The sequence below is a fragment of the Thunnus thynnus genome, chromosome 11 (genome assembly GCF_963924715.1).
Source record: "Thunnus thynnus chromosome 11, fThuThy2.1, whole genome shotgun sequence".
Lineage (NCBI taxonomy): Eukaryota > Metazoa > Chordata > Actinopteri > Scombriformes > Scombridae > Thunnus > Thunnus thynnus.
This window is the reverse complement of record NC_089527.1, coordinates 28,830,750-28,974,928: the sequence shown is the minus strand read 5'-3', so window position 1 is coordinate 28,974,928 and position 144,179 is coordinate 28,830,750. Positions and strand designations below refer to the sequence as shown.

Sequence of the window (144,179 nt, the reverse complement as noted above, 5' to 3'; positions counted from 1 at the left end):
CTCACACACACATGCTCACACACGAACTTGAGAGGTTTGAGAAGTGGCCAGGCTGTGAGTGCTTCGAGGCCACATGATGGTTGGAGGGAGATTTGAGAAGGCTTATCTGAGGATAGATAGAGCGGCAGACTGCAGCTGTGCTGAAATGATTTATATCAGCAGAAACACACACGCTCACACTTTTTGAAGCCTGTTCACAGAGACGCGTGCGTGTGTGCGTGAAACACAAGTGCATGTTATTGCAGTAGAATTGCACATGACACGAATACTTAACTGTAAAATCGATTTGCACATTTGTCTGTGACGAAAACTGAATGATGTAAGTCGATTATTACCTTTATTTAGTCACAGTATGGACAAGAGGCATTTATTGTACTCTCTTTATGTGCAGATGTTCATTGCTCAAGATTTCAAGATTCCAATATGAGTTGACTATCACATAAAAAGCCTTTGTGATGTTGTTACTAAGGATATGTGGCTATTTTTTGGGTGCTTAACATTCAATTTTTTTTTGTTCTAATTTATTTTTTGTGCTGGTAAAATGGCAGAAGCTGCAATGCTGAAAAATAAAAAAATTTCAGGTGAATAAAATACACCAGGGCCAAACATGTTCCAAACGTATGCAGACAGTCAATATACTTTTGTATACTTTCTACTTTTTCTGGTTTGGAATAGTTCCCTGGAATGGTGATGTATAGGAGACAAGTGAACTTACCTTAAATGTGTAGTGTGTAGACTTTAGTAGCATCTAAAGGAACAGACTTGGCAGAAATGAAATATAAGTATGTTTTAATTGGTGTATAATCACCTGAAAATAAGAATCGTGTTTTCATTACCTTAGAATGAGCCATTTATATCTACATAGGGAGCAGGTCCTCTTTCTGGAGCCTGCCATGTTGCACCGCCATGTTTCTACAGTAGCCCAGAATGGACAAACCAAACACTGGTTCTAGAGAGGGCCTTTCATGTTTTTTGCGAGTTTCGCGGCCACCGTAGGTTCTCCTACATGCAATCTGCAAATTCACCACTAGATGCCACTAAATCTTACACACTGGTCCTTTAACTGTAAACCAAGTCTTCACCCTAATATTACTGATTTATGCTAAGGGGACTTGCTTTTTGTCCCCATAAGGAAGGCGAGTCCCCACAACATGAGGAATACCTGGTCCACACACACACTCACACATGTTTCTATCACTTCAGAGGACTTTGCATTGACTTAAATTAATCTCTTGGAGACTTATCACCACTACTTGCCTAACCCTAACCCTTACCCTAACCTTAACCTAACTCTAACCTGCCCTTAACCTTAAACCAAGTCTTCACCCTAAAATGAATGATTTATGTTATAGGGACATCAAGAGGAACAACATGAGATATACCTGGTATACACACACTCACACACATACACACACACATACACATACACTGAGAAAACAGAGGAAGTTTTCAGTTTATTTTTGAATTAGGACACAGTTGTGACACATCTCAGGTCATCAGGCAGTTTGTTCCAGAGAACAGGACCAAAGTAACTAAAAGCACCTTCACCAGATCTGGATCTTAGTCATCACCTGATGACCTGAGAGGGCTGCCTGGATTGTACTGAGCAGGTCAGAAATATACTGGGGAGCCAAACCATTAAGTGTTTAAAGACTATAAGTATTCTTCTAAAGCTGATCCTGTATTGCACTGGGAGCCAATGAAGTAAAGGAAGCCAATGAAGAACTGGAGTGTTTGTTTTTGCATGGACATGTGAGTACTCTGGCTGCTGCTTTCTGAATGAGCTGGAGCCTTCCCTACTGTTTGTTTGGATAACCCAGCAAAAACAATGGGTATGTTACTGATGTGACTTTAAAAGTTAGGATCAGATTCCAAAATTACTTGCTCACTGTACTCCAGAGACAGTGATTCTAGGTGTGAATACATTTCCTGTCTCTGGTTTTTCAAACCTACTACAAGTATCTCAATAAGAAAAAAAATCTTGACATCCAGTACTTGATATCATTGATACAGTTTACAAGCTTGCTTATAGGACTAAGATAAATGTTATTCCAAACAAAAAAAGTAATTATATATATTTTAAAACATGACTAGAGTATCTTTAAAATATCAGTAAAGGTTAAGACTATGAAAACTCTTCAGTGGCAAGTAAAGAACATTGGAGGAAATTATAGATCACTTTACAGGAGCTCCCCATTCAGCACCACAACACAACACAAGATGAAAGACAAGCACTACATTGACAATTTTTTTTTACACAATTTTACTGCTTGCCTCAGTGGTCACAGCTTTGGCTCACAGCAACAGGCCAGTGCTTTGTCACTGACGCAGCCAATCAAATAGATTTTTCAGCCTTTAAGGAAATTTGCAGTTTGAATTGTACAATAAATACCCTCCTCAGTGTTCTGCTAATGCTGCAATACCTTTTTCTTAAAGAAACATCCAGCCACTGATACTGCTTTCCATTATTATTCTAATATTACCATAAGTAGTGGCAGAAATTTTTAACATCAAATACAAGTCAACATCTAAAACATCTAACTGATAATAACCTTGCACTTATAAAAAATAATAATAATTAAAAAAAAGACAAAACAATTGAAAGTATGGTTGGTGGCTCAACACATCAGTTAAAGGTGGAGCAGAAAGATCCCCTCCAGACATGTTTAAGATAAATCGAAAATACTCTACTTGGAATAATAATATGTTTGATATGGTTTTTCAACAAAAAAGGTGGTACCTCATCAAAATCCTTAAAATTACTCCTTCACCGTCATTGAAAAGTATATACTACATGACTTACCTACTTACCTACTTCACTGTAAAGTCCCTTCTCAGTGGATGTGTACTGGAGGCTTCAAGTTTCCACATCACACTTGTGAACGTTGTATACTGAACTACGATTAGCTTCCAAACTAGTTGTGATGTCACAAATCATGCTTGTAGGCCTGCCCCTAAAACTCAGATTTTCGATGAGCACAGCAAAACTTGTCAAACTCTGCACATACATCATTGTTCACAGTGAAGCTCAGACATCCAACTGAGGGAACAAGAAGAAAATCACAGTTTTGAGTGTAAGGGGACTTTAAGTTGCACAGAAAGGATGTGTCTTAAACTTCTATAATATAATATAAATATAAGTGTATTTATTAAGTATAACTCTGGACTGTAAATTATGGTCAAGGAGCACAGACATTCAGTGATAAGGAGGTGCTCCAGGTTTTTACTATTAAATGTAAAGCAACAGGTGGTGATGTCATTACTCTTATCACATCTTGACTATTGTTCAATGGTTTCTAATGCATTCAACACAGAGACTAAAAACTGCAAGAAATCCTTTACAAACAACTTACTTTTAGTTCAGATAACCATGAAGCCATGGTTTCATGAAATTCTGCCTGTACATGTGATTCAGGAAACAAGGAAAGATCAATTCCAATTTCTCCTGAAACAGAATCACCAGACTCGGTCTTCCCCCACATGATTTTATGTAAGAAGAAATCTGTGCAGGAGATCTCATAAAAGTGGACATACTATATGTTGAAAATATAGACATCATATGCCATTAACCTGAAGGTTATATCCTAAAAAGTATTCAATGAAATGTAGTCCTGTTTTAACAGATGGCATATTTTCTGGGCTGTGATAATCAAAACTGAATTCTCCCATGCTTCGCTGAACGGATATGACATAACTGTACCACCTACCGCAGCACAGCGCTCGCTCTTGAGGGCCACGTTATAGACTGACCAACTTGGCCTCTCTCACCCCATATTTCTTTTCCACCTAAATTCATACATGAGTCCTTTTGAACCTATACAAAATAATATAAACCATACACTTCCCCACAGGTCCGGTCAGGCGGAGTTGCAAGTTTCGTTCAGGTCAGGAGTTTTGTCCGAACTATTCTCTGGTCATTCCTTCCACATCGGAGGAAGGAGTGACTACAAGCTCCTCTTCCACCACATCCAGGGGTGGAATGTCCACAAGATTACCACAGCTAAATGCATAGCCACCTCAATGATATCTGAAGAGCCCACTCCCACTTCGCCACATGAAGCTCCTTTTGGGTGATGATGAAGGTGAAGCTCATCATGCCCCCATCCTGAGTCTCACTCCCTGTGCTCCCCATTTGGCACTTATTCAATCCTTCCTAACCCAAACAAATGTGCATATATAAATGGACTGGTCTGTGTTAGTGAAATTAAGTTACTGCAAGATAGGTTCAGGCACAAGACCATGCCTCATGCTAATTCATTTTCTTGCACTTACCTATGCAGGTGTATTTACCTATCTGATCACAAGTTGTTATTCATGATGGGTTTGAGAAGCATTCAAGCAGCAAGGTGTGGGCCGTCCTCTGTGTAAACTGGATCTACACATGATCTGGACACACAGTATGTGGATACAAGATACAAGGTCTGAACAGCAGTCAGTTTGTCAGGGCTGGTGTCTCCCTGGCAGAGGAGACTGAGTGAAGTCACATATGAATCATTGCGGATGCTGTCAGCACACGGGGATCTGTCACTTTCACAACACTTTCATGCCACATCCACACTTTCTCAGAGACTCACGTCATTCTCTGAGAGGCCTTTCACCACCAGCTCGCTCACCAACATAGCCACTACCAGCAGTCTGATTCATCATACAAATGAAGAGGGAGCAATCTCTACTCATTGCCTTTATATTACAACTCTTGAGGTCCTTGAGCGTGCTACCAGCCAGAAATATCCAAAGTAGTGATGAAAAAGAATGTTAAATCACTAAAGGTCAAAATGTATTTTTAATTTTTTTATATACATGCATATATATATTTTGGGGGACTATTTTGTTAAGAAATACTTTCATTTCAGAATTCTTTTTTGCCTATTTGTTGGACAAAAGGCTCTTGAGGCTCTTTGGATTATGATGGTCTGATGGCCAGGGCTGGGGCTTGTGTCATTTATCAGGCTTGGTGGCTAACTAGCTGCTTAGCTGTGTGATGCTCCCAAAAAAAGGGATTTTATGAGTTAAATAATTCATATACACATTGGCCTAAGTCCTTTTCTGTTTGTCATAAAAAAGAAAATAAAAACAATTTTACGGCCACCACATTAGCATTGTTCAGGTTGTTTATTTTATGTCCTGTTTGAGGGTACAGGTGCCATTCCAACTCATAAAGCAAAGTGCTGTTGAAAAGGAATGACACGCAGCATTCACTCACTACAGTTTACAACTTTTCCAGGTTAGTGGGGATGCATAGTCTCTCAAAATCAACATGAAACAACTTAGCAATGTTTCCTCATAGTATAACAATGTTTTGTTGACACATTTTGTTAAATGATATTGAAAACAAGCAGTAAATTGCCTGTTTCATGTACCCTAAGGTGCCATCTATATACTGGGTTTTTCCTTAGCAGTGGTTAGCTAGCAAATGAGCTCATTACTGTGAATATTTTTGTAAAATGTTAGTCTGAATTGGTTCAGTTTAGGCTTGTGAAGCTATGGTTTAATTATTGATATCTGCCAAGCTGAATAGACTCTGAACAGGACTAAGACAGATTTTATTCTGGTCCAAAGACTGAAATACAAATGTTTCTGTGAGAGAAAGGACACCGGGTATATCCTGAAATGTAACTGCAATAACATAGAAGACATATGATGCTTTTGAGGAGCCATTGTAAATAAAGCAAACTGTTGTTGAAAAGGAACAACACGCAGCATTCACTCACTACTGTTTACAACTTTTTCCAGCTGTGTTACAGCATAATCTGTTCATCGGGGACTACGCTCGGGACCCGTAACAGCTGGAGCACATTAAACAGCATGTAAACATACCTGCAAATGTCACTTCTGACCCCTTAGACGCTGGTTTGGTTGTTGCTTTTCAGAATCCCTGCTAGACACAATGTCTATCCATGACTTGTAGCTAGTTTGTTGACTTTGTTTTGTACAGTGCAACACCAGTAGCCTGCCAGCTAATGTCAATCAAACAAGCCTCCGACATGCATCAGTCGGCTGACACAAACTGATATTTTTCTGAAGACCCTTTTTTATTAATTAATTACACCAAAGAGCCTGTCCTCCCAAGAAAAATTACAGTATAGGTTGTAATGTCAATTGCCAAAAACAACCTATAATTACATTTGAGTGAAAGATGCCATCTAGCAGCCATACTAATCATGACCCGGAGAAGTGATGCAGTTCAGATGACGTCTGTATAAGATGTCAGATTTCCATATTCGAAGGTGGAGGGTTGGGTGGCAGATTAGATCCTAACTTGTAAAGAGTGGACTTTGGACTTGATGCCGGAGACCACTGTTCACTTCCTGTTTCCAACTGCAAGCTGGGACAGGTATCTACGATTGTCATGGTGTTTACTGTTGCCATGATGAAGAAGGTTGCCTAACTTTAAGGAAGTAGTAACTTTAACCTACACCACATTTAAAGTGATCATTTTAACCCAAGCCATGATCTTTTTCTAAGCCTAACCAAGTGGTTTTTGTGCCTAAACCCCAACCTTAACCACAGTATTGTCACATCATAAAACATCATTGTTTTTTAACAGTTTTGGAAAGCACAGACAGATACAACAAATTATGTTGTTCTGCTGATTACTGCCAATAGAGGCGCTATATTAGAAAATGCTCCTATGGGTCATTCCAGAGTGCATTGTCAAATGACCTATGTGGTCATTGGAGGACATGTTGACATTATTTTTGACTGCAAAGAGGGATGCTTAAATGTGATTTCAATTGGACAAGTGAACCACTCACTACTGACTATCAATGTTCTGGTTTTAACAGTCTAATCGCAATATTCTGATATTATATGCTACACCTAGCCTTAGCTTTTCATAAATTACGAGCATCAATTTTTAGGTTCCCCTGAACTTCTGTTGTGTTCAGTGCAACATATGTGTTGTCAAAGTGGTAAAGTAAAGTTTTCTTCATTTACTCATGTTTTCTTATGCTGCAGTGCATTGAGTTGTCTAAGCCACCGTACAAGTATCCTTAAGAATTCAAACTGAGTCAAGAGTCCTGGAATTTGTTTTGAGTCCTGGGGTCATTTTACATCTAAATGTAATGCTATTATACATTTTTACAGCATAACTGTAGATTTAAAGACATATGTAATGTTATTTTAGACACAATTACATCATTTGTTATTGTGTCTAAAATGTGTTCTGCATGTTGCTGTCCATTTTTTGTTGGCCACAGAGTCGATTTTTAAGTGTCATAATCTGAGGCATCATCTGTTGTCTGCCTCTGATCTGAACTGCCAAATGTACCTTTCCTTCCTGTCATATCTGTTGTCAGGAAAATTAAGAGCTTTTTCAGGTACTTTTTATAACAATACTTTTTATCAATGGGGAGGATATCAAGTAAATCCAAGTCAAAGTCTTAGTGAAGTCACGAGTCCTGGGCGTTAAAGTCAAAGTTGAATTCCAACTTTGATTATTTTTGATTTTATCAAGTCTAAAGTCATCAGATTCATGAATTGAGTGTGACTGTTGTCCCAGTCATAGAACTCGAACACAGACAGGGACATTTAAAGGACAGAAGTGGGCAAGTATGAAAAGCTTCAGTTTTTGCATCAAAAATTGTGTTTTAATGTAATGCCTTTTATGTTTTTTTTCTGCTTTTGTTGCTATTTTTCACTCTGTGAATGTTGGTTCTGTCACACAATGATGCTTCCATTTGGGTCAGGACTCTCTCAAAAAATCTCAAGAGATTTAAAGCCCTAATAAAAATTATACCGTATTCTGAACTTTTTAAGAGAACCATGTGAATATGGAGATACACTTTATATTGTGAGGTCAGTGTTTGCGTCTCATGTGCAGTTTTTGGCTGTTGTGGTGTCATAGAGTTACAGCTTGCTGTGTGGTGTGCTCTATTGGCAGTTGTAAAGGTGGGCATTAGATAAATTTAGCTCTCGTTCGCAAGGCCCTACAGGGCAGCGTGGCCTGCAGTTGGCTGGGGTTTGGGTTACGAGGGGCTTAAATTATAAGTTAATAGAAAGTGTACAGTGGCACAGAGATGAGCTGACGCGATGCACTTTTCTATTTTCACTTCCCAAACCCCTCCTCAGCCCTCTTAGATGGAGCAAAAGGGTTTTCACTCTGATGCCATTAGCAGATGCATGTGCATTATTGCGGAGAGGGGAATTGGACATGTTCCATATACTGCGCTATAAATATCCCTGTGACGTTTATTGTACTCAGTGGGGTTCAGGTGCTAAAGTGCTTGGATCTTACTCGGTCCTTTTGTCTTTAGTCATTGTTGTTGTCAGAGAGTTCCGTCACTTCAGAGGTGGATTGTTGTGATTATGTGAACCAGTGTGGGAATGGAGAGAAAGAAGTAACTCAAATGGATTGAGAGGATAGAGAAGAAAAAGAGGCAACAGCTTAAAGCTGGTCTGAAAAGACCTGCTTGTCAGAATCTATGTGTAGGTGGTGGGGAAATCGCCCTTCTGGGATGGATGCTTATTTTGGTGTTGTGTCTGCTATATTAGGTATGACGCACTTTAGGGTCAGTAGTAGAAATTATGTGAACATTAGCTTAAATGATATCGCTGTCTTTGATGTAATAACTTGAAACCAGTCTTTCCAGCAAAATGACTTCAGCTTTTTCCAGTTAGACATTATGAAATGTGTGCCACATTTTAGAGCAACATTAAAGAAAATTAAAGAAATAAGGGTTGATGAGTGTCATCGCTAACTGCTAAACTAAAGTAACTAGCAGATCTGAATAGCGTGTAAACAACTGTTGGATTAGCAAGAAAGTCGCTAAAATAAGGAGAGAGCTATAAGTACTTGAGCAGAACCAGTGTAAGTTTGAATGTACAGCGAGTAATTCGCTGCTGTAATGAAGAATATAGCTAAATTAACTGGGTTGAGAGCAGCAAAAGCACTATCAGTAACACAAAAATGTCGGCGACCGGAAATGAAACAGTGTGTACCGTAGCACGTCAGGTCACAGCCAGAGACTATATTGTATTAGGTTGCTGTGAGCTGTAAATTCACCACTTCTAAGCAGAAGGCAGAAGATAACATTATCTCGGAGCCTGACAAGCACAAGCAAGGCCTCTCTTCCTCCGGGCAGCTCTCCTGCTCCTGCCTCAGTTTCAGACTCACCCTGGTCAGCGGCTGTCTCCTCGGCCTACTGCTGGGTGTGCAGTGCTATCTTCTTCTTTTTTCCTGTTTTATGGCATAATAGTGTTCTGGTGCATTACCACCACCTACTATGTTGGAGTGTGAACCAGAGTTATCTACCCCCACAAACAAACACAACGCTATCTTCTCGCTAAACTTTTGGGGTTTAGAAGCCCTGGACGTAGTGCCCAGGGTGGGTCCGGGTGTAAAACCAGTGATGTCTGTCTTGTCCAACCAAATTCTCATTGGTCGGACAAGAGCATATCGAGCGAACAATCGACCGGGAGACTACGGCCTTAAAGAAAATGAGGCAAAATTAGGAAAGGTTGGTAATTAACATATCTGCAAATTGCAAAATGTCGAAACTGAACTTGTCAGTAAAATGCTAACATATTCTGTTTTTCCAACAATATCCACTCCTGATTAAACTTTTTTATGGTTATGTTTAGGCAACTCAAAGCCCTTGGTTAAGGTTAGGGAAAGAATGTGGTCAAGGACTATTGCAAAGGTCCACAGATACTTGAAGCACGAGACACAATGTGTTTACATTAACATTTACCCGAAACCATGATCTTTCCTTAACCCTAACCGTAGTGCCTTATTGCCCACTCGAGAATCAGGAGGTGAACCACAGTCTCTGTTATCAAAGTCCTGCACTTTGTATACCCACCAACCACCCAGACGACCTCCCTATGTCTTGCATGCAATATAGAAAACCTTTCCACCTAACATAATACTGGCAGCAATTATGCTTCCCTTAAAACATAAAAAAGAGTAGTATGTGAATGTAAATTCTAGGAGACAGGGTTGCAGTGTGACAGTTAGAAGACTGGAGCATCAAAAAGGCTGGATTTGTCAATCAGTAGCATTATATAAAAAAGAGTCAGACAATCACATAGAAGAATTTGAAAGTCAATATTGAACATCCAGTTGGCAGCACATGTAACACTCTTTGAACTCCATCTGGTGCTCCATATGGTTTCACACTCAATTACTAGTAAGCATTTTAATGATGAATAGATCTTGATATGGTGGCCTGCACCAGCGCTGGAAATAGAAAAAAATGAAAGCTGAGATGAAGTCTGTAATCATCAAGAGCTGCTCTCTCCATGACCTAATTAAATTAGGATTAATATAGTTTCTGATATGTATTTAAGATATAAGACCAAATTACAATATTGTTTTGTTCAGATTTTTTACTAGTTTTGGAGGAGCTCCTGCACCTCTTCCTATTCCACCATCAAATGTTTCAATATAGAAATAGTATTTTTATTTATTTTTAGTTTTTGTTTGACCCAGACAGAAGCAGATTTTCTCTCTCTCCTATGGCTCCTGAAGAGAGCATGTACTTTCTGCCCTCTGATACAGCATCCCCACAGACGTCATTACTCTGAAGTGATTCTCTGAAAGGCTGACTGATAATTTAACATGGCTAACCTTACCACTAATCCCCCCCTGAAAATGAGATTAAGGCTTCTCCTAGCATTTCACTAGGTATGCACATATTCACTATATGTTCTTTTCCAAGAATATCCACTGGCAGATCATTACCAAATTGAATGTGACTTCTAGCTGCAGTGAGGGACACTCTATATGAGGCGCACTGATAGCCTCCAAGATCAAGTGAGCGTGACTGTATGCGTCTCTGTACAGCTGTGTGTGTGTTGTGTGTGTTATACTGAAGGAGAGTATGTGCACAATTAGGAGGAGAGACAGAGAGGAAAGGTGCAGATATATAACTGATTTTTTTGAAACTTGAAGGACCTAATAAGTCAGAAATCTTGTAAAACTACATTCGTGGCACCTTTTCAAGTGCAATTTTTTTAGCTGATGATTTCTATTTATTTATTTATTTTTCTGGCTGATGAGTACATGAGGCCAGACTGGACATAGTAGAATTACTAGAGGACATAGTGATAAAAAGATTTTGTGATCTCAGCATAAGCAGGAACCAGAAATCTTGTACACTCTCAGTCACTTGTACTCTCTTTATATAATTACAATGTTTTGGTTAGTATACCTTCATTAGATAAGATTTATTGTCAAAACAGCACCAGCACACTATATGGTATATACTGCATGTAGTTCATCACCTTGTGGAGTCCACCAATCAGAGACGCCAGAAACACTGTGGCATCCATCTAAATTAACATCAAAGAGCTCTTCTTGTTGTAAGCAAATATAATATAGATGTCTGCAAATAACAGTAGATAAATACAATTGACAAATATGAGTATACTGAAAACTTTTTATTCTTATTTACATAGCATCCATGTCTCCAAAGATCAACTTTTCATCAGTTGAAAAGAGCGGGTCTGTTTTCAGCTTTGTGACAAAGCATTTTTAGATAATCCAATGGCTTTTAAAATTGATTATTTAGTGTAAGAAGTTTGAATTTAAAGTATGAATTTTCTCAACACTTAATCCTTGAGTTTATCAGAAACTTCAACATATCCAAATTTGGAGGAACACATTCTTTTTTGGTTTTGGATGGTGACAATACTCATAAAGAGACAATGAAAACATGCAAATGTTACCTAAAATGTCATCATAGGAGACATAAAGGGGTATCAAAGAAAACACTCATCAAGAGAGGATACTTCTACCCTCTAAAAGGGCAAAGAGGCCTCAACACCATGAGAACTAGATTCATTGCAAAGTCATTTTTCAACTTATTTGGATGCTATGAGCAAGACCTTACCCCAAATACCCAAGAGTTGCAGAGGCATGGCTCCCCCTAACTTTCACTTCTACCACTGAGCTAACAACATTTGATGCCTTGCATTCTGGACACATTTCAATCTCCATTCTTGAGGCCCAGAGTGGATAACAATGGAACTGAGCTCTGGCCAAAACATTTCACTCTCAGCACTGCTTGGATCCTCTCTCCCAACCTCCTTAATCAGAGTGACAGCGAATCCAGTAGTGCGCCATACACTGAGGAGGAACTTTGGAATCAGAAATTTCTTTCTCTGTACTCCCATTGCTTATCGGCACAAGAGAGGTTTAATATTCTTCAAACACCAGTTCATAGACTTACTTTATGTCCCACGAGCAACTCTGTAAAGACTATAACCTCCCAAAAACGCACTTCTTTCAGTACCTACAGGTCAGGAATTGTGTCATCTCTTACTTCCCAAATAAACTGGCTCCCAATCCCATTGACACATTCCTTTCTTTTAACCCGCTATTAAAGGTAGCTTTGTCAACTTTGAGGTCTGTTAAAAGATTAAAACAGCTTGGGACCAAGACTTGTAGCTAGCTATCTCTGATGACAAATGGGATTCTATATGTAAATCTGTTCCCCATTGGCTCGACATTGCTTAGTGCAGTTCAAGATAGTTCACAGGGCCCCCTGATGTCTCTCCTAGCGGTGACAAATGCAAAGGAGATGACACTACACTTATTCATATGTACTGTCCCGAGGACAGAAGCTTTGGAAGGACGTCTTTGATTCCCTCTCAAAAATCCTAAACTATACACTAACTCTGGCCCCCCTGGTGGCTCTATTTTGTATTACCAGGGAACATAGTCCACTTCTAAACACTATCCAATGGCAAGTGTTGTCTTTTGCCTCTCTGCTGGCCAGACAAACAGTTTCACTTAAGTGTAGGGATGCTGCCCCACCTACCCTTCACCAGTGGCTACAGGAAATAATTGCATGTCTTAAACTAGAGAAGATCCGTTACTTAATCAGTGGTTCCGGGGAAAAGTTTCATAAAACATGGGAACCCTTTTTACATTCCTTCATAACTCAAAATCAGACTGAAATCTAAAGTATATCTTTGCCCTGACATTCAACATCCTCAAAACCTCTGCTGACTTGAACAAAATTGACCTATTTGTTAAAGCTCCATCTTGCCTCAATTATTAAATGTAAACCAGACTATTGAATATATTGTGCTTACCTACTGCGCCTTACAATTGCTACTGTTATTTTTTATTTGAATCATTATCATTTTTCTCTATTTACTTTATCTATATACTTCTGTCTACAGTCTCTTTTCTTGGGTGGTTATTGTTTAATCTTTTTTACTGTGCTCTTATGACTTATGACTGCCAATATGTGCGCTGCAGAAAAGCTGTGGCATGGACGTTACAAATGAACAATAAAGCTTATGCTATTCTGTCATGATTTTTTTCCTATGCTCACTTTTTAAAAAAAGAAAATCCTAATAAAAAGATGTTTGAAAAAATTACAAAATTTCAAGAAACACCAAATACATTGGTCACAGCATCACAAACAATCCTTAATATGATCTTTTTTGGGGAGTTTTAGGAATTTGTCATTTGTATAACTCCAGATTGCTTCACGACTTTTCAGGAGGTCCAGGTTCCGTCCCCTTGGTGGAGCTGATCTTGCCATTATTTAATTGTTTTGTTTTTCTAATTATATAGAGTAGATTAAAGAAAGTGAAAAAGAACCCTTTTGGAACAGGTTTTAACATCAGTGCTTCCAGCTTTTATTGAGGTGTTTGTTCAGTTTTGTATTTTTTGTCATTTTGAAAACATATTCTTTAGGATTTTCCTTCAGTGACCAAACCATACACCAAAAGGCTAATCTGAGCAGAAAGGACACTCCTGTGTTGAGTTTCAAGGAGAAAGGGTATCTCCTCCTCAAGCTTCAATTTATGATTCTCACCGATGAAATGTTCTGTAGTGGTTCTGCATAGCGGAGATGCACCCAATATTTCTTTCATTTTGGCAGTTTCATTCTGTATAAGGCTGGTGTGTAAATATCAGTCAAGACCCAATCCACCAACCAAACCTGTTTTATAGAGCCCTGCTAAAATGGAGGCCCCTCTTCAGGCTGGTCTCCGTGCAGATGGTCTGAATTACCTCACTGTATGGCTTAGGGTTCCCTTGAGATTCAGAGCAAGCAAGAGTTGTGTGTAGGTTTTGTGTGGTCCTAACCTTTTCCCGTTATTTCTCTCTTTCTCCCCTCTCAGATAACACTCCTTTCTCCCATGTTAGAATAAGAGGAGAGTGGGGATTTGCTCATCATCATTTTCTCTGTCTCTCATTGGATATTCTTTTGCTCTTTTCCTCTAACTCGTCCCCCATGCAGCTTCCCTATTTCCTCATGTTCTTCCATGTCATTTTATTCACTTTCTTTCTCTGTACCTCCTTCACTCTTGTTCCATTTTATCTAGACAAAACAGACATGTTGGCAATATTCATCTTGACAGATTGTACTTTTAAAGAGGATGAGAGGTAGAAATTTGATAGCAGAACTTCCTTTGGCTCCAGATTTTTCCTGTAACAAAAAAGAAGGAAACTCCTTGATTTATAAAAAGTCCTTTGATAATAGAGATGTACTTATAATAAAAAAATGTGAGTATCTGAGCCTCTCTGCAACACATGTTGACCACCTGTTCTCTGTGAAAGACCCAACCTGAAATCACAGAGGCTTTCTAAAAGACCTCTCTGTCAGACTGCAGATAGAGCACAGCCCGTGTAAGACAATCACACCCTGTGCTGTCAAAAACTGTGCTGCCTTCAGCCTATAATTCATAACTTTTATAACTGGTGCTGACTGTTTGCAATAGTGTAGGAAAGTGACATAGAGGCAACATGATACAGAGATTGCTCTGTTTACAGACTTCCTGTTTCTGTCTTTGTTGCTAATGGCTGTCAAGCAAACACTATTACTGTAACACCTTCCTCCTAAGAAATTATAAAGTTGGGTTTCTGTAGGTGGCGCCCTTTTCTTTATCTGTTCAGCCATGTGGCTATCTCTGCTCATGCTAACTACCCAGTCCTTTTGTTCTTTCCAAACAAACTAGAAACAGGTTAAGTCACTGATGTGCATTCAGGTCTTCAATTAAACACAACTGTTCTCTATTTTCACAGCGCAATCATAAGACCACACAGGCCAACAAAGTGCTATGTCATGTGTATAACTTATAGGACAACAACAGTGTAACCAAATGCACAGGCTTTTTTCATTCATGTATGCATATAACATGCTCTACATGTAAGAGAGTTGGGTAAAGTAGAATATAAATAGGACAGTGTGGGGAGTAGTCAGTATCTGCTCTGTCAAATTATTCCTCTTGTGCATGTAACAAATAATTCACTAAATAGAAAGCAGAGTGCAGCTCAGCTTCTCCGACTAGGAAAATAAGTGGCACAAGTGGCAAATAAGAGGCACAAAATTGTTTTTTGACATACCTAAAGCATAATGACGTATGTATGGTTTTACTTCCAAAGGTAAGTCAAACAATAAGTGTATCTCTGTGGCATAGGAAAATCTTTACAATAAAAAATCTATACAATAAAAAATAAAAAACTGGTTTACAACAATATAAGGACTCTGAACATCCCACAGCTAAACAATCTCACTGTGACTGCGGGTTCGCACTGTTCTCTTATACTCTCTTTATTCTACCTTGAGAAAGGTAGTAGAAGATGTGCCATCTGTGTTGACCATATTCATACATTATGGGTGGAAAAAAAATCAATGAAATAACCAATCAAAGTATACAACAAAGAATAGCCCTTCCTTCCTATATAAGAAGGCTTTTTTTTACAGCATCAGATAAATAACTTAAAGTGAATTAGAGGTCATGTATCTGGCCTTTTTTTTTTTTTTTTTTTTACCTGATTCCATGTTGCGGGCTAAAAGAAAACTGTGTTAACAAGACTCGAGGTGACTTAGCCAGCCGGCCTTCCATCCCTCAGCTCTTGTCAATGGACTTTACAGACCCACAAAAACTGTGGAGGAGTGTGTTGGGGGCAGATGTAGTGGTAGGGAGCTACATGGGTACAACATATGCAATTAAAATATCCCACAACTTCACCATGTGGCATTATCAAACATCAGTCGTCAAACAGTGGGTGTACAGTTGGAGAGTATAATGTTAAGACAACGTATATCTGCAGTTTTTAAAAAGGGGCAGCACATAGTTCAAATTTTACAAGCACCATCATTGTACAAGAAGAATAATGTCTGTAATAAAAATGTAGTGATTGTCAGCCACTTAGCTGCGTTCTAGACACAAAACCTTTATAAAATAAAAAGAATGTGATATTAGGGAGAGCTGAGGTTTATGAAAGATATGATCTTAATTTTGAGAAACACAACATCACAAGTGAGTCAAAGCTGTGTATGGTTACATTTCAAGCTTTATGCTTAACAAAAGACAGCTGGAAACATCCCTTTATTCTCATATTTAAGAAATTATCACACCCCCAGAGCATAATTCAGTGTGAAGATTTTATCTGTTTAAATACCATAATTTATCAAGGCATCACATGTCATGTACAGTATAGTAAACAAGAGGAGCCCCTGGATAAAGGAGAGGACCTGCATGCTGTTCTGACATCCTTTCCCAAAGAATTTCATAAAAAATTTTATTCATCCAAGTCATCCAATGATGTGCAAAGGATTTCCTTATTGAGTCATGTGACCTGAATTGGACAAAGGCCCCTGGTTCCTGCCATATGACAACCACCCACAGTGAATTGTTGCACATTAGGAGGTTTGTATGAATATTCAATATAATATTATTCCAGGATTACAATGAACAAGTGCAAATGTATTTCTAATGGCTATGCCATAGCTTAAATTTCTTTATGCACCTCCATAACTTGCTATAATAAATGTATATACGTTTAACTGTACCAGACTGATAGAGACCGACCTCCATAAGAGAACTTTAGATACTTCAGTACATTAGACTGATAATACTTTGACCTTGGCAAAGGATCTGAATATCTCATCCACCTCCTCTGGATTTACAGTTTGTATGAGAAAATTATCAGTGATTTGTGTTTCCCTTCACTTGAACAGAGAGCAGCTATAATTTCATGAGGACCTCAGGACAGAAATATGGGACAGCCACTTCATGTGTTTCCAAGTGAATTATCCAAAATGTAACAGAGCCCGTCTTCACAGACATGTAGTGTGATTCACTTCTCTGACGTGTGCGCTCGCACAGTGGCCGAATATAAACCTGAAAGCTGAGATGCTCCTTTGTGAGTCATATTAAAATAAAGCAAACGCCTTATAAATAGATGAGATATGTGAACATTTATTCACCATCATGTTCTTAGCTGTTTGTAATGCGGCTGGTTTCACATTTCAGGTGTTTATGTGAGGACAAGGCTTCACTTCCAAATATACTACACAAACTAAGTTTGGATGGCATTTCTACATTAACTATACAGTGTGTTCTCGTTTGTTTTATCTTTTGTTGAATTAGTGACAAGCAGTGTGTGTTTTTTGGTTAATGATGGTTTGTATGCATGCTTCTTCTTAACAAGCACGAATGAGTGTTAACATGTGTGCAGTTGCTTGTGTGTGTTTGTGTGTGTGTGTGTGTGTGTGGCTGTGTTTTACGGGTGTGTGTGAGCATGTTTTCTCTCAACAGAAATGAGTGATTGTTTGCTTGTGAGAAATTGCCTGTGTGTGAGCATGTAGCATGTATGTGTGTGTACGTGCGTGTCAGTAGTAAACTATGGGGGTCACCAGGGGGTCGACCGGTTGTCTCCTATAAAATGTATTTGCATCTGAAACTCCAAGGTCAGGACTAATGTTTTTCTCTCTGGCCGTGTCCCTGAGGGGGGCAGAGAGATTAGCTTGTCGTATTTCACCTTCACCTGTCAAATACTTAAAAAGGACCAGTGAGAGCCGGTCAGCGATGCCTGGGAGCTGGTGGGTCTCCCGAGGTCACAGCTGCCCATCCACAAGCACTGTCACAGAGGCCCAAAAGAAAGGGCATGGTGGGGCTGGGCCAGGTAGAAGTACACCAACATGTTGGAATTTCAAAACATGATATTTGTCAGTCAGTGTCAGTGACTGTCAATATGATACAGGCTGACCTTTATGGTAAGCCTGCAATGACATCTGATATTCTCATAACATTGAATTTATTTATCTAACTGTGCACCCTCTGTGCTGACACCCTGACCAACCACTAGGAGTCACTTGTGCAGCATAAAGGGCATGATCCCTCACTGGCTTCCCGCTCATTAACACCTGCAAACCCAAGACTGAGCCAAAGGAACCTGGTATATGTGATGTTGAGTGACAATTTTTTCCTTGGGTCATATGTGTGCCTCAACTACAGCACTGCCATAACTTGTTATTGTTATTGTTGACAAACAAGCTAAGCTGTCATTCTTCAACCCTGTCTCCTAGAAATTATGTTTATATGTGACTAAATTGTTTTCCGAATTACGTTGTGTTGACCAACGTAATCGCTGTAACGAACATAATCGCTGCCTGTTCACAGGTAACGTTTTTTTTCGAATGTATTAACCAGTCCATATATGTATCACACTTAAGTCATAGCGAGGAGGTTGGGGTGGAAAGTGAGCGTGCAAGACACAGGACTCTGGCACCAGACACTGGATTGGTGAAAGATCATCGTTTCATTTAAATGTTGTGCTTCAATCATTGCAGACTTTTTTCTGTATTAAACCAACATCATGATTCCCTACCTTAACCAGGTGCTTCCTGTGCCTAAACATAACCATAAAATAGTTTAATAATGCTGTAGAGCTGTAGAGCTAGCAAATATTGTACTGCAAGATCAGATATTTTGGTGGGAAAAAAAGAATGAACATTTCACTTGTACGACAAGAAAACATTTTCTAATTTTCTTGAGAGAGAAAATCATTCAGCCAGCATAATTTTTCTAGAAAAACGTAGTCTATTTGCTGTTGCAATTTAGCAGTGTGTGAATGTACTTTCTAGGAGATAGGGATCCAACATTCTTGCTTTTTATTGTCAACAATTTATTGTGAATTATCATAACTGTCAACTTAGATACAATATACAATATATGTTTTAGCATAGCTAGCAAGCTAATTAGCTTTTGTCTCCAAGCATACAGTAGAAAATAATAGGAGAAAGGCTACAACTAGTGGCCAGTTATTCATAATATAACAATCTGATAACAATATAGGTATATCATCTAACCAGATTTAGACAAACCACAGCAAACCATTGCACTTTTCTTTGCCACTTTTTTCTTTGTGTTTGATTTCAAGCAGCGATGTTGAGCAAATCTGTAAGTCAAGTGTGTTTGTAAACAGCTGTTCAAAGCTCAAAGTTCATGAAGCTTCAACTCTGAAGTCTAGAGACAAAGATGGAGAATGATTTGACTTTCCCTTCAAAACCTGCATTAGCTGATTTTTTGATCAAGTGGAAGCAGCAAAAACAAGTGGTAAACAAAACATTGACATATCATCACTTTTTAAGCTAATATATTGAACTTGTTAGCAAACAGTTGCTTTTTTACACATCCAGAACTTACAGAGCAATATTATCATTCATTTGGAGTCATTTTTCTTTACAAGTGATGAATGCAAGTCCAATATTTCCTCTCATTTATCTCTATTTTTACTCTCTACCCACTCCTGAGGGAAATATCTGGCTCTTTAGCTGCTAAATGCTCCACTATGTTCACCAGCAAGTTGCTAATTGTGTCTGCTTGCCATTTGGTGCTTAGCAGGTAGTGTACAGTGAGTTTTTAGAGTTTTTACACTGAAGATATCTTCCTGCTGCGGCCAAGGACAACGCTATGAGAGCACTGAAATTGAACCAAAACAGTAAGGTTGCAACCGGACAGCTAAACAATGAGCTGAAACTCACTATAAAGCTCTGCAGAGCTGAGGGGAGCTGCAGAGCAGGGTGATAATTCTTTGTAGGTTCATCACTACAACTGACGCCTCTGACATTACACACTGTCATGTGATACAGTGTTATTATAAAAAATATTGATTAAAGATACTTTAAGAAGTCAATGTCTCTAGTTTGGTCTTTATTATTGATGGTGGTTTAAATGTAGGAGATTTTTAAAACTTTAAAGAAAACTTTTAAAGAACAACATTGTGTAAGAAACAATAACTACTTTTTATTTTTTATATTCAAATGATTGCTTAAAAATGTTAGCATAAAATGTTGCTCAAAACAAGCTCAAATTCGATATTAGTCCAACATTTGTAGGGTAGGGAACGGCTATGACTTGAGCAGAAACCAATGAAGCCAGAATATCAGCAGCTCCTTAGTATTTGATTGGATGTCATCAACTTCTTGTTCTGCCACTGGTTTTAGCAAATTTATGAAATTTCAGAAGGCAACAGATCTGATTCCAGTCCAGCAGGCTGCCTGTAAGTCAGATTCTCTCCACAAGCTTTCGTCATGTGTTCTCTATAATTCTTCCAACAGGAATTCTCTGCCAAGTCTAACATCCATAACTGGTTGACTTTAATGACACAAAGGACAACAAGACAAGGACAATTCCAGGTGCAAACAAACTACTCAACTCCAGGTCAGCCCATCCTCACAAGAAAAACGACAATATAGGTCTAAAATTCAGGCTGGCAAAAACCACATATGGTGACATTTACACCATCTAGCAGATGCAGTAATTATGACCCGGGGAAGTGCCTCAGTTTAGATGATGTCAATATAAGGTGACTTAATAAGATGGTTTTGCCTTGTTAGGAGGAGTAGATAGATAGATAGTGGACTTGACATGTTATCGACCGTGAGTTGGGGCATTTTTTTAAAAACCGTAAAGTCATAGTGTTCACTGTTGCCATGAAGACAAAGGTTGCATAACTTTAAGGAAGTATAAACCATATTTCAAGTGATAATTTAAACCTAAACCATGATCTTTCCCTCACCCTAACCAAGTGTTTTTGTGCTAAAACTAACCCGACCTTAACCACAGTTTTGTCTAACCCTAAAACATCATTATTTTTTAACAGTGATTTGTAACGGTTTTGGAAAGTCGGAGTGCACTACCAGTTGTTTATGCCGGCCTGATGTTTTTCCCAAAGGTAAATGTGGTTTGCACAGGGCCTCTAATTGCAATGTATAAAGTCCCCAGAAAACACCAGCAATGCTAGTTTTAATAAGAGTTTTATGATCAAAAATGGAGAGGGAGCACAACTGGCAACTAAGTCAAGAAGTCTTTGAGCAAAACAATGAACCTCAAACTGCTCCACTTTCCATAGTCACTTTGGAAATTAATACTGTAATGTGTGAGAAACAGGAATTTAAAGCTACCAAAGGAGGTGCAAAAGATTTACTCCTTTTTTTCATAGCCAAGTGCATGACAAGATGCCCCCCCTCCCCCGCCATGTTGAAAAGCTAAAGAGGCAGGAAGTGACAGATGAGAAAAGAGGAGAAGGAAGATGTAGGGAAACAAAGTGGTGGGAAGACAGAAAAAGAAAAAGAGAGCGGAAGCAACATTTAAAGGGGAAAAGGAACCAGGTAATAATTTTAGATGTCTACCTGGGGAATACAACGTAACGATTTCCACAGATACAACATTTGCTGCAGCTTGACCCCCCCCATCTTGTCGTATCCTATACAGCCCCCCACCCCACACCCACTCTACTACCTCCCCTCTTCCAGTCCCTCTGTGCTCCTCCATGAGGGGCGATGATGTCAGATCCAGTATTTCACAGCCAGAAGCGGGCGATGACATGGACAATTTGGCCTGTGAGTTCTCTCCAGCCTTGGACATGGTGTTACGATTACACGCTCCACTGCAGGTCCGACATGCCAGGGATGAAGGGGTGATGGTGAGTGTGTGTGGGATCCGGGGGTGTAGATCTTTTAAATAACTTTCATAGAGTACAGCTCTATCCTTCTCTCTCCTCGTAAAACAGAACAACACTCATAGATATCCAGAGGTACAGTGAAGAATATTAATGGAAACATGCTTGTTTCTCCTTCACAGCAGTGAAGTCCAACGCTCCGCCTTCACTTCCGGACTAAACGGCCTCCCACACTTGACCAAAGTGCAGAGGAAGGATTTCTGGTGCGCGTTTTAGAGCGTACAGTATATCACTCCGAACCAGCCTCTAATCTGCTCTCCAAGCAGTGAGGGAAAAGGGAGCCAAAATCATTTTTCTTTAGTTCTTAAAAAAAAGAGAAACTTTTAGAGCCAGTTTGGGTTTCATGGCCACAGCAGGTGAAAACCTGAGCAGGTTTACAATCACTTTGGAGAACCGAGAGTAGAGCTGAAACCCCAGGGTTGACCTTCACGAAGGAGGATGGGGCATGAAGGAATTCAGCCTCCTCTCAGCCTCCAAACCAAGGAAACCCCAGGAAACCCAGCAGAGATAACTAAATGGGATATCTGATATGGAATATCTGAGTGTGTGGAGGGAAGCTGTCTTTCTGGATGTAAAACATCCCCAAGCAGGCAAGATACTCACCGAAGCCTCAGGTGGTTCATGATATCTACATGTATGGAATAGAGGAGATTCATAACCTCTAAATATCAGTGCTTTTTTGGGTTGTGTCTCCTAATCTAAATTTACACTTCTACACATCCCTGGCCTGTTTGTTTGTTTAGAAACCATGATGTTAATCAACATTTTTGTGAAGTCGGTATTCAATTTTTTTTTAAATTGAGCCACATCTCAACTTAAAACATATGTTGCCACATACAGCAGAACCAAAGAGAGTGAGTCTGACCCTGTGATACAACAACAATAACAAGTCTTTAATGGGAAAAGGTGTTTGGTTTGGGTGCACAGGGGTTGCCTGAGTGTTTTTGAGATGACCTAGGCTGTCAGCAGACAGTAAATAAGGAGGACGCTGCATGTGTTGAGGAGGCTGTCATCATGTCAGGTGATCAGTTCCTCCCCCCAGACTTTCCTCTGTAAGGTTTGTTGTATTCTTTATGATTATTGATTCAAACATAGATAAGCTTTTCACTGATATTTTATGCCAGAATGTGAACTTTAACCACTTTTAGTTTTCTTTGTTCAGTTTGGTTTCCTGAGCAAGCAGTCATCTCGACAATTACCTAGTTCAGTCTTTCACATATACATACATCTAAATTTAATGTTGCTTTGGGTGTTTTTAGGACACAGGGAGGGAGGGCTATTAAGCACAGGACCACAAAAAAAGCTTTTTACTTTGGTGTACTTTACAGTTGTGTCCTAATTCCATATTACACACTAACAAGGTTGTGAGTATGTAATGTGTTCACACTGAAAGAGTGACAAAATTAAGTACACCCAAAAATATCAGTATGCATTCTGATAAACATTTGATGTTATTGATGGACACTGTTGTCCCATGATGCAACGCACAATGGGAATAGACAGCTTCACTTTGTTATCTGTAAGAAGAAAAAAAAGCATTATATTTCCACATTATTATCACTGAAAACACAATAATCTAATTTGTTGAACAACACATGGCTCGCTTACCTCAAAATAGATGCAGGTTAGATCAATTTTCTTAACTGTATTTGACTCACATCTTTTATATCAAAGGAGCTCACTTTCCCGTGTTATTAACAGTCATTTATGGAGACATTTTAAATCACTAAAACAAGTCTTTGTAGTGAGTGTACATGTCGGTTATGCACCATGAAAGTGTGAAATCATGTCTATAAATAATGTATTTTTTACATGCCTTTGTGTAAAAAAAAATCTAAATTATTATACCAAATTTGGTGTGCCTTTACTTTTTAAATATACCCCATATTTTATTCTTAGTCTTTATTATTGAGACCCATCCTCCCAAAACCACCATTCACCTCTGGAACCTCCGACACAAATTTGAAAATTTTTCACCAACAATGAATTGATATCCAGAATACTAATGAAATTGGATTTGGGTATAGATTGTATTTAATTAACAGTTTAACCTAACTCTCATGGACTTGTAAATCTTCAGCTTCTCCAGATTTCTTTTATGTCAGTTACACACCGACTCAGGTGCTGTTTTATGGTCTTCCTATTTAATTTGTTACTGATAGCTCCCCAGTGAGACAATTCATCCTCCCCGCCTCTGCTATTGTTACGGCTGGCATTAGGCATCCAAATAACTCAACACCTCATTGGCCTGTATGTCATATCTGCCAGTGATTGTCCCTCTTAAAACTGCCAGTATTAGTGGCTCCATGGGAGTCTGTGTGGTCGGGCCTTGTATGAATTTCTTAACACTATTGTGGAAGTGTCACATCCACGTTGGCTACATCAGACCTATAACAGTGAATCAGGAAGTGGCCGCCATACTTCATTCACAGGAATTCAGCAATGACAGCCCTCTCCCCATGGAGGAATAAACATGGAGTCCTCACTCACCACGTCCCTCTCCGCTCACACTTCTTCACCCTCAGCTCTGACACATCCATCTCTCTTCAACATACAGATACTGTATCTGCACAAGGTGTGTGCTGACAAGGGCAGGTTCTATTAGGATAAATATAGTACAGAAAGTTAATTTGGGGGTCCAAACTATTCATTGTCTGTCATTTTGTTCCATGCATTGCACTTGGATGTTTTGATTTGGGTTGGCTTGACATTTCTCACGGATTTAGACTTCCTTCTCTTATTCCTTTTGGAGCTGGGAAAGATTTAGAATCCCCATAAATCGATCTCCAAAAACAAATGTATGGAAATCCCTGCACAGACCCAAATCATGTCTGTTGTCTCTTGTCAGCAGTTTAATATGTTTTCAAGACACTTTCATACACCAGTGTTTATTCACCTCAACATAGGCAAGAAACCGCTGCACTGGAGAATTCAGTTTGCGTGTCTTACCCAAGCGGCAACCTCCGGGGCTGAAAAATTAAGCTGACGTGGAAGTGCCAAAAACTGCAGTTCCTTGAATGACCACTTGAGGCTGGCTCCAAAAGTGAGTCAATGCCCAACTTTACAGCAGAAATAAATATGTTTACAGCATGGTACAAAAACGGTTTTGGTCTCTATAGCTAATTTCCCCTTTCGTGACAACTGTACGGGGGGTGATTTTTTTAATAACTCACCCATTTGAATTTTATTAAACCGTAAAGTTATGCATAATGAAGGACATGGCTGCTTTGAGTGACAAGTACGCCAGCCGCTTGGTGGCTTGTTTCAGCCATTTGGTCACCTCTTTGTCCATTTTGGATTGGCCAGGAGTTAGGCAGAGTCATGCACTGCCAAGATGGCGACGGCCGGAGTGGCTCACTTTGAGCTTCAAAACCACTCTTCAGAAACCAATGGGTGACGTCACGGCGACTACATCCATATTTTTATACAGTCTATGGTTCTACCACCATTTAGGATTTGTTGGGTTAAAACCAAAAAGGACTGTTTTGCCCTGAATTGAGCCTCCCAGGCAGCACTTCACTCCATACAGTTCACTGTTCTTGTTTTAATACTATTGGTTATAGATGGGTGATATTAACGTGAGGGCAGCTGTTAGGGTTAAACCAAGCTCCTTACAGACACTGGTGCCTCAACCTACAGTCCTACAGCCTTGCTGACTGGAAAACTTTACCATGACATAAAACTAGACACATCAATAGTTAGTTAAAGTATACAAATTGTACAAGGATTGCTATTCTGTGTTTTCAGGTCATTTTTGATCCCTCCAAAGTATTACCCGCCATCACAAAGAGAGAAAGCATTTGATGCTTTACATCATTATTTACTTACATGTAGTGGGATTCTGTGGCAGTTTGTGCACAGTTTGAAAACTTGAAAAAGCATCTATAGTACAGGTAAGAGTTTGGGTCAGCCAATCTTATAGAGGGAGGCAGGAGGATATGCACCCTGAGAGTAAAGTTAAAGTTTAACCCCAAACTCAGGGCAAAACAGTCTACTGGGCAATATAATGTGGCCTCTAACAGCATATTCACAGTGACTGTGAACAGATCATTTCATCATGGATCAATCTGATGGATCTTGTTTTTAAATTGTTCATCAGTATGTTGCTGTTAATCATATCTTAACTATCTCTAACTTGCAAAACAGCTAATCTAACTAATATTGGCTGGTACTCACTGATTATAACATAATAGAGAGAAAAAAATAATAACTTAGAGAATATATTTTCCAAAAGTATCACAATATCACTGTTGGCTTGCACCAATGTTGGTTCAGACTCTCAAACTGGCCCCTATGTTGCCAGACTTGGTTAATTGAATTGTGAGACAACTATATATTCAGTATTAACTGTGACTGGCATGTTGAATATCCTGGGGCTTTCGTGACATTCACTGACATTCCACAGCAAACCCCTTCACACAACTCTGACTCCCCCACACATGCCACCCATGACATTGGTGTTGCTGTTTTTGATCTGTGTTCAGAAGAACAAAGTCATGGGGATGCTTTTTAAGTAATCCTGGATTTTGGTGACATCTGCATTGTATACGCAATCCCACAAAATTGATGCTGTGCTACCAATAGCAGTGGCACACTGCTTCAGAAGAAGACAAGAACTCTTTCTTCTCATTCAGAAAATTATTCAAACTGTCACAAAGAAAAAAACTACATTTTAATAACTGCATTATGTTTATCTATACAATACACAATAAACTATACAATTTATCTGTAAGTGTGTAATGAGCCTCCTCATATTTATTTAGACTTTCTCATACAGTCATACCAGTAGTAAATTTAATAAAATCCTTTGCTTGTTGACTGGGTCTGGGTCTAAATTTTAGGTTTACGCATGTTTTGTATTTGTGCAGCCTCAAAGTCTAGTTGGGAAAACTGAGACTGCACTGCTAATCCGTTGTGCAGTGAAGTCCATGAGTATTTCAGATAGTGATTAGTAGCATCTTGCCCCTTAGACAGTTATATTGTAACACTCTGCTGGTGTTAGGGTTGTCAATTTCCGTTTAAAAATGTAACTACTGTTCAATGGTGTGAAAAAAAAAATGTAATATTCAATCTGAAATTTTCTGTCAGAATTTGCATGTTTCAATGTACATTTCAATTTATAGATTAAACATGTTCAAGTACAAAGTCAAATTAGGCTGATTAAAGGATATATAACAAAGACTGATTTTCAGTCTCATTCAAAATCATCACTGATTTGAAATGAGAATTTTTTTTTTGTTTTTCAATTTAATTTTTACCTATTTATTCAAAATAAACACTGATATATTTCTATATTTTTTTAAATTGTGATTTGTATTTGTAATTTTTAGATTAAATGAGCCCTATTCATGGATGAGAAGGAACGTTCATGGACATGGATTAGTTAACTTTATCATGTAAATCTGTAATTTGCCAGGCTTTTGAATCATCCAGTATTTTGTTGTGTGTACAGATAAGTCTGAATATAAACACAAAAAGGTTTCAAGGCACTATTATAGCCCAACAGTGAACTCAAACACTTGTTTGATCAGCAGGTAAGGTAAGGGATGAACAACTAACAGCATATTTATTTTGCTGAGTGTCTCACAAATCTTGGAACACATTTACACAGCTGTTGAGAAGTGACAGGGTCCTTTGGCCCAGACTCTCTGTTCTGCCAGCAACACATACATACACACACACACACACACACACACACACACACACACACACACACAATGCAACTGCTGAAAACACCAGTGGGTGAAATTTCAGAGACCACAGAGTTGATTCCCTTCAACGCTCTCTGTCTGGTGCACAATCAAGGTTGGGGTCAGTAGCAGTTAATGTTGAAATGTTTTCCATTTTCTTTTAATCATTAAAATAATGAAAACCCTTTTCAGAAATACAAAACACATGATCCAAGATCTAAGCTGTTAACTGAACCGTAAATCTCTCTCCAGTTTGGAAGGTCACGTTTGTGAAGTCCATGGTCTTAGACACTTGATAACTTGGCATCTTGACAGACACCAAGACCGACAGACAGCTTGGCTCAATCAGTGCCCTGTGGGTTGTATAGATTCTGTATTTTCTTGTGTGTATTGCTTTATATACTCCTACAGTATGTGTGTCCTACATTATGTGTGCACATATTGAATTCAGTCAGTTGGACTTACTTTATTCCAGACCAGGGGTCCACATCTTATGTCTTCTTATATCTCATCATATCTTACCATATCTTATCTGACCAAATTTCAAACATTAAAATCACATACCTACAGTATATACCACACACAACAGATACTGCATCAAAATATGCATACATACCGTATATACATACATATATACATACAATATGCTACATACGCACCACAATTAAAACACTGCTCCTCCCTCATTATCACCGAGCGGGTATGAATGGGTAGTTCCTGGTCTGAAAAGTGAAGCCAATGCAGAAATGACTTAAACCTCCATTCTTTCTAATGGCCAGCAGGGAGCGAATCCACTGGCTCCAAAAAGAAGTCCGATTGTATGGATGTCTATGAGAAAATGACCCTACTTCTCACTGGATTTGTTACCCCAATAAACACTTTTCTTATGAGGTTATGGTCTCAATCGGCCCCATTTAGAGTAACATAGACGATAAAGCAAGGTATGCTTTAGGATATAGCTACCTTGTAATTGACAAGTCGTTACCATGGTGACAACGTTGATTACATAACATAACCATGGCATAACCCCAGATTCACAGAGTATAGGCGTAGCTGCTGCTATTTCACGGTGTGTTTTCAGTTCATGAAAGTTAATTGTAACATTTTGGTTACCTAAAAAAAGTCTTGTTTAGCACTTGGTTGTACTGAAAGACCCTCTAAGGAGTCGGCTGTTCAGTTTTTCCAGTAAGTACATTTTGTTTTAATGGTTTTAAGCCTGTATTTAGCTAGTGAAAATTAGCATTAGCATTAAAATTAACACATTTAACCATAGACTGTAAAAAGCACCATGCTAACCAAGCTAGGGTCAGCTCCACCCTCTCGTCCAAATATGGTCACTTCTGGCTCCAAAAATCAAAGATGGCAATGGTCAAATACAAGATTGCAACCGTCAAATTGCCAAACTCGAGGCATCAAAACGAACCAATGAGTGACATCACAGTGACTACGTCCATATTTTTTTACCATCTATGGTATAGATAATGTCATGTAACACGTTTCTCCAAGTTGTTTAAATTGGTTATAATGTTGTGAAAATAGTATGCATCTTTATCCCCTACAAGCTACATTTAAACGACAATATGATGCACTTGTTGGCTAAATTTGAGTTTCTAGCGTCAAATTAATCTGCATTAACTATAGTCAGCAGAGGTGTTGTCATTGTGTTAACTGTCATATAGCAGTGTTTGAACCAACCTCAGTCATGGGTTTTGTTTTAAATACGTACGTATATACGTATTATATACGTATTTTAATATCCCTTTAACAGCATCGCCAAAGTAGTCATTCAGACATGTATTTGTTGCTTATTTGCAAAAATTTGAATGAATTTGGGGCCCTGCCCCTCTAACATCCTCTGCACATCCCCATGTGAGTGTGATTAGAGTGTTCCGGAAAAAGTGTTACTCTCAGTGAAACTCTTTCAAATAAATAAAGGTTATTACAGTAATAACTGAAGGGCTAGAGTTAGCACATCGCAAAAAAAAAAAAACTTACACACCCATCCTTTGTTGTTAACATGGTAAGCTTTTTACCTTTAGTTGTTCAATTGGCCTAAATTGGTCACAAACAACAACTGCAAACAGCTTACTAGTGACAATGGACGTTGTGTGTTTAGTCATGTTTTTGGCTAATACAGTAAACAGCAAATGTGTGGAATATAATGAGCATATGAATGGAACTGGACATGATGCAGGAATGGTTTGACTTTGTACTTTTGATACAAATTCTTATTTTGATTAGCGATAATACTTGTGTGATACTAATAAATGGTAAATAATGTTTGTGTTTACCATTCAAAACTGTCCCGTGTTTTTACATTCACATGCTTAAGTCAATTACACATAACAGTCAAAAGAAATGACTAATATTTGGAAATTGACTGGTCATGATGAAATGTTTTCAGAAATAACCTCAATTATGAATTCATGTCATTGTGAGAGACATAGACAGAGCTGTAAGGTTGCCCATCTCTGACTTGAACTGCAGGAGTCCATGTGCTGCTGATATGTTATATGAGGTTCTCTCTGTCTGCCCATGCCAGCCCTATAGGAGGCAGTTTCATCTCCTGCTGCAGGGAAGACCAGATTTATAGAGCTGAAACTGTATACCTGTATATGTGCTTTTCTCTCACCTATCTGCACCCAGTGAGGACGGTTGATAATCACAAAAGTAGAGACAAAGGTCAAGCAACATGGAGAAGAATATCAGCTTAATATAACACATATTAACAGACGGTACATGTACAGTAACTAATACCTTTCCTACTCTTCTTATTATTGGTGATGAGAATGAGAACTGAGGGTAAAAAATGTGAAAGGATACCGGTTAAAACTGCATCTAACAAGTTATTTGTGGGTCTTCCCACACAGAAACTTATACACACACTCTCACACATGCACACACTCCAGTTTATGGACAGCAGGTCTTCCTCCTCCTGTTTCCTCTGTCTCCCAGCCTGCTTGCTTCCCGCTGTTTAGTTGTAAACTCACGTAATACGTTTAGCATCCTCAGCTATCATCTCTACTACTGCTCAAGGCCACTTGCTGTTATAATAAGGCCAGCACAGGATACGTAACTCTGCTATACAGTATGTGTACTGAAATGTCAGCAAGCCAGGTGGTTTCTGATTTCATTACTGAGTTTTATTATAGCATTTTATTTTATATCTCATGTTGTTTATATTCCCCCAAATTTCCTGTGACTGTTGTTCACGAGGCAGGAATAATCATATTGGTTATTTATTGGTTTATTCATTTTTGACCAATGTTGGACAGGTTATTTCAATTTTTTTCTCAATTTACTCAATACTAATTGGTCACATTATTTTACTAATTACTCAACAGTAGAAGTAATTTACATTACTTGTTGTATTTAAACTAGCACACCCTTGTGTTACATCTTCTGTAACATAATCAATTGAAAAAAATATATTGTGGTTTAACAAACAACCTGCCAACACATTGAAGCTCTAATCACTGACCAGCTAGCTCCAGTGACCACATGCAGTACTCACAGTGAAGCCGCAGGGTTCATACACCCTCCAACTGTGAACAAAGGCCAGTTGACTCCTGAGTTTAAGTGGCTTGTTAGACCAAGTTAAGAGCTAACTTGTCCTGGACCAGTCAGTCCCTGAAAGTAATGTTGACATCACTGTTACTTATTAATGTAACGTGTAATGTTGCATGCATTATACATGATGGTATTCACAGTCTTGCACAGTGAGCAGGCCAGAGAGTTATAGGTGAGTTTGAAACTGAAAGGTCAACTAGGTAAACTGGCCAACCTAAATACTCCAGTATGACTGGAGACTTTTTTTTATAGCATAAGCGCTACGCTTTGTTAGATTCCTCCTCCTTTCCTTCTTGTCTTTCAATACACTTCTGGCCAGTGTACCCAGAAAATATCTGGTTCTTTGAGATTGAACTCAGCCAATGAAATTTTCTGCCTCCAAAGCAGCTCTGCCTTCGAGATCGGACCAAAGTTCCAATCTGTGCATAAATGAAATTCAATCTGCTGCATACATATATGCACATGCCAGCTGGAGTCAGGGACAGTCCGGCAGACAAATAGACTTCCCAGTAAACTGAACTCCCCCGAAGAAAGCCTTAAAGAATAAATCTCATAGAATATATAATGCTTATACACAGGAGAGCAATCAAAAAATGGGCCTCCTTCCTACTGCCTCTCTCTTCATCTCCCTCTTTCTTCCTTTCTTTCTCCTCTTTAGCTCTTATCCTTTCCTAGCCAAACCTCGCTGGATGCTGAACTGCCACAGATCAAATCCTGCATGACTCTGGGAAACGGCTCAATTCCAGATTCGTCCATTTCTACAGCAAATAATGATCTGATCAGGTTTTGGGTTTAATATGAAACCCGTGCATAACATGCTCCATGTGCTGTGTGTGTGTGTGTGTGTGTGTGTGTGTGTGTGTGTGTGTGTGTGTGTGTGTGTGTGTGTGTGTGTGTGTGTGAAACTAAGCCATATGTGTGGGTAGGTTTACAGTAAGAGCTATTCAACAATGCCAAATGTTTCTTCTGAAACTCTGCATTTTCCATCTCACTTTTATCCTGTATATCTTTTCCTGACCTACTCTGTGTAGACAGATACAGTAGTGACTAGCCCATAATTTACAACTCTGTTAAAATGTGAGTGGTGGTGTGACATAATCTTTACAGACCTACATTGCACTCTATAATAATTGCAAATATGTTTTAACCTGCTTGGAGATCCAGATGAATGGGATTTGCAACACCAGACAGCTCTTTGAGTATCAGACAGATCAGTCATGGGAATGTACTTAACCAGTGTGCATGTTTTAGCCTGTTAACTGCAAATCTTACACAGTATACTTTTTTGCTTTCTGTTTTCCAAAGCATACCTACAATTTTAGATTAACTAGTCTTCAGGGGGCTATTGGTTTCCACTCATTCCAGTACTGTATGAAGATCCTCTTGCAGAGAGATTGCTTGAGAAAGATTATCCATCACAGGGATTTTGTTTTTCTTGTCAGTATTTCATCATCGTTGTAAGGATATGAGTGGGGACTTTGTTGGTGGGCAGAGATGCTCTTGGGAGCTCCGTGGTGGCCTTAGGAGCAAGACACATAATTTTTATGACTCTTGTAACAGTTTTGAATTCATTCTTTGTTGATTGTGTAGTTGTGTTGTTTCTGTTTGCTGATTGTATTTTTGTCTTATGAATGTTTATTGTTCTCAGGTCTCTCTTGAAAAAGAGAATCTCAATGAGACTGCCTGATTAGATAAAGATTAAAAGACAACAATGTTTCAGAAAATCAAAGATAAGTAAACATTTTACATAAGAAATTAACAAATAGAAAAATGAAATGTGTGCAAATAAAGGAAAAACACAACAAAATCAACAAAAACATTTCAGAAAACACATTTTAAAATCCAAAAATGGTGGACTATCTTTCTCTTATCTTAATTCTGATTGGATATCTCACTGTCAGATGGCTACAGGAAATATTACACTTTGCTGTTGTGACTTATAGTTTATTTAATTACATTTTCTGACATGTTGTTTTATTCTGTAAAATGTCATTGTGTTTTGTTTTGAGTTTTTTATAATATTTTCATATTATATCAGTTTTTTCCCAGTGTTTCTATTTTATTAATTCGTCATGTAAAATGTATATTATTCACTTCAGTGCTGTCGTATACCTGAACAGTGACTGTAAGAGTAGCAATCTTTCCCATGCAAGGAATTATAATATTCCTTTTATCCTGTTCAATTATAATCTATTGTATTCACATGATTTGTGAATTAATTGTTTTTTGGCTGTCCTCTCAGATGTCTGAGCTACTTTGCTTGCAACTCCAAAGAAGTCTTTTTAATAAAGTTCTTGTTTATATCTACACTATTGTTTTAAGAAAAAATAAAGAAATTTTATTCCCTGCAAGCAAGTGTACTGAAATGATATTAACTGTCTTATGTGTGTGTTAGTTATTGAGTTAAAAGATTCTGAACTACTGGCATCAGTCTTTAGATTTAATATACTACTCCTCAGTTGGCTAATGCTTGTTCTTACACAGGAAACTACCTGTCTAGTTCTACAAAAAGACACGCACAAAGAATTGTTAGTGAAAACTTTTCATTTGGGGTCTGTTCCTATATTCCCCCTGAGGGGACTCAGTAACTTCTCTCCATTTATCAACCTTCACCTCTGGAGCACATTGCAGAAAGACGGGGCAGTTGTGGCCCAGTGGGGTCAGAGATATACTGCCCTGTGTATGTAGATAGTCAGGCAGCTTCCTCTTCTGACATATACACTGGCCTTATGGGGCCTGAGGCCGGCTGGGAAAACTCTGGAGACTCCCACACAGGAGGAGGACAAGGAGGGAAAACCTTTATGAGTTATTGTCATATGCAATATACATGCTACTTCTATGGGATTTTACAAACATGTATAAATACATAGCTTATTTTAGTGCATAGTTTAAATACATAGGGTCAAATCCACAAAAAGATTGTGTGTTTTTTGCAGCCACTAAACCAGTGCAAATGAGACAAAAACATAGTGTGTAATTCACAAAGCACCCGCAAAGGGTGAAATGCACCGCAAACTGTACTGCCAAGCAAATAGCGTCATGGTGCGCCTATGCCATTTGCATGTATATAAATTAAGTAATATTCATACATTTGGCGCAAAATTGGCCCCTTTTGTATGCAAATAAGCCTTGTTGCAAAAACAGTCTAATTTACGAAGACCAGCACTAATTACCACTGCTCTCTGCTCTCTGCAGTTTTCATCATGGACAAATCTGTGTGCTGAAATGTGTGCTCACTTAAACAGATGCAAAACAAGGGCAAATTGCACTCAGCTGCAAAACTTTATGGATGTGTTTGCGCTGGCATATCATTAGCACAAAATCTTTTGTGAATAGGACCTTAAAACGAGGCAGATTGCAGGCGCAAATGCTGTGCAATTCACACTGCTATTTGTGGGCGCAATCCATTCTTTGTGGATTTGGCCCGTAGTTTTTGTGTTCTTCTATGTCTGCATGGGTTCCTCACTGAAAAATGTCTGTACACATCCTTGTTATAGATAAATAAGTGGTGACATGAAATAAAGCACTTATTATGGCTGTTGTTGAGGTTCTTTGCCAGTTATTCTATAGACGTTGGTTCATAATGTAGCAGGTTTAGATAACAATCAATTTACATTGCAATATTCATGTTTTGCTGGCCATTTATTAACCCTCTTGTTGTCTAAAAGGTTTGATCAGCAGAGAAAAGCCCCTAAATAACATTTTTTTATTTTTGCAATAGTAGCATCGGTGACACCTCTGACCTATATTGACCGTCGACACATGTAATACATTAATGAAGAACACTGACACTCTTATTCTTTGATCAGTTTATTTTCTTACTAGTTTATTTTATACAACAGTAGATGAATGCAGAGAAATGATTACAAATTCATTGATAGTTAACAGACAAGGAAATTAGTTTGTTCTACAGTCCCTTTCTTAAAATGGTACATTACAGACAACACACTGTCCTTCAGTATTTTATAGGTCAATAATTAATTTGAGTGTGCTTGGTGGAGATGAACACAAGGGTGATGGGGCCTTTGTGGACTGGATTATTGGATTCGTTTGGGAAGTGAAGTTAACTGCAGTGACTCAATGAAAGACACAAAGAGACTATGAATTCAGGCAATTTACCGTAACATTTTCAGTGTGGTAGCTTTATTTATTCGAAAGCAACAAGTTCAATAAATTAGAGACATAATACTTTGAAAGGTACTTTGACTTCTCTTTCAAAACATCCCACACACCTAACATTCCACCTAATGACTGGGATTTCTGTAATGTTTTTACAGTTATTCCTTCCACTTACCATTTTTCTTCTATTTTTTTTTTCAAAGCTTAAAAAGTGCGGACATGCATTAACACTTATAGCTTTGTCCATTTGGGAAATAAAGAATTTTTAACACTATCAAATCCTCTAAAGATGCAACATTCTTCTGAACTATCTTTTCAGGACTAATACACAGTTAGGGCTACAGTAACAGACATAATGTTCTCCCAACAGATGCAGTGGTCAGTCTTCCACCAGAAAAGTAAAATGAGTGAGCAGATACAGTACACCCCAAAAAGTGTTTGGCCTATAGGCCTGAGGCAAGTGTCCTGCATTTCAGCTCATTTATGCCTCCTTAGTTCCTGAGCCTCTTGTAAAAGATGGCTGCAACACTAAGGGCAATGATACAAGCAAAGGCGAGGATGCCAACAGCCACTCCAAGCCCGACAGCAGAGTCGTCTTCTTCATCCGCCAAAAGGGGCTTCTCTTTGGACTCGATGCTGTCAGCTTTGGTGACGATCTCTGGAGAGGTGATGGTGTAGGTCTTGGTAATACCTGCAGTTGTGTCCAGGGTGCTCCTCTTCCTCCTGCTGCTGCACTGCTTGAATGTGCTGCAGGTGCTCCTCTCACAGAGTCGGGTGATGCAGTGGAGGTAGTAAGTGGACACGGTCTCATTCTGCTGCTCGATGAAGCGAAAGGCCGGGAAGCGGAAGCGGGCGCTCTGGCTGTCTCCATTCTCAATCATAGTGGTGAACCGGTCCTTGGAGCAGGGAACAAAGAGGTTGAAGAAGCTGGAGTTGGACGGCAGCGGGGAGATGGAGGCATAGCACCTGTCAAGCAGAACATGGTACTGCCCTGTCAAGTTTGTGGCCTTGACCTCGACATACACACTGGTCCTCAGTTCAATCCCCAGCTGTGGAATAACCATTGGTTTGGTGTAGTTGGCATCGCTGAACAGCTCCATGCTTAAGGTGCTGATGAAACTCCCATTGTTGTCCTTGATTGAGATGGAGGAGGCTGACACATCAATCTGGGTGTTGTTGACCAGATACTCTAAGGGGTAGGCACAGGAGTAGTAGTACTTCAGCTCAGCGTTGTAAGTGATTGTGCCTGTGGTGGGGTCAATGGACCGAACAACGCCGCTGATGTTGACAGTCTGGATGTTGGAAAAGTCAGAAAATATGCCTGTCCCAGCAGCACTGGTGGTTCGGAATATGCTTCCACAGGCATGAGTCATGTTCAGGGGGAAGTTAAACCGAGCAACAGGTGGCATCACAGAATCATCGAGGGTTGCCCTGCATACTGGGTCCAACATATGGTTCAGGATCAGTAGTGTCTCGTTGAAGCCAGTGTAGATGACTGGGCAGATTTCGATTGCCAGGTCAATGGATGAAGTGCCACACTTCACTGCAATGTCACTGATCTCTGGCCGTCTTGCCTCTGTTCCACACTCATTTAGTGTCAGCTGACTACTTCTGACTATCAAGGAGAGGAATATTAAAAGAATCTCCATTGTTGTTCTTCAGCTTTGCCTTGGATTTGTTGATTCTCTCTGCTAAAATCTTGACTCTGTTGCTAAAGGCTGGTAGATCTTTGTTTGAAGTCTTTGGGCCGTCTTCAGGGGTCTTTATAGGTAAGTGTGTCCTCTGGGATTGGTCCAAAACAAGGTCAAAGCACCTTGCTATTTGTGAACAACTGTATTGTATTAAGTAGGAGAGCTCAAGTCTGGACCATATCCTAAGGGCAACAACGGAAACCTGAAGCATTTGGGCTGTCTTGAAATACAGAGACAATGGCCTTATTCCTTTGTTGAATATGCTTTCAAATATAGATTTCCATGCCCCCTATTACTAAGCCTTCATGAAGTGTGTGAACTTAACACTATATGGGATGAATTCCTGAATAACACATACAATGCTGTGGAGGCTCTTCTATCCGGTTTGAGACCCAGCAGCTTTAGTAATGACCCAGTTGGGATCCAGTGGAGCAGGCAGCAACTCACTAGATGATTAAGTCACTTTGCACCTTATTCATTCTGACATTAACACTACTTAAAACAACACATAGTGGCAAAGAGAATAATCATTTTTGTTTTGGTAAAGACTGGAAGTTCAAGTGAATCTCACATATTTCAGATATTTCACAGAAATTTCACATATTTCAGAATCTAAAAAAGGAAAATCAGTCTTTGTTTGAATTGCTCACAATTCATGGACACATTTAACCTGTGATGATATAATGATATAATAATGCAACTCAAAATTCTGAGGCTGAAGGTGATTGTTTAGTTTCTTTTTTACACAATTAATTTGTACTTCTCAGCCATTCATTTAGTTTGTACTGATGTATTTGTTAAGTTTGGAAAAGTTAAACTAAACTTACTAAACTTATTGTTTAGTAACAGTCATATCAACTTTCAAAAGAAGGTGGGCAGATTTTGGCATCATCTTAACGTTGCATATGGGAGGTGCATCAGCCTATTATGTTGTTGAACAGCAAATATTGGTCAGCTATTGTCGCTAGCATATATTCAGAGGCTAGTGATGAAAGGATATACTGATCCTGCAGTGTATTTTAAAGGTAACAGAATCTAAGCAGTGACAGCAGAGACAAAGATAGTAATTCTTACCGAATCATGACAGAGACCAGGCAAGGCCACAATAACACTGCACTGAACTACAAAACACTCTCGAATAAATGAAACTTACATAAACAAATCCAATTCAATGCTGAACTACAAACAGAACAAAAGCCAATATTACCACCCAAGCAAAATTTTAGATTCCCTCTACATTGACATTTCATCTTCAAACTCTATTTGTTGATTTAGTGCACACACTACTGACACTGTTTTAACTTTTTGATTGAAGTTAATGACAAGATACCAACACTGTCAGGGATTGCCTCCAAGTTCAGCTGTATATAATGTACTGTATATAATAGAAAAAATTATGGTTATTTTTAATTCAGACACCACTTTTCTATCATCATTTTTGATCAAAATGGTCTTCCCATGGTCGCCATTTTGATTATTAGGCAGTCTATTGACTGACAGCCTTTCAGTATACTGGTTGCTTGCTCAGTTATGAAAGTTCAATTAAAAAAATTTAATAATTTGATGTCATACCAGTTTTATACAACATGTCCTGCCCTTACAGCAGCACTTCCCCCACTTCCTGCGTGTCTTATGTGTACAGTAATTTAGTGAACATCATCAGGTCAAGGACACTGAAAATGACATATAATGTATGTACAGTATGTCCATGACTGGTCAGATTTAAGTGATTTGATAGTGGAGAAATCTTGTTGAAAGTTAAGTAGGCCAATGAAACATTGGACTATACTGAGCACTAAGCATGTCACTCACCACTCGCTGCATTTTGCCACAAGGAAATTCCTCATCATGACCCACTATAGTATTCTATCTATAATAGGACACCTTCTGCTTTTGTGTAAGTAAAGTAAAATACACTGACAGGATATCACAAACCTACTTTAGCGGCATGGATACTGTATGTGTGAGAGGTTTGGAGGTTGGAATTTCACATTGATTTATTTTATTATTATTATTGTTATTTGATAAAAACTCATTATGCCAGATGGAACATATATGTGACTGTTTCTGACATTTTGACATTATAAATGTAGCATAAACAGGCCTGTTTTTCCTGTTATTGTAAAACACTTGCTGAGATTACCAGTTAAATGTCTTAAATGGAACATGATCATGAACTTTGTAAAGCACTTTAAGAAATATTAGCCAGCAGACAAAAGACACAGCACAAAATTAAGAAAAAAAAGCAAAATTAAATATAGAACATAGATACATAAATCATAAAACAGTGAGTGTAAATTACAGAATTAAGCAAGCTAGTAAGTAAGTAATTATGTTTAATGTGAGTAAAAAATCTTTTTATCATTCATTGATTCTCTCATCTGCTCTCCTGTACACACACTGACTCTCGCTCTCACACACACATCACCTGTCACTCCCATTAGATCCCTCTGTTGTCCTTTAATAGTGACACCTCAAGTCTGCGGTGACGACATCAGGCAGGAAGTGAGTGGAAGGACAACAAACAGACTCTGTCAAAGTCCTGCAGTGAATTTACTGGGGTACAGGACTGGTGTTTGGGGAATGATGGGGTCACAAGGGTGGTGAGGGAGGGTCACCTGGTCTCCTGCTTGCTCACCTCCGCTCCGGCTGTGCTGTTAGTGCACTCTAACCGCGTGATTAATGGTCACAGCCTCCAAATGAGCCGGGGGGTCTGTGGTGCTGAAGAGTCACAGAGGCGGAAACAGAGAAAGGGAAAAAACGAGGTGGGAATTGTGTTTGGAGGAAAAATACAACCCTCTGTCACTCTTTTACTGCACGGGTCGTGACCAAGCGGCTCTCTGTTGTGATTAAGCCTTATGGGTTATTTTGTCTTGCAGCTCGCAGTGGCAAGGTGATGATAGCTTCTGAGACAGAGGAAGTGAATTGATGTTCTGTTGATGTTCTATCAGCAAACCTGTACTGAGAACACAAGCTGAGCATTATTCTGTTGCTCTGATCAGGGCCTCTGTTGTTTTGTGGTCTGATCTATTACAGAATTCAAGTCAGGTCTCAAACAGAGGCAGCTGCCTTACAGGTCTCCCATGATACAATGTGCTTATCGCTTTCATACTGACCTTTATAGGTAACTAGTTTGTCTAACAACTGACTCATGTTGGCCTCACCTGTCTTAGAAATGTGTCAATGCATTACTTTTGCTCTATTTTTCAAATGGAGCATTGATTTTGTCTCAGAGAGCTTTACCATCTGTACAGACACCCTCTATCCTTAGACCCTTAATATAAGTTATATTAAGCGGTCTCAGTGTGTTTTGTTTTTTAATTAAGAGCAATTTGTTTGCAGTAATTTACAAGTAACTGCTTGCAGGTCTTAAAAACTACGAGTTAACTAAGTTCTTTTGGGTTCTTTATTTTATTTTCATAAAAATAGAACTCTCAGGTCAAAACAAGACCTTCGGAAACAGCACTGTCAGTCGGGTCACATGACTATGTATTCACTATAACCGCAGTACAAAATGTTTTAAAAAGAAAGTTTGCATTTAGTATGGGGATCAACTCCACAACAGTGTGTTTTAACTAATAATTAATATTTTTGCAGGATCAGGGTCAGAGATGATTAAACTCCAGAGCTTTTGATGGCCTTTGGGATAAATCCAAGTCATGTCTCTTAATGCTGACAATTGAAATAACATAGTATTTGAAAATTTTAAATATTAAAAGCCACAGTGTTTATACATAACTCAGAGACTTTTAATGCAGAGGCCTAGTAGTTAAATGTGTATGCTGTGTGGAAATGCAGAACCTGCCTGCTGGTGTCTCATTTATTTGTTATTATTCTGGGATTTTAACAGGTTAAAACAGAAACTTGAATTTAATTGACACACAAATCTCAAGTCAAACAAATTTTTAGGGAGTCAAGTCTGAGGTTAGTCAGAGTTGTTGAGTCTCGAGTCCTTTTTTCAGTGGCTTAAGTCTGACTAGAGCCCAGATCTGCAGCTCTGGTGGACACAGTGATATATTTTAACAGTAAAGCAGAATAGAAAACAACGTGGAACTTTACCTTTAATGTGGTATTGAAAGTGACATGAATCTCACTTTCCAGGACACAGGAACAACAAAATACAACTTTCAGCTCACATTTACAAAAAAGTGACATTTCTGGTTGAGGTTTGATGTACTGCACTAACACACGCACACACACACACACAAACACACACACACCACACCTATTTTCCTCATGTATAGTTCTGTGCTAATTGAAAGCTCATCTGTTTCAAACTTTTCTCGGCCATTTCCTCCTCTGCCGGCCGGCTGCTGCTCTGCCATTATAGCGGCTGACCTGGTTCACACCAGATAATATATCACCCTGTAAAGTGAGCCGCCATAGAAGTCCACCCAGCACTCAATTGTTATGCTAAGGAAATTAAATGTCACATATGAAATGTGTGCGGGAGAAAAATCACTGACTGTGATGGAAATTTACTGAGATGCTAAAGTTGTGTACTGAGATGCTTAGTCTCTGTTAGTTAAGTATGTTAACTATGTGTTTTCTGGTATATACTTCATCAGGCTCCAGCCGTAAAAATAAGCTGTGTCCTCGCAGGGAGTCATTGTGTATGGTTAGGCTGTCTCCAGGGTGGGAGAATCATTGGGTTGGTTGTTTGTATCTCTGTATAAAGTGTGAGGATGTACACTCTGCTTCCAGGGCCCTGAAAAAATGCTTTCTTGTAAGTCAACGGAGACTTGACCAGAGAGTTTCATTTCTTCTATAAATGTGTTAATGCCCAGATGTACAACATATAGCATGTTTAATAGCACAATACACTGGAAAATACAGTCAAATTACATAAAAGAAATGAGTTATCATGTGACAGCTCACATCTATTGGAGTGCAGACCTGGTTGATAAGCTCACCAAGGATTTCCCTGCAGAGGGGAAGCTGGCATGAACACAAACATGACATAATGTAGATTATGCAGCAGTAATACAGCTTAGAAACAAATTTAAGTTTTTTCCATGCTCATTTGGGTGTAGCAGTGTTAATAAAGTTGGGCGTTAAGGTCAGTAATTGAGACCACATCCTCCTGAGCAGTGAAATGGAGGTTTTATGTTCTACAGTATGTATTTATATATATAACATGAATGAGGTCAAGACAGCATTGACAATACAGTCAACTTTCCTTGGTGGAAAGTTGAGACTTCAGCTACTGAAACCAGAACTCCTTTTACTCAGATAAACCAGTGTCCTTTCACTGAGGTGTAAATGTAGCACAGTGCTACACAGCATTACTGAAAGAGAGCAAGAGTATTGTCGGATAGAGAATTTGAAATCTGTGAAGGACAAGATGATAATTGTAATATTTGTGGAATCAAACATCAAATGCTAAAGAATGTTTATTTATAAAAACCAATAGTTTTAATTCTTGTAGTCAGCCCTTGTCCTGTCCTGTGTAGCAGCCCCCTCCACTTTGTACCACTTTCTGATTTAGTAAAGCAAACTGAACAATAGATATTGTATGTCCAGAGGGAAAAAATGAAATAAGAGTAACATGTATTTCAGTAGTTATAACACTTTTTGTTAGTGAAACAAGTAGGAGTGAAAATGCTGACATGGGGCTTTCATACAACATCTCATTTATTGTATGTCTGTTAATCAAACATTACTTGAATGTGATATAAAATTGTGTTTTGCAAAGATTTGCTACACATTTTTTATTTTATTTTTTAATTTAATTTAATTTTATTTTATTTTATTTTATTTTATTTTATTTTATTTTATTTTATTTTGTTTTATTTTATTTTATTTTATTTTATTTTGTTTTGTTTTGTTTTATTGTTGAAGAAACAAAGGGAGCAAACAAAAAAACTGGCTAACATTTAAAGAGACACAGTATATATAATAGGAAGCAGTTTCTAGTTAACATAAAGGGACAAAATCCCCAAAGAGTTGCTTAACAAGTTAGGAAAAAGATTTTATTATATTTTTATAGTTTTTTTCTGCTTTTTTTCTGTGTATAAGCAGTGAAAGAAAAGTTTTTACAACAGGAACTAACTAAGAATAGCAGCATGTGAGATGGATAACAGTTGCTTATAGTACCATACATTTGGGGTAAATTTAAATTAAAAATGTATTTGATACTTAACAAAACAAATGTATATAAATATGACAAAAAAGAACCAAAATAACCCTGTTCACAATATAATTAGATTTTCCCCATACATCACACATGGGCTGATATCCATAATGTATTCAAAAACAGCAGTTTAGAGGGAAACATATATGAATCACACTGTCCCACACACTCACTCTCAACACACACACACACACACACACACACACAATTGTTCTGTTAAAGTCATGCACCAGCGTAGCACTGATTTATGAGGCACTGAATATTTCTTAGTGATGCCTGTTGCTGCCTTTCTCTTTCATGTCTTACATACACACACACATGCATGTACACACACGGTGACTGTTGGCCTTTCATGTGTGGAAAAGGGCAACTGCAGGGACCAGCTGTTAAGAGCTGAAGCAGATATGTCCCTCTCCCAGGAGCAGTTGCTTTTCTGTAGCCACTTCTCACACACACACACACACTGATGTATACATAGACACACACACACATTCCTGTACACTTATAAAATATCATTGGATTTGACGTAGCGTTGACTGCCATTTACCCTGGAGAGCTTCTGGCTGGGTGGGAAGGAGGCTCAGTGTGTCTACAGTTTCATAAAGAGCAATATCTGAAAATGAATAAGAAAATAACTCAAATGGATGGACGGATTCTCTTTGCCTCCTCCTAATTCTTCAGTTTTGGCACTTCTTTCCTCTCCTGACCCGTCCAGAGCCTCTCATTCTTCTCCATATTTCTCCCCTCTCTTCTTCTTGTCCCCGCTCTCTCTTTTTTCCTTTTCGTTTCTTTCTCTTTTCCTTCTTTCCTACACTGTCTCCCCTCTTTTCCTCTTCTTTTTTTTCCTTTTTTCTCCCCTCATTTCTTCTCCTCTCCTCTTCACTCATCTCCCTTAATTTCATTTCCCTCTTCCCAGATCTTTTTCATTCCTCTGCTTTCCTTTCCTTTCCTGTGCTTCCCACTCATTCTGTCTTTTATTTTTTCTCTGTTCTTTTTCTTTGCTTACCTTTTCCCTCCCCTCTCCCCTTTCCTCACTATTCCCCACCCTCTACCTTTCCTCTTCTTACTTCTCGCCTCTCTTCTCACTTTCTTACCTTTTGTTTACCTCCTTTCTTTTCCTCTTGTTTCCTCTGTTCATCTCCTTTTCTCTCCATTTCTGTCCTTTTCTTTTTTCTTTCCCTCTCCTCTTCCCTCCCCCCATATCCTCTCCTCTTTAGTGCAGTTTGCTGCCATCACCTGCTGAATCACCACTCCTCCTCCTCCTCCCCCTCTAGTTTTGAGTTACACCAGATGTGGACCCTTGCTGTTTGGAAGACTGATTGTTTTAGGCCTCGCACAATCCAGCTGTTGTATTTGTGAGCTGCTGGTAAATGAGATTTTCTTACTTACCTTTTGTGGTCCAGTATCAAGTCATGCAGATATTTTTGGTTTCATTTTCCCAGCTTTCGATATACTGGTCTCCACTCAACACGATTAAAGCGAGTGGAATTTTGTTTGTGGTGCTCACAGCACTGAAACATGACTAAACATAAAAATTAAACAGCAACATGTCGTTCCAGGAACAGATTTGATAATCCACAGACTTCACTGTCAACACATTTTATTGAAACTACTTTCTATCAAATAGTCAATAGTCCATATCATACCTCTAGAGGCAAGTGAGGTGAACTGATCCTTTAAACTCACCATATTGTGTAACATGCAGTGGCAGCAGCAGCAGCAGCACAGGACACTTTGTTGACTGAAACACATGGAACATTTTTCTTCATCGACTCGAGCCATTCACGGAGTTGCTTTTTTAAAAAAGGGTTCTGAGTGGAACTGGGCCATAACTATGATAGATAGCCCCCTTGTGTGTGTGTGTGTGTGTGTGTGTGTGTGTGTGTGTGTGTGTGTGAGTGTGTGTGTGCAGCTGGAGTGTCTCGTCTCGTCATGTGTGCAGCTCCTATGTACTGCATGTCAGACTTCTGTCTCTCCGTCTTTTATACTTCTGTGTGTTTGTGTGTGTGTGTGCATCTTGCAGGTGTGTGTCTGTCAGTTTATCACTGTCTGAATGTTTCAATGTGTGTTTTTGTGTCTGTGAAAACAAGCACATACAGTGTGTATTCATGTTCAGCCGGGTGCGTGTTTCAGTCGCATACATGTGCACTTTAGTCTGTGTGTTTCTGTGTATGTGTGTGTGAGTGCAAGTAGTCGAGTCCTTATAACGGCAGAGGTGCCCGTAATTATTTGTGTTTCTACATAGAAGCCATGTGTACGTGGACGTGAGCACAAACATGTGTGCCAATGTGTGTGTGTGCACATATGGGAAAGTGTTGGTGTGTTACCTTTAACTCAGCATGTGTTTTTGCGCCTGGTTTGAGCTTTAGACCTCATAGAGAGGACACCTCTAGAAAGAGAGAACATTTTGTCTAGTCTTCACTTTTTCAAAAGGCTATTTGAGAGTTGAGACTTAGCTTTAAAGTTACGATTGGTATATGTTGTAGGTTAAGGTAAGTAGTCATGTAGTTGTGATTGTTTAGGTTAAGAAAATGCGCTCAGGAATCTATTATAAGCAACAAGGGTCCTCACAAGTATAGAAACACAAAATGTGTGTGTGTGTGTGTGTGTGCACGTAATATGTACTATATGTGCAGGAATTCCTGTCAGTGTGTGTTTCCACAACTGTGTATAAGCGCATGCTCTGTGTTACACACTCACTCATACACACACTCACAGTCCCTCAGCGTGCGTGATTGTGTGAGCGACGGTCTCCCGGGTCGGGCCATAACAGTGATGGATGGGCCGTGTGTGGAGGCCGTTATTATTTGTTATGTGAGCGGGTGTGTGTGACTGGGCCGAGCGGGCCATACACCTGCTGCGCGCCCAGAGAGCCCCAGCAAGCTCGGAGAACAGCTGGACACATTGATTTAGCGGCGCGCTCCGCAGGCTGCAGGAACAAATCAAGCAACAGCTAATAAAACCAGCCTTTATGATGGCTGCTCCATTTGCCCTCCAAAACAACTGGCTACATCATGTGTTTTTCTAACGCCCGCCGCCACACAAAATTAAATCCCGGGCTAAGGTGTCGCTTCTGGACGCTGTGGAGCTCAGGGCTTAATGTCTGGCTTTAATGCAGCGGGGGTAATCAATGTTGCATGGTGTATATGTGTGTGTCTGTTTGCCACTTGCATAAATGAAAGAGTATATATTTGTGTGTGTGAGTGTGTGTCTGTGTGTGAGTTGTTTTGTCAGTTTGTTGTTTGCTCAAGCATGTGTGTGTTTTGAGGCATGTTTGTCTTCACACCTACATGTTAATGCGATCAATACTTTTCATGTTTCGGTCCAGGTGAAATAAGTGTTTGCGCAGTGCTAAATGCTGCAGCTGGCCAAAATTAGATTATGTGTGTATATGCTTACATGTGTGTTTTTGGGAGCCAGTGTGTGTTTTGCATGAGTCAGCCCTGTTAAGGCTGTTCCGCACAGAGCAGTGAGTGCAGCTGTGCTGGGTGTCTGTATGCTGGCAGATGACACAGTGGCTCTATTGTGAGTCTATTGTGAAGCTTTTATCACGCCTGCTGAGCCAGTGGATACAGAGAGACAGATTAACTAAGCCTTTGCACTTTGTTTTAGACACATTCTGCAAGCAGAGACACAGTATGTGTGTTATTTATCAAACAGATGCAGCAGTATGGAAGTGTCATGGTGCTCTGAGGATATATGTAAACATCTCTGCAGGTCTACACAGAGAAGGGTGTTCCTGGTAAATGTAGGTCGCAGAGGCAACAACATGTCGTACGGACCTGAGTATCAAGCGAGCTGAAAGGTTGATCCAACTCCTGTTGGGTGGTTTGTTTTATAAAGAAAAGAAAAAAACATGTAGACATGATACTCAACATCTTTACAGGTATAAAAGAAACAGACACACTAACGTCTCACCTGTTCAGATTTACATCCATGCAGCTCGGAGAAGCACTCTACAGCCTTCAGGCATATTTTACCAGTAATTAGTGAAGTGCTCATCTCTCATTTCTCATCTCATGTCTAAAGATATTCAAGGAAGCTTATAGTCAGTAAACTGTGACGTTTTCAACCACCAGTGGTGCTGTTGAGCAATGTTTTGATGAGTTGGTCCCCATCACTATATTTTCAGCCAGCATGAACATGAGAACACACATGTACAATTACTGATATAAAGGTTTGCTATGCAGGTTGGGTGCAAATTATGCCAGTTATAAAAGAGATCTAGCAATCAGCATTAAAAAAAAAACATGTAAAGGGGAGTATCCATAGGCTAGTTGTGATGAGTTGGTCTGAGTAAAATTGGGCTCGGGATATGATGCGAATGCAGACTTTTTCATTATGCAGCAGAACAATAGTCCAGTATGGCAACACATTGCTATTAACTGTGAATGCTAAAATGCCCTGAGCTATTATGAACAATGAATTGTGCAGCTACAACACACAAATACAAACACTGTTGCAATCATAGACTGTATATAAAGATGGATGTGTTGAGATGTGACTTCACCTGTTGGTTTGCATTGGAGTAGGTTGAAGCCCAGAGTTGCAGCAGTACCATCTTTGGAACCAGGAACTTCCAAATAAGGAGTGTGGGGTGTTGCCTTTCTGAATACATGCCTCACTACATCAGACCGAAGCGAACGCTAGCTTACTGGGAACGCCAAGCGGTGCAGACTCGGGTAACGTTAGCTACTTTAGCTAACAGGGCAGGTATCGTAAGCAAGCAGAGTTAAACTTATTGAAATATTGTGACAATAGTCTGACTCAGGTGAGCCAACTGGCAATCACAGCTGTCAATCAATGTCCACACAGCAGACATCAAAACTACTATAAGTCTTCAGGAGCAATAATTTCCAAAATTACCAATAGCATCACTTATTAGGCCAGAATTTAGTGATTGACTCATTGAAAAAAATGATTGACGTAGTATATCTAGAGAGAAGTTGACGCTTTTTGATTGGGAGTCAGTTGGAGGCAGAGATATTTTGGAGCCAGCATCCAGCAGCCATTGGCGGCATTGCACTGTCAGGTACTTCCTCATTGGCTTCAGCCTCTAGCGTGGTAGTTGCCGCTTGGTTGCAATATTAACTGACAGTGCCAAGGGCAAGTCCTCAATTAATCAGTGATCTGACAGAAACTACAGGCAGGTGGCAGCTGCTGTAGCCTGTGGGGTGTGATGCTGTCAGAGCAGGCAGGAGGAGGAGACAACATTAAGAGGACAAGGTGCTACGTGGTCATTGCTGCCACAATGTAAAACACACAAAGAGGTGACACAGTGTCACCACAGCGGCTGTATTAAGAAGCTAAACTGTGATGCTGTGGCGGATGCTGTGACATTGTTAAATGGACTGAGTGCTGGTGAGTGACACCACTTAATGCCCTGCTGTGAGGCCAATGACAGCAGGCAGGCTTTATTGTGCAGCAAGCTGAGCCCACCAGGTTGTTGTTGATGCGAAGGTCTTACATTTACCACTTTTACTATAAATACATCCCAATAATAGATTTACAGGTCAACAAGCCACTCAGGGCCATGACCAGTTACACAACGACTTTCTGGGTTACAAAGGAAATATTTACAGCTATGTCTCAGCATCTCATGACCTCGCCAACATTTCTAGCCACTAGTAATAAAATCTGATTCAATAATTGGAGTAAAACAGAGAAGCTGAAAGATTGCCTTTGACATTGTAGTCTCACCCAATTCTGTGCTCTGCGATATCTATTTCAGGAATCCTGCCGGCCAAGCCAAGACTGTAAAAACCAAAGCTGAACTTCAGATGTTTAAGCCATCAGCCGCATGTGTGTATGTGTATGTGCATGTGTACATACAGTACATGAGCAAAGGTGCCTGTTGGTATCGATGTATATGCACTTGCAGTCCATAGCTAGACTATGGAACTTCACCATTCAATCATCTTTATTCAGTGATAAAATCCCTTGTCAGAGGCATTGTGGGAGATGCTTGCTGTGGCCTGTCCTTCATAAGGATGTGATACCCTTTGTAGAACACTCACACTCTATTCTTACAGAGGTGCTGACGAAGTGGGGACCAACAACAGCAACAACAACAGAAGTTGTTTATTTCCATCTAATAAAGGGTTGATTGACATATTTTCTTAATTACCTCTAGAGGTACAAAACCATGTAGACAGTTTTATTAATTTATTTTTATGTCTAATATGCTCACAGCTTTGAAAAATTAAACAGCAACTTTTCAGAAACATCAACTCCAATACTCCACAGAGCACACTGTGAACATTTTTCATCAGGACTGTACCTCAGCTTAAATTACTGAGGAAAGTAAAACTAGGACTTTTAAGGACAAAAATTACTTCATATGCAGGATATTTTTGCAGTGCAACAAAAAAGCAATATAAAGATGCAGCCCTAAATTTGGAGACATTTATGCTTACAGAATCTTCATTGTAGTGTATTGATGGGAAAACACTGTAAATATACACTTTATACAATAAAGCATAAAATAAATATGCAATCCAATGTATACAATAAAAGTCATTTTAAAGAAGAACTCCACCGTTGCAAACTAGAGGAATCTAGATTTGGATCATTAATTTCTTTAACCCATCTCTTACAAATCACCCAAAGTGCAAATTGCACCTCTGCTTTACTTGCTATGCATATACACAGTCATATATACAAAATGAATGTACAAGAGCGTAGAAAAATAAAATACGGATGGATTTTTTTCAGTTTGTCATTTTATTATTGTGTTACAAACATTGTGCAAACATAGGTGAAAGCTCGCTAAAGGCTCTTCCATGCTCTCAGGTCAAGTTGTCTTTCACCTTTGACCCCGCGGCCTGTGAGGTCAGGCGGACCACACACTTTCTGCGGCAGGTGAGTATGAACTGTGGAATCTCATAACTTTTACAAGTCTGGTGGCAGGTGGCGCTAAAGAGACCTGCATTCATCACTCCGCTATTTCCACCAATATTTTCAGCACCTCTCCATCACAATATGAAATTATGATAATAAAAAAAGAAACAGTTACACATAAATATCAAAATCTGAAGCAAAAGTTCAGTTTCTGTGGAACTTTCCGTCCATTTGGAGGCCATGTGGAAATGAATTCTAAGGAGCTATCGTGTTAACGGTGTTTCCATGAGAACACAGCGGTTATGAAGGTGTTATTTACACACACAGCGAGACGTCGCTGATGGTTGTACATTTATGCTCTTGAGCAAGGCTTCGGTGGACAGCAGGTGATTCATACCCAGTGCCCAAAGTTCCCAAGGAACAAGCTCTAAATTATTTGAAGAGGAAAAGGGCTGCCAGACTGAAAATTAAGCAGGAAAAAACTTTTCAACGTGAATTATTCACTGGACACGACTCGGGAGCCTCAGACGTCCCTTTACAGCCCGGCTCCCAGCTTCAGAATGAGTCTCCTTCCCTGTTCTTTTTTTTTCCTCCTGCGTCGCACAACAGTCTGCAAGCACGATGCTGTTCGAACCTGTCGCCCTACTTTTATTATCACTCCTGAGATGTCAACACAGACTACTCTTTGTCACCTCCCAAAATTGCTCTGCATCTCACCATGACTGTTTCTATGGAGGCATATACAAGCCCAGATGGTGGAAATGACATTTGCTCCTTGCAGGAGGCTGGCAAGGACGGCGAGAGGCGAGAGGCGAGAGCTGCCATTTGGCAAAGCCATCAGGAGCACTTTACGCGTCTGACCTTCACATGTCTACATGCAGTAAATATAACCCCCTAGCTTTTGTGGATGAGCCATGAGTGCTCAGACTTCCAGAGGGAGAAACAAGGAGAGGAGAGCGTGAGAGAGACAGAGGTGGAAAGAGAGAGGCTGAGATGGGAAACATTTTTGTATAAACACAGTCATCTTAATATGAGTCACACAGTGGGGCAGCAGCATCAAAGAATGTCTCATCTATGTTCACAATATTTTCCTAAATTAAATTCTGGTCACGGCTACATAATATTTATTACTTTGCAAGAAGTGAAATATTTTCATACAACTTAAAAATAAGGTTTGTAAATTCACATTATTTCACGTAGTTTAAATGATTCCAATACATATGACTTGGCCCTAAGCTGCCATTAGTTTAACTGTCACATGATGGGAAACAACAAGAGTTCAGGTTTTAGACCCAGGTTTACAGATATCCTCTGGGATTTATGCCTCCACCCCAATAAAATGTAAGTGGATGCAATTTTTGTCAGTGGTGGTCACTGTCTTGTTTGCTTTGGATAATTCACTGACCTCACTGTGAACTGTTTTCACTAGAACAACTCACTGCTGAAGAAATAGTCCCTACAGAAACTGCAGATGTTGCTGCTGAACAATGTGTTCTCCTCTCCTCAAAATCAAGAACTATGTTTTTGACATTGTTTGGAATATTTAGCAATATTTTTGATAACAGTTAAACAACTGTTAAATTTTCATGCAACAATTGCATAAAAATCTACGCATTAAACTAAAATTCTCCGGTGTCAAAAAGTTACATCCTTAATCACTAATAATACATTTTTGGTTGGATTTTTGGATGAGTGCTTTTCTGATAAACTCCATTTTAATTTTTAAATTATGATTATGTAAATAATAATAATATTAAAATAAAACATCAACACCTAGCCTTAAACAATGTTTTTCCTGAAAAGTTGACATTCTGTAGACTCATGGTTCTTACAGACATAAATTTCCTGACAAAACAGTGAAAATTTGCAGTGATGCAAATAATGCAGTAATAGCAATGCAGGAAATAAACAATCAGTCAATGTGGCCAATGATAAAGTACATGAAAGAAGTACTGCAAATACAAAAATGTGTAAGATTTTTGAATGTATGAATGTGTGTGTGTGTGTGTGTGTGTGTGGGTTCCTGTCAGGGTCTGTGTCACTCCTCAGATGGAAGCTGAAACCTTCCCTCTGCAGCACAGAGGCCAGCTCACACACACTCTGCTGCTCCTCAACTCACCTTTTAAATTAAGGAACTGGTAGAATATTTAAAAGTAATATTAATATAAAGGGATTTTGAAATGTAGGCGGTTTAAGGAGTTTAGTATTTGCCTTTCACGATGCTAGTTAGAAAAGTTAGAAAATATCTGACTACCATTCCAAACACCAAACATGTTATATCTAGATTATTTGGTCTAGATTGTTATTAAGTAATGTAGAAATTGACAGACATGTTTTCCCATCAACATGTTCTCTCTCTTGCTTGACTCTTTGGGAAAATAAGGCCCGGAGCTTTAGCTTGTAATGGGTTTCAAACTCTTTGACCTTTGCCCCAGGAAACATGTCATGGTGTCGCTGGACGTTTAAACGCACAGACTGACAGAAAACAAACGTCAGTGTCAATGAAAATGTAAATCATTTAAACTTGGTGAAAGCTCTCGGTGCTCCTGGGAGCAGGAGTGGGAGACGCTACAATAACAGCAGAGAGAAAGCTGCCATTCATGATGATTTTCAACCAAAGCCCACAAATTGCAGCTTCCTGAATCAAAACTACCAATCACCAAATGTTAATGATCAGTTGTATGATTGTAGAATCATTTTCTCTTTACTGTAATATTGGCTCTATTTACTGTTCTACTGATATACAAGACCAATATTTCATTGTAAATCATGAAAGTCAGTGTTTCTTTCTTTTAGATAGGCAATTTTTGTTTTGTTTTGTTTTGATTTTTTGTTTTGCTTAATTGCTTTCTCACATCTTGTAAAATGTCTCAGCTGAACACAGTTCTCAGTGGGAACTTTTTGCCTGAATTGAATATGGAAGTACAAGTATGTGTAAGTAAGTATGCATATAATAAGTATATGCTTATTAATATATATTGGTGAGTTTTTGCATTTTTGGCATTCGTCTCACACATATTTGAGCTAGACGGTTATTCTTGACCTTCAAGACAGTTGTTGACAACAGTTTTTGACTGTGTGACACAGTCTTCATCATCCAAAAAGATGAGCCTAAATCTCCACTTTTACATCCACATGAATGAGAAATCCTAATAATTAGGACAATAATATAGTCATTGGTTTAAATCTACTGGATCACGTTTTCAGGGATTTCAAAATGCAAAATGCATAACAAGCCGAAGATAAATGTGTTGTTATTTGAAACGTAACCAGATTAATGTTTGTATTACTATTTAGAGCACTTACTATATTTTTAAAACACATGATTTTCCATTTTTATTAATTTTGAACAATATAAGGTTTGGATTACACTCACTTGAAATGTGCCCATGTGTCTGCTTCCCCTCATACACAGAAAAGTGTGCATTTGTGTTTTGTGTGTGTGTGTGTGTGTGTGTGTTTCTTGTATGTGTAGCTTTGTGAGGACCAATTTGGGAGTGAGGACATTTTTGGACAGTGAGGACACCGTCTTCATTTTGGGACAAACCTTCAAAGGGCTGTTGGAGGGTTAAGACATGGTTTTAGGGTTCAGGTTAGACTCAGGTTTAGGGTTACGCATTTAGTTGTGATGGTTAAGGTTGGGGTGTCTGGTGTGTGCGGTGTGTGAGGTGTGTGTGAGGTGTGTGTGCGTGTGTGTGTGTGTATGTGTGTGTGTGTGTGTGTGTGTGTGTGCTGTGTCGGGGGACTGGACTGTACAGATAGGGTTACAGTGAAACTGTGACTGAGTGAAAAGCTGGTGAGGCGATTGCTATAAATTGACTTGCATGCTGACATGCTGCTCTCTTTGAGGTCTCCTGCTCCGTCAGCACAGACAGTTCACTGTCGATGGAGCAGATCCTGGTTTAATCTCTCCCCAGCCACAATGCTAGTTACATTAGATCCTGTGTACAGGAAAATGCCACTCAATCTCTTTTGGTTTGGTGGCTTTCTAGCTGTGGAAAGAGTTGTAGTTCACATTGTCACTGACTGCACATTTCTCAGAGGTGGAGGTGCTCTGGAGAAATTTTTTGATTGGTTGAGTTTAACTTCAGTGGGCTGAGCAAAACACGTTTTATTATGGCTGGATTAGATTTTTACCATGTGAATGTTAGTTATTGTCTTTTTGGTGGTCCTAAGTGAAGCCCCAATGTGAATGATTTGAAATTTGGCAGGTCCTAGTGGTATTATCAAAAACGATGCTGTAGCAGCATTTCTCTCCAAGGTTTTCTCATTTTTCTAAAAACACAAACTAGTATCATAATTATTTGAAAGATGATAAAATTGTGCAAAAATGCAATACATGCAGGTTTTAAGGCCTCACAGCACTAATTTCATGGACATTTGAGAGATATTTCAGGGCAGAATCACACTGAGGTACTTAGTATGGCTGCATTTTCACAGAACTAGTCTTCATAGCTATGTGCTTCCACTGGGCTTAATAGAAGAGAAACTCTGGTTCTTTGGGACCATCTGTTTGGGTCTACCAAATCTATTATTTAGCATGCCTCTGGGAGATGTTTGTGTAAGTGAACCTCCAGTTTATCTCTTGTAATCTGTAAAAGGAGACACATTTCACATCACACATAGACAGCATTTATCTGCAAAAGCTGTTTTCTTTGTTGTTGCTGCCAGCAAGAGATCAGTCCAGAGAAATAAAGCCCAGGGCTCTAGGAGCTTACATGCAAAAAATCGTCCAATGACCCAATCACCTCCCACCCTTTGTCCCCCAACTCATCTACTCTGCAAACAGTGCCCCCCCTAAATTTAGTTTGGTTATTTGAGGCAAGCACTCCTACTCATTCTTTACCCCCCACCACCTCTCTCCCTACTGGCATTTCAGCTCAATTCATCTTTGTCAGGGATCCGTCTGGGCGCAGACATCTCATGGTGAGACGTAAATGTTCTGATAAGCTGTGAACAATGTTGTTACACGTTAATGATCCTGCTTGGAAACATGATGTATAAACTCGGCAAATATGCTCCCAACAAACACACACAAATGTCACTGAACAAATGCTGCTACTGCCCTACCCCTCATTCCTGTTTGGTAAGCTATTAAAGATATGCCATTAACATATTTTTATTTTGAAACTGGACTTAGCAAATACGCTACAATTATTTAATGACTGCTAATTGATTTCATAACCCCAAGGCACAGTAACCAGTAGCTGATAAACCTGTTGGTCTACTTAAAGCCAGACATTTATACGTGTTGACATAATATATTACTGTATTGGTTTTTGGTTCTAGCACTAACACGTATCACACTAAATATACTAATCCATGCTAACACATCAGCATGCAGTTGGTAATGAGAAAGTAAAGCAGCTCTTAAGCTAAACAGTAACTCGTCATAAATGGAGTGCATTTTGGGCAGATTTGTATTGAAAATTGGTAAAAAAAAAAAAAAAAAAAAAAATACATTAATCATCATGTATATGTTCATAATCATCCATTTTGAAAATGTGGTAGGTACATATGGCCAAAGAGCCCCCAGAGTGTCACTATATTTATGTTTTCTTGTGATCATTGAAGAATTATTTTGAGATATTCACAACCCAAACTATCTTCTCCTGATCATTAAGTAAAACTGTCAAAACATTTTTAGGCAATCATTCTAAAACATGCCTGATGTAAGGTCATTATATTGATGATGATTCACTCTCCACAACTTACAGACAAAAAACTTAAGAGAAATTCAACTTTTTGGAGCTGATGGATGTGATGTGATGATGGCAGGGTTGCCATCATCCATTAATCCTACACTGGATGAGGACGATCAAAGATGATAAAAAAGCCAATTTCCTGTGGGATATGGAGGGACAAGACTGATAGACAAGGAGATCAAGAAAATGACAGAAAAACAGAAAACAGAAAGAAAAAAACTATGAAAAAGCAAAATGTTTTCAATAACAAATAGCAAATAAATTCAACTTAATCTGGATGAAAAACCCCAAATATTAAAATGATTGCTTCATAAATTGGCCTAAATATTGTAACAAATCACTGGTCATGTGAAAATCCTTTGGCTTTGATTCTTGTGTTTTTATATGGAATATCTCTGCTGCCATAATTAAACTTTTGGAAAATCAAACCCTAAAATGCACGGTGGTTGCTTTTTCACTTTCTGCTCCTAAATGTTGACATTTGGGAGATGCGAGGGTGACGAATGCCCATTTATCATTTTCTACACGTCTGGAAACTTTTTCACACAGAGTGTGTTCTACTAACATGGCTTTTGTGCTCTGACTGGTGAGCAGAGATTTTTGCGCATGAGAACATGCATGTACAGTATGTTCACACCCTTTGTACGCTTTCACAGAATGTGTGTTTATGTGAATTTTGTAAGCTTGAGTCTATGTGTGTGTATGTGTGTGTGAGTGTGTGAGTGTGTGTCTGGCCAGGCTGAGTTTGTTTGGCCAGCTGTTTGGAGGGAAAGCCTGATCCCATGTGACCTTGTGTTTCTCCAGCTGCTCTCGGATCAGAACAACCAGCTCTCTCTGCCAGGAACCTGCAGGATGGGCCCAAACCTTGTTTACCCTACTTTTTCTGGTTTTCTTTTTTTGGATTATTATGGTTGGTAACAGCAGTAGTAGAGCTGGTACAAAGAATCAACCCTTTTTTTAGAAAAACTTTGGAACAGAGAGGTTGACTTAAAAAAGGTAAAATCCTCTGTAATGGGTAATGCCCTATGATGACAAAACAGTCATATGGAAATCTGTTTCTCATGTATCCTCCTACTAACCAACTAACTAACATGATAAAACTGATATAACAGAGTCAATCAGTGGGTCAGTTATTGGGATCAGAAATCCCAAATGATTTGACAGAGCCATCGTCTATACAGTAGACTTGAGCAGTTAGCTAGTCCAGCATCTTGCACAGCCAGGAGAAGCATAAAAGGTGGCTTTAAATGAATCACTTGGTAACATGTTGGAAAAGCAGAAGGCTTGGAGGTTACAATAAAAGGTGAAGTTTATTGACTATGACACATTTTGTTAATAGGAGCAATATTACAAATTAACATTTTATTATACAAAACACAACCAGGAAGACAAATTAAGTTGGATTTTTTTAATTTTTTGCCAATTTCTTATATTCAGAATAGCTGTCAAATAGTTGTGTCTTGTGTCCATAATTACAACAGTGATGCTTGGTGCAGATGGAGATGTCTATGGAACACTATAATAGTAATGCTCATCCTGATTTATATACTACGTTTTTCCCAAGTGTCTGTAATCGCTGAAGCAGATGAGCACAAAGTTCTTTACTTTAGATGTAGAAAACATTTGTTTGGGCTTAATCTTTGCATTTGCCAATTCATTTTTTTGTCATTTTCAGAAACTTGGAAAAATGAATGTTGTGCCAGTGGTTTCTCCACCAATTTCTGTCATCACTGCAAATAATGAAAATCACCGTGTTAGTGTGATAGAAATGCAGCAGTTGTCAACATATATGACATAGAGCACTGATTCCTCACTAAAACTGGACTAAATTATGTAAGAATATTTAGAGCACTCATGCAACATTCATATGAAAAGTACAGTGTTTGTAGAAAGATAATGGCAGGGCTGATCTTCAAATTCAAGTTCATTTCATAGAACATCCTGAGAAGAGGCTGCTTCATGTCCTAACAAAGCCAACCAACACCAAAAATCAACTTAACTTCCAAAAAGAGAGGTTGAGCCGAGTGTTGCGTTTGTCTTCCAAGGTGTAGTGTAGTCTCGTTTCAGATACACAAATACTTCCAGTGTGATTAACATCCTAAATGTTGTTTACCATCATCTTCGAGTTACAGGAACTGTAGACCAGGAACTGGATTCTCCAGAGGAGAGAATCGAGCCGAGTCCATGGATCAGCGAGGTGGTGAAACCTGTCGGCTTCACACTCACACAGTCACACATACACGGAGAACTTAACACAGATGCACACACATACACAGATGAACAACTTCACACACAGATACACTCAAACTCCTGCGGTCATATACACACACACACACACACACATACACACTAGTAGGGTGTGCACACATTTCCAACCCGCATATAAACACACACATGCCTGTACACACATGCACATACAAAGCCTTTCGTAATGAGAACATTATCATACATCAGCCATGTCTCATGCTATTCACAGCAGGTATTTATAGTGTTGTTCACCACTAGTAAAGACTTTGATCTGTGTGGGTGTGTGACTGTGTGTGTGTGTGTGTGTATGTGTTTGTGTGTGTGCACCAATTAAAATGACAGGAGAGCAATGACTGTCAACAGCCAGGTGCTGGATGCTAGGTGGAATTTGGCGCATGACCGTGACAAGCCCGCACACTCGTCTTACAAGGTACAAGACAGAGAGCCAGCAGATTCTCCAAACACACCAGTCTGTACCAAAAACAAGCTGCTGGGTGTCGGTCATAGATAGATAGATAGATAGATAGACAGATAGACAGATAGATAGATAGATAGATAGATAGATAGACAGACCGACCGACCGACCGACCGACCAACAGATAGATAGATAGATCTGAGACTCTATTTATATAATTATGTGTTAAATATACTGTAATAAATTAAGTAAAATATATGCTTATAATATATTTATTTATATTATTCTATAATATATTTAAAACATATTTTATACATTATACATTATTTCATACATTGAAATCATCATTATGTATGTACAATCAAATTGAACACATCCATAGTTATGGAAATGTTGAAAATTAACATTTATATAAATAAAAAACTTTTTAAAAAATTGCCACATCATATTTACAAGTATCATATTTATTAATTCATTTGTTTGTTTGTATAAAATGTTGTGTACAGTCATTAATACTGAAACAAATAAATTAAAATAGCAAATCATCCATGTAAATCAGGCAGAATTAGCTAATACTCACATTACCTGTGTAGCTAAAACAAACTTATATTGTAATATCATTACAAATGGTCAAATACCATGTAGCTTTATTCTAAACATTTAATTAAACACAAATAAAGTTTTGGTGCATTACATTAAAGGGCATATTTATTAATTTATTATTTTTCATCAAACAAGAGAATTTTAATTTCAATGTGTTTTGTTTCTTGTGTGTATTTTACAGGAATTTATCTTAATAAATATATTAAGGAAGATTGAAACACTTGATTCTTTTACATCGTATTTATGTATTAACTATAACCGAGTAAAAAGATACATTTCTTCTATGAGGTAATAAATATTTTATATTCATATTGAACATAATAAGCAGGTCATTTGTCAGGCAGAGAGACAGATAGACAGCAAGTCCTCAACATTTCCAGTAATCCCTCGTCTGTTCCGGGCTCTTGTTTACAGATGTCTCCCTCTTTGCTGCTTTAAGTTCGCTGATGTTTAAAAGTGACGGCCTTTTCGGAGCTTTCAACTGCTGCTGAGGCTTCCAGCTCAGCTGGTCGCACATGTCTGTCAGCACCGCTATTACCATCCTCTGTGTGCATGTGTGTGTGTGTGTATGGCTGGGTGGGGGTTACCCGGGCCTGTGACCTTGAAACTAATGCTGAACATTATACTCAACACCTTCCCACATGCACATATACACATACACACACGTTAGCTAACTGGTATTCTCAGCCAGAGGCTATTGACCCTGTTACTGGTATTACATTGCTAACACATGTTCAGATCATCATATTCAGTGTGTATAAATTAAATTTTTAAATTGGTTATATATCAGCAAACTTGCAGTGAAGCCCAGCTCAGCTCAGCATGCAGGTGGTTTTCCACAACATAAACTTTGAGATATTTTAAATTATCCAGGAACCTAGCACATTGTGGGAACATTTAATCAAGGAAATCTTTCTAATTACTAATTAAAGGTATCCCATGGAGTTTTTGACCACTAGTATTGTTATGGAGCAATGTTTTTTTACTAGTGGGTCCCTTTTGCTCTTGTGCAAGCACACAAGGATGCACACATTCCCGCCAAAGGTTTCACGCTATTCCACCGATCTACAGGTGGCCGTAATGTGGCCAAAAAACACAGCAATCAATTAACAAAGACAGGAAGGAAGACTGCTGGCAAGTTAAGGTGAATGTAAACAATGCAGGTTTCAAACTTTTAAGAAAAATTGTCTTTGCATGTTTTATAAGAACAACAGCATTCAACAGGCATGTTCGATACACACAGTTAATTTTTGTGAGTATGACTGAATGTAAATAAAAGCTTTGTCTACTTACAAGAAGTCCACCACCTTTAAGGTGGGGAGAAACCCTGCTTAGCAATTCCATTATTTTACATTGTATCCTGCACTTTCAAGATATCAGCTGTCAATCAGTTTGAGTCTGTAGGAGGCGCTCTTTTTTTATTACTCAAGCTAACTCCCAAGAAAGACTGAAGTACTGTTAACTCATAACATGTGAAGATAGAGAGGTGAACGTTACATGTTCACCAACATATCATTCTAGCTTTTTTATCTGTCTTTCTTCTCAACACTGACAAATTCAGTCACATAAAACTGAATACAGGCCTCAGACTTGGGAGGCACAGAATAAACTGTATTTTATAAGCAAATGTTCCCCGATCCCCGAGGGAAAAATGCTTGAGCTGAAGTGCTACGGTGCTAAAGTGAAGAGGCTCAGTGGCCATGACAATGTGCTAATGCTACAATGGGTCTCTAACGAGTGAGAGCCAGCGCTAATTTCCCTGTTTGACAAAAGGACTGTGATCCTTGGCTGTTAGCAGTTTGCTGCACTATAGCAGGTGTGTGTGTGTGTGTGTGTGTGTGTGTGTGTGTGTGTGTGTGTGTGTGTGTGAGTGAGCGAGTGAGCAAGTGAGTGAGTGAGAGAACGAGAGAGACTAGACTTAAACACTTTTACTGAAACGTTGTTAGCTCAAAATGAGTAAAATAGGGTTCTAAAGCACAATATGTTATTGTGCATAGAATTCACATATCAGTGAACCTGTGTGCATGTGTTAATATTAGTGTGTATGAATTAACCTCTGTTCAGTATGCACTAGATGTGATTGTGTGTGTGTTCACATGCATATAAGCAATCGCTGAGGTTACAGGGTCGGTGGTGGCCTGCTGGGGGTTATTGGGCGTGGGTCACAGAGCAGACAGATCGCCGACAGATCATTTACATCTCCCAGCATGCTCAGTGTGTTCTTGGCACAGAAAAGTGCCACTGTTGCTGACTGCTCACAGTTAAAGCCCTGATGAAGACGAGCTGTCACCATTAACCTGTCACTCAGGACACCCACAGCAGCAAAACATAGCTTGGCAATATAGAGATCCAAAGTGAATTCTTGATATTCTTGAATTATAATGATAGATAATCAATACTCATTTATCTTAGAATTTAGATGGTAAACCCACTTACGATGACTGATGAAAAAAATCCTTCAATAAGAAATCAAACTGTGATATTCTCTCTATTAACTGGTTGAAATCCTTGTTTTTGTTGTTGTTGGGTTTTTTTTGAAAAATAGGGAAATAATAGAGAAGAAATAGTAAAGAAGAAGTGTTTTTTCTTGAATTGTACTGAAAGAGAAATAGAAGATAGCAGGAGAGACGGAGTATAGTGTCTCAGCTTATGTAAATCTCATTGAAGTAAAGTATAGTGAGATGCTAAACTTAGTCTTAGAGGTTAGCTTGGAATTAGGAGGATTTAAAGCCAATCTATCTTTGCATCAAACATGTTCCTGCTGGTCCATCTTCTACTGAAGACAACCATGCTTAAATTGTAGACAGCCATGATACTGCAAGGAACTTGGGATAAAAGTATCCACCAAATGCCATGTGAGAAGAAGAGACATTGCTATGCAAGGAGATGAAGAGGATATGGAGACTCTCAGATGGTGATGAACAATTGGACAAGTGAAAAAAGTGCGAAGGGGGAAAAGAAGAAGAGACCAAGAAGAAGGGCAGGAGGACGGTGACAACTCTGACAGCCTCAGGCCTCGTCGACTCCTTCAACCTCCGGGATAAATTTAAATGTGAGGACTGGTCGTGCTCCCCTAGACTTGTCACTGCTGTAGCTTACATGTTTGTGTGTCTGTGTATATATTTCCACCAACAACTATGTAGGAAAAAACCTGCCTTTAGGCATGAAGTAAATGGGTCAAAGCGAGTTATTCAACCAGCCTCCTTGATCCTGCTCACACCCAGTCTGACAAGGAAGTTGTCTACTCTACCTCCTACCTGTTGCCCTCTCTACCAAAATGTTATTTTTATTAAAGAAAACAGTTACTAATTTACACTCAAATTATCCCCTACATCCATCATCTTCAATCTGCAGTACAAAACATTTCAGTTAATACTTTTATTGATGTCCAAATGTGTCATTATTTTTTAGTATTCATAGTTTTCAAAACTGTTAACAAATTTTCTAGTTACCCTGACATGATTGTCTCAGTCTGTGAGGGAAACCCCAGAGGACACACTAACAGATCACTGCAACAGTCAGATATAGATTTTACCATCTGAAAACTGTTGGTGTCAATAGACAAATATATCAGTATTAAATAAACAATCAGTTAGAGAGTAAACAGACAAACCAAGGAACCTACATCAAAACTTTGACACTGACACTGACTTTGCAACAAGATGAAGGCTGTTGTATGCTGTACTGATGGTAAAGGCAAATTTGTGATTTGGGGAAATATAAATAAAATTGACTTCCTGTGGACTATTATGCAATTTAATCTTTGGAAATAATTTAATATTAATATTAATACTGTTTATATGAGCCTATGAGTCTATTATTTTATTTTAGTCTACTGTTGGCTAAATTAAGGTATTTCTCCCAATCAAGATGGCTCTTTGTCTTCTGTCAACTATTGTGACATTTATTCCTTAATGTTAAAGCTGCTCAGCCAAGCTGCCATAACAATGCTAATGATCGCTAAAGTCCTATTTTGGGCAACACTGCCAAATTCAGATGTACCGCCTTAGAATTGTGACTCCATGCAGCTTTTGCTGTTCGTACTGATAAAAAAAGAAAAATTAGACCTGAGACGAATATAAGGGAAAAATTTGTGACATTTTTAAATTCCATGTGAATTTGAATATAGGCAGGAAACTTTGGGAAGTGGCAGTCAGGGACCTGCACTCTGTCCTCTATGTCCCCCTCTGCTGTCCACAACTCAAGCCACACATAAATCACATGGTAGACTCACAGACACTCTGGGGTGGCTTGCTGACTGGGGTTTTTTCCCCTCTGTCTGTTCTCCATGTTTACTGGTTTGCGTTTCTCTGCCTGTGTCTTCTCTCACTATGTCTCTCTCTTACTCCTACTCTCATGTACACAAATGCTAAGTGGGTGTTTGAGTGGCTTTTACTTAGGAAGAGTGTTGATCATCTCTTGAGGACTTGTGAGCCTAATGGCTGAATTGCACACCTGCCTGCCACTCTCAAAGTTCATTCATGAGAAAAGCAATGCAGGGAGAGATTTCAACATTTGCTTAGTTGGTTCTTAACCATTTGTTGTGCGGTCTTGAGCATGTGTCTAGTACTGACGCCATCTGTTCTTGCACGTTATTTTGATCACAGTTTCCAAGTAAGCCCAGAGCATGCTGAGATGGTAACAGACGAGAGGAGAGAGGGTAAAGATTTAGCTTGGCGCAGGACAGGACAAGCTGATGAAGCGGGACACTTTGTATCCCAGGGGAAGGATCATAGCTTCGCCTGCATCAAGTTCTGCTTCCTCTTGTTTCTCAAATTAGTGCCTCCAGTTGCTTTTGGAGGCCACGCTTTAAATATCTCGTATGTCGTATGTGTAAAAGTAACACACAGTAAGTGTGAGTTAAGCACAATTTTGAAACGCAGATTTGGGGGAATGAAATGTGAAGATTACCACAGACTAGAGACAAGAGGATGAGGAAATGGATACGCCATATGTTCATGTGTTCAATACATAAAAATAGAGGTTAATTTTACTTTGGTCAGGCTATATACTGTACTGTGCACTATATAACATATATGTATATATAAATATATAAATACACACACACACACACACATATAGATATATATTTTATATATACTTTTTTGTTTGTTTGTTTTTTGTTTTTTGTGCACTGGTGGATACATTTTCAAGTTTTTATTTTATCTAATCATTGAAGACACTGCTATGAGGCCAGTAAAAGACCAGTGACAAAAGTTAAGATTTGTGTTATGTACCAGTAATATTTAATTGAGAGAACATAACACATAAACTACCGTATGTCTGCCTGAGATTGAACACGGCACCAACAGGACTGGGCCTGTCACAGTGTTTGGATGTTACTGACACTGGATTTTGTGACGAGTGGATTTAAATGGATCCCCATAAGCAGGTAGTATCAGGACTAGAGGTATGAGACAGTTCAGAGCTCTTAAACCGTAATCTTTTTTCTTATTGTCAACAGAAGTGAAACGTAACATTATGTCTTAGATCACAAAAGACTCAGCATATTTGATAAAATCATGTTTTGCTTTTATCTTTATACAATGAATTTGAAACGTTTCTGTCAAAGGCGTTACATAACACATCTAATTTTCTGGTTGATCAGTGGTTGGTGATACGTTTCCATCTGCAGCTCCTTTCGTTTGTTCAGATTACTAAGCGTGATAGATGTAATCAGGCACCAGTTGCACAAGCAAATTGATTTGTATGTATCTTAAAATGAATTGTCTAATTTTCACACTGCTATCAGATGACTGACTGTGATCTGCCAGTGCCGTGTTACGGCTGGTGTGGATTTGAGATTAGGCCACAGCTGTCCCAGAGAACCTTATCGTACCTCTATATTCGTGTTTCTCCCAGAACGGGATAACCTTTCCGTCCCGTGGGGGCCAAGACAGAAAGGCTGGGACCATCTGACACCAGATCACCCCTGTGGAATTTAGGGAATGGCGCTGTCCCTCCGCCTTGCCCGCCCTACTGGGGAGGTGTCATCTCTGAATTGTGTTTATTTGTTGGCACCCTGTCGTGAAAACCTTCCCATCAACTGCATGTTAATCTTGTCAGTAAATTAACCCATGAATTGTTGTTGTTGCTGTTGTTCTTTTTTCAAACTACCACCTCAGCCACTTAACAAATTTATGAACTTTATGAACTCCCCTCTCCTCATCATCCCATCCTTTCTTTCTAGCATTTTTTTTTTCCACTATTCACTTCTGTCTTTCTCACTGCTTTCATTAAGACCGCCAAGTCCCAAATACAAACACATAAACACGTTGCCTATCATGGGTTTGGTGACATGTTGGTGGTGGCAGTGGACAGCACTAAAAAGGCTCCAGTGATGAAAAACCTCCCAGCCGTCCTGGGAAGCCATCTTCTGTTTCACACCAGACAAAATTTATGAGCTCAGCACTCAGCATCTCTTAGATGTAGAGATATTCAGAGAAACTCTCGTGGAAAGAGAGAGGAATGGAGTGAGAGTAGGAGATGGAGATGTAGAGAAGCAGTAACTGGTGAAGAGAGCTGTAGTGAGTGATAATCTGACAGAAATTTACAAGAAAATGTAGATAAGAGAAGAGTCAGAGTTTGAGTGGTAAAAATGAAAACAAAGGCGAAGAGGGAAATGAAGAGGGGACTGTGTAGAGAGACGTGTTGCGCATGCATTCACACACTGATAAACATAATCACATCACTGGAAGTCCATTAGTTTCCTGTAGAGCTAGAGCAATCAAGGGAATACTTAAGAGGCTGATTCTCATAAACTGGTCAAAAAAGCGTAGGGTCATGTTAATTTTCAGGGTTCTGTTTTGGGTGTTTCTGTGCTTTGAGAGGTGGGCTCATTTGAGAAGGTGTGAGCTAGATTTTGGGGGGAGTTACAGTTATGAAAAGTAATTAGGGGAAAAATAAAATGGCCAGTCGGGGGGCAGGGTTGAGCTGAGTGACCAGGGAAACTCAACAGAGTTGTGGGCCAAGAAACATAATCCACAGCTGGAAAGATTTCAGCTTTTTCTTGTTTCCCAACTAACTGAATTTTGCTTATTGTGAAATAGTGAAATAGTGCTTATTGGACTATACAAAATTGACTTTGTGTCCATTATTGGACTGGCTACTAACTAACTTGATAAAGTAATGTAATGTTATGAAAGGGCATCAGAAATAAGATATAAATAGAAATATGATATTATTTGCTCATTCCCACATTTGTAGCCAAACAAAGCAACAATACACAAGCAGATGGGCTAATTTACACTGTCCTCTGAGGTCTTCAGTCTAACACCAAGAGATCTTTGTAATTCTCACTTAAAGTTGGTGAATGTACAACATGTTTAAAAGGGTTAAAAAGCTAACACTTAAAATAAATGGGCACATTGAGAATACTTGAATGTTAAAAGTAAAACTTCAAAATACACATAAAAAAAAACAGTTGAAAAAACAAATTTAAAAAATGGAGGAAACAACAGGAACTGCAGCTGTAACATTTATTGTCTGGCATATCTGCGTACATCTGTAGGTCTAAAATGCTGATGCTGTTTTGTTTTTTTCATGGAGTTTTGTTTTATTTGAATCGAGGGTCTAAGGACAGCGGATGTTGGATTGCTGTACAGACTGTAATGCTCCCCTGAGATTTGTTATATAGGGCTATATAAATAAAACTGACTTGACTTGATTTGACTTTTCCTTCCTTGTAGGCGGTGCATGTTGGCATAATGGCTGAACAGATCCTCCATGGGGAAAGTCTGCACCTTGCTAAACAAGAAATGAGTGAGTGCTGCAGTTCTGTAGAGTGCTTTGCAGAGTTATTGGAATATACTACATATTGCTAAGTAACTACTGTGTGACCTCCAGTCATTAAAAGAGGCAAATATATATATAAAAAATAATGGTTGTATTTGAATTACATTTTCCAGTTATCTTAATATACTTTATATCTGTTTTTGTTACTCATATGAATTATACAATTCATGACTGCCTGGAAGAAGTCTGAATTGAATTCCACAAATAAAGAGGTCAGTAAACTTAGTTACCCTCTACCCTGATCTCAGCCACTCAGACACATTTAATGGAAACACTGCTTGCCACATAAGCACAAATCATCCAAGCTTCATGTTTTTCCTACATATTTGAAAGGCTTAAAGTCGTGTTTTGCCTAAGTCTGTCAGACGGTCACCACATAATGCGTTCAAAGAGAGATGGATTTGCACAGTAGTAGAGAGTAAGTAGAGGGTCCAAGCAACAAGAAAAATTACCTCTACCATCCATCACCAAGTTTATTTACTTAGTGATGAGATCAATATTTTGTAGGAGAGCCTGGTGGAAATTTGGATGTCCTGACTGAGTGTCGAGCCACATTGACAGCTCATGGAAAAAGTGTCGCTCAAGCAAATAGCTGAAGCTCAGCCAGGGCGTGCGACTGACTGTATTTTGTGCCGGGGGGATGGATGAGGGAACCGAAAAAAGAGCTTTACACGCAACACATGAGCATGTTATCAGATCGAAAACAACTTAACTCCTCGGTTCATTACGTCAAAGCGAAACACACTCCTACCAATGAGGGTTCAAGTGTCAAAGGGTCACTTTTATGCTAATTAATATCCCAAATGTCAGCCAAGGGCCCGGGTCACTCCAGTTCCCACCTCGGCATCTCTACACGTCTTCTCTCGTCGTGCCACTTCAACTTCTAGCTTGACACGAATATACGTCACGGAAGATCTGAGACTATCAAGCTACAGACCACCGAGCCAGAAATGCACAGTTTGGAGATGAGGTGGGTGGAAGGCACGCGGTAACGAGGAGTTCAGAGGGCAAAAATAACAAAGACAATGATCATGGCCGTAAATTGTCCCGCAGACACATCAAGCTGTCTACGCACTCCTTAGGTCGAGTGTCAGCTGGTTTGGGAATGAAAACACTTAACCCCACCATGGCTTAAAAGGTCATAACTCACAGCTCTCTTCCCTGACATGAGTTACTGCCTCTCGTTAGGACTGGACATCCCGACTCACACCTTCCGCCTCTCCCTCTCTCTTTCGTTCCCTCCCTCCTCCCGCCTGTCCCATTTGTGCAACCAGTAGATGTATCCGTTGCCAGTATCTCTAGGGCGCTGAACAAGATACTCTTACCCAACCCACCAAAAATGTGCCACAAGTGTGCAGCGAGAGGAAGTGAAAGCAGCAGTGGTGTCACACGCACTTTATTTTTACAATTCGGACACACGACGCTCTCATGCGATATGGGTGGTTAATCTCCACGGGTGTAAATTTATATTCTATTCAAGCAGGGAATGAAGTAGCTTCAGTACGAGGTCCCCCACCGGGTGATGGCACTCTGCCCGGGAGACCCCCACCACCTCTACCACCAGCGGATAGTGGTCCTTAACCCTCTCAACACCCCATGCTGCCAGAATTCAGGAGCAGCCTCATCTCAAATCGCTTCATTTCCAGAGCTTTGATTTATCTGAGGCTAAACATAACCCTCAGCACAGCAGTTATATTGTCGGTTCTTTTTGCTTTTTCAGCTAAGGCCTGCGATGAAATACAGAGGGCTTGAATCAACATGGACTTTCACTGGACTTCTTGACACGGTAATTTGGGAGTATGAAATAAAATGTGCTGCCAAAACGGTGTAATCGAACCGTGGGAGTCGCTGTGAGCACGGGGGAAGATTTATAGCCCATACAGCAGCATGTTAGCCAGATAAAATGTTACTTGAGAAAAGTTAAAACCCCTGCTGTACTGTAGGTGTTTAAAAATGAACACAGGAATGAGAGCAGCATAGAGTGAGATAGGGTCAGAGTCAAGACCGAAAGAGATGTTGACAGATAAAGAGGGATAAAATGACCCAAGAAAGGGAAAAACGAAGGTAAAGAGAGAATGAAAAGAGAGAAGGAATCCCCTGCCTTCATATCTAATGATCTTTCGCACATGCTGCTTATCTTATCTCTGCAGCTGGTGAAAAGCTCTCTCCTTTCTTCTCCCATGGCTGATGAAACAAGTGTGGAAGGGAGAAGGTTTTTCAAAGAGATTTCATCTGTTTTCTTTCTTTTCTTTCCCTCCCTGACACCCAATCGGAACCACAGCGGCAACCCTCGGAGACCAGGCCTGGCCGTGTTTATTCAGCGCTAAAAAAGGTCATCAGTAATTTATGAAGGTGGTAAACAGAGATCTGTCATTGTGGAGGAGGATGGGGATGAAAGAGTTGGTCAGCGGGAGGAAGAGGAAGAGAGTGATGGTGCAGAAAAGGTAGCAGAGAGGTGGTGAAAAAACGTGCAGTTGAGGAGAGGAGTCAGAGGTGGAAAGTTCAGCTACCACTTTGGACTTGAAATAGTCAAATTGTATATCTGAAAAGGGTCACTGAGTGGGAGATTCTTAAAGTAAGCTGTGACTTGCAACATGAGGGTTGTGGGACTGACAGATGTAGCTGATTAGCTAATGCTATCGATAAGCAACATTTCTGTCTTAACTCAAGGTCCATTTACCAGCAACACATCTCAAGGTCATCATCAGCAGATGGTGTTTGCTCATTTGTCATAGAGATGGCTCAGTTGTCATCATTTCTATTTCAAAATTTCTTTTAACAATATCCTCCGTGTTGCTTAGCATTAACATGGATAATGTAACAATCATATGTTATAACCACCAGTTTCAATTATTTGAAGTTCGTTTATGAGTAATCCATCATTCAGTCCATCCTTTTGCCAATGTGGACAGCTAAAAGTACTACAATACCCATAGCTGTTGCTATGTAGAAGAAACCAGTCGGACACACAACCGTAGAGGATTTAAAATGCTTTGTTACTGATTGAAGTTACGGGATGATTTTTTCTGTGTATGCTTTTTTATATGTAAATGTAATCAAAATGCAGCAATATCTTTAGAGACATTAAAGATATAAAAAATACTCTGCTTTGAATAATAATTTGTGTCTGATATGGATTTTCCACATTAAAAAGCCATAATCTATGAATACTTAGATATTTTTCATTTTAGGAGTTTCACTGCTGGACACAAGGCATCTTCTACCTCCTACCATTCCCAGTGTTTGTGCACTGGAGGCTTCAAGTTTTCACATCACACTTGTGTAAATTGCATACTGGACCATGATCGGCTCCAAACTAGTTGTGATGTCACAAATCCTGCTCGTAGGACCCCTAAAGTCAGATTTTCAGTCAGCAGAGAAACTTTCCTCCTTCAGCAGATGGATGTAAAAACAGCCTTCCAGTGTCAAACATTTTTGGGTGAAGGGGGACTTCAAAAGTGACCCAGAAATTAAAAGATTGTGATAGATTGTGGTGACAGACTATATGGCAAATATAAGCTTCTGCCATCCATTGTTTTAGGTGACGAAAAACTTCTTGAGATTTGAAGACTCAGATGTGTGAACATGATCTCAAATATCTTGTAGAAATGTCCAGATAACCTAATTGTGTCATTATACAGTTGATGTCAGCTGCTGAAAAGCTGAGGATAGCTATGGCATATAAAATAACCACTAGATGTTCCACTGTATATTGTTCTGTGTATTACAAGCTGGACAGTCAGCCTAAAAGATCAGATTTGAGAAGCAAATCAGATTTTCTGGCTGCCTGCTTCCTGTTTCAACATTTAGGAAGGCAGTTGAGATAAAAGAGCCCTACCTGCTTGTCTTGGCAGTAGAGCGGCTGAACTTTTGGCCAGAGGGTAAAACCTGAACCACAGAAAGTAAAGATTTGATGCTGTCAGAGAGGAGAGGGCTGATTGGAGATGAGAGAGCAGGTATTATGAAAAGAAAACAAAAAGAGGGGGCACCAAAGACAAAGTGAGAGAAAGGTTTGTGGATAGAGGGAGGTCTGCGTAATAGTTTTATTGAGTTAATCACATGAGTGAGACATCAGCTATGGCCAGAGGCGGCTGACAGGGCCGCGGCAGTAATGCCACGATCTGCTTTTTATGGCCTGTGATCCCAGGCTGTAGGAACGCCAGCTCAAAGCCATGAAAGAATAGACGACTTCAATTGAGTTATTGGACTGTGGAGCGAGAGAGGTGGAGAGAGGTCTTTTAACTTAATTAAACACTAATATGAAGCAGTCAGTGCCTCTCTTCTTCTTCTAGGGGCTTTCATGTGTGTGTGAATTGTGTTGGTCTGGCTGGAGGTAAAGTCTTTGACAGAGATATTTGTGAGCTTGGACCCCCCTGGAGTCTCCAATACTGCCCAAGTCAGAGGTGTTATTAGATGAGGATAGAAAGATTAGTGTCAGTGTGTGTGTGTGTGTGTGTTTATGTGTGTTTGCAGCACTGTGTGGGAGCATGTGTTTTGATAGCATTACTCTGATAGGATTAGTCAGAGGCCACAGAGATGTGTTCATGTGTGTGTGTGCGTGCATGTGTGTGGAGTCCTCAACTCAAGGAAACTTGTTTTATGAGGGGAAAACTTTTTAAAAAATGTATTTTTGACAGTGGAACAATTTGATTTATTTGAACAGGGTATTTTACTTTGCTCTTCTATAACATAGCTGGACTCACAATGGACAGTTTTGAAAAATGATCAAAATTGAGATGTCATCTTTTTTATTGCACCCATTCTTCTTCTTTGTCACAAAAACCCGGCACCTACATTAGCACCACAATGCAACTCGACCGTTGGCAGTTCAGAGATTTGGGTGTTTTACGCTAGTGGCGCCTAATGTAGCCTCGAGCAGAGATGAGGAGCAGGCTACACAAGTCACTCACAGATATTTTTTGTCATTTTCAAACTTTTAGTCTTTGGTCCCAACCCAATTTATCAGACTTGGCACAGCTCCCCTCTTTCACATATGCAGCAGTATTCTCCAAGACCTGATTTGTAAAATTGGCAAACTCCGCCTATAATGCTGCAGCATATAATGATGTTTTAGGCAAAAGTGTCCAAGACTCATTTCTGCTTCTACATGACAGTGCCTACGTGCACAAAGCCAGATCCATAAAGAAATGGTATTCCCAGTGTGGTGTGGCAGACTGGCCTGAGCCCTGACCTCAACCCCGTCCAACACCTTTGGAATGAACTGGATCTCAGACTGTGAGCCAGGCCTTATCATGCAACATCAGTGGCCAACCACAGATATGCTCTTGTGGCTGAATGGGAGCAAATCCCTACAGTCAGAATCCAAAATTTTGTGGGAATCCTTCTGAGAAGTGTGGAGGCTGTTATATCAGCAGATTCATGCTCATGGTTTTGGAATCAGATGTTCATTAATCACAAACGCAGGTAATGTTCACAAATCTACATGAATTTCACCAAATAGCCTAGCACTCAGAAACAATGGGAGGTATTATACACTTAGTCATTGCCTTAATTTAAATCACAACAGGTATAAACTGAGTCATGTATTTACAGCCATTGATTTATAAATACAACCATCAAGAGTTTTGCAGGAAATCTATTACTGTGATCCTCTCTGTTTTGTAATATGTATTTTCTTTAACCTACAGTTTGCTTTACAATACTGTACCTGGACAATTTTAACCACTAGAAGTTGATTTATACAACACATCCTCATAGGTCGATTATTCAGTGCACTCCAGAACGACCCATAGGAGCATTTTCTAATATGCCGCCTCTATCGGTGCTTTCCAACACTGTTACAAATCATTGTTAAAAAAATAATGATGTTTCATGGTGTGACAGCGCTGTGGTTAAGATCTGATTAGGTTTAGGCACAAAAACCACTTGGTTAGGGTTGAGGAAAGATCAGGTTTGGGTTAAAATGATCACTTTGAAACGTGGTGTGGGTTAAAGTTACTACTTCCTTAAAGTTAGGCAACCTTCGTCATGGCAACAATAAACACCATGGCAATCATAGTTACAGCTTTTGAAAAACTGTTGGAAACATGACACTTGCGGTTGGAAACGGGAAGCGAATAGCGGTTTTGCTGGCTGAATTTTCGACGTATACTGTCGTTTTTCTTTTGAGGACGGGCTGGATTTATAAGTTCATAGGTACCTGAAAGCATGATCTGCTAACATCTCTTAAAAGAAACCATACCGCAGGTTCTGACTGTTTTAGCCCATTAACTTCAAACCATGCAGACTTCACGGCTGACCATTTTGCAGACTGATGAATGTGTTTTTCCTTCCTTCCAAGCAGCCACTGGTTTTATTTCATGTCAGTAGTACGGTATACATATCAACTTGTAATTTAAATTATATGCAATTTATAGTACAAACCACCAGTATGGTCCTTTAAATTAGTAGATGTTGAGTTGTATTTAGCGCTAGAAGGGACAAGAGATAGTGTCACTGGATATCCCATCTCACTGCTCTGACAAGCTAATCGGACTATGTCGTTTTCTGCAGACTCTCTCTGTTACTTACATTTACATATACATGAAAGCATATCTGCCTGTGTTGCTGCACAGTTGATCCACTTGTTGAAACTGCTTAGAAAGAGGCATCATGTTGAGGCTTCAGCATCCGCTTTGACAAAAGCTCCTCTCAAGTTCACATAAAGCCCGTCTCACAACTCAATCATGAGTGGTCCTCAGTGTTTTGCAATATGTAATCGTATATCACTTTGTCTGTCATTACATGAAAGGAACGCCATTTACATCAACTACTCTTAAATCTCCCTAGATTAGCCAGATGCCAGAAGGCTGTGTGGTGGTCTGGACTGAGGCTGAACTGAGGCAGCAGGTTATGTTTGGACTGATGTTAAAAGACTGGGTTGGTCAGTTGATTGGTTTGTCAGTGGTTGGTGTGTATGTGTGTGTGTGTGTTACTGGCAGGAGGTCCAGTCATTGACAGAGGGATTACGGCGAGCCCCGAGTTCAAGCCTCTGTGCTGACAGACAACTTGCCCCTGAGAGTCAACACAAACTCTGGAGACACACTCCTTCTGCACCCTCGCCTGACCCTGGTGTGGGTGTGTTTATCACAGCAATGGCTGGGCAGCCGTCCAGCACTGCCCTTATCAAGTTTATCTTGAGAATACCTCTGTAATTTAATGACATAGCCTATAAATCTGCAGCACTAACGCAACAGAGCAAAGGAGAGGCACGATTCATCATACAGACATGCACAGAGGGGTGTTTTTCAATGTCAAATAAGGCACAGAAAGACGTCTGTATGATTGAAATGAATGAAAATGAATCCTGAAAAAAAAAATCCGGATGAATTGCTATCTACAGTCACTGAAATTAAATCTTAAAACAAGAAAGGCTGTATAAAAGCCTGCGGGATTCAGGTTGTCGCTCTGAATTTGAGTAGATTGGGTTGAAAAATGTATTACATTTACTGTTCGTATTAAAAGATCTTCAGAAAAAAATGTTAAGAACCACAAAACGTGAACCCTTGCACTCACGGACAGAAAGAAACCTCACAAAATCTATGTGCACCACATCAATATACAGTATCAGTATTCCTTATATGAGTTAAAGAGAAATAAAGTAAGCAAGTAAGAAGAAATACCTCTCTAAGAAACAAAATACTGCAATGTTTATCCCCTGCATGAAATGATTGACAGCTCACTATTCTTTCTGGGTGGTCTCTGGGTACTGGTGGTGCTGTTGGTGGGTGTGGGGGGGTTGACAGGATCTATGTTACCCTTTCAGCTATTTTTCATCCCTCCTTTTTCCCCCCACAAAGAAAAAAAAAACTTTAAAGGGAATAGCCACATTACCCGTGTCAAGCGTCAGTTTCTCAGCGCCAAAGGCGACTCTGACATGTTAGACACCCATTCTGATGCACCTCCCTTTAAGAGACACTCTGCCCTCTTTAAAGATTTCAGACCCTTTCCTCACTTGGGATATTATGACAAGTTTTAACATGGTTCACTCTGGAGTCACAGACGACGAGCCGTGAATCCTGAGAAGAGATGAGAGAGGCTGTGAGTCCGCCAGTGAAGAATATTTGAAACAATTCAGCCATTGAATTCACTGGAGGCTCTGATATTGTTTAATATTACGCCCATCTGGCTTGGTGTCATGGTTTCATTCCATATTTGACTTTACTCCCCTGATTGCAGTGATGCAGTGCAGAGGACTAAGTAATGTCTTTTTTGTGTGACAGCATAATCAATACTATCAATAATAAATACATTTTCAGATATGGTTTTGTAGGAATAAACTCATTAAATAAACTCATTAGACAAAAACTGAGGAAAAAACATAAAAATTAAAAAATATGAATGAATTTTGCAAATTCATGCAAAATCCATTCATATTTTTATATTATTTACATTATATTTGGACATTCAAATAAGATGAGAAAGAAAGAAAGAAGGTAAGAAAAATAAGGAATGATCAGGGACACATCGTCTATCTGTTGGATTTTCATAGCATAAATTATTATATTAACTAGGTGAATGATTATTAAATTATTTGCCTGTCTCAGGTTTGGTGTCTAATGAGACACAATTTATTCCTACAAAACAATATATTAAAATGTATTTATTATTGATTGTATTGATTATGCAGTCACAAAAAAAAGACAGTTTTGCTCAGCCGCTAGATGCCCTGTGAGGCCCCGGTGTTCACACAGCCCTTCTAGTGGTTCTGCTTATAAAACACTTGTTTCAGCAGGTCAAGCTGTGTAAATAAATAAATCAGGTTATGACCTATTTAAGGTTTTCACCTACATTTTCAATACTGCATCAGCACAATCGGGGGACTAAAGTCAAATAGTGAATGAACCATGGTACCAAGCCAGATGGGTGTAATACTAAACAACATTAGAGCCTCCAGTGAATTCAGTGGCTGAATTGTTTTAAATATTCCGCACTGACGGACTCACAGCCTCTCTCATCTCTTCTCATTTGACACTTCCCCTGGCAGAACTCTCATTTACTGCTCACTATAGGGTCAACTATTGAGTGTGTATTATATGGGGAATAGTGAATGAGTGAGTGAGGGAGAGAATACATGTGAAGTCTTGATTTCTTAAGAGAGCTGCTGTGGAGCCAGAGCTAATCTTATCGGTGCCAAAATAATTGTTGGTTTACTGACAAACAAGAATGAAAAACAAACAGTCGAGTCAAACAGTAATAATAAAAAAAGGAGATATCAGTGACCCCGTCATTCATGATCATTACATTCATGATGTTGGAAAGTCAGCTACTAGCCTATAGCTGTTTAGATAAGCTAGTATTCCCAATAATAATTTGAACTGGGAAGGTAAACTAGGCTAACTATAGCTAACCTTGCTAAAATGTTATGGCTAGACAGTTTTTTGGCTTCCTTCTCTTCACCACTTGCTTTCAGTGAGCTTCAATTTAATGTTATCAGCAACAACGCTGTAGTTCTTTGTCTTTAATGTTACACACCAAAGTTTAACTTTTGCAGAGGATGTGACTGCTGGGGGGTTTAAGCAGTCTGAGTTTATTGATTACAGACAACCAAAGGTCATGTTCTCTCTCAGCTCTTACATTCATTTTGTGTGTCTGAACCTTTAAAATTGCACACATTCACCTCGGGTGCAGTTGCTGAGGGACGAGAGAGTTGAACTTTCCATATTTTCTCACTCCATCATGAGTTTTGAACTGGCAACCGTCCTTCCACAAGCCTGCTTCCTGCTCCAGGTTTAACAACCGTAGACTTGCTAAAGGCTTAAAACAGTCATTGACCTTTTACCTTGAGTGTCATAACTCATCCAGATGTACGGCTTTACCACCAGCCAGACTTCACAGACATTCTTCAGATTGTTTCTCATTTTGTCTGATTATTCCTCGTTTCCTCTGACTGAGTCCACAGTAGTTTTGACACCTTGATCCAATGCTAGACCAAACACAGAGCCACGGACATGGCTGCAGGGATGGACTACTGAGCATGTCTGTCTTAAAGCCCTGGAGGATGTTTGGGTCAACAGCTTGATCGGACCTCCCCGCTGAAAGAGGTAATTGGCTGAGTGTTTTGGTTTCTGCCAAACCAAGGAACTACAACATTGGCGTAGACTTTGAAACAGAGAGTGAAGCATATCTGATTTTTGTTGGCAGGTGGGTTTTAGAAAACTTGTGAACTTAAATGCCCTGAATTCCCAATGTCTTGCTATGAACGATGGGAAACTGTATGAACACTGCATTTTCTACCAAAGTTTGTTTATGACACATGAGAGTTTTCAGTATTTGTGTTTTTTTCACTTGTTTGAAGAGGGCGGGACTTGGAAAAAGGTGATGTCACAAATTTCTGACCACAAATCAGCATTTAGCAACAATTGAATAAAACTCTGAAACACATTTTTGGGGTTGTTTGCTTATGTTGCCATGACTGTCAAGCAAATTGGATTAAACAGATTTTTTAAATTTGTTTATAGTTATGTATATTTGTACGATTTGAGACCAAGTTTTTAGGGGCTTTAAAGGAACAATTGTGCAATTAATACGCATTTAAAAGTATTTTTTGATACAAAGACAAAAATGTTGATTGGTACTTTTTCCTGCTTGCCATGAATTTCCATTTCATTTTCTGTTTTTTAGCCTACTGTAATAAACATTAAATTTTTAACAAACACATGATCACCTTTTTAGCAACAACTGTGACAAAAATAACACACAACTTGATTTGTTTCAGGTAAATATGATTTCTATCATCTTATTCGGGCCTTGGGTGTGGATCCAGTGATTTGCATCCAGTGAATTGCTCAAAAATGTGCAGATAAACCAGTTATAAGATGAGCTCAAATGTGTTTGTGTCACATGGGAAAATAATGAATAGAGGAATTTTAAAAAGAAGTATTTAATTGCTGATTTGTCCTTGTGAAGACACTGTCCATATTTGTTTTCACATAAAGCACCATTGTAATCGTGTGAACTACTAATGATCCAAACTAGCATCATTTTAAAACCACACTGCTCAAAAAATAAAAAATTATGAACAAGTAATTTACTGGAGGATTTATGATAATAATTTACTGCAAGATTTATGATAATGTCAGTAGTTGGATGAAACATTTGACTCGGTTTCAGGCGCAAAAGTGCTCAAGTGTTTGGATGTGGGTGTAGAATATTTATGATGTGTGCCTCTAGATTTGTGGAATTACATGAAATAAGTAAACTTTGCAGGCCAATTGTGCTGTCGGTGTTTATGGATTTTCACAGGAAATACCATAAAAGTAAATAGTCAGAGGTTTTTAAAGGAAAATATGACTTGAAACTCTTAAGCAATGACAGTCCAACTGTCTCGTCTGGCGTTCTCTGCTAGTGGTTGGACTATTATTCATGTACAAATAGTTTCTGTCCGTGGCTTTCTTTGCTGTATGGATTAAGTTAGTGTTTTCTCACACAGGAAATTGCATGTCTGTCAGGAGGATTGTGGGTCAGTCCTGCTCATAAATCATGGCTCTAACAGTGACCACGCAGTAACTTTATGTTACATAAAAAAGCTTTGCTCCCTTCAATTTGTTGTTATACAAACTGTGATTTTCAGCAAATTGTGCCACATTTGATTTAAAAAGTCACTGAACTAATTTCCAGCAACATCCACATTACTCAAAGCTGACTTCAGTTCACTTCTACAAATTCACTCTCTCTTGCCTTTTAACGATCTCCTACAAACTGGACATTTTAGATTCTTACTGGATTTAGTTCTCAATGCACAAACGTGTATTGGCCTTACCGGCCCATTTTCCAAAAAGTATAAAAAGCTTAATTTAAAGTTGAATAACAGACTACAATTCCTCTAGGCTTTTCAGTTTAGCAGACAATCTGTGTTTTGCTTTGCTTGTCCACATTTACGCCACAGTGTATTAAGATAATAACAGAGATTAAGCCTTGAGCAAACATTCAGCTCCATGTCATTTCATCGGTCAGCCAACACCACCCTGTAAATATCCCAGGCCAGTGCCGTTGTTAAAGTGTTTTTGGAGCAAAATCGGGGCAGAACAAGTCAGCTCGATTTTGTATTTATTTTCTGTGTTTAATTGGACAAATGAATAGCATTCCAGACCAGAAGCATAGTGGCATTATTGTTCTCGGAGAATAAACACAGAAGGGTCCTGCGTGGACTATAAAACTCCAGAATAAACAGCTCTCTCAAAGCCCAGTATTGAATGTCTGTTTATGACTTGTAATATGAAGTGCAGAGCTCTAAAATCACTAATTACATCAGCTATGTGGATTTCTGGGGAGAGCTCTTAAAAGGGGTATCGGTGGCTGTAAGTGTGTGTGTGTGTGCAGGCTTGTATAAGATAATATGTCTAATGTGTTTGTGGCTTTTAGGCTGTCTCGTGCCTAAGCGAATATATTTGGTCTATTTTACGCTTTTCTAAAAATGTGGGTCTATGTGCCTGGTCTTAACTTCATGCCTGTGTGTGTGCTCTAGTGTTACGAGCCTACGTGTGTTGTACATATGTGTATGTGTGTGTGTGTGTGGCTTCGTAACAGCCCACAGAAGGCTGACCTCGGTGCAGGGCGGGAGGAAAAAAATGGTTTCCTCTCCCCTGATCTCTGCAGACTCTGGTTATTAAAACATGTTTCCCTCTTCCGCTGAGATGAGAGGAGGTGAGCTGCTGACCCCCTCAACACGTGCAGTGAGGACTTTTTCAGCCAAGAGCGCTATTAAAACCTTGACATGGAAAAGAACGGTTATACAGGAGTAGATGAGATTATTTTTATTGATTAATTTGATAGATTTATTGTGGGATTCATTGCACCTCTGGAAACTAATTTACTTTGCACTTCTGGAAACCCAGACTTTACAGTCCTAGCACTCAATGCAGAATCAAAATCCTTTGGAAAATCATGGATTTGACTTGGACTTGAGCGTTTTTGGATGATAATGATGAAAATTGTTGATTTTCCAAAAGGTTTTATTTATTTTCAGCCCAGAAAAATGATCAATTTAAGCAATTTCAACTCCACAAACAGACAAGAGAAGAGCAGTCACACCAACAAACATCAAGGAACAGAGTGTGAAAAGTCTTTGAGGACAGCCGAGGGGTGGAAAAAAGCAGAGAAAACACTAAGAAAGGAAACATTCATAGCTGTATGTGTGCAGCTATGCAGTTCAGCTCAGTTCAGTTAGTGGCCAGTCAGCTCTGTTGGCCGGCTCTACATGCACCATCACCTCATCACTCACCGGCCTGCCTGAACGCCCAGCAGCCACCGCCCACCCCTCCCACCCTGCTGCTGCTGCTGCTGCAGCAGCCACATTACAACTGCATCTCATCAGAATGACCCGCCACCTCATATCTCAGCTCAGGTATGGGCTTATTCATGAGTGCTGGACACAGATTTAACACGAGGCCCGTCGGTGGGATGACTGGTGGCCTGGCAGACTGATGGACGGCCTGCCTGTCGGTTGAAGCTGTTCTGCTGTCTAACTGGACGCCATTTTGACGGTGCTGAGGTCATCGCAGACAGGCAAACCAAAATGTGCTGCTGGGAAATATTCCTGGACACAAGAAGCTATTTTGATGAGCTGCTTGGCTAGTTCAATGAAATAAATTTTAAGGGTTAGAAGAAATATATTTGTTGCTGCCACGTAGGAAGATGTATTGCCTGAGATAAAATTAACACATGAAACCAATCACATTTGGAGTCGCAAGGTTTTCTCACAGCTACAGCGAAATGTCAAAGGTAGAGCTGTAAATTCAATTTGCATAAATTACTAGGAAATAATTATTGGAAATGTAAAACTAGGCTCGTAACGTTGGTAAAATTGGTAGAAATACTGTATATTGTATTTATATATACTGTATATTTCCCTCAAAACCATATACATTTATAGGGAACAAAGAAAAGTGGTGCTATTGTCGCTTTAGATTTTTTTCCTTTGTGGATTTAACAAGGTTTCATACGTTTAGGAGGTCAGACACAAAGTCTTTACTGAATGAGGAAGGTGAAATATTTTTTTTAGGTAATTTCACATTGACATCAAATTGCCAATGCTCATAAAACCCGCAAAAACATTTGGCATTTTATAGAATAATTTATGACTACTTTTAAATGTCTAGAATTACTGTAACTGTAAGATCAACATGAACCAGGTTTCGCGCATTGGTTTAAACCATTTAAAGGATAAGTCTGCTGATATTCTTCTGTCTTGTTGTCAACAAATCCCATGAAAAGACAAAGCGTTAGTTTGTCTCTCAGTACTGTCTGACTTCTCTACCCTGTGTGTACCTCTCAGCCCCAAGACTATTCAGTCCTGCTAAAGACTTCAATTCTGAAAAAATGGATCACAAATATATATAGGTTAAATTTTTAAAAATGCATACTAATTTCTTTAAACAGCTGGACACTGTTGTTTTTAACAAGCTCTTTCAGACGGAGGAAATGGTGCATTTATAGGGCAATATTTTCAGCTGCAGGTTAATACACATCTGGTGCTCAAGAAAGTCTACAAACTGTGCAAAGGCTATCACATCATCATATAACAATATATATATAATAAGGTCCATCAGTTTATCAGTCAAAGCAACCACCTTATCTAATGAAAAACATAAAAATTGAAAACCCAAACTACTGCCAACCAAGTGAAAAAAGAGGGTTTGTGGCTGATAGTAAGGAAAATAGAGAATATCACCATTCTTATCCTTGAAATGTTATTTGTCCCTTTGGTCAGTCTGAATTATTCAAAAAATGTAGACTCAAAGTAATTATGATTTAAGCTACAAAAAGTGACATTTGAACCAACAGCAAGCTTTTTGATTAACATTTTAAACAAGCCATTAATATTATTCACTCTTTAGATTTTTAACAGTAAACTACAAACATCACTTCCTGCTGTGCTACAATAAAATTTTACTGTTGTATATATCTATATATATATAGATATATACATATATAACAGTAATTTTTCCTTAATTTTTTAATGTAATATTAATTAATTTACACTCTGTATTCTAACATGGCATACCCTAAATGTAGTGAATTGTAAAATGAATTGTGAACTAAAAACACAAAATTAGATACCGGACATGTTTCATGTTAATTGCATAATATATATTATATAATTACAACTACATGTATAAAAATAGTATTGACACATAGCTCTGTTCTGTGTTGTTCACTTCAGTTTCAGAGTTGCATTCAGAGTGCAAACTGTTGAACAGAAGAATACTGCAGCTGTAACAGGAGGCCTGTCACTGCCAACAATATCTATCTCAAGTATGGGTCATACACATTTATAGCTCATATCACATTCACCAGCTATAGACACCACCAAATCAAGTCAGCAGCTAGGGGTTGATCATATCCTGCAGTATATAATGTCATGCAGACCATATGATGACAGACTATAGCAGTGTCGACCACATAAAGTAATACTATCACCTGTCCATCAAAGTGTAATGCAAATACTGGCTGTAAAATAACACACTATACTCGGTATAGAGGCATCGCACATTCTAGACACTAACAGTTGTTGCCTGGTAGCTCCTGCACCTAAGTAATCTGTAACACAGGAAGTGACGTGCTTTACATGTTCAGTCTGTTTGGAATATACAGAAAATGAACCAGATAGTAAATGAACCAGATAGTTAGCATGAGTTATGACAGAAATTATAGAAAATACAAGTAAAAGATGGCACTGTTTGATTGGCAGGTGATTTCTGGAAAGTGCATTATGATAACACTACTGCAATGAGAGCAGGGCAAAAAAAAAAAAAAAATCTTCATGTTTGTTCTTAATGTGTAAAGTTTGAAGGAAGATCTAGATCCTTACTTTAAAGGAATACTCTGCTTTTCAGTATCAAATACCCTCTCTAAGCAAAGGAGCTTCTAACCTCCTAGAGCCACTTACAGGTGGTGAGTATTTGATGCTCAAAAGACAGAATTTCATTGTAGGAGTGCTCCTTTAACTAACAAACATGGCGGCTGTAGAAAAGTGTGGCTCGTGGCTCAGCGCTGATGAGCACTAAAAGTGCCAGTGATGCCATGTGTGGATATTAGTGCAGAGATGACTAACTCTGCCCAGAGTATCTCTGACTTGTGGACGGCAGCCAGTGCTGGACTGTGTCCGACTCTCAACCATTATGGGCTGAGCGCTGCAGCAGGTGGCAGGAGGCCTGTAAGCTCCAAACATGGAACAGGATATGAGCCCAGATACCAGAAAAGACAACCTGGCGCCAGTTTTAGTAAAAGTCAAGACTGCCATCTAGTGACTGAAAGACAGACTATTCAGAGTTGTAAACAGTTTATTGTCTTTTCACCCTTGAAATAAGACCAAAAATGAAACAACCTTTTAACAAAACATCTGTATGACTGGGCTTATCTGAACAATAGCACACTTCCAACATCTACTGACAACGTGGCATTTAAATGTATTTAAAACTTTTAAGACTGAGTCAAAATTTAAGGGAATTAAAGCCTGCAAATGTGGAGTCAATATGGAAACTCTTCACAAAAAGGAACAGGGCAAAACATCAAACGATATCAGCACACTGCTGACAGACAACCATCTAAATTTAAGTGTCTCCACCTCACATAGAGATCTCGACTCCAGCCCAGGCAAATATTTAAATGATACAAAACCTCCACACAGAAATGGAAAGAAAACCATGTCCTTCTTGCTGCAAGGGTTTAGAAAAGGGCTGATTTTACAGCCACAAAAAACAAACCTGCCAAGTAATTATCTTTTAAAGCCCTCGTGTTTAGAATTTTTGTATTGGCAGAGTATTTTATAGCATCTTCCAAGTGATTATGACAGCACAGGGGAGCAGGTTTTTGTAGAAAAATGGAACAGTTCGTGTGAAATAAGTGCACTCCTTTCTCCTCTGACCCACTGGGGCCATATGCACTGCTGTCATTATTTTTTTGGTTTTAAAAAATTAATTTGGGTAAAAAGCCACATGAGACAAGATAAAGAGAAGCCAAGGAATCCAAGACTCCAGAGGAAGTAAAGTGTGAACAAACCATGTTTTATTTTACACGTTTGGTGATTGCATTATGAGATTATTCACGCTTTTCTGGTGACTTTTTCTTGATTAGATTTGCTGACAGCGTTGAACCTCCAAGTGGATCAACCACACTTACTTTAATAATTTAGAAATGATGTGGTGATCTCGTAATCCAACACCTGCAGCATGCATGATGATCATACAGGCCTCAATTACACGTGTAAATTGACCAGTATTGTCTTGATATAACAAAGGTTCAAAGTGATTTGTTTCTGAGTCGAGCTGCTATATACTGTAAATATACAGTTTATGGTATTTTAGGTTCACTATATGACTGAAGTAACTGTCAAACACAATTAATTCTGAGGCCTGACATGACCACTCACTGTGTACCTACTTTGTGGCAAAGTTACACCCATGAGACTGAAATGTAATTAACAGACCTGTTCTTGATCAAAGTGAAGCTATGCAGTAATTTGCTCGCAGGTACACTAACCTTCAGAGAGAAAAGCTGTAAAAAAAAAAAAAAGAAAGAAAAAAGAAAAAAAGCTCAGATGAACAATAAAGTCAGGACTGTTTGCAGGAACAGCACAGATGGGAGAAATGCTGTTAATGTTTCATTTACACTGCGTCAGGCTGTTACTGAACACAACACACCCAGAAAATACTGCTGTGGGATTTTATATCCAGATATTGCATGAGCCATTGAAAAATGCTGAACTATTATCTCCTACTGATCTACAACTCAATATGTGTTCACTGAAATGCCACATAGTTATTTTCACATTTAGCACAAATTACGGTGAAACACAGTTGTAGATTCAAGTTCTTCACTTCATCGTTGCGTTTTCCCTTTTCAAACACAGTTTATGATTAATTTAACTGCTGTTGGGTGCTAATACGGTGTCAGTGTTGTGCAAGAGTGTGAGAGTGCAGTCTGGGATTTTACTGAAGAATTTTTAATTTTGGGAGGTGTGACATTTACAGCCTTGAGACCAAATCCAGCCCTATAAAGTGCTGCTGGCCCCCTTTTTTTACAGCCCTGTAAATACAGAGTTAATTTGTTTTTTGTCCACCATGAGATTAAAACATGAACAGTGAGCGAGAGGTGTTTTAAAGGGTTCATTTCATTATTCCACAGTGCCCCACGGTCAGGAAATAAACACACTTGTGGAACATTAAGTGTCTGATGTGGGTGTGAAACTTTTTTAAAGGTCGCAGGATTAGAGGGCTAGACACTCCATAACGTATGCTGTTCGCATTTGAGTGAAAGAAAGAGCTGAAAACTGAGAAGCAACATTTTCTCCCCTGCTATGAAATATTTTTACCACATCTACGAGGCCTTAGGCCTATAAATTCAGGCTAAGTTACAAGGGCTGTAAAGTCAAGCCACATCTCCCTGATTTCAGTGGTGGCTGGTTGCAGCGAGGCCAACAGGGAACAGGAGAGCTTTTTCTTAAGACTAGCTCGAGACTTGCTGTGTGGGACAGAGCGGTCGCAACCTGGTGGTCTAGAGCTCAGGTGTTCTCTGACAGGTTTCAAAACCCCCGCCATGTCCTAACACTCTTTACCTGTTTTGGCTCCAGACCTGAAATGCTCCCTTTAGGCCCCTAGGACAGAAACTAGCTTAAATCATACCTATCCTCCATGTGTGGTGATCATTGAGGGAGTACTAGTACAGCTTGAAACATGACATGTATCTATGTAAAGCTTAACCATGCATGGATGTGTTTTATAAGAGACCTAAAGCTGCAGAGAGAACTGCTGTATATACACACACACCACATTTCTCTCTGCAGTGGAGAATTTATTTTTATCTTGAAAGCCCCTATAAAACTTGACATACAGTGAGAAAAACTCGAGACACAGTTTGTGAAACGAAGCATGTTATTGAACATGTGTTACATCCTATCAGGATCTCATAACATTCAGAAACCGACAGCGTGATCCTCCTGGAACACAGCTGGGAGGAGATGGGGGGGAGTGGATGTTTATACACAAACAGTCAAAAATGTCCATTTTGATTCAAGCGATGGTGAGGATGGCTCGCTCCCTCTTCCTCCTCTTCTTCTTCTTCTCCTGGAGTTGCCCCGTGGCGTCGCTGAAGAACATCACATCTTCTTTGCTCTCGATCTCCCGCTGGAGGAACTGCAGGGCGGCGCTGTTGAAGCCCATCAAGTCCTGAAAGAGGAAAAATGAAGGTGTGATGAAGATGTTGTTCTCTGGTCTGTTCTAAAAGATGAACAGCTTTTTCCAGATGTTACTTACTCTAATTTCGCGAACTTTTGATAGAGTATTGGTCCGTAGCTCATCTATGACAGACAGCAGCATCTGGTTACTGGAGATCTGGCCAAAATGGATCCTAGAGAGAAAGAAACAATGATGTCAGCTCAGTCTGAAACTGTATACAGCTGATGATTCCATGGCAACTTGTGCAGGTTTATATAATAATAATAATATTTGCTCTACCAACTCTGGAAAAACAGTAGACAAGATTTATTGATCAATATTTCTGTTCTCAAACACTGAATGACCAGATCACTGCGCTATGAATATAAATGTTAACAATCCTGTAGCCACTGTGAAGCAGCTGAATCTTCAGCCCTTTTCTTTTTATGGACGTCAACAAGGTCTTATTATTTAAAGAAATAGAAGCCTCTTTAATCCTGCATCTTCAAATTCCTTAAATTGGATTAAATTAAATGATTCATTAAATCATATTTTCTAATATATTATACCATGCAGAAATAACCTGAACTGTGAAATGAGATTTTATTTCCTTCTGTGTTTTAGTTTTTTTTGTCAATGAATTATGTTGTTATGTTAATAAGATAACTGTATTTCTCAGTCAAACACATGCCTCATACATTCACTGATGGCTGTTCATGTAATCTTGTAACCAGACAGGAGTCAGCTGAAACTCTGCAGTTTTTAATGCCAAAGCTTTCTTTATTGTTCTAAACGAGGAGCTGATAACCAACAAAACATACAAGCTTTTAGGTGGCATGAAAGGTGAAAAAGCTTCTTAAAATGTATCAACTTTTTCCATTTTCAACAGTTTTCTTCTGTTCATTCTATGTCTGACCACCAAAGCTGTCCATGTATTTCTCATCATTTCTTTGCACTACTGAACACAAATCACCTTTGTCTTTTACACACCCGGGTTGAACTTACTTGAGCAGGAAGAAAAGGCAGCGGCAGACCAGCTCCACCTCCAGGCCCTGCTGGATGAAGCTGTTAAACAGCGTCAGCAGCTCGGGGACGTAAGGGAACGGTAACACCAACAGAGACACCTCCAGCTCGCTGATCATCACAACACACACAAAGAAAAACCCAGTGAGTGTATTCATACATAAAATGCACTGCAAATGTTAGTTAGCAGCTGGATTAAGTCAGAGAGAAACGGTACATTTATTCCAGTCACTCTGGACTCACACCTTACCTGGATCTGACCTTCTTTATGACATCTAAAACATAGCGAGACGGCTGCAAGAAGGACAGAGACAGAGTTACCTACAACTGAAACCTCATGCAATACATTTGATCTTTCGTATATTCTTCATCACTTACTGAAACATTTCCAAAGGCCACAAGAATAGGGTTGGGATTCGGCGGAGGTAGCTGCAAAACATCAGCCGTTTGTCAAATTTATTAAATAAACCATACTTAAAATTACATAAACTGATCACACTGAAACAAAGTTTTTGATTTTGCTTCCATAAACAACAGAAAACCATCCAAAGTTTTTTAAATCATTCATATGTTTTGGGAGTACAAGTTGCAACATCACAGTAAGATAAGATTAATCTGTGATGTTTTATCAGTGCAGTTGCAGCTGCTGGATAAGTCCCCTCATTCAGCATCTGCCCGGCATTACTTAACTAAGATGTTTGCTCCACACCCCATGCCTCTAGGACGGGGAGCAGCAGTGTATTAGTGTCACACAGAGGTTGTAGAAAGTAGGATATCTGGATAATGTATCTACCTCTTTGCCCTCTCTCCTACAAGCATATTTATGCTCTTCCATCTTCCTTTCTTCGTCTTTGTAAAGCTCCAGAGCCTCCATGATCCGCTCTGCCTGTATAGAAAATCACACAAGAGCAAGGATATCAGCGAAGAACACGGAGAACTTCTCATTCATAGGTCGTCTATGAAGACTGAAGGAGTTTGTGGCACAGGACGGTGAAGAATGCCGATCACAGAAACAGCAGACAACAAAACTATTTCCTCTGACTTTAAGAGGTGAAGTGAACTCACAGCTTTGACTGTTTCAACGGTCTTCTTGCCAGCTGGTGCTGCTTCTCCTTGAGTCTCTCCAGGCACCTGCACAAACAACCAACAGATTGAAACAAGTCAATGCCTCACTTAAATCCATCTCATACAACAGAGGTACAGCTTTTGTTATGATTTTGTAATTTTCTTTCATTTAGCTCGTGTGTCCTGGTGAGAATGACGCCATGTCAAACTGTTACCTTGGCGGCATGAAAAAACTTGGACATCTGAGCATAACAAAGTAATGCTCATGTCAAATCTGGTTTTGACCCATCCCTACCACCACAATCTCAATGCTGCCTTGCTTTAAATAGGGCAGTGTGAAGCTTCATTATTCAAACACAGGTAATGTCTGGTGGAAAGTATAAAGACGCCGATGAGGTCCGGAAATTGGAAACTGAGTGCTCACCACAGGCATATCTCCTTTGGCCATGCTCTCCTCAAACTCTGCTTCTCGCTCCTGTGAGAACAAAAAACAGGGTGATTTACAAACCTGAAGGAATTGTCTTTGAGTTTATTTATCTGATTAACTGTCAAATCATTTGTCAACCCTGTCCTCCACCTCACCATTTCACGCTCCTCCTCCAGGATGATGGGCTCCCTGGTCCTCTCCCACAGGCGCAGGGACTTGTCATGGGATGACGACACAATATGGTCACCGTTGGGGCTGATGGTCAGACACCAAACCTCCCGATGGTGTCCCTTTGAGGCAGAGAAGACAGCCGAATGTCACACTGACTGTTTTTGTGAAGACATTCAGGGTCTCCTTACGATTAACCATTATGATTTAGCCAGCATGCGTTCAAATGTATCTAATCTATTATGACAAATCTGCTATACAGCTGACAAGTGAGGTGCGGCCCTTTTTGCATTACGGCGTTTAAGATGTGAAGCAACGCTCCCAGAGTACACGTGGGCTAAGCCACTGGACTCCAAACATCAAGGATAAGGAGAAAACAATCACCTCGAGCGTCTGGATCAGCTCAAACTTGTCAGCGTCCCACTGTTTGATCTTCTTGTCCTTTCCTGCTGTGAAGAACAGGTGAGTCTTGGGGACAAACTGGAGGAACATGACGCTGCAGAGAACAAAAAAAACAGTGAGAGAAGGGAGAGGAAGTTATTCCAGCTGATGGATAAAACATAGTAAAAATAACAAAACAAGCAACGCAGACAATTAGAGAAAAATAAATACAGAGAGAGGAAAAGAAAAAACACCAAGGACAGAAGGTGAGATGATCCATGAGAACACAGATGAGCTGCGAGATGAAAGAGCAGCTGGTGTGAGATCACAGGGCAGGCCGAGTTAACAGGACATGGATCAGAGTCCCTGACCACAACAGATGAAGTCAGAGCTGGAAACTCAACAGCCTGCAAAATGATTTCATCATCATACATTTGATAAAAACTGTTCCAAACACCCCGAGGCTGTTTGGTGTGAGTCTGTGTTGTTGGGTGTTACCTGTCGTCATGAGCAAACATGGAGCGGTGACAGTCGCCGAAGTCCAAACCCCAGATTTTCACGTTTCTATCAGCGGAGCCAGTGGCGATGAGTGTGTTGTCCTGGTTTAAAAGAAACACGAGGTCAGAGTCGGGGAGGCAGGACCTGAGGGTCAATGATCAGTTGTCTTGTGATTTACATGACTCTCTGTTTGTAACGGAGTTTAATTCAAAGATGATCAACCAGGTTTAGAGCCGCAGGTATGAGAGATTCCTTTGACCCTTGCTCAAGATTAAGTTAACACGTTTTTGTTAAACATTGTGAAACTTTTCCCTCAACAAATAAAACGCTTCCTGCTGCTCTCAGTGACTTTTGACTTCAACCCAACAATTCGTCTTCCTGTTCAATTGTTGACATCGGACATTATCCAAGAAAAATCTAGCTGCATTTGTAAATAACTGGAATTGTCTCACATATCTAGGATGAGAACAACGCTATGAAAGATAGACGACACAGCTGTATTGTCAGCTCACATTACACAGATTTCACCATCATATCAAACTGACATTAATATCACTGTTTTCTGAGTAATTCACAGCTGTATATAACAATAATTCCTAATAATGTAACTGCATCAATTAACGTGATCTTCAACCAAATAAATGCCAGTAAATGTATGGATGTATTGACCAATTACAAAACAATTTTTTGTTTTTGCTGAAATTGACACTTGCTTATTATAAGATGATGAGCTTCCTAAACAGTGTTTCCTGTAGCACAATAACATCGTCCAACAGTCCACAACCACACAGAAAAAAGTTATAACTAATGTTACCGTCTATTTCAGACAAGAGAAAATATTCTAAACCTTTTTTTTTTTTATACATTTTAATACCTTCTAAGGCCTTTTTGAGAGAACTGAATTCGGTGCTTTTAAAGACTTTTCAAGACCTGCAGATACACAATTGTTACCACCTTTATTAATGCCTAACAGCAGCTGATAGCTTTCAGTTTCTGCAGGTTAAGAGTACTCACATGTGAGATGTCCAGACAAAGCACAGGCAGCTTGTGTCCATACAGAGACAGGAAGAACTGAAACAGCAAGAGGTAGAAATGTTTAATACAGTATAAACAGAATCTATGACACTATTCATGAAGTAATTATGTACTGAATGGGCACATTATTATAATGAGGACAGGCAGTCCTCATGTTGTGCACTGAAGGTTTATGTTCATGTGTTCACCTTCAGTGTGTCTGTGTAGAAGACTTTGACGGTGCAGTCTAACAAAGAGACGGCCAGCAGTCTGTGATCAGGAGAAAACTTCACACACAGGACGTCTTCCTCCAGCTGCAGAGTGCGCATGTGTTTCACTGTCAGCCTCCTGTATCACACAAACACACATTATTATCTGACACGATATCACATACAGTAGTAGTTAGTTAGACTAAGTGTTCACTCACATAACTGACACACTGGGGTCAGTTATGTGAAGGCTACCCCAACTATTCATGTCAATAAAACATGTACTAAAGACTCTTTTTAGCATGAAAAACAATTTAATAAAGATTTCTCCTCTATGGCAAAATCTGGAAAGATCTCTGTTGTAACCAAGTAAGACCTTGAGATCCACTGAGTCTCTGTCCAAGATCATCCTAAATGAACCACACAGATTTCTGAACATGGAAGGAGGTGGTGACCTACTTCTGGCTGGTCCCCTGGTCTTTGATCAGCTCAAACTCCCAGAACTTCACGGTCTTGTCTGCACCTCCTGTCACGATCCCCCTCTAGAGGAATGACACACACATGCACACAACAAATGAAAAACCACAGGAAATAGCCAGTGCATACAGTTAGAAGATCTGAATAATGCAAAGGTGTAACATGGTAAGGCAAAGACAGACAGAGGGCTGTATGCACTCAGGTATACCTGGTCTGGAGCCAGGCAGAGGGACCACAGGGCTCCGTTATGGGCATCTATGGTCTCCAGGAGGCTTCCTGAGGCCAACTCAAAGATCTGCAGCTTACCACTCTGACAGGAAAACAAGAGTCAGTGAACACATTGAATGAACCCAGAAAAATTTCTCTTAAAAGGTCAAAACGTCTACAGCCATGAATACCTTAGTTCCCAGAATGATCTGTCTGTCTCCAGGCACGAAGAGGGAGCAGAGGGCGTATTCACAGGCCATGGTGCGAATCACCTGCAGAGTCGACCTGTGGACGTGGGGTGGTGTCATCGTGTTAGACAGCCAATCAATGCCAGCGACGTCTCTTTTGATGAATGTGACAAAACCGATAAAAACAGTTTGAAGCAGTTTCACCTGTTCCACACTTTGACCGTGTCTCCGGAGGCGGAGAGGACGGCCAGGTTGTCTGAGCTGAAGGCCAGCGTGCGGACGTCGGTGCGATGCCCGCCGAGGGTGAGGCGAGCCGTCTTATTGGCCGTGGGGGTTTTGTCTGTGGTCTTCAGGCTGTAGGTCTCGATGGTGTTGTTCTGCAGCAACAGCGCCACCTTCAGCTCGCCGCCCGCGCATGACAGACACTCCACCCATCTGAGAGGACAGAGAACATGTGTGTGAGGAGGTTGGGGAGTTAGTATGCAGCTAGTGACTCTACATCACTGTTTGTGAGTCTAGTTTGGAGGAATGATCGTGCTTTTGATTAATTAGTTAATTTAGTTTAATTTAAAATATTACTGACCTGATCTTGGCAGAGGCCTTGATGTTGGTCAGTCTGATGATCTCGTCCTTCAGCATCCTCTCCACAACTGGCTCCTCTGCCTCCTCACCTGTATCATCCTGAGTTCTACAGCAGGGGGCACACAACATGCTCAACAACTAAGAAACTACATGCACAAATATGACTAGTCATTAACAACTTTCACACCAGTATGGCTATAATAATATTAATAATATAGCACAGCAGGGGCAGAAGTAGCTGCTTTGGTTGATTAAGTACTTAAATTAGTAGTATAAGGCATGACAGTAGTAGTAGAAGTAAGAGAGGCAGCAGTATTATTAGCACAACTTAGCAGATAATCAAGTAGTAGTAGAAGATATTTTACAGATATACAGACAGATGGGAAGTAAAAGTATTAAAAGTAATGTGCTGTTATACATTTACATACAGTAATGAACAGTAATAAAGGACATGAGACTAAACAGAAATACAGATCTTTCATGTTCTTACTTGGCTGCCTTCTTTTTAGCTTTCTTCAGCTTCTTTGTCATTTTCTTCTGCACTTCCTCCTCTGACAGCACAGTGAAGAGCTCCAGGACTGAATCATTGCCCTGATGAGTGGGGTGACAGATGTCTGATGTTTGACATAAAGCATTTATTGCCTGTGTATAAAATATCAATCATGCATTTGATGTTAAACACGGGCTGCGTTGAATCCAAAGCCGACTTCAATTAACCGACACGGCTCTATCGGCTGGCCTCATGTCTTGTCTTATCGTTAATACTTAAAGGATGTGGCTGGCGATCATCTATGTTTTTCTTGTTGTCGACAAATCTCATTTGCGGAGCCGAACCGACAACGAACTCATCCGTCTTATGAGTATTGTGTGTTTATGCAAAGTCACTATTAAAAACACATCAATGAGCCGCGCTGCCTCACTAGCTGACATGTTCCTTCATCCCTGAAGAGAGCGGTTATCACGGCTTGTTTAGAAACTGCTCTAAAGAGTGCTGTTCTCTTCAGGGGCGAAGGAACATGTCACCCAGTGCAGCAGTGTGGCTCAATGACATATTTTAACAGTATTTGGACAGAGGAATACGATGAATACACGCACGGCACCAGGATGAGTTTATTGTTGGTTTGGCTCTGTTGTTGTTGACAATAAGAAAAATATAAAAAAAATGGCTAGCCAAACCCTTGAAGAGGCACATTTGAAGACACCGCAATGACTACAGCTGACAGCCAGCTGAACGCCATCAAGCATGTTTATTGTGTCTGTCCTTGCATGAGAGGAAATAACTTGTCAGTTCACAGTTTTACTAATCCAAAAAACATTAAGGAAAGACAAACTAGCCAACAAATCGTGAATCTCATCAAACAGTCTTGTCATGTGGTCGGAATACAAACAAATGGGTCTATAAAGCTTTTCTGTGCGCTGGTGCTGTCAATCTGTGGTCTGATGCTTGTGGATGAAGGAAAAATGAGCAGAAACCGCACCAAATATGTGAGTTTTAGATTTCTCATTGTCGGTGTGATGTTTGTGTTGTTTTCTATGTCAAGCGGAAAATAATTCGGATTTTTCCTGAGTTTCTCGAGGGAATCCTGACTTTCCCTTCGTTGTGTGTTGCTGCTATTTCACACACCCGAAGACGCTTCAACACTCACGTGGCAGGCGATGATTCTGGCCTTCTTGTCTGTTGTCAGCGACACCACTCTGTCTCTGGCCTCTCTGAGGATGGAGCCCGCTTTCGTACAACTCAAGATCCGCTGAAGAAAAGAGAGAGAAGACAAAGTTTAAAGCCGAGGAGAAGCAGAAGAGATTTGACACACCTTCCGTTTACATGAACCATAAGAAATTACTGCACATTCTTTTCTTTTCCTTCACAATGCCCTCAGATATACCAAAAACACATTGCATTGATGACATTTCTCATACCTCTTCAGGACTCTCATCCACCTCTTCGTCATCCTCTTCATCATCATCGTCATCCAGCAGAGTTTTCCCCTTCTTCACCTTGGGCTCACCTTCAGCTTTTTCCTGAGCAGGACCCAAGAAGACAGACAGAGCTCAACAACAGCAGACTACACTGCACAACTCCTGCTGCCTGTTATAGACAGTTATAGTGTCATAATGTGAGCAGTGTCATGTCCTTCTTACAGGCTGATAATTAGGGTTTGAATTAATATTCAGTTCATCTATGAATGATGGGGGGAAACCTCACAGAGATCTGCTTTATCAGAACTTTTGAAATTTGTCTTGCTTGGTTTTTGTCACGTAAACAATTTCCTTTCTATGTGACTTTTGACAAAGTCTCCATAAGTGACAGCGACTTCTCTTTCTTATTCCAAATAAATCAGACACAGAATAAACCAGACCTTTGTTCTCAATATACGTCAAATCCTGCTTTATGTTGAGAACAAAGTGTCCAGCTGAGTTCTTCCTCACCTCCTGCAGGTAGCTGATGTCCCAGGCTCGAAGTTCACTGTCTGCTGAACCTGTTAACAGCCTGTTCTCCTGGTTCAACAGCGCCATGCCCCACACCTAACACACACACACACACACACACAGCTGTAATGTAACTTTCACTTTTTGTTATAACAAACTAAAACCCATGAAGATGTGTAGAAATGTGTGAGTGTCACATAGAAAAACCTGCTGGTCCAGATAAAAAACACACTTCACATTTTTAGTAATTCCTCTTAAATTTCAAGATGTACGGTGATGACACTGTGTCTCAGTCAGAGTGAACTAATCATCAACCAACATTCAGTGAAATGAATCAATCCTTTCTCATCTGCCTAATGTCAACAGCAGATATAACATAATATAATGACATTTTTTTAGACAAAACTCAGGCAACTAAAACTATGTCAGCTCTGTTTTAGAAAGTGTGAGAAGTGACTGGTTGCATTTACAATACATTCAGTAACATGAGGGGTGTTTCATAAAGCCAGATCATCTTGGTTTTTTAGGCTCATTCAAGACAGACCTGCTTTTCTGAGTCACCTTTAAGAAATATCTGAGCCCCGTTCTACAAACAAGGCTTAACTAATCCAGGCTAACATCACCACATAACGCTAGTCAGGTAAACAATCCTGTTCATTTTCATTAAGTGCACTTGGCTCGTTACCCTTCCTCAGACAAAGCATCCTCTTGTTTATGTTAATGAATATAGCGTAAGTAGCCACTCACCTCACTGCGGTGGCCCACCATAGTCTTGAAGCAATGCTGTGTGTCCAGATCCCACCACTTCACAAAGCTGTCCTTGGAGCTGCACAGGAGCAGAGAACACAGAGGGACGAGCTGTGTTAGTAACACTGTAGGTCTTGATTTGATGTTTTTATGTAATTAAAATGTATCTGCTTAGAAACAATGATGTTTGAAACATAACGCCACAAATACCTCACATACAAAGTAATAGCATGCTTAGTGACGACAGATGAGAAATGTCATCATCCTAAATTAGTATAAAATTCAAATGGAAGTCTGAGTAGTAATGTGCTCATTTGCTAAAATTGAATGAGGTCAAACAGACAGATGGTGCAAGTGAAGCTCTCACTTCCATCTCTGAATATGGAGCTCTGCAAAATATGGCAAGAGCTCTTTAATATGGAATATTTTTTGCAACGGCTGCTGAAAGTGATACATAATGCAAGACTTCTAATTGTTTGAATTCAGACACATAACATTTGACATTTGATTGCACGCCATCAATTTAGTTTTCTGGACTTCTGTTAGTGAGCAATGAGCTGCAACATCAACGTCTGGCAGCAGGTTAAATACGGTCCCAGGACATTTGCTTTTTGGCTTAAGAATGAAATTTCCTCTTGTCCTCCCTGCTGATCACGCATGTATGTATGTGTATGTAAAACTATAATAACAAGTTTAACAGTACAGGATTTTTAGAGGCAGAAATCTGTTGTTTGCTTTAAGGATTTAACAGTATGTGTTACCTGGTGACCAGGAGGTTCTTGTCTTTGAGGAACAAGGCCTGTGTGATGATGTCTTTATGGCCTTTCAGCCTGTACAGACCACACTCATTGATGATGTCCCACACAATCACATCTGTGTCCTGAAGGGGGAGGAAAAGGTAATAACATGATAAATACATGCAATGGCAAACAAGCTATATTCAAAACTGCTTGCCCAGAATCCAGGTTGGTAATCTGTGTAACTACATTCTCATCTTGATCTCAAAGGTTGCCGTCTCCTCAACACATCATCCCCATGTGTAGATTTAAACATGTGAACATTTTATCACACAAACCCAAACTATGACCGAGTCCAAACCCTCCTGATTTACCTTGGAACCAGTGACGAGCCGTGCTCCCAGCGTGTCATAGTGTATGACGGTGACAGCGGACTTGTGGCCGTTAAAGGAGACGTTGCTCTCGCCGTTCAGGAGGCTGAAAATCCGCACAGCGCCGTCCTCGTAACCCACGGCGATATGGACACCATCAGGTGAGGCGCAGAGAAAGGTCACCTCGTGTTTCTGTCCCTGCAGGATCAGGACCTAGACAAAGAGACAGAAAAGACTGAACTAAAGATAATCTGAGTTGGGAGGACTTCCGAAAGTTGCTACAAATGTTTTGGCCCAACACCCGGTCCTGTCTTTCATTCCACTTCTGTCCTAATCACATCTTCTTCTCACCTTCTCTGCTTTGCGGATGTCCCAGATGAAGACATGTTCACATGCAGCCACGGCAACGTAGCGCCCCCTCTCCCCCCCACGCAGGGTCACATAAGAGATGTTGGCTTTCTGACCGCCGATGATTCCGAATACTGCGCTGGCGGCGTAGCGCAGGTACTGTTTGGTCAAACCCATGACCAGCTGCCTCAAGGTGACGCTGATCCCTGTTAAACAAGAACATTGCAGAGACTTGTTAGGATGATAGAAGGTCTCTGTCATGTTGAAACACTAAAGAGTCTTCACCAAACTATTGTCACAATGTCAGAGGCAAATTATTGTCTAAAATATTATCATATGCTGTGGCAGAAGTGTTTGACTTAATTGGAACTGAGTGATTTTTCCCAAACCACACATGGACCAAACCTAAACAGACCAAAAGTGCACATAAGTATCCACACATTTTGGTAATTATAGAATATATATTATGGTTTTTGAATAGACTTGATAATTGGTACATTCTGCAAATTGCACATTTGTTAAGAACTGTGCTTTATTGACACAGCTAGTTAAACACAGAAACACAAACTGCTGACTACACAAAACTCAGGATGTTTTCAAATGCAAAATCAAAGCCACTGAACTTTCAATCTATCACCACTTTCCAGGGCTCTGAGATTGAGTCTGTATCTCAACACAAATATCCAGGAATCGTTCTAGATGATCGTCTCTCTTTTAAGCCTCACATTCAGAAATTTGTGAAAAACCTGAAGTTGAAACTGGGTTTTTATTTTAGAAACAAGTCCTGCTTTCCCTTCCAGGCCAAAAGGAGACATGTTGCTGCCACCTTTATGTCTGTGCTGTACTATGGTGATGTTATTACATGCATGTATCTTTGCAATGCCTACACGCACTGGATACTGTCTAGCATGGAGCAACAAGGTTTATTACAAATCTTAAAGCCCTTACTCATCATTGCTCTTTGTATGCTCGGGTTGGATGGTCTGCCTTGTCCACCCGTAGACTTAACCATTGGCATAGTCTTATTTATAAAGGCTATTCTTTGTCTGTTTCCATCTAACCTACAGATTTATATTAATCAGAAAAGTATGAGGAGTTATTGCCTCTCCCAAGACTTATTCCTATGCTGCTTCGTATGCTGCTGCCTCTGCTTGGAATCAGTTGCTAAATCACCTGAATCTTCAGGAGCTGGTTTCACTGGATGCATTTAAAGTCATTCTAAATGACTTCTAAATGATAGAGGCAGACACATCTGGCTGCAGATGTTTTGACTGACTCTTATTGCCCCATGTTTTTTATGTCTGCAACTCTGTTTATTGTGTTTCTGCCTGCTTTGGCCAGGTCGCTCTTTAAAAGAGATTTTTTAATCTCTTAAGGCTTTTCCTGGTTAAATAAAGGTTAAAGAAATGAAAATGAATAAATAAAAAGAGTATAACACACTTAAAAGTGAGTTAATAGTCACCGACCTTAGTGTGCTGCCTCATGATATCTTAATGCTTTACTATGTGTCTTTGGTAACGTGACTTTATAGTTATATCTCCTGTGGTCTGACTGTAATATTCGTGAGGTATATTAAATTATTATAGTCCATCTTGTGGCTAATATGCTAACATGCTATTAAATAAAATATAATCCAACTACAAACTTCTTTTCTGTATATTTTAGCTAGTTACAGCAAGCTAGTCAACGTTTGTCGGAAGAGTGTTTGTTTTGTTACACTATAATGCCCGAGTGGGCGGGGTTCGTGTCGTCTGATCGAGGAATCAACTCAGTTCGCGACTAACCCCGCCCGCCCAGCTACAACTTTAACACAAAACGAGTACATCTGTGGTTCCTGAACCCACGTGGTGACGTTTCTGAGTAAATGTGGCTCATAAAATCAGATGTATTATATAGATATGCGTCTGTATATGTTTTATAAGAAGTTGGCTTTCCTATCTTTGTTGCAGCTCGTTTTATGTTCAGTTAGTTTATGCTCTTACCTCTGAAAGGCGGCTCTTAGCTAGTTGTGTCGTCCTATGTTGTGTTGAGCTCGAAGTGTTTCAGGCATAACACATCGATCACACATCTATACAAACAGTAAAAGAAAGGATGGCTTCTTGTTGTCACCATGAACTGCTATTGTGTATGTACGAGTAAAACATACAATTATCATTACAACTATATTCAACTGCATTTTTTGGACAATAGTACATGAAACTGACAGCTTTGTCATTTTTTTAGGGGCTCGATCGCTCTCAATCTATTGCTTTTGTCTGCGAGCCAGAAGAAGCAGAAAACACTCTGAGACTTTTTTATAAACTCTATCGATTCTTGGAAAATAAATTCCTCATATTTCGCTAGAGATAACATATTTCATATATTTTATTCATTTTACTGCTGGTAAGAGGTGTCAGATCACCGTAAGTGATTTTGCGGTTCAGAAAAATGCCGTGACTTCTCACACGTCCCTAAACAACCATAGCGGAAGTGTTTTTCGCTTATTATTACTATTAGTCAGCTGATTAGGAAAAGAAGACAAGCGTCAAGTGCAGTAGAAACAGCAAGGACAGCACCGGAAACTTGCTACAAATTAAAGCGTGTGTGAGTTTGGTATGAGGGCAGGACTTTACAAACATCACAGTGGAGGAAGAGCAGCTGCAAAAAAGCACCAACACATTTAATGTACAAGGATTACCGACTGGTGTCCCGAATAAACTATTGTAAGAAACAACCTTCATAGCAAAATGTCAACTGATTTCTTCTCAAAACATTATTAGTTATGTAATTAATGTCACCTGAAAAAAATATTATCATTATTTTAGGAAAGTTACAGTTAATTTGCATATTGTGTAAAATGAAAATATATACTTTAATACAAATTGCAGCTTTTATCCCAAGTACAGTCTTTCCACAAAGGTATCCATCCTTTCAGTCATTGTGAGTCATTCACCTGTTTTTTTTTTGTTTGTTTGTTTTTTTTGGTTTTTTGTTGTATTATTAAACAAAAGATCACTCATTTTCTATTTCATCAAGATCACATACTGATTACATTTGATTTCTTTCTTTCTAAGCAGAGTAACTAAGTAACTACTGTATGTTTCAATAACAAAAAGCAGAATACTATCTCTATAATCGAAACATAAACATAATCTCTGATAGGTTCAATATATGATCAAAATATAGAAATATTATGCAATTTGTTACAGTTAGGCCAGGTAGCTTGATAGACAGGATGTGTAAAACAGATGCATGACTACTGTATTTGTGTAAGAAAAATAAACAATCAGAACCATGAATAGAAGTGTTCAGAAGAAACAATGTGCTTATGTCTAAAAAAGCATCATGTTATTACATTTTATTTTTGATCTATGAGCACATATGAGCCTCTCTGTTAAATAAATAAATAAATAAAAAGGGGAATTTTAATTTGAAATTCATAGCCGGATGTTGCTCTGATTACTGCAGCTAGCTTGACGTTGCACCAATAAGCAGCTAGCATGCTGGCTAAATGTGTAAACCTGGTTCAATTTGCACTTTTAAACTTCATTTTTGAGCGGTTTTGTGGTTACTTTACTTGCTAACATGAAAGCTCCGATGAAGGATAATAACTCTTGAGTCTATAAATGGTCGTGTGAAGACTTATTTCCTTGTTTTGCCGTGGACATCACCTCTGCCTGCGGGAAATACAACTGGCTAACAGTTAGGTGGGTAAAGTGCTGATTTTATGGCTCAGAGGCTCACTGACTGTCCAAAATAACAGTTCTACCGATTCTACCGATTTATAAAGAGAGCTTTCCTCTTTGGGACCCTGCTGAGTAGGTTTAGGAAGACAGGAGAGTCAATTTATCAAGGGAAATACAGTTTTGACAGTAGCACGACTGTTTTTTTTAGGACCAAATATGCTTCTGCCTCCTACTTTCTCCAAATCATCCCGTGTTTCACTTAACGCCAACTGAATAATATACAGTGTTTCTAGTAATGTAGCAGTGACATAGTGGTGAAATCATCTTGTCATCTATAAGTAAAGCAAAACTCAGATTTTTAAGAAAGCATCGTGCTGTCCTCAGTTGAAAGATAGATTGAACTAACGATTATCTTCATTGTTTATTAATCTGTCTATATTATATTATTCTCTTTAAAAGACCATTTCAGTCTTCAAAAGCTCAAGGTGATGTCTTCAGATTGTTTATTTTGTCCGACCAACAGTCCAAAATCCAAATATACTCAATTTACTCTGATAAAGCGAATCTTCACATTTGAGAGGCTATGGTTGGCAAAGGTTTTGTTTGATAATTGACAACTAATCAGTTATCAGAAGTGTTGCTTATTAATGTTCTGTCGATGGACTAATCGATTAACTAGTTGACTCCTTGTTTCAGCACTAATTTTGTCTAACCAACAGTCCAAACTAGGGCTTTGCAATATATTGATATTATATCAATATCGTGATATGAGACTAGATATCGTCTTAGATTTTGGATATCATAACATCGTGATATAAGTGTTGTCTTTTCCTGGTTTTAAAGGCTGCATTACAGAAAAGTGATGTCATCGCTGTTCTAGCTGCTCTATTATTTCTCTTTACCTACTTAGTCATTTTATCCACATTGCTGATGATTATTTATCAAAAATTTCATTGTGTAAATATTTTGTGAAAGCACCAATATTCATTTCTACAATATTATGGCAATATCGATATCAAAGTATTTGCTCACAAATATATTGATATTTGATTTTATCCATATGGCCCAGCCCTAGTCCAACCCAAAGATGTTACATGCCCAGTGATATATAACAGAGAAAAGCAGGAAATCTTCATATATGAGAAGCTGGAAACAACAAGCGTTTGAGACTTCTGCTTAATAAGTGACTCAACCTATGAATCTAAATTGCTGTTAAGTAAGATTCTATCGATTGACAGCTTGATTGATCAACTAATCATGTCAGCGTTACTAAAAGAACCAATCATGTCATTAGTTTGACACATCCTGCTGAGTTACACAGAACTTCTCTCTGTTTTCTGTTCTGCTCATGAAAAAGTTGTTAACCTCAGTTTAGTTTCAGCCTCCGCTGCATCCTTGAGCAGAGAGACCGCTGTCACGCTTGTGTTTAATAAAGCATGAAACTCATCTTCTCCAGTCTGCTCATAATGTAATCACATGCAGGGTTTCGTTAAGTTTGCTACTGATTTATGTGGCTGCAGTAAGACTGATGGTAGTCTGATGAATGGTATGGTAAGATGGACGATACTGATATTTTATATTTTCAGGTTTGTTAGATGACTTTGATACTCCTTTTTGCGCTTGAATAGAACAGAACCACTGTTAATGTTATGAGGAGGTGACGCTTGTGCTTTTCCTACTAGTCTGATGTCTCCTGTGTAAAAGGCCTACAGAGTTTGATTGGTCATATTATCTCAGCATTCTAAAACATAAGTGGCAGATATCAGGTTTTGGTGAGAGTCCAGCAGAATCAAAGAGGGAGGACTTATTTCCAGAGAGTTGCCATTATGCACCAAGCTATAAATATATAATCTTTCTCTCTCTCCTCTGCTTTGCAGCACAGCTGTTTGGAGATCCGGCGTGAGCCTTTAGTGCCAAAAGGGGATGGATCCTCTGGGTGCTCGCTCCCAGTTTGTGGACATCCAGACTCTCCCTACATGGCAGCAGCAGCTCGGTGAGGATTGCGAGGAGACTCTGCAGGACCAGAGCGACAGCCTGCTCAGCCAGCAGGCCTTCCCCTCACCCTTCCCCTTTAGACCGGACATCAACCGCAAAATCATCCTCTTGTGAGTCACTCATATATGTTTCCTCTGTTGCGGTTGGGTAAAAACTCCTTTCTTCAAACAGATCACAATGTCAGCTTTGGATTGTCTCCTCCTACTGAGCATCATGTAATCATTCAAATAGAAAGAATCTTAATAAGCCAAACTATTGTGTAATCAATTGTATGTTGAAGTTCTTCCTTCAACACAGCTATGAAAAAAACAAATAGAAAGGGGACCCACTCATAAAAACATTGATCCATAGTGCTACAAGTGGTTCAAAACTATAGATAACTATTGCTATTATATGACTATTGCAGTTCCTCTTAGTCTCATTTTTTGGCTGGACCAGCCCTATAACCACAGTTGTCCATGAGTGAGTGATGAAGTTACAACATTGGTCAGCCAGCAGACTGTTTGAGTTTCCTCATTGGCCGTTGCTCTTTCGAAATGAATCAGCACAAGATGATGGAAGTGGAGGACAGCAGCAGCGTGACGCAGAGTGACTGTATTTCCTGCTCTGAGCTCTGATGCTCTCAGCTCCGATATCAAATACAGTGAAGTCGACTAAACTCCTGTTTAAACAAATGCGCACCAGCATCCAGTGTCATCGACTCTCCGGCTGACAGCGCTGAGACACTCTGCAGTGAGTTTGGATTTTATAACTGAACTGACACAAGACATGACACAAGCTTTTTATTTCTCTGACAGCATTAACACATGAGTCTTGCAGGTAAAACATGCGACTCCTGTAGCTGAGATATCAGTTCAGTGTGGGGCAGCTGCTCTGCAGGTGCGCTTGATTTGACTGTAACTACAGTAACTGGGCGGAGATAAGCCTCCTGAATTTGCACCCAAAATGCTGTCAAAACATTCATTCATAATCTCCACTACATTTATAACCTTTTTTTTTTTTTTTTTTTTTTGACTCAAAGGTAGCTTTACCATATCATGTGACGCTACTTCAGTACACTGAACCAGCAAATATTACTGGGACCACTACAGAAAATTGCAGAGGAACATTTAATATACAGGAATTCACATCATAGACACTATCACTGACTATCCCTGTAATAAACTGGCCACAATTTTAACACATTGACCATACACGGTCCAGCCATATACTAGGTTTTGACCAATTAAAATAGTTCCGTTGCATTTGTGCCTGCATGATTATGTTTGACCTCCCCAGCATACTTTGGGATTATCGGGTACTTTTAAAATAGTGTCAGCTGACCTCAGTCCTGCTTTTCACTCACTCATATCATCAGAATTAAACAATGCAGATCATACAGTCCTCTTTTCACACATTTCAATCACTTCATTTGGGTGTAAAGTAGCCAATCACTGAGAACAGTGAGCATTGTTTTGGCAGAAGTTAATTAAAAAAAAAACTTTCTCCTCTTCACATCTCCTGAGCTTTATTTGAAAAACACAAATTGGATTCTCAAATTAACTGTTTCAGTGGATTTTCTTTCCTGAACTATGCACGCCTTTGATGAAGCCATAAATCCTCTTTTTATATGGAGTGAAGAATTTGATTTTCCACTTACTGAAGAGCGCAGCATGCCTGTGGATATACTCAGTCATCCAGGTTTCTGGGTAGTTAAGCAGCTGTAAGTCAAAGGCATCTGGACTTTAAGAATGCAGTATTTATTCAGATTTCAGTCTCAAAGTCAACATTTTACAGAATTAGCATCACACTGGTGTCGTGCTCATTAAAATATACCCATACTTTCATTTCATACCATCAGAAAAATATTTGCAGCTCGTTTGAACTTTAGACTTTCTGTCTTCCTGTCTTCTTTCATAGCGGTGCAGTTTTAAATCATCGCTTTTGAAGTAAGCATTTGTTGTTGATACTAAATCCAGCTCATTAGAGATGATGGAGAGAGTGTATAAAATGATCCAGACTGGTGATTCTTTTTGCAGTGAGACTGAATTTGTTCACTTTCAATCAAATATGTTTGATCTGACCGCTACACCGCATGTTTTTTTGTTCTTGTCCATTACACTGCTAAAGCAATGTTCACACTGCAGCATCAACAAAATAATAACAACACACTGTGTGTTGTTATTATTTTGTCCTCAGGGGACTCAGATCAGATGTTTTTTTTAATCAGTGGGAACTGCAGGAAGATGCATGAAGCAAGTTTGTAAGTTTTTTTGTAGTCAGTTTTTTCCCTGATTAGAAATGTACTTATTACTTCACTCACCTGATAAATTGAGTTATAATTTTTAAGGTTACAACTAACGATTATTTTCATTATCGAATAATCTGTCTGTTATTTTCTTTATTAATCAGTCAGTTGTTTGGTCCATAAAACAGTGAAAAATGGTGATAAATATTTCCCACAGCTCAAGGGGACATCCTCACATGTCTTGATTTGTCCACAAGATATTCAGTTTACTGTCATAGAAGACCAAAGAAACCAGAAAATATTCACATTTGAGAAGCTGGAAGCATAAAATTTGGAAACTTTCTTCTCAAAAAATGACTTAAAACAATTGATTGATTATCTTAATAGTTGGTGATTAATTCAATAGTTGGAAACTAATCAATTATTTGACTATTTGTTGCAGTTCTAATCATTTTGGACAAAGACACACAGCAATGGACACAAAGTAAAGTGTCAGCTCAAACTAAAAGTGCTGAAAACCAGCAGGACAGTGTAGATACAGAAGTGGTTGCTGCAGTGTTTATTGTCACGTTACACACACACGGGCTTTTGGTGTCGCTGTCAGTTCACAGTAGTATCAGATGTGAGTTATTTCCTACAAAACTTTGGAGCAGTAATACAAACTCATCAGCTTCGAGCAGCCGTTGGTGTGTGTAGCGTGAACGCTGCCTGTGTGTCTCCATGTGCTCACTGAGACCAGACCAGAGTCCAGATCACCTCATAAATCCTCTTTGTGGAGGAACACATGACCATCCGGAGTCTGACTTGGCAGAAGCTTCTCTGTAAGAGCCTTGTTGTTATAGTGGCTCTCCCCTGCTCAGTCATCAGGATCGCTCACATTCCTGCCACACTAACATGACCACAGCTCCGAGAAGAATTGACCCTCGAGCAGTTTGTACCTTTTTATCCTGTGACTGTTTAAAATGAAGCCATGTCTACAGTTTGCATGTGCTCATGAGTTGTTCATAGTTCCACTAAAGTGTCATTTTCCTTGTGATCATGTTTTCATTAAAAGACAGAAATCTATCTGGTAGTGGTAGTAGTATTTTTCACAAGAAAAAGAAGACATACATTCAGAAAAAGTTAATAATTTTGTGTAACAGAATCATGTTTTTGTCTTTTTCTCATCCTGTTAGTCATTATGTAGCCCCTCCAAATCATTTTGCAACACCTTAGAGGTTTTCTAACCCCCAGCTTGGAAACTATTTACCTAGAGGATGATGAAAGGTGTGGCGTGAGATACTAAAACTTTAAATATGAATGATGCTGCCAGTCAGCATCATCATCACAGGATGTGACATTATATATGTATGAAAATATGAGAGGCTTTTATTACTAGGTGCTGTCTTCAAGTGAAGCCTCCTAATACTGAACCAAGAAAAGTTTGTCTATCCCTCATGCCTAGTTGTTCTCTTTATTGCGCTCTCTTTCTTTCTCTTCATGCAATCACATGAATACATTTTATTCAAATGTCAGAAACACTTAACAAAACTGTCACCTCCAGTCTGTACTGACGCCTGATATGGACACGATCCTGAACTGTCTTGTTGTTTGTTTGGTTGGTTTTTATTTTTTAAGGCATTTAATCTGGCTTATTTTTACTTTCACACCCTCTGAAGGTAGCTTATCTAACAGTTGAGTAATTAGTTGGATTTCTTCAAATAAACATAATCCATACACGTCTTATTTTCACTGGAAAAGGGCAGACAGTTTTCCAATAGCAAACCTCTGCAGAAATGGATGATAATGGTCAGAAACCATGTGCAAAGACTTTTGTTCACATGATAAAAGACATCAGAGAACATGGGCGGGCAAACTGAAATATTATGGTTGATGTATCCCAGCATATATAAAGCTTCTATGTCAGGACAGTTTACATAGAGTAGTTATTGCCATTTTACTTCACAAAGAGTGTTATTCACCAAATAGATGAAGATCAGACTCAGTAAAACAGGATCTGAGAGGACGTGGCTGCCAACGTTATTTTCTTGCAACTCATCTTTTATTAACCTAAGAGGCATGATGTAAAAATAAAAAAAAAAATCTCTTCCCTCTCAGTCCTGGAGGCTGAACTTGTCTTGTGACCAAATGCTTTCAACACATGCTTGACTAGTTCCTCATTGTTCTTTCAAAACAAACCCTAAAGGGCCTCAGAGTGGAGAACTTACTTTACTGAAGCAGTTAAATCTTCAAGGTTGTTTGGATAAATGTGTGCAGACTTTTGGGTACGTGCGTGGTCACTAAATACAAATAACCAGTAAATAATCACATGTTTGGAGGTTTGATAAAACTTGAATGAACCCCTGTGATGAAATTTGGAGATTTTACCACAGTAAATTCTCAAGTAGAAATAAAATATCTATGTGGTTTATAGCAAATAGGGATGCATGCTTGATAAATATTAAATAAAGCATTATGGGAGTGCACACAAGTAGCAATATAACATGAAGACCTCCAGAATAAAATGGTATGACAAAAATAATAGCGATCATTTAATTTTTTTAGCCAGCCAATATGTCACTCATCTATAAATCCATATGAAATTGAATAATACTACTGTAGTGAGTATTTGTTTTTCTTTCCCCAACAGCACCGGTGACATCGCCTTGCTGAACTGCACCGCCATCACCAACACTAGCAATGAGTCGCTAAACGACAAGAACCCGGTATCTGACAGCATCCATCAGCTTGCAGGACCCGAGCTGAGAGACGAACTGCTCAAACTCAAAGGTAGAGTTGAAAGGAAAAACAGTTTGGTTGAAAAGAAAAGTTCAGTTTGAACTTGTCAGCTCAGAGATGCTGAGGGGCTTAAACCTGGAGGCCCAGGACAAATGTCAGCGTATTCACCGGTGGCTTTACATAGACATAACCAGGCGCATGATACTCAGCTGCTCAGCTGGAATTTAATAAAAAAGGTTGTAAAATGCCGTTTTGATATACAGTATATCCTCTTTTGAGAAAGGCTCCACAGCTGCTCTACCACAGAAATACAAGTGGAGCTCTGTGGAAAAACTGAATTAAAAAGTCTCTAAAACTAGATCAGTAAATCAAATTGGCTTCAGAAGAGTGTACATTATACTAATTTTAGAGAACCGACCCTTTCAAAATCTGGCATCATTACTTCAGAATTCTAATTTCTGTTGGAAAAAACATCTTTTTCTTGCCTACATAAGACCATAACTTCTGGGTCAACAGCAGATATGGTCACAACTATTTTTCTTTTTCTTTATCATCTTTGTACTAAATAATAAATAAGTTTTGTTTGCATGTTTCTATGCAGGATGTCGGACAGGGGAGGCGAAGCTGACCAAAGGCTTCAACCTGGCAGCGAGGTTCATCGTCCACACGGTGGGACCAAAGTACAAAGCAAAGTACAGGACGGCAGCGGAGAGCTCGCTGTTCAGCTGCTACAGAAACATCTTGCAGCTGGCCATGTAAGAACCAGCCATCAGTCACTCAGTCAGTCAATCTTAAACAAAGACTTGTATAAACATACAGCACTTCTCACTATTCCTAATTGTGTATTCATCTGGCAAAGCTACATGCTCTGTTAGTAATGTAAAATCAGTGAATTTTCTGTAGAGTTAAGCTGTCGTGGCAACATTTTTCAGCTTTTACTTCTTCGCCCTGAATTTGTTTGATAAACACTATTTCTGTCTGACGGGTGCAAATAAACAATGAATTAATGAAAGCCACTCAGAGCTTTCAAGTTATTCTCAAAAATGCGTTTGAAAGACTGCTGTAATAAACATCTCAAAAACACTGTTTGGAAAAAAGCTGCATCTGTCTTTGCGGTTGATGGTAATATCTGAAACATCACGAAATATATTACCTCATTACAGCTGTAACAGTGTAAAAGGCAGTAATTCAGAAGTGAAAAATACAGGGTTTGTTCATTTAAACCTTTAGAGACATAGTCTCAGACCACCTCATAGAAGCTATTAAGGCCTCTCATACCAACTAAGATGTTTTTGTTCACATCTCGTATTTGATGTGGTAAAGGTTTCCTTCTGATTATACCACTCTTTAATTCTGTAGCTCTGAACCTGGTCTACAATTTCGCTACAGGAATTTTTAAAAGTCATAGAATCAAAAATATAACACCATTCCTAAACAGTTCAGAAGTTTTACATATCTGTTACATTCAGGCCCTTGCCAAATGAGTTCACACAATGCTGATTAAGCTTATCACTGACAGGTAAATCTCTCTCTATTTCAGAGTATGAAAATTTTATTTTCATATCAAATAATTTTATATATTATTATCTTTGCAGTTGTCTTGTTTTGAATGAGAGACAGAGCGTTTACGTGTGTGAGTAACCTTTCTAACCAGTCACTGGTGTGTGCTGTAAATGTGGTGGGCAGTATGTGATGATGTTTGTCTTTTTGCCACAGAGAGCAGTCGATGTCGTCTGTCGGCTTCTGTGTCGTGAGCACGACCAAAAGAGGTTACCCACTGGAGGACGCCACACACATCGCTTTCAGTAAGACACACACAGACATACACAGCTTTTTATTAGTTAGGTACAAACAAGCAGCAACCTCTGGGGCTGAGAAATGAAGCCAATGTGGAAGTGCCAAAAACTGCAGTTCCTCAAATGGCCACTTGAGGCTGGCTCCAAAAGCGAGTCATTCCCCATAGACCCTCATGTTAAAATGCCCAACTTTACAGCAGAAATAAACATGTTTGCAGCCTGTTTTGGTCTTTATAGCTAATTTCCCCCTTCATGACAACTGTACAGGGGGTGAATTTTTTTATAACTCACCTGTTTAAATTTTATTAAACTCTAAAGTTATGCATAATTAAGAACATGGCTGCTCTGAGTGACAGGTCACCAGCCATTAGGTAGCTTGTTTCAGCAACTAGGCTTCATTGGGCCGCCTCAGCTCCACCTCTTTGCCCATTTTGGATCAGCCGGGAGTGACGCAGAGTCAAGCACTGCCAAGATGGCAACAGCCGGAACTGCCCACTTTGAGCTTCAAAATCACTCTTCAGAAACAAATGGGTGATGTCACAGTGGCTGCATCCATATTTTTTACAGTCTGTGTTCACAAACATACATAACTTGTAAAAAAAAAAAAAAAAAAAAAAAAGCACATTGATAGAGCTTTATCAACTCATATATCACACTTTCTTTTTTGGTACACACACAATCACATGCAGTCCCACATACTCACATATAATTGTTTTGAAATCTAAGTAATAACACAGCACTTCACTGGAGTTCCTCGATTACACACACACACACACGTGCACACACAACTCATGGCTAAATATACTCCAAATTAGGTCAACGAATTATACAGGCAGACAGCTGCACATTTAATTATAACACACACTACAATCCTTTATCTCTGGCTGGCATTCAACGTAAATGACCTGCTCACGTAAGCACATGACGGCCTGATAAGATCATAATCTGATGATGGAAACAATTAAAACATCTATGTTTCAAATGCATCACAGATCCAATAAGCTAAGCCATCTCTGGCAGTGATGCATCAGGCCACATTAACGATATGTCCAGGAAAGACACAATAGGCAGCTGTTGCTGTGACACTTAGCATCTGACTACAGGGACAGCTAAACTGCAACTGGAAGGGATTTAAAACAAAGCTGCGCGCTAAGTTGGACCTGATTGACCTGTCGAAGCAAGGACAGGTTCAGCTCAACTGAAATGTAAATGACTAAGTGTAAATGATTCCCAATGGGTTGGTCAGACAAAACAAGTAATTTGAGGGCATCATCTTATACTATTAGAACTAGCGATGGGCATTTCTCACAATAATAAATAAAAAAAAAAGATAATGACAATAACCATAAGTTGCAGCACTAAGTCTGACCACCAAGGCATCAGTCCCTTAATTCTTAAATCTATTACATGTGTTAATCTTGTTCTAAGGTAACAAGAGTGTGTGTTTTGTTTGTGTGTTAATAGGAACAGTGCGCAGGTTCCTGGAGAATCATGGGAACAGCATCGAGGCGGTGGTGTTTGCAGTGTCAGACACAGAGGAGGTTTGTATGACTTCAGCCCATGTCTGTGATGATTTCCCTTAAACAACACTGAAAACTAGTTTTGCTTTAAAGTTTGAGTAACTGTGAAGGTGTGTTCAGAAAAAAAGCTTACTAGATAGGATTTATAACTTTTGTGTCCAGGTTAATGTCTTTCAAAAACAATAAAACAATGAAAACACATCAAACAGTGGTAATAGTCTATAACCAGTCTGTTTATCAAGAGTACAAGTGCCCAGATTTTACAATTGATTTATATTAATGTGTCAGTATGTGACATGATTTCTGGGGAGCAAAGCTACTTAACCTGTTAACAAAAATCCTGAAAGTCTGAGACCACAAGTCAAGATACTTCTATTTTTCATTTGTTTCAAATATAATACTATCTTTTTCATTACAAATGATAATATCATCTTAACAATGTGAGTGAAAAGTTGAATCTTTGAAAAAAATTTACATCTTAGTATTTGGTATGTCCCCGTTTTGCTTTAATGACAACATGCACTCGAGCAGGCATGGACTCCACAAGTTTGTGCAAAACCTGATGACCCATGTTATCCCAGCATGATTTGATAGTGTTCCAAAGAGCGTCTTTTGATGTCACAGAGTGCTTGTCTTTCTCAGTCTTCAAGTGCCCCCATAAATGTTCAGTGGGGTTGAGGTCAGGTGACTGTGGAGGAAGGTGCATGACAGTCAGGACTCCATGGTCTTCTTTGGTCTTCAAGTTGTTCTTGCAAAGCTTTGAGGTGTGTTTGGGGTCATTATCCTGCTGCAGTATGAATCCTTCTCCACAAAGATGCAAACCAGAGAGTGTACCATGTCTCTGAAGAACGGAGTGGTACTTCTCCTTGGTCAGGGTGTAGTCAGTTCAGTGCAGGTGTTCATCTCCAGAGTAGGCAAAACACCCCCAGACTTGAATATTCCTACCACCATGTTTCATGCTTCAGTTTCATGTTTTCATGAAACTGCTACTTGTCCTCTGAGACCATTACAAGACAGCCTTCTTTTGACAGTACTTTTGCTGATTAGAGTCTTGCGTTCTTTATTTAGCAAATTCTCTATCTGTGATAAAGTTGCTTTTCTATCTCTCAGGGAACTAAGCTCGATGTATTGATCTTCTGATGGTGTCGTCACTCGTGGTCTGCCTGATTGTGCTTTGGTTACAACTGATCCAGTTTCTGCAAAGCATTTTAGAATTCCACGCAATGTCCCCTTAGAAACTTAGTCTAGCCATGATTTGAAGCTGAGAAAGCCCCCCTTTGCGTAGAGTAACAATTTGACTTCTGACACTTTCACTTAGTTCTGATGCCACATTTCCCACTATCACAATGCTACTTAGTAATCAATGATCTGCTGGAAACTTGAGGCACAGCCATATTTATAACAGGTGAACACTGGCTGCAAGTTGAGTTACTTGAACAAAGGAGTTAAGTTGGTCAAATTTGCTTAAGTTTGATTGCTGACCTAGAAATAGTGCAGAATCTTCAATATTTCTTCTTTATTTTACATGTTATAACTTTTTGTGTTTTAAAACGTTTCTGAATCCTCAAACTTTCTGATTATTTCCAGGGTAAAGTGAATGTCCTGTTTAGCATGTACTAAGAGTTCAAAGTCCACAGATGTAAACATGAATACTGTGTCGTGTGTGTGTGTGTGTGTGTGTGTGTGTGTGTGTGTGTGTGTGTGTGTTCGTGTTCCCCCAGCCGGTGTACAAGAAGTTACTGCCTCTGTACTACCCTCGCTCTGAGGAAGAGGAGAGGGCCTGTCTGCCCCTCATCCCAGCTGACATTGGCAACTCTGAGGGTGAACCCGTCGTCCCTGAGAGACAGATCCGCATCGCAGAGAAACCAGGCACCCTGGAAGGTACACAAGTTCAACACAAATCTGTTTATGCATAATGTGATAAAATGAAAGAGCATTCAATGCGTTTCACTTTGATGTGGGCAGTCTATTTATAAGAGTAGGCATCATATTTTTTCAAGTGGTTGACATTTAATTTTGGAATCAGGCTCTCTTCTTGTGTTAATAGTACATAGTCCAAGATCAATTGAGGTGCCTTTCTAGATGTAAAAGCAGAGTGAGCAAAATAAACGCATACAGGCACAATTTAATATTTTTTGTTTCTCTTCATCTCTGTCCTCACTCATTTCACACAGACGAAAGGGAACTATTTTTTCCATTAGTTTAATTTTGGCCTGAAACTAAAAGGCATTTCAAAGTTAACTGTCAATTGCACAGTAAAGGCTGAACTATGTGCCTATTTAAATGGGTTAATAAGGTGAAGCTTTTCCTGTTTTTGTAAAAAAAAAAAAATTAGAAATTAAACAACAGCACACAATTTTGCTCTGTCACATTGGACAAAATGGGCTGTTCCTTCTGGTAAAGAGGGACACCAGTCAGTAAGCCTGTCAATCAACCAGTTAATCAGTCAAGAAACCATACACTTGGTCAGCCAAACAGCCATTTAAGCAACAAGGCAGTCATCAGTCTCCAGTGACACAGTCAATCAATTAGTCAACCACTCAGCAAGTCAACATGTCAGCCAAAGCAACAAATATAGAAAAATGAAGGCCAACACAAGGATGAAATTTTGATGAGGACAGTGTGTTGGAGCTTAGTCATTCAGAGAGCCAGTCAGAGGACATGGAAGAATAGTGTAGCAGAATATTTCTAAACTGTGTCATTGGAACATCTGGCTGCGTGGATCCTTAACCCACACTAATACCTTCACACACACACTCACTCGATCAGCGAGCCCTGCCTTCCTGGAGGACTTCATGTGTTCCACACAGTATCATCTGCATATTACAGAGTTTCAGCCTGACTAATACAGAGCAGGTGTTTTTGTTTTTTGGTTGGGGGTTTTTTGTTGTTCTGAACTCACAGGTTGTGTTAGGATACAATGTTTTTTCTCATGTTGTTGACATGAAATTTGTGTGAGTATATCTATTCAACAACAAGGACAGTGTTACAAAGCATTTTATGGATTTTATTTAAAAGTAATATATGGTAACAAATAAAGACAGAATTGAGCTCCAGTATGGTTTGCAAACCTATGGTTTATAGAATCCTCTGATTTCAGATATCCAGCTGTCAGCATCATCTTAGCTAATGTGACAGTTGTTGATGTTATTTTGGAGGAGGTAGTGTATAAAATGTGCAACGAAAGCTGCTTATATCCTGCCTTAAAAAGCTGAAGTCCTGATAATTTCACTTGTCTGGTTTCATTTAAGAGTTTTAGTTTTCCATGATGCTCCAAATGCTAATTTTGAGGTTTGTCCTTCCTGACAAGATGAAAAATGCTCTTCTTGAATCCTTTTTAAGTTCAAAATGGTCATTATTGCACATTATGAATTTTGGCCTGGCCAAGGACAGAGGAAACAATCCAACCATGAACAGACTATTGTTCTATAGGGAGACAGCTGAAATTCAAATTAATATTGGAAGCATCTTTTTAAATTCTGGATATGCTAATGGCAAATGCAAATGATTATTAAAAATCACTGAACCAGAAATTTAAGTCACTGTAATTTAAGTGGGGAAAAAATATGAATCATGCAATACATGTATTGTAAGACAATCAAAACTGATCTGAAAAGAGGAAAAAACTGGGACATTTTGACAACTGGCGACTTCAGTTCAAACTCCCTTTCAGGCCTAAAACCCTCATGTACTGTAAACTGTATTTTATGTGACCTCTAGTCAACCAACCTATGTTTTTGCTTGCACTTGTCTAAATGTTAGTTTTTGGTGAAAAGGATTGTGAAAGTTACACCAGCCCATGTTTTAGCATGTGTTTGTGGTTTCTATGTTGAGCATGTTGGCTCCATTGACCTCCAGTCTGATGTCTGTTGGCGTGACACTTCAAGGAAACAAGATGTGGCTTTGGGGTGTTGATCCAAAGCAAGCAGGCTGTCTGCAAGTGAAACCCAATAACAACAAGCTGATGTGTACACACTGACAGACACACATGCCTATTTGGATGTAGATAAAATGCATGGGCATGCATACTACAACATGTGGTTGTAGGGAAACAAGCAGAGAAACAGACTTGAACCTGAGTCTGAAGTCTGTCCTCTGAGTTTAGGACCTCAGTGCCAGCTTTTTCACAAACATACATACAAATAATGACATGCTTGCAGATAAGTTACCATTATGAAACCATTAAAGTAAATTATAAGTAGATAACCAGTTATCATCTGTATGTTTGTGTAGATGATTCTGAAGAGGAGAGTTTGGAGTCGGATCTGGGTCAGGTGGGGAATCATGCTTTCGCCCGGATGGAGGGCGACGTGGACAAACAACGCAAACTGATTCTGCAGGGCCAAATGTCAGAGGCGGCCATGCAGAAGCAGCACCAGAGGAAGCAAGTGTCCAACTCTCAAACTCTCAAACTGAGTCTTATTTGATGAATACTAGCATTACCAACATTAGCATTGGCTTTTCTCTAGCAACACTAGCTTTAGCATTTTTGCCTTTATTTAAAAGCTGACAGTAGAGACAGACAGGATGCCTGGAGAGAGGGTGAGGGGAATGCCAATCATAATTATTACTTCTAATGATTATTACTAGCTGTTTGACAAAAAAATGATTTTACTGTACAGATTGACTGCATGATAAACCTGCATTTCTTCTTGTCATAGCAGAGATAATCTACAGCTCTCACACATTAATTGCTAACCCACAATGAGCCTGACTGATTTAAAATTTGACCAGATTGACTTTTGACGTTTTGCTGTAGTGAAGTTTAGTGAGGCAGCAGTTATAGTATTCCAATTGCATGTTCAGTCTGTAATATATTGTTTGCTGCAGCCATGTAACCATGAACCACAAATTAAAACCAGTTCTGTTTGTTTCCCTCCTGCAGTTACAATCGCTGGCTGTGTCGAGCGAGAGCAGAAGATCTGTCAGACATCGCTGCACTGAAAGCTTTGTATCAAACGGGTATGTGTTAATGTGTGTGTGATGGACAGAGAGAGAGAGGAAAGGAGAGAGAGAGAAGTCATATATTAGAACTTTCCATTTTCCAGTGTGAATCTCTCACCTCTGTAATGTAAATGTAAAATGAAACAAAGCAACAAAAGGAATGCATTTACAGTGCGTGTTGTGTGCAAGGCTGCCTGCATGTGTTGGATGTTCCTGAAAGAATTTTTTTCTTTTACCTCATTAAACACATCACTGGTGGAGTACAGTCATCCAGTTTCTCGTTATTGGTTTGCAGGATTTAAAAAGAAGGCCAGAATATGCATCTCCATCTTTTTTTTCAATACATGCAGTTCACTGTCATCTCCAGTAAGAGGCAGTATTGTGATACATTCTGGCCCCATTGTTGCCTCACATGGTCATGGTCATAGATTTGAAGTAATATTAGAGAACTCCTGCTGCATTGTATAACCTGCTTTGTCAAACTATGGCCAGGGGCCAAAAATGGATGTCAAGCAGGGATATGTTCAAACCCTTCTGAACTTATTGACCCCCACTTTTTTCTATCTTTTATAAGGGAGACCTGGCCAGGACAGGCAGACAGAAAACACAAAAAGAGACAAATATAAAAAAGAAAATAAAAACAAGCATCAGGACACTCACATTTCAAATGAGAAATTTCTAGGAATCAGTTGCGTCACCAGGTAAATTAAAAACATTTATATTTTAGGGAATCTGCCTCTAAATCCTTCATTTTGGATTTAAATATGTTAAATGAGATAAATTCATTGAGTTTTAAGTCATTCTGCAATGTATTCCATGCTGAGGGTGCAGAATACATAAATGCCCTTTTTCCTATTTCATTACAGGCATTTGGGACTGAAAGCATAAGAAGTCCTGAGAATGCAAAGAGTACTGTCTAGCACTTTTCTGAATGATAAAAACACATAGGTAGTGTGAGCAGACCATGTACCACGTCTACGGGTGGCCAGAGCAGGCCATCCTACCCAAGAGTATTACTCACAGTGGTGAGTCAGTACTTTACAATTGGTAATGAACCTCAAGGAAACATGGTAAGCTGTGTCAACCATATGAAGACACTGAGCAGAGGTATGCATATATAAAAGATCACCATAGTCCGACACAGGTAAAAAAGTGGCGTCAACAAGTCTCTTTTTTTACACTAAAAGAAAAACACAACTTATTTCAAAAATAAAAACCCAGTTTTAGCCTCAGCTTTTTCACCAGGCACTGTACATGTGGCTTAAAAGTGAGACAGTCATCAATCAAAATACCCAGGTATTTATAAGAGTTAACAACCTCTATTTCACTTCCCTCAAGAGTGTCTACCAAAGGGATATTTTGTGATCTATTCCTAGAGTTGGTAAACAACATGAATTTGATCTTATCTGCATTACAAACAAGTTTGAACTTAAGTAGGGTATTTTTTACAACATTAAAAGTATTTTGCAGGTATTCAATGGCCTGTACAAGAGTTGACACACAGCAGTATCATAACATCATACAGTGTAATCTGTATAAAAATGGAAATTAGCAACACTTTTTGACCCAGATTATTAATATGAATAGTGAATAAAAGTGGAGCTTATACAGAGCCCTGTGGTACACCCTTATCAACACATACAATAGCACAACATAGACCGTCATATGTAATGCACTGAGACCTATTTCTAAGGTAGTTTGAGAACCAAGCAACTGCTTGCTCAGAGAGTCCTGAGTTAAGAAGTCTAAGTTTTAAAATATCATGGTCGACTGTGTCGAAAGCTTTGGACAGATCTATAAAGAGTGATGCACAATGTTGCCTCTTGTCAAGTGCAACAGAAATATTGTTTACAGCACTAAAACAGCACCATCACAGCTGCACTGAAGATCAATGCAGCTGTGATGGTGCTGTTTCTTTAGGCCTGATTGATATGTTGATAAAATATCATTGTTGTATAAAAACTCCTTAAGTTGATCACTCACAAGAGCTTCAAGAATTTTAGCCAGTACTGATAATTTAGATATTGGCCTATAGCTATTTAAAATAGTTGGGTCACCCCTGTAAATAAAAGGAGGACAAAAGCCGATTTCCATATCCTCGGAATTTCCTTATTTTCCACTGTAAGGTTAAAAGATATGCAAGAGGCTCTGGTACAAAATCAGCAGCCAAATTCAAAAAGTAAGAATCAATAAAATTAGGTCCTGAGGGTTTTCTAGGATCTAAAGCTTTTAGGGCTTTGTAAACTTCCTGTAAAGAGAAAGGTACAAATTTAAAAGACTGACCAGTATACACTGGAACATCAGTACACAATTTCACAAACACAGAACCAGCAGAGTCTAACAGAGAGCCAGTAGATATAAAATGCTCGTTAAAACAATGCAATATCTCTATTTTGTCATGAACAGCAACAGAATCCTTCATAACAAAGGAAGGTGCAGCTTGAGAGGTTTTGCTCACAGAAAGGAATTTTATGGTTTTCCAAAACCTCCAGGGTCATTTCTGATATTCTGAATTGGCTGTCTGTTTCATAGTTGTCTAAAAATAAGCCAATCAGTAGTAGAACCTGTTAGCCCAAGCCAAGTTATGCTCAGGAATAGTATCTGCTAGCTCAGAAGAAAACCAGGAGTTATCATGCCCCTTTACTCTGTTTCTCTTGAATGGGGCATGTGTATTTATGATTTGTGTAAAATCCTCATCAAAAATGCCCAGGCTGTCTCCACATCAGGGATCAGCTCTATTCTACTCCAATTAAAATGAGACAAATCATGATGAAAACCCCTGTTCATTAACATGTTTAAGATTCTTCTTGTAAATGATGCACGGTTTAAGTTCAGGGACCTTAGTGTTCCTGGTAGCAGCAACAACACAATGGTCACTTAGGTCATTGCAAAAAACAGCAACAGCTGAAAATTTATGAGGAGCATCAGTGAGAATCAAGTCAATTCAGGTGGACTTCTCAGGGCATTTAAGATTTGGACAAGCGGGTGATTTAATCAACAGGGTAAGATTGACGGAATTACAAAAAGATTTAAATTCGTCAGATACTGGCTTAAACTAATCCCAGTTAAAATCACCAGCTAAAATAATTTAATCTGGATAAAAGGTGAATCAAAGACTGCAATGCATCATTTAAAGCAGATGGAGGCCTATAACACCCAACAACAGTTATACAGAGCCCCTTAGCAATTTCCACAGTCAATGCCAGAAATTCCAACTGCCTGCAGATTGATGTAGACAGAACTACCCTGACAAGGTTTTACATAAATAGCAATGCCCCACCTTTCTTTGCTCTGTCAGCACGATAAACATTGTATCCATCCATGTCAATATCTTTATCAGTTTTTTCAGTTTAATTTCAGATATTACAATATATCATATCAATTGATATAAAATGGATATAGTAAAATGGATATAGTCATATCCATTTTGGATAACAAGCTGCACACATTGAGACTAACAATGTTTAGACCAGACAGAGATTTAAAATCAATGTACACTGCAACTCAGGGCCAGAGTTAGGTTGTATATTACCAGATGTAAGTAATAGTAGAACAATCAACCATGTCTGCTTAGCAACATTACATGACAATTCCTTCAACGTTTCATACATTAAATCCGAACGAGATCTCTCATTGAACTCAAAGTAGTTATTTAAAGCCAGAAGGCTTTGAAGGTGGGGTAAGTCTCTGGGTAAATACCACGAAAAGTTCATGTCCTGTTCAACTGTTGTACAACTGTAGAGCAAGTGCATCCATAAGCAATGTCCAGCAGGCAAAACACATTGTTAGGTGTACTCACCCAGTAATAATCACTTGCTCGAAAGTCCCACACAGACAATGCACAAAGTAAAGTCAGAAGAAACACCATTGTCTCTGTCCAGAGAATATGTTTGAATGTGTGTGGTGAGTGTACAGCAGGCCGTTACTGGAGTGGAGATGGGGAGGGGGAAAGAGGAGATGCGGTGGCAAGGCCAGGTGGAGAGGCCAGGCAAGTAGAGACTGAGAGACACAGTTTTCGAGACCCAGGAGAGTTGGAGAGATAAATTCAGAGGATCGGAGCACATTATGTCCCAATTAGATGGTCCAGGAAAGAGATATCCTTATAATCTCCATAAAATAAAGCCTGCAAATGCCTTATGGAAATACTTTGCTTTACTTCAGTATGAATATTAAAAGAATAAAAGACTTGTTCATAAAAACACACAACACTTAACACTGATATGGACTGACATGCTGCAATCTTGAATTAATCTCTTAATTCTGTTAATTAAAAATGAAACACAGTAAACAGGAGAGAACTGATACTACTTGCATGAGGAAAGGGACTTTAAATAAAAAAGAAAAACAGAAATGAATGTTGAAAGCTGATTTCTGTTTCTACTTGAGATTAATTGTTGTGTTATGATGATCATGACCAGAGCCCTCAGTTGACCCAGTGTATCACTGGTCACAGGTATACTTCTGGTTTGTGCTCTCCCTTGAGATAAAAAAATATTCAAATATTGATTTCATGAAACTACATTACAGGACAAAAGATTAGTTTTATATTTTTATATCAAGTGATGTGGGATGATGAACAGTTTTTGTTCAAACTGGGCTGTTATTTTATTTAACATTTACAGAAAGTTTCATGGTTAATTTTACTTTTCATTTAAAATTTCAAACTTTTGAAAACATGATGATGTGGCTGTTAAACTAGTGTTAAAATCATATTGGTATGAATGTACAAAAGCACTGGCACACTGCTGTTTTTCCATGAAAAGGATTTGTTTGTTTGTATAGTTGTGGTACAGGAATGAAAGGATTGTATTCAGGAAAAAGACAACCACATGGTGAAAAACAGTAACTTGGGTATGTTGGGCTTGGTGAATAGTATCAAAAATGGTTTAAACAAAACACAGTTCTGAGAAGAATACGTAATGCCAAAAACTTCTCAGTGTTTTCCAAAGTCATGTTGTTACTTTGCTGGGACAGGTTTGGGGGAAATATTTAGTGCAAGTTCTCAGAGTCCAAGTTGATGTCCTAAAATTTCTTATTTTGTCCAACCAACAAACCAAAACTCAAATGCATTCAATTTATGATACAAAAGGATGATACATTTGAAAGGTTGCAATCAGAGAATGTTTGACATTTTACCTTGATAAATGACTTAAATGCTTAATTGATTATTGTAATTGTATAATTGTGAAAAATAAGCAGAAGAGTGTAATCATTTGCAGTGACAACCAAAATAATCCCTTACCGCTTGATTTAGAGAAACATTGAGGCAGTGCGTGCTTGTCGAGAGGCTCTCCAGTTACCAGGGTTTTGTTGCTCAGCTCTGCAATCAACACTCTCAGTCCATTTGCCAGTGTTTCTGTGTGAGAGGAGTCTGATTCAGTGGGCGCTTGACCTTTACTATGTGTCTGTGTGTGTTTCTCTAGGTGTGGATATGTGTGGCAGAACAGTGATGGTTGTGGTTGGACGAAACATCCCAGTGACCCTTATTGACATTGAAAAGGTAACGCACTGCACTCACTGAGAGATTAAATTATATCAGTTTCAAAATAAAAAGATTCAGATGAAGTTGCAGTCAGACTTGATCTGTGTATTTGTGTGCATCTTAATATTAGTCTTAGATAACAAATAGTTTTAAAGCTACAATATGCAAGTACTGTGTTTCATGTCTTAATGCAATGTGTGTGTTTGCGAATGTGGCATATTACCCTCACACTTTAAATATATTAATTTACACATATTACACTTTAAATATGTTCAGAGTAAAAAAAAGTGTATCTTAGCTTCTGTTTACTGAGAAATTAAGGTAAACAAATGTATTATTCGTTTGTGATACACACTACCTATTGTGGACAAATACAGAATATGCAGAAATTAGGTTGTTATATTCAAGATTTACCACACTCTACCAAAAACACTAAAACTTGCACCAAAACGAAATAAAACTTAATATAAAAAACATGAAAGAGACCAAACCTGCTGCTGTGTAGTTTTAAAGTTGTAGTTGAGAAATATAAACATGATTTTCTAGAATTTAAGCAAGAACTTTGCCAAAAACAAATAGTCTAAAACCCTCACAGTAGTTATTTAAAGGATAAGACTGGATATTATCAATATTTTTCTTATTGTCAACAAATCTCATGTGCAGAACCAAACCAACAATGAACTCATTCTACTTAAAAGTATTTTGTGTTTATCCAGAGTCTGATCTATTGTATTCCTCTGTGCCGTAGACCTCTGTTGTTGTTCAAAAACTAGTAAAAACACATCAATGAGCCACACTGCTGCACTTGGTGACATGTTCCTTGTCCCCAAAGAGTGTGGTTTAGAAAGGGCTCCAAAGACTCTGATACCAGATGAAATTCCAATGAAACTTTAAAAGAAAACTTGTTTTGTCTGTGTGTGTGTGTGTGTGCAGGCCCTGCTGTATTTCATACATGTGATGGACCACATCACAGTGAAGGAGTATGTGATGGTTTACTTCCACACACTGACCGGCGAGCACAACCACCTGAACTCTGACTTCCTCAAGAACCTCTACGACATCGTTGACGCCAAGTCAGTGTGACATTTTACACTCCTGAATGACCTGAGCCAGTAACTGCTATACTTAATAACTTCCTCTGTGAGGGGTGCACAGATGGGTCAGAGTCAAACATCTAAACCTTACACCAAATGCATGCTAGGATGTGCAATATTTTGCACCAGTGACTCTACATCACTGGAATCCTTTCAGATCCAATAAGAAGACACTGAAGCTGTTACTGCTTTAACCTCCCAGCCACCCAAGGGCACCGACTTTAATGTTCTGTGCTGTATGTTTGCACTAGAATTAACGTCATTTGTCTAATTCCACTGGCCAGCCATGTCTCCGGTATTTAATAGCCAGAACTGCATATCGAACATAGAGCGTGAAGGTTTTTTATTTTTAGTACAGATATACAATGTCATAGAAACATTCTCCAGATGGATCAACAGTCTGACAGGATTCAACATCTCCCTGGCGTTTTCGTTGTTTCTCTGTTTATAGTAATAAGACATCAAGTCTAGCCTGGTGCAACAACTTAATTAAACGTAAAAGTGCAGTATGAGAATGCTCTCATGCCTCCTCGGTGTCTGCTGCTGGATATGATAATGTTTACAGAACGCAACATTTTCTGTGAGGCTTGGCTCTCATTTGACCCTTGTGTGGCCTTCATTTGGTTCTTGCCTTGGTTCTCCTCTGGCTATGCTGAGTTCTGCAGATTGAAGTTCAAATACATTGTTCATGCTACAGTATGACACTACCAAAGCTACAGTGTTTAGGCTTTGGGAAAAGCAAAACGAGCTGTGAAAAGCTGTTTTTTTCGTTGTGGTTTTTGGAAATCTGGCGGCCATATTTGGAACAGGAAACCCTAATTTGGAGCATTTTCTCCAGGTGAAGTATTGGCTGTGACTCAGCCTTAAAGACAAACTTCAGGAACGCTTTCACAATCAAACATAATGACTAACAATGACTAAGTATAAAAGACATGTCCAGAGCTAGATGAGAAAAAGGATCTGCTTTCAAAATTTGAACCCTCTGATTAAAGGGAAACTTGGGGATTTTTCAACCTGGACCCTATTTTCCCATCATTTTAGGTCTAAGTGAGCAATGGGGACAGCAATATTTTAAATTGGTCTAGTATTGAGCGAGAGCCTTTCAGCCAGCAACCACAATCATATGGGGCAATTGTGCACCGTCAGTGTACATCCACTAAAAGTGCTTGTTTTTGCCACTGACAGGCTCATATTGTTATTTTAAGTGTCTGACAATGAAAGTATCGTTAAACACAGGGACTAGCCATCTGTAGCAGCATTATGCCTACCTGCAAAGGGATCTATATCTGCGGCAGCCTGCACGTCGGTTTGTTTACGTCTGAGGCTGTGGATAGCTAAGCGTAACGTTAAGTCAGTAACGTTAAGTAAGTAACGTTAGTCACACAGTTACGTGTTAAAATCACATTTTTCTTTAAAAGAAAACAGAAGTGACGGATTATCCTGCGGAAGTGAAAGAGGAAAAACAAAGAATGGAGGCAGAAAGGCAGCAGGATCGTCAGGAAAAACAACGTATAGTAACCGTTACTCCAGAGAAACTGTTGGTGTTCCTGTAGTCACTGCCGTCCTGACAAGTGAAGAGGAGGACTTCTACAGCGTGGGACCTGTTGCTGCCAGACTCAGAAGATCTGGAAGTGTTTACAGTGTAATCACAGCTGTGTAACTACTACAAACGGATTTACTGCGTTTATCAATAGTGTCATCAAAATTAACTGGATGAAAAAAATTAGGCTGGCTAAACCAAACGTTCAGTCTCACATGATAAGAAAAATGTGATTTCAACACAACTTGGTGACTAACATTACTTCTCTAGTCTATGATCAAACACTGAGCTGTCCACCGCCTCAGACATAAACAAACCAAAGTGCAGGCTGTCCCAAATATACATCCTTTTGCAGTTAGCCAAAAAACACGGTGAAAGTCATCCTCAATACATGTAAACAAACTGGCATGCACAGATGAATAAGCACAGCAAGGTTAGTTTAGCCTGCAAACTGCCCTGGAGATATATCCCTTTGCAGTTAGCCATAATACTGCTACGGGTGGCTAGTTCCTGTGTTTAACGTTACTTTCATTGTCATACACTTATAATAACAATCTGAGTCTGTCAGTGGCAAAAACAAGCACTTCTAGTGGGCGTACATTGATGGTGCGTAATTGCCCATATGATTATATTGCAGCCTGTTTCCAGTCACTGGCTGAAGCACTTTCGCTCAATACTGGACCAATTTCAAAAATTGTTGTCCCATTAGTCACTTAGACCTAAAATGATGGGAAAGGTTTGAAAGCAGATCTTTTTTCTCAACTAGTTCTGGACAAGTCTTTCATACTTAAAAAAAAGTCATGTTAGTCATTATGTTTGATTGTGAAAGCGTTTAAGCTGAAGATGCCTTCAATGGTTCATCTCTTCACATCTGTTAATAAATAAGTGCTGAAGAACATAGAAACTAAAACAGCATTAGCCTGTTCACACAGAAGATTTACTCACTTTAAATTAAATCTGAATCACATATGGGCAAGTTAGCTTATTCTTGATAAATACACGATAATGTCAGTACCATGTATTTCAAGACAGACTTTAAAATGGTCTTCCTCATCTTAAGATAAATGTGTTGATGTTAGAATTGCTGTTCAAACACCCAACAGATGCAGTCCAGATGAAGGAGCTGAATCTAAATCAGAGAGTCTACTGAGAAACTTATAAAATTATAAAATACGCTGGAGGTTGTTTGTCATCACAATGCATTTACAACATTATAACAACAAAAACTGTACACATGGAGTCAGATATTGTATCCGTGATCATGCATCTCTCTCTTTTGTAATCTGCTGTGAGGTTCACCTCACATGAGGGTGAGGGTTTTCATCAAGCTAAATAAGAGCCACATCCTCCAAATGAAATCAGACAGTTACGTTTACAGCCCGCCATAAGAGTAGACCTACAGTTTTGTCTTATCTAAAGTGATCATTTTCAGTCCTCACAAACCCACTGATGGGACTACTGTTCAAACCTGCTGAGTTTTGTTTTTTTTTAATTATACTCTAAGAGTTACATTTTCCAGATACCAAATGAGTCACAAGCAGTCAGATGATCACAAAAGGTTTTAAACAAACACATTTGAAAGAGAAAACAAAGGCTAATGCTATAATTATTATCCAAACTGTAGTAACCATCCATCAGACACACTCATTTTTCTGTGCAATGAGGGATTATTACCAACATTTCAGGTGCACTTTCTTTCAGTTTTACCTCTAAATAAAGTGTTTTAGATCATATTAGACAAACTGCTGGTAAACTGTGGCCTTTTTACAACCCTTCCAGTTATCTGACCATGCATGTTTGGTGCTCTGTTGTGCTTATGTGTTCCCAGATCACAGCAATTACTTGATAATATCCTCAATAACCAATCAACATTCATAACCAATTGCAATTTTTGCCAAAATGAGGAAAAATTTGTCCTGAGTTGAAATAAACTGGAATTATCTTTTAATATTTTATTCACTGTGAGCCAAATATACTGTTTAAAGCAAGATAAGTTTATTGCAAAGCACGTTTCATACACAAAGGAAATATGACACAAAGCAGATACAAAATACTGTTATAGTTTGTAAAGAATCATTTTGTATTTTTCTGACTTTGAAGATATTTAGAGGGGAATTACAGAGAAACTCCAGGGCTCAAGGGCTTAATAAACGTCTCTAGTTCTAATCTCTTTCTAGTTTCTAGTAACCACAACTAAACAAGTTTCCTGTGTCAGTGGGAAACTCCACGCAGTCATTATGCACCTTTCAACCCCCATGTTCCTTTATTCATTTCTTTCTGAGACTGCTCATTCAGTTGGTTTTTGCCACACCTCTCTTAACCCTTTTCTGTCTGGAAAATCTAGTCAAGAAATAAAGTAGTATTCAATAGTTTTCTTTAAGTGGGGTCGAAATAAAGGCTCATAACAATGTTTGTCCTTTATTTTATGAAAAAAATGTGCCATCCAAAGGCTGCCAAAATCACATGCTAGTTATGTGCTATATTTCAATCACACAGTGATAAATTGGGAGAGGAAACAAAAAGAATGCAACAAAAAATGCCCCATCATACAATCATTGTTGGAAATGAATGAAAACACCTTCATTCAGCTTCCCCTTTCATCGGAACAAGGAAATCCCATTCAGTCATGAACGATAACTGTGACTGTTTAAGAACACTTTGCTGACTCATAACAGAAAGTTGTAGCTCACGGCGTAATGCTAATTACCTTAAAATGTCAGGGTTATTTACAGTTCTACAAACCCTCTGCAAACGTTGAGCCTTGGCATATATAATCTTAGTAATGAGAAGATGGACTGGTAGACTGCAGTTTGGACTGGTTTGACACAGACCAACCATCTGAATTAAATGTTTTGGTGTTTTAATGAAGTTGTTTTTTTAAGTTGTTTTTTTTTGGGGTGGGTTTTTTGCCTTTTTTGGCATTCATTTGAAAAGAGAGAAAAAAATGTCCTTAGATATAGACTTAGGCTTGGGAGCTCTCTATGTTTTTGCGAGCAGTCTGTTACTTTATTCCATGATTTATTTTTAACACATTTTTTTGGAAGATGGTTATATAAAGTATATAAGACTCCTTACAGTACCGACAGCCCCAGTAGGAATCAAACCCATTCTTCTGGTAATTGTTGAGCTTATTCTGCTCTACAGGGTAAGCAGCACAAACTGCTTTATGTGTTTCAGATCATGTTAAGGGTTCATATTTCATATAAATACAACTTCCATCTATAATGTTATTAAAGGCGTATAGTTTTATACTTACACCCTAACTCGTTTGTCAGGATGCGTGACTAATTTTGAAGCAACTTTTCTCAGTTTCCCTCCTCAAGCAGTTACTGTTTTTTTGTTTTTTTTTTTGGTTAGCCAGGCAGTGTTGATCTGCGCAGGCAATGGAACCACTAACTCTGGCCTGGCATGTCGAGCTATTGATTTGCTACAGATGCATTTTGGCTCCAGACAACCTAACCAGCAGACTGAAGCCAAACATAAAAACAAAAAGTTTCCAATTCTATCTGGCTAAGTTGGGAAATGTTAATCACTTTCTCCAGGAGACAGATGAGCTTGTGAGGTTGATCATTATTTTTGTCCCCTTAGGGGACCAAAGCAGCAGCCACACGTCATGCCTTAGTACTCCTGATTCTCCTGAGTTAGTTTGTCCACTAAAAGATCAAGTCCTCCCTCTCTTAGCTGACTGTTTTGTATTATATTGTATGAACAGATGCATCCTACCCTCGCCAGACCACCACTACGTGTGTGTGTGGCATGACAACGCAAACTGCTGCAAATGTGGCGGATTATTGTCAACACAATGTACTGCCATGACATGAACAGCCAAGTCTGCACTGCCAATGCTGAGTAAATTATGACCTGTTTATAAAAGCTTGCCAGTTACTGATATTTGAAAATAACTACTGATATTTTTGTAGTGATCAGTTTTTAATTACAGTTTAGGGTACTTCAGGTTTGTTGATGTCAGGAGTGGATGAGATTCACCCTGAAGCTCTTGATGTTTTGGGGTTGCCATGGTTGACTCCAGGTTGGTGGCTCCCATCTTTAAAATGGGGAAGCTGAGCGGGTGCTCCGATCAGGGACTCATCAGCTTAACCGGCTTATACCGGTTTGGTGACCTCAGGATTGCATCTCTGCTTTTTGCCAATGATGTGGTTTTGTTGCTTCGTTGGACTGTGACCTTCAGCACGCACTGGGGCGGTTTGCAGCCGAGGGTGAAGTGGTTGGGATGAGGGTCAGCACCTCTAATTCTGAGGTTGTCTGACTTTACCAGAAAACCTTGGATTGCTCCTTGCTGGTTGGGACTGAGTTACTGCCCCAAGTGAAGAAGTTCAAGTGTCTTCAGGTCCTTTTCATCTGTAAGATTCACGAGATTGACAGGCAGATTGGTGCACCATCTGTGGATTTGGCCTCATTGAACCAGTCTGTTGTGGCTCTCAATTTACCAGTCTATTCTAATCCTCACCTCTGGGTATGAGATCATGGAGACGAGTTACTAAAATGAGTTTCCTTTGCACGCTGTTATGTATCACTATTAAGGACAAGTTTAGGACCTCAGTTAAAGCTACAACCTGCAAGTTTTGGAAACCAGATGTATTGATTTCTTCCTGGACTGGAAGTAAACAAGCTCCTCGATTCAACTAATACAGGTATCAGGAGCTTGTGGGTGAACCATAGTGAGGCCTTCAATGGTTAATGCTAGCTTGGAGCATGGGTACGAGAGGAGTAGTAATAGGCAAGAAGTGCATTCACATATTGATTGACAGCCCTGAGCTCCCACCCTTGACTTTGGCCTCCTCTGATAGGTTAGAAGGGCAAGACTCTTAAAAACCTGAGAAGGGAATATCTCTGTACTGTTGCCAGGCTGTTCAGTGAGCATTAACATATGCTTTGGAGAATATTTCAACTAAAAATATTAGGAAAAACTTACATCCTGTAGCTTTAAGATGGTTCTTATATCTGATAAGTTCTGGTCAGTGCAGCATAGTAAATACAGTACTTTTGCAGGCAGCTGCTGTAATTTATATTGTCCATTTTTACATCTGTCCGATCAAATAAATTGTCCAATACAGAGTATTACAAAAACACTTGAGAACTCAGATGACTAAATAAAAAATCTGGGGATCATTATTTGCACGAATTGTATAATTCATATTCCTGGGCACCTTTTTTACTAATTTGACAATTTGATCTGAGAGTGGAGCTGGGAGAAAGGCCAGGAGGTAATCCATCTATTGCTTTAGGTAATATCAAGAAATAAATGTGGGACAAATGTTGGCAGTTGTGACGTCATGGTGGCACTAGTAGAAAAATCAGGGTTACATCAAAACCTCAAATGATTCTCTGGGGACCATGAATGTCTTTACCAATTGACAGGTAAATCTATCTATCTAATAGTTGCTGAGATTTTGTAACTCTAGATGAACCTACAGACAGACTGTCTCTTCTTTTGGGAGATGATTAATAGTATTGTTAACTGATTGCTGGATACACTGACGTGTTGTATTAAAGCCCCAGGTGCAGAGGCTGCCTTATACAGAATAGATGGTTTGATCAAATGCAGATGTGTTAGGTGGTCTTTAAACGGAAAATCTTTTTCTTTCTGCTACAGATCAGTATGTGAGGTTGATCAGGATTCAGTCAGTTTATCAAGGACATTTGAATGGCAAAGTAAAGACTCACTGGCATGGGAGTACCCTGTTTGTCTTTCCAAAGGATGTCTACATTCCTAAATAGGGCCATGAAGTTGTCATGTTTATCTGTGTCAGGTGTGTACAATTTGGAAACTTTTTTGTGTTCTAAATGTTTGCAGTTTACAAATCTTTAATCAGTGACATTTTCATATAAATGAATATCTTAAGCACTGAGTGATGTGACACTAATGATTCAACTTGTATACAGTTCATTGGAGCCCTCAAACATTGATTTTTCTATACTGGTAGCTTTTGAATGGGAATTGGTATGTTTTTGCATTTCTGTTTAGTTTGGAACGAAGATAAGACCTTGACAGTCAACACTAATGATAGTTATCATCAATGTTGAATGGACAAGAGAAAAGGTGAATGCACATACTAAAAGTCATCTTTCACCAGGTATCCACATCTGTCTGTGCATACGTTCTGCAGGATATCATATAATGTTCTTGGAAGACAATCATTCAAGATGTTAATTGCCAAGTACATTGGCCTTAAGCAGGTTACATACACTACAGGTCGGTGTGCTGCATGAGAAGTTGAAAGGAAAGGATAATGTTTGCTTTTGTGTGTGTGTATGTGATAAATGTTTCCATGCTAAAGTTGTGTTTTTTGGGAGAGCACCTCACACCATTGGACTCAATTACAGTGACTTCACACTTATCTTCTCTTTCAGAGTGCTTATAGAGTATCATTTTCTCTTCATCTTAGTTATAGTCCTCAGTTTCACACAATTTCTCATTCTTCAGTTTTTCTTGTGTTATATTAGAGAATTAGTGAGTCATTGTCATAACATTGCTATAAAATATTCTTCCTGAGGTCTTCTGTTTTATCTATGGCAGGTTTAAAAAGAATTTGAAGGCCTTCTACTTTGTGCATCCAACATTTCGCTCAAAGGTAAGATTCTGTCTTGTCATATATTGAAAATGATTGATATTTGCTTTCTTTATATTCAGGCAGTAAGAAGAAGTAGTGGTAGTGGTAGTTGATCATACATTTTTACTTAATTTATTGCTGTATATACTTAAATACAAGTGTCAGAGGTCCACTAACTAAATTTTCATCATATCAAAGATGTGCAAATGATGATAAATTTGAGTTCCAAAAACTCCAGAACTATGTACAAGAACAACATTTCTGTATTAATGGGACAATGACACCGTAGAATAAAAACTCCTTAAACTTGGACACAAAAGTTATGATGATCTGGTGGTGACACTGATGTAAGTGTTCAATAGTGAGTCTGCTGCGGTATGAGATGCATTTAAAGAGATGTTCCACTGAAAATCAGTATTTTGTGATGGCCCATCACTGTAAGTACAGACGTGGCCGAATTGACCCAGTGACCCATTTTATTAAAATAATACACTGTTTGCCCTGAACAGTGTTGAAATTAAAAGATATTTTATTATCAGTCCATGTCTATGTTTGGTTTGCAGTGGAACAAAGCTAAAAAAAATGGTGAAAATAACTGAATTCATGCATGCTTATTCTACAAAAACATTCTAAATCTGCCTGGACAAACTTATTGGTACCCTTTAGAAGTGGTAAGAAATAATTGATTTGTAGTGATACTTAAAGCAGACTATTGTGTTTTAATTAGGATCACAGGTGTTTTCAATCTTATAATCACTCATGCAGCCAGTTTAAAAGGAGAAAATTACTCACTCTGCTGTTTTGTGCCACTGTGCATCATACTGAACATGGAAAACAAAGAAAACTAGAGAGTGGTCTGAAGACATTAGAAAAAAGGTAATAGCCAAGCATGGTCAATGTAAAGGTTACAAGACCATCTCCAAAGAGCTTGATGTTCATGTGACCACTGTTGCCAATATTATTAGAAGTTTAAGGCCCAGGAAACTGTAGCCAACATCTCTGGACGTGGTCGCAAGAGGAAAATTGGCCCGAGATTGAACAGAAGGATTGCTCAAATGGTCGAGAAAGAACCAAGGAAAACTTCAACACAGATCCAAGCTGATCATCAAGTTCAAGGTTATATAGTTTCAAGTCGCACCATCCGTCACTGTCTGAATGAAAATGGGCTCCATGGTAGAAGTCCCAGGAAGACACCACTTCTAAGAGGGAGACACAAAAAAGCCAGACTGGACTTTGCCAAAATGCATGCTGACAAGCTGTAGTCCTTCTAGGAGAATGTGCTTTGGACAGATGAAACAAAATTAGAGCTTTTAGGTAAATCACACCAACCCCATGTTTACAGAAACACCTATGTTTAAGAAAAATGAAGAAAAGAACACCATGCCTACCATTAAACATGGAGGAGGCTCAGTGATGTTTTGGGGTTGCTTTGCTGCCTCAGGCACTGGCTGCCTTGAATCTGTGTAGCACAATGAAATCAGAAGACTATCAAGGCATTTTGGAGAGAAACATACAGCCCAGATCCGAAAGCTGTGTCTTAGTCGCAGGTCATGGGTCTTCCAGCAGGATAATGACCCCAAACATACATCAAAAAGCACCCAAGAGTAGATTAGGAAAAAACGTTGGACCATTCTGAAGTGGCCTGCTATGAGTCCTGATCTGAATCCCATTTAACAGCTGTGGAAAGAGCTGAAACTTGCAGTTGGGAGACAGCACCCTTCAAACCTGAGAGAACTGGAGCAGTTTGCCTAAGAAGAGTGGGCCGAACTACCAGTGGAGAAGTGTAGAAACCTTTTTCAGAGTTACAGAAAGCACTTGACTGAAGTTATTGCCTCCAAAGGCTGTGCTTCAAAATATTAAGTTAAGGGGACCAATATTTTTGGACATACCATTTTCATTTGTTTTATTGTATTAAATAATATGTTAAGTTGTAAATCAAAAGCAAAGTTTCAGTTAATACTGAGAATTTTTTTTTCTTTTTTAAAGGTAGAAGGGTACCAATATTTTCGGCCACATCTGTATGTAGATGCTAATCCTGATCCAGATGCAAAATCAAAACATTTAAATATTTTTCTGTACTTAAAATAACAAATCCAGAGGATTGTACAGTCTTGGCGGAGGTATGCGCTCTCACAGTGCATTCTGGTTTATATCTTTTTCTTTGTTGTTTGCTGGAATTACAGCACTTTTTGCTCCAATGGCCAAACCCCCCTTTGGAGATCATTAAAATTTCATTAGACCTCATCTAGCTCTGTTGTTTTCTTTCGAAAGGGACGTTCAATCCTGCTTTTGTTTATATCTTGATAACATAATCGTATATACACCATCTATAACTGATGAAGTTTTCCTTTCTTGTTTCCTCTCACTTTCGTCATTTTTTTACTGACTCACACCAGGTCTCAACGTGGTTCTTCACCACCTTTAGTGTGTCAGGGATGAAGGACAAGGTCCGCTACCTGGACAACCTGCCTCAGCTCTTCACCTGGATCAAGCCTGAGCAGATAGACATCCCTCCTTTTGTCCTTGAGTACGACGCACGGGTAAGCAGCAAAACACACACACACACACACACACACACACAGATCCATAACACACTCAGACACAAACACAAGTGGAATTGTTGGCACATAAACTTCATGCTCGTTGAAGTTTTACATTACATTACATTTACATTAAGTTTTACATTTTTTACATTTTACATTACATCAAGGTTTGCATGTTTATCTGTGACAGTTTGTGACAATCTTTTTCAAATCCCATCAACTCAGTTCTAAAATCCTGAAAGTTCTCATTTTGAGGTGGAAACTTGCTGATGTGACAGTAACATTACATGGAAAGAGGTTTAATTCTCTAACCTCTTAACATTCCTTTGTCTGGATTCAGTCTCTCACTTTTTAGATTGTCTCATTTTCAAATGTGTAAATGTCAGGTGGAAGCCAAAGCTATATCTCGTAATTGCCAGGTCATCTGACCCTTTTAAATACTTAGTAAGCAGAAATACTGTGCTAAATTATGGTAAGATTAACTTTTTGTATATAATATTCATCCAGTTTGGAAAGAGCTGGAGATGAACCATCTGCATTGTCTTAGCAGTGGATGCTTTACTAAAATAACAAGACTAGACCTTTGACCCCTGAATTTCTTTCTGTAAATGATGCTGGAACTCTTGTGGGTTCCAAAAGATGCATCCTGTTTTCTGTGTGTCACTGAGATGAGGGGCAACATTTTCAGGGTTCTTCTCAATGCTTTTTCCTAACATTTGGTGGTGTTGCATACAGTTAAGCTTGGGATATTGGTCATATTTAAGACCCACCACAATATTCAGTTGATAAGTGGAAAACTTCTGGAATTTGAAACAAATTATCTTTTTTTCTTTGTTTTGTTCTTGGTGGACATATTCTGATTTTTTGTTATTTATATACTGTTATATCTATACTAAATATGGTCAAAGTTCCAGAACTTGAGGTTAATGTATGTAGAAATGCTTCCTGCAATTTAAATACCGAGGCTTCAACCTGCTTTGAAGGCTTTGTTTGCAGCTTTTTTTTCTACCTGATGGCTGTTTATAGCCTTTGTTGATAAGGTTGTTGCTAAGGTTTTTCTCTGTGTTGTTTGCGTTGTCCACACTCATGGGTCTGATCGGATTTCAGCTCAAACATGTACAGATGTGTTTGGGAAATTTATATTTCAAGTAGTGAAATCCTACTACTAGCGTTTGTTTCATGGTTTGTTGATGTAGCCTCCAGAGCTGACGGAACTCTGTCGAGGGGTGGCTTCTGGAACTTAACCAATCAGGGGGGTCTAAAAGAGACAGGAGCTAAAACAGCCTGTTTCAGACAGAGGCTGAACTGAGGGGCTGTGTTAATGGTCAGTATGAGTTAAATAAGGAGTTTTTGTAAATGTTCTATATGTAAGACTTATGAAGCAATTTACATTCATTAATATTTTTTATTGCCAATGAGTGAACAGGTTGTAACAGAACTTAAAAAATGAGACCTTCCACTTGTCAGTTGGGTATATCAGCCTGTGGACTGATTTCTGTGTTAAGGCCCCGGCCCAGATTTTCTGCGAAAATCCAACGAATGTGACGTTTTCGCATGCTCTTGCCTTGCCTTTCTCCAGCTAATGCCAACAAATGGCATGTACCACAACAAAAACAGTGCTATCTAAGTAGAAACACCATGTAGGCCCTAGATATTAGCTCTCTGGCTAATGAGACAGCTAGCTAGTTCCATCAACCACCACACATTTCACTACAAAACACCCCCGCAACAAGCACACACACAGTTAAAACAACATTATTTCTTGAACAAAGGACCAGAAAACAAGCTCCAGAGCGATAGCAGAACATAGGTTACCCCTTTTGTTTTTTCTATTGATTGTCCAAAGGTGGTAATAAACGCACATTTCACAACAAAACCACAACGCGTTGCTCCCCAGCCACAGTGCGTTGATCCCTGGCCACAGCTCCCTAAGCCCACTAGTGTTAAGTAAACATGATCGGTAAAAAAAAAAAAGTTGTGGGCTTGCGATTCGGGTGGTTGATTAACGCATATTTTAGTGGGTTGGACAGCTCTCTCTGGCCAGCGGCCACAGCAAAAGTTAACACCTAAACTTCACAGTCATTGTTACATTTCAAATCCAGTATGATAGAATACAGAGGCAGAACAAAACAGTCCTAACAGAATGTGCTGAGTAGGGGTGGGACAAAAATGTGGTAATGAATTGTTTTGCAATATGTTAGGATACACTTTTACATGTTCTAGTAGTAGTAATAAGTGTTCCTGTTGTAGTCAGATGTTATGCTCTCTCTGTTTCTCTCTGTGCCAGTATTCTTGAGATGCTAGTCCCCCTGTCGTACTTATCAGGAACTTATTATTAGATCATTCTCGGTCTCTGTCAGGGAATTTAACCGTCAATGTGTGAAAACAGTGGGCTGACCTCCTTTAAAGCTGGAGCACAGTGCATTTCCCCTTTTCAGCACTGCAGCCAGCCAGTGAATTGTGTAATGACTTTCATATCATCACCTGGGTGTTGCTGTTATACAGAAACACTTTGGTGTGCCAGGCTGAATTGCAGTGCAAGTAGAGTCCAGGAAATAATTATTCTTTTTGTTCAGTGAAATCTAATCTAATAGGTTCTTAGGATGAAACTCTGTCAAGGGCTTAATTAGGGCTGGATGTAAGACGCAGGCAGATCAATCTCCCAGAACACACACCATATCGTACACAAACTAACTTAAAATATGGACTGTAGCCTATATGATACTGCCAGATAGAGTGTAATACAATGATTTTAACAACCTTAAAGGGAAACTTAGGTATTTTTCAACTCTGACCCTATTTTCCCATCTTTTTGTGTCTAAGTGACTAATGGGGACAACAGTTTTTGAAATTGGTCCAGTATTGAGCAAGTGCACTTCAGCCGGCAGCTGCAAAATGGGCTGCAATGTAATCTGATGGGACAAAAGTGCCCCATCAATGTATGTCCACTAAAAGTGCTTGTTTTTGCCACTGACAGGCTCAGATTGTCTAACAACATTATGGAAAGGACCATATAAAATGTTTTTCTTTACCTTCCTCTTGATCTAGTCTGTTTGTCTTGCTGGAGGAGAAGTCTCGTTCTATCTTGCGAGAGTTGAGTTGTTGTTGAAATCAGCTTAATATTCAGCCATGACAGATTTATCTCTAGAGGAGTGCCAGGAGGAGTTTGTTGCGTTGGAGTACAGAAAGCATAGCTTGGTGTTATCTAAAAGATTTTCAAAGTCCATCCATCCATCCATCCATCCATTTTCCGCCGCTTATCCGGAACCAGGTCGCGGTGGCATCAGACTGAGTAAGGAAACCTAGACATCCTTCACCCTGGCAGTGCCCTCCAGCTCCTCCTCCAAGCCGTTCCTTGGTCAGAAGAGATATGTAGTCCCTCTAGCATGTTCTGGGTCTGCCCGGGGTGTCCTACCAGTTTAACGTGCCTGGAACACCTCCAGAGGGAGGCGCTCAGGAGACATCCTAACCAGGTCCCTAAACCACCTCAGCTGGCTCCTTTTGATGCGAAGAATTAGCGGCTCTACTCTGAGCTCCTCCTGGATATCCGAGCTCCTCACCTTATCTCTCAGGCTGAGCCCAGACAGTCTCCGGAGGAAACTCATTTCAGCCGCTTGTATCCGTGATCTCATTCTTTCAGTCACTACCCAAAGCTCATGACCATAGGTGAGGGTTGGGACGTAGACCGACTTGTAAATTGAGAGCTTTGCCTTCGGGCTCAGTTTTTCTTCACCACAACAGTTCAGTACAATACCCGCATTACTGCTAATGCTGCACCAATCTGCCTGTTAACCTCATGCTCCATCTTACCCTCACTCATGAACAAGACCCCGAGATACTTGAATTTCTTCAATTTTCAAAGTCACGGCTGAATATTTAGCTGATTTCGACAACAACTCAACTCTTGTGAGATTCAGAATGAGACTTGTCCTTGGGTGAGACTTGTATAAACATAATAACAAACAGACTGGATCAAGCGAAAGGTAAAGAAAAACATTTTATTTCTCCATATGGTCCCTTCATAATGTTGTCAGACACTTATAAGAAGAATCTGAGCCTGTCAGTTGCTTTTATTGGACGTACATTGACAGGGCACTATTGTCCCGTCAGATTACATTGCAGCCTGTTTTGCAGCTGCCGGCTGCTGCACTCTCACTCAATAATGGACCAATTTCAAAAATTGTTGTCCCCATTAGCCACTTAGACACAAAAAGATGGGAAAATAAGGTCCAGGTTGAAAAGTTTCCCTTTAAAGCTTCTTAAAGGGAAAATTGCTGCTTACTAAGGGTGTGCCCGAATCCAAATACGTTATTTGGCAAAGCACAAATAGTCAGTTATTTTGTACAAATATTTTAAAAATTATTTGTTTTTGGGAAGAAAAAAACAAACATGTCAAATACCAGCACGCAAGTTGGTTACATCGCTATCTCAGCCTCTTTCCTCTGCTCTGCTGTTACGTCTATCAGCAGGTCTCAACTAAGGGAGTCACATCCACCTGCTACATGACGCAGATTTCCTAATTTGAACATCACTCCCAGAGTTGGGGGTGTCCCCCAGAGATAAAGCTGAGCTACTGACACAAGTGAAGTGCTTTCAAGGGACTCTCCGTAATCTGTTGTTCCCCTTCTCCTTTCCACAAAGTTAGGTTGTAAAAAATAAACAATAAATGAAAAGTGCAAAGCAAGAAACACCTTTGAAGTTCTTCTCTACACGTTTCACGCTGTGCTGTCTTTGTGTTATGGGTGTATATATAGGTAGAGGTCTGTCTGCACCTTTGCGATGTACTTGGTTTTAATTCAGTAGTCAGCGCAGTCGTCTATGATCTGGGAGACTCGAGTTCAAGACCCGGTGTGGGGACCTGTTTCGTAAGATAGTTTATTCATTAACACTTTAATATCCTAAAATTAAAAGCGTAATAAAAACAAAAACTGGATTTTTACACCTATTTCCACTTTTACTCCCACTCGAATACAAATATAAATATTTTTGCTGCCTCAACAAACATAGATACAAATACAAATACTGGGCTCTCTGCACATCCCAAATACACACACACACACACACAGAGTCCCATGGTATTTCACTGTGATATAGCAACACCTGTAACACTGATAAGCAGCGTGAGAGAATTACAGGAGAGCTTGAATTTCCACTCACTTCAGATAATTGTAGCATTCCTGGAAAGTGTGCTGAAAAGATAAAAGAACACAATCAGCTTTCTGGAGGCCTCTCATTCAAAGGTATAAACCGCCGAGATGGTGTTTCATCAAACAGAAAAAAAGTAAAACCTCCCCAAGTCCACCTCTTGCTTTGTTTGTTAAATAATAACTTTTTTTCATAATGCTTTTGCCTGCAGTCAATTTGGTTGTCATGGTTACAGTCAATGACACGGTGCCACAATTGTAATATAGCAGTTGTAAGTCTGCCAGAATGATGCATTCATGGGCAGTCCACATCAAGAGTGTCCACTCTTGATGCTCAGCACTATTTGCTGCCCCTCAGCCCTCAGGGTCAACTGCCATGAATAAGTTATCAACCTGTGGGAGACAAATGATGTCACTGCTGAGACATTTTTGTTAGTGATTGGCCCATGGGCTGTGTCCTGTTTAATCCATCCAACAGTTAATCCATTTGCTGAAATACCCAAATAGTGACCAGGGCCTTTGTTTGCCTCAACCACAGAAAGAACTAGGCCTTTATTCAAAACAGGTTTATACTTTTTAAGAGACAGACAGATTTATAATTCACCCTGTTTTGCTTTTTTTATTATGTATGATTTTATTTTAGTAAGAAGCCTCCCTGTTTCCTGATCTGCTCCAGTTTAAATTTGCTGTTGATGCTGTTTGCTGTTCCTGCAAACTCAACACTTCTTCCAGGCTTCCATGTTGTCTTAATAAGTTCAGGATAATGCAATTTTAGCAGCACTAATTCCATCACTACAACAGCAGAGTCATGTCACGCCATGCTTCTTTGAGTTTATTTTCAGTAACAGAAATACTGTTTTTATTCACTAAATAAATCCAACTGCTTTTATTTAGCTGTTTTTCTAGCAAGTTACCGTCAATGAAACTCAACACTTTCACATAAAAAGCATAGGCATATAGGTGTATTCCCTGTGGATTATGCCCTATCTAGGCAACTTTGCATCTTTTGATTTGTGACTTTTTTCTTCTTCTCCATCACAGATGAATGGACCGTTCCATCCCTCCCAGTCTTCCAGTCTGTGACAGGAGACCAGTCAAACGTCTCTGTCGAGGTGACAAGGTGGTGACGGCCTGTCAAATGGAAGCCATTTATGGACATTATGTTGCCTGTGTGGTCTGAACTGCTACCATTCTCTTAAGGATCTGAACCATAGTGGGGAAAATCTCCTTTTGTCCTTCCAAAAGGACAAAATTAACCGACGCAGCCCACGTTTAGAAGCATGTGGCGTGGTAAGCGGTCGAATCTCACCCACCACAAACTATTTGTGGATCTCGTATGGTTTCTGGATTATGCCTTACACCAAGAGTTCTTATTCAGCAGTTTCTTCAAACACCCCTAAATATGAAGTATCATGTCAAGCCTGACAGTTCCTCAAAGCCATTTTCATTGTGCGGTCATATCAGACGTCCTCGCCCATGTCTCACAATATTGCAAGACTTTTTCATATGCTGGAGTAAGACTTGGGGAGATGACGTCTGTCTTGTTTTCCACACCATTTCATTCTATGTTGTACCACGTTGCCCTGCGGAAACTCTGGATCAAGTAAAGACTAATGCTGCATTACACTCAGTTGAAAGTTGTAAATTCCCACCTGGTAGGTTGAAATAACAACTTTTGTCTTTGATAGACAAAAACAATGCTCCTCATGCAACAGCTAACGTCAGGAATGTCGCTCTGTTAGCTAGCTAGGTAGCATAGAATATTAACTTTACATCTCAAATGTATGTGTATCCATTTACCAACATAAGCTTTAAATTCACACAAAGTGTGTGGGTGGATTTAAGGTGATGCACTGAAAATGTTTTTCAAGAGTTGATGTCAGATATCTGCATCTCAGAAACCTCAGTTTTCAATCGCATGAAGTTTGTAATTTCCCACCGGTAGGTTGTGGTCCTACTGGCAAGTCTAATCTGGAACACAGCAGCGCAGATATGTTTCTGCCAAGCTGGTGAACATAATCTAGGATAGCAGTACTGAGACAATTAGTCGATAAATCATTTAGTCAACAGAAATTTCAGCTGCAATATTTTTAAAAATCAATTAATCGTTCAAGTTATTTGACAAGCAAAAATACCAATCATTCACTGGTCCCAGTTTCTCAAATGTGAGGATTTGCTACTTTTTTTGTTTTATATATTCTTATAAACTGAATACTTTTTGGATTTCTTTGTCACACAAAACAAGCAATTAGAAGACATCACCTCTGGAAACTTATGGTGGGCATTTTTCTATTAGTTAGTTGATTAAATTTAAAAATGAATACAATAATTGATTATGAATATAATTATAGGTTGTGGCCTCTCTGGCAAGGTCAGTCATAAAGTTCTCTTCTTCTATGGTACTGCCTGCTTGAGTATAGCCAGCCTACTTGTCAGGCTGAAGGTCCTTGCTGTCTGCAGGATGCATTTTATAGCTTTATGCCAGAGGTCTCAACCCAGAGGTCAGAACGTGATAAAGGGGACTACAAACAACATTCTCTTACTGCACTAACGTATCATCATGTAATTGCTTCCACAATTGTAATTTATGTCTTGTGAAACTGGTTTTCAGCTGCTTTGCTTCCTCTGATGTTTATTCTTTGGTTGAACTGTTCAAATGCCAAAAAAGGATGAGAATCACTTCCTTACGGCAGTTGGCACCCTCGATGAGGAAGAAAAGTACAATTAGCTGACTTTTCTTTTGCCCTTGCCAATAGAGCTTAACATTTTTGTGCCTGTTTGTTTGTTAAAATGAGCGTTTTGTTCCTCAGTCACTAATTTTCCTTTTTATTTGCACAGTTGGCTCCACTTCATTTGGTGTTTTCAAAATGCACAAATAGTTTAATTTAACTTGGACTTCCAGACCGGTGGGTTTACTTTATCTAATTGCAAATCAAATGTACTGAACTGAACTTTGAAAACATTCCTGTGATTGTCTAAACCTTCGAAGCAGTTATTATGTAGCAAACCCCATCTGTCTGGTACCCCGAGAGGTAACACTATCAAAATAGACGTAGACTCTGTCTAACTAACGTCACCATCGAAGAAATGTCACCTGCATGTAGTTTTGTCTTCACCAAGTCTTCTCCAGTTGGCTGGTCTTCCACACACTGTCAGGAATCCATACCTATTTAAATAAGTTCAAGTCCTCACTAACAAGAGATACTGTATCAGTGATTCAAAATCCCGACACAGTCAGACAGGTCAGGTGACACTATCGTACAGTACCGTATCGTACGAGTTCAGTTTGAAACTTGAGGCTTCTTAAATTGTAACTTACATGTTGTTGGAGTTTGTATATTTAAACGGGGAGATGTGCCATGTCAGTTACTCAAGGATCAATCACCAGATCGTTGCTCAAGGATCCATTAAGGACCAGATCAATCAATCACCCTGTAAATAAAATGCAGTTAAACAGATGTTGATCCTGTAATCAACGTTCAGTGTCTTTATATCTTATTTTTCTAAAACGAATGGAAGAAAAACATCCAGTGCGGTTAGGTAATTCAAAGCAAAATTGCATGAATGAAACAAATGAGTTTTCCTTAACTGACCAACTTTTTCAACCTGCTTTTAGAAAAAGAAGATTTGAAGACTGAACATGATGCAGAGTTGTTTAAAATGTCATAAATATGACTATGAAATGTCACTCACTGTTCTCCCTTCGACTGTTTATGAAGAAACCAGAAAAGCAGCTTTAGATCAGTGAAATCATTAGCATACACTTAATTGTCACAACTGTGATCATGTCAGAATGTATATGAATGATGAGCCAAATTTTGAGTTCTTGGAAATGTATATTATCTTTTTTATGATTTCAAATTGGTGAATGGAAGTTGGTTGTTCATAAGATTTACAGTCCATAAGTACAGGAAGTGTGAACACCAGTGATGTCACTGTTGGATTTCTTGAATTCTTGTTTTTTTACACACTGATTAAAATGATTTTCCTCTGTAAAGATGTTTTATTTTTCAGTTACTTTGGTAATTGGAGGCTCCAATTGTCCTATCAGAAAAAAGTTGGAAGTGTTGTAGAAAGGTCAACATCCTTAATTCATGATTAATACAAAGACAATAAAGCTCATATCTATCATTTGCCACAAGTTTGACACTATAGAAAATTATTGGTTTTAATAATGAGTCAAATCAACTGCGACATCAAACTCAATTCTTAGTTGAGAGAATACAAAGAAAAATGACAAGTCAAAGTTAATCATTTCCGAAATGTTGTGTGTGTGTATACTTATAACACTGTTAAGGGAATGTGCTGAATTTAGTTACAAAGGGAAAATGAGATCCTTCACTTACAGCCAATCGGTGATGAATGAAAAAAGTATCCAGCGAAATATTGTAGATGAAAATCTAGCTCAAGGCTCATGTCCAGACATTCAAGTATTACGTGTTGGAGAGCTTAAACCTGTACTGCAGCCAAACGTCTGTGAAGATTAAATACTCCTTAAATCAGAGTTCTCTTATAAAATGTTAGATGGATACTTTCAATTATATATTTCAAAAATCTTCCCATGGCTATGAGTTCAAGCTTTTTAATATTTTAGGAGTGATGTCTCCAGTGAGAAGAAATAAAACGTGAGTAATAAATGAAGTAGGGCAGAATTACGTGGTTGTCATGATTCAACTTTCCCTTAAATTCACTGGTTAAAATAGAAAAGAAAAACTTCTTCAGGATAAGGTTCAAGTTAGTATGTTAAATTTTTCTTTAAATGTTCTTTTTCTTACTTTTCAATCTTACAGAATGAAATATCAAAACACTTCCTTCTGTTATCCCATGAGTTTAAAATCCAAGAGAAAACTCCCTTGAGACTCTATCTAGAATCGGAGTGATGATAATCAACAAGGGCAACATGATGTGGGTGTTTCATCACAAAACCATAAAATTATGAATTCTAAGTCTAGTACAGCTACTGATTTTTCCAGTGGTGAAAATAGTATTCAGATCCTTTACACACGTACCACAGAATGAAAATACTACAGTTAATCAGCATTAAGATATTATCAGCAAAATCTTAAGAATCAAAGGTAAGAGTAATCATTATACAGAGATTGGCCCATGTTAGTTTTATATTATAGGATAATAACTACTAATGTGTTCATGTCTAAGCATCATTTTAATGTTGCAACGGGTCACAAATATATTCACTTAACTTTTTTAGAAAGCCTGAGTAATTTCCTTAAACTACTGGGCACTGTACTTTTTAGATAACGTTACTCAGAAATAAATGTAGCATTTGTTGGGAACTATTTTCAGTCGTGAATTAGTACACATTCGGTGCTCTAGTGAGCATTTCCAGCAGCAGGACAGTGTTGAGGAACTGATTCAAAATAAATTATAATGCTCGTGTTTATTGTAATGAAGGAACATGTCACCAGTGTAATGGTGTGGCTCACTGATGTATTTTTAACAATGGCGCTCTGTGGCACAGAGGAATATACTATATAAGGCTCTGGCTACAAAGGCAATACTTCTTAGAGGGATCAAATTATTGTTGGTTTTAGTCTTTTCATGGGATTTGTTGTGAATAATAATATATATAAAAATATAGAAATTCACCAGTATTTGTGAGGAATATTGTCCCACACAAATTTCTACATTTTTAGGGATAACAGAGAATATAAAACCACCACAAGCTACATCATGTCATGAACAAAGTGCAGTTAGAAACAAAAATATCTTTCTAAATGTATTTCTGGTTTGCAAACTGTGTCAACAATTTATCTGCAAAGCATGCAGACATCAAATCCAGAGCCGTTATGTGTTTTCTCTTTGAGGACACAGCAAAGACAGAGACACGTAAGTGGCTGAATAAAAAGGATAAACACCAGGTGTTTCACTGGGAGTGTTTTTTTTCCACCAGTCTCACATTCCCTCCACAGAAAACAGCATCATGTTCTAGGAAGTGAAGAAGTGGTCTTGTCCTGATTAAAAACCTCCTGCCCCCTCCCCTGTCCTCAACATCTCCCGTCTCACCTGCCCACATCCTGCTGACCACAGTGACCCTCTTTCATCATGTCTCATCTTCTGCTTTTTAATCTCTTTATTCGTTCTAGCTGGATTAAAGCACTGAGCAGGGGGTGAGGGTGGAAGGATGCTGCTGTCCGCTCTGTAAATTAAAAGCTGTGGTGAGAAGACGAGAAAATCCATCTTTTATGGACCTCCCTCCATGACAGGCAGGGATTAGCGAGTGGAAACATAGAGCAGACGGAGCAGAGTAACACAGTAAATCATCAGTGACCTTTGGCCAGTGTTCAAATACAGTCTGAGGACTGAAATGCCTTATTTATAACTGAATTGAAACATAACTATATCTGATATATGACAATACAACATACTTTTTCTC

General features: G+C 39.2%; 3 protein-coding genes and 1 long non-coding RNA gene across 5 annotated transcripts; 2 read left to right on the top strand and 2 right to left on the bottom strand.

Annotated features, from left to right (window-relative positions):
• Positions 1 to 34,838: 34,838 nt before the first annotated feature.
• Positions 34,839 to 36,909, bottom strand: LOC137192153 (zona pellucida-like domain-containing protein 1). Its single transcript, XM_067602667.1, has one exon. It carries the CDS (start codon positions 36,741 to 36,743, stop codon positions 35,586 to 35,588), a length of 1,158 nt encoding a protein of 385 aa, XP_067458768.1. The 5' UTR covers positions 36,744 to 36,909; the 3' UTR covers positions 34,839 to 35,585.
• Positions 36,910 to 66,266: 29,357 nt separating this feature from the next.
• Positions 66,267 to 69,642, top strand: LOC137192152 (uncharacterized). 2 transcript variants are annotated; one of them, XR_010930527.1, is made up of 3 exons: positions 66,267 to 66,489; positions 68,243 to 68,308; positions 68,804 to 69,642. It is a non-coding gene; the product is annotated as an uncharacterized lncRNA (long non-coding RNA). The 2 variants fall into 2 exon arrangements; XR_010930526.1 differs by lacking the exon at positions 66,267 to 66,489 and having other exon boundaries at positions 67,233 to 68,308.
• A 15,651-nt stretch (positions 69,643 to 85,293) lies between these two features.
• On the bottom strand, positions 85,294 to 98,631 carry wdr3 (WD repeat domain 3). The gene is made up of 27 exons (XM_067604305.1): positions 98,528 to 98,631; positions 96,549 to 96,751; positions 96,201 to 96,410; positions 95,851 to 95,969; positions 95,090 to 95,168; positions 94,343 to 94,438; positions 93,833 to 93,934; positions 93,562 to 93,663; positions 92,406 to 92,506; positions 91,917 to 92,021; positions 91,538 to 91,768; positions 91,337 to 91,430; positions 91,147 to 91,248; positions 90,921 to 91,003; positions 90,462 to 90,600; positions 90,253 to 90,309; positions 89,239 to 89,339; positions 88,744 to 88,855; positions 88,347 to 88,481; positions 88,189 to 88,239; positions 87,765 to 87,830; positions 87,493 to 87,585; positions 87,078 to 87,128; positions 86,950 to 86,993; positions 86,682 to 86,810; positions 85,776 to 85,869; positions 85,294 to 85,688 (listed from the first exon to the last, which is right to left on the bottom strand). The coding sequence occupies exons 2-27, from the start codon at positions 96,720 to 96,722 to the stop codon at positions 85,533 to 85,535; spliced, it is 2,826 nt and encodes a 941-aa protein (XP_067460406.1). The 5' UTR covers positions 96,723 to 96,751; positions 98,528 to 98,631; the 3' UTR covers positions 85,294 to 85,532.
• Positions 98,632 to 99,983: 1,352 nt separating this feature from the next.
• gdap2 (ganglioside induced differentiation associated protein 2) lies at positions 99,984 to 141,414 on the top strand. The gene is made up of 14 exons (XM_067604304.1): positions 99,984 to 100,231; positions 102,088 to 102,315; positions 107,062 to 107,201; positions 107,752 to 107,905; positions 108,867 to 108,955; positions 110,411 to 110,487; positions 112,188 to 112,347; positions 114,700 to 114,850; positions 115,352 to 115,428; positions 120,834 to 120,910; positions 121,826 to 121,965; positions 130,065 to 130,119; positions 132,495 to 132,638; positions 138,827 to 141,414. Exons 2-14 carry the CDS (start codon positions 102,134 to 102,136, stop codon positions 138,866 to 138,868), a joined length of 1,488 nt encoding a protein of 495 aa, XP_067460405.1. The 5' UTR covers positions 99,984 to 100,231; positions 102,088 to 102,133; the 3' UTR covers positions 138,869 to 141,414.
• The last annotated feature ends 2,765 nt before the right edge of the window (positions 141,415 to 144,179 follow it).

What these genes read in the sequence shown, in the direction of transcription:
- gdap2 (XM_067604304.1), top strand. Translation starts at nt 102,134, where the DNA reads ATGGATCCTCTGGGTGCTCGCTCCCAGTTTGTGGACATCCAGACTCTC. An exon ending in CGCCACACACATCGCTTTCA is followed by an intron (nt 108,956 to 110,410) that starts GTAAGACACACA and finishes GTGTGTTAATAG; the next exon opens with GAACAGTGCGCAGGTTCCTG. An exon ending in ATCCAACATTTCGCTCAAAG is followed by an intron (nt 130,120 to 132,494) that starts GTAAGATTCTGT and finishes GACTCACACCAG; the next exon opens with GTCTCAACGTGGTTCTTCAC.
- LOC137192153 (XM_067602667.1), bottom strand. Translation starts at nt 36,743, where the DNA reads ATGGAGATTCTTTTAATATTCCTCTCCTTGATAGTCAGAAGTAGTCAG.
- wdr3 (XM_067604305.1), bottom strand. Translation starts at nt 96,722, where the DNA reads ATGGGTTTGACCAAACAGTACCTGCGCTACGCCGCCAGCGCAGTATTC. An exon ending in TGGATGAGAGTCCTGAAGAG is followed by an intron (nt 93,664 to 93,832) that starts GTATGAGAAATG and finishes TCTTTTCTTCAG; the next exon opens with CGGATCTTGAGTTGTACGAA. An exon ending in ATAAAGAAGGTCAGATCCAG is followed by an intron (nt 86,811 to 86,949) that starts GTAAGGTGTGAG and finishes TGTGATGATCAG; the next exon opens with CGAGCTGGAGGTGTCTCTGT.